Raw genomic sequence first — 144,179 nt, 5'->3', positions numbered from 1 at the left:
ACACACCGACGTAAGAACAACAAAATAGTTTTTATAATACCCTTCGTTATTGCCAAATAATTTGACCTAAAGTACAACGATACGCTATGAAATGCGTGTGCATGAGCAGTGATTGACACTCTGTCAGATAGACCCCTGGGCTTGATTGGTGCATCTGAATATGGAGCGTTGGATGTCTTGCAACAGGCTCTAGGTGGGGCCAGAGGAGCCGAATTTTTTTTTAAATGACCTGCTTCATGCAATTATACTTGAACATAGGGTCAGTTTCAGCAAATATGACAGAAAGTTAGTTTTATAAGGCTTTCCTACTGCACCTTTAAGACTAATTACTGTTGTATAAGCATTGGAAGCATCATAGCAAAAAGGCTAACAAACGTATACCACCAATTAACATTAGCCCTTCATTCATGATACTGTAATCATACTGTTGGAAAGGCCACGGACAGAATCAGGACTTCCTCGCGCATGCGCAGCTGAACATGCGTGAGGCACGAGTGCCGTGAGTGATGAAGCCCACGAGTGATGCAACGTTCGAATGTTAGTCTCGTTTTTTGTTGTTAAATTCCATTCCTGCTCGTTTGAAGATCCTTTGTGCGTTCGTGACAAATATGTAAGTCAGTTTGTTTCCTCTTTGTTGTCCTTATCCTGTGTAAATGTGTTCGTTTTGGTAGTAGGCATTTAATTGCCATTTAGAACCTGTGGAGCTAGATGTTAATTTCTGTGGCTAAGATAATTCAAGTCCGTTTGAAATGTATTGCTGTTTATGTCCTTCTGAAGATGTAAATGTGTGCTAGGTGCTAATGACTGCCATTATGTTAAAGTTATAACTATTGTCGCGGTGTATTCCGAAGTTATAGTCGACATGCTTAATTGCTGAACATGTGCCATTATTCCTGTGAATGACCGCGATTAGCCTCTAGGTGGCGGTATTGCACTACAGATGTACCAAGATTGCACTATGTTGATAATCCTTATGTGTAACATACAGATTTGGTGTATTTATGCATATTCAGACTTTATGTTTATTATAGAAACCAATGTGCTTTATTTTCTCTCCTTTTTATTTAGACCACAAAGTACCACACACACATATAAGTTATTACCACAAGTTGCTACGAATACAAACAGAGATTTGAAGATAGCCCAATTCTGGTGCCTTAGCCCTGTACAAATTGTCCCTTGTGTGTAACTGTGCTGCCTTAAGAAGAAGTAAATAGTTAACTGCATTCTGGAGTCCGAGTGTTCTTGTAGACACACCAAGGTGACACTACGGCATCCGAACATCACCATACAGTCCACCCAGCTATCACTAAACTCGTATTAACACATACAGAGAGAACATAGCATACCTTTATCTTTTGCTTGTTTCTCCTCTTCTTCTTTTCTTTTTTTCCTAAATTGGGCACCTGATGGCTTTGACCTTTTTCTGTCCATCTCTGCGTTTATTAGATTTCCATCCTCCAACACTGTCACTCACAACCAGAAGACCAAGACTAAACCAATTCACCTTGGTGACCACATAATCGTTTTGTATTACCTATTTTTATTTGGCCATTTCACACAATTCATAAAAACAAAAACGTGCAGGAATTATAGGCTTGTATTTATAACATTATGAATGAAATGTGCGTTATATGGAAGAAAGTCAAGGTGTGTCTGACTTTAGCCCTTTTATACAGTGGATTCCCCCCCTCGTCCGTTCAATTTGGGAGAGACCCAGAGGTGAACTGTCCCCCGCGCCCCCCTCCTCTTTCCCTTTCTCACACACAGCTTCTGTGCATGGCACCTTCTCAGCAAGCAGGGGTGCCTGCAGCGGCATGGAGCGACAATATCCTCACACAGATATGACAGATAATAGAAAACCATGTAGTGGTGCAGATTTATTATTTTTTTTTTTTTCTAAGTGCTCGTGCCACCCCTCTTGTGCCATGAAAAAATGACACAAGATGTAATTTCGGTTCGCCGGTGCCTAAAACCGCTACGGTTTCTAATAGTGCAATGTCTCTAAAATAATTAAGCCATTCTTTTGTCGATGGGAAGGCCAGGAAAAACCATGAATGTATTATAGCCTTCTTAGCGGCAGTCAATCCTGCAAATATAATTTTCCTCCGTACCAACGTAGTATTGGCACTAAAAACAGAGTCATCATTAAATAGAAGTAAAGGGAGATGCATTGGAATTGAACATCCAAGAATATTTTCAAGGCACCTATGCACCTTGGACCAGAGGCCAGAGACAGAGGGACATTCCCAAAAAACATGAAGATATGTGCCAGCAATATTCTGATCACATTTTGTACAGTTGGGATTATCTATCAGTTTCATTTTAAAAAACTTGTGGTGTGGCATAAAATTTGTGGACAGACTTATAATGAATAAGTTGATGTGCTGGATTCTTTGATGAAATGGGTATGTTGGTCCAAATATTCAAATAACTCCCAAAGGTTTAGCACTTCTAGAGAGCAGGTCATTGTAGATAATGGACACTAATCCAGTAGAGGGTGTTCAAGAGGAGATCCAAGAATCCAACGGATGAGAGGGTAACGGTGAATCCCATGGAACTCCACGGGCACGGATTGCAGACCTCAACTGGAAATATAAGAACCAAGGAAACCCAGGGAGAGAGTAACGTTCCTTGAGTTCTTGGATTGAAATCAAACCATTTCTGTCATACAGATCTTGAAGAATGTGAATACCTCCAGAAGCCCAACTGTCATTAAAATAGCGACCAGAATGCTGTAATAAATTGTAGTTATACTGAACGGGGAGCAGTCACAGAGCTCTACATTACATATGTTTCTGAACAGCAAATTACATTTTCATGGAGTTGCCTATGATTGGCCCAAACTTTCTATCCACAGATCTAGGTTTCAATCCACAAAATAGTATGTTTGTCAACCTGTGCGGTTTTACCATCTCTACTTCTGTCTGACGCCATGATGTGACATCATTCTAGTTGCACCAAATTGTCAATTGCTTTATTTGAAATGACCAGTAATATAATTTAAAATCAGGTACTGCTAAGCCTCCAGAGTGTCTTGGTCGCTGTAACGTGCTTAAGCGAATAAGAGCTCTTTTATCATTCCATATGAATTTAGTGGTCAGTGACTGTAGTTCATCAAAGTACTTAGGTGGTGGAGGCATTGTTATCATAGAAAACAGGAAATTCAGTCGGCCAAGTACAAGAGTGTTTTTGATGAGTACTGAGGAAGCAACAAAACAGCAGCTTAAAATATTACTAAAGTGAAGTGAGACGGTGTGCATTTTTTGCGGATGTGAGTGTGCCGGTTAATCTGCATGAGATCAATATCTACTGTCAAGTTAAATCCTGTGAGAAGACTTGCTAAAACTTCAGTGACTTTAAAACACTTTTCAGTAAGTTCATATTGTTTTAAATCTGATGGCAAAAGCAAAAAACATGCCAACTATTGTTGTTGCTCTCGTCCATGTTCAGTGATCTGCAAAGTGTGACATTCTGTTGTAGTGATGAGATTTTGAAGTCTGATTTAAAAAGAAGCTTTTTAAAAACGTTCTGACCTCTTGAGTGGATTGACTTTTAGTTTTTCTCTGTGAGAGAACTGAGACCTTAATAAAAACACATGAATTATAATCTGTCTGACTGATAAATCACCAGTCCCATCAGTGCCCCAGCAGTACGGGAAGGGGCCCATGTTTTTATTTTATTTTGAAAAACAGTGCATATATGGCTGTGAAGACGCGCGCACACACACCTTAAAATAGCCTGTTCAGCTCAATAACAAAAGTACAAAAAAAAAATAAAAAAAAATGAAAGAACAAACATTTTATGCATAGGCCCTATAATGGGGAAGTGGCTGATTTTAGTGTTGAACATTGAAAATGATGGAGATTTATGCAAAAAAAAGCAGAAAAAATATTAATCTGTTTTTATAGCAGTTTTTTGGATGTGTACATTTTTGTCCTTAATGACTCAAGAGGGTAGTAAATTAAACTGATGATGAAAAAAAGGGTAGAGGATTTGAGCTTTTCAGTGTTATTCTAAGAGTGTTTTTGATGAGTACTGAGGAAACAGCATTAAAACAGCAGCTTAAAATATTATTAGAGTGAAGTGAGACAGTGTGCATTTTTTGCGGATGTGGGTGTAAGTGTTCATCTGCATGAGATCAATATCTACTGTCAAGATAAATCCTGTGAGAAGACTTGCTAAAACTTCAGTGACTTTGAAACACTTTTCAGTAAGTTCATATTATTTTAAATCTGATGGGGAAAAGCAAAAAGCATGCTAACTATCGTAGTTGCTCTCGTCCATGATCAGTGATCTGTAAAGAGAAGTGTGACATTCTGTTGTAGTGATAATGATGTTTTGAACTCTGGTTTAAAAAGAAGCTTTTTAAAAACTTTCTCATCTCTCAAGTGGATTGACTTTTAGTTTTTTTTCTGTGTGAGAACTGAGACATTAATAAAAACACATGAATCTGTCCGACTCATGAATCACCAGTCCCATCAGTGCCCCTACAGATTTCAGAAATCTTGTGAAAAGTAGAATCTGTATCGTGTATCTCAAGAAAGTTTTTTTTATTTTTTATAAAACTGAGCTGAAAGACGAAAACAAATTTAGCTTCTATTCTTGTGACATTACACAACTCCAACATTAATAAAAGCCTTTTTCAGCTGAAGATCATTTCCTTTCATTAGCCATCTCTATATCATGTGACTTCCTCACAAGTTGAAATAACACCTATAGCTGTCTTACAATTTATATTCAATGCACTGCCGCCTGTAAAGCAGAGATCTTCTAGGAAGTAGTCTGCATCGCTACGCAATGGAGGAAATGCATTTGAATGAACATGTCAACCCAAAACATTCATCAAATCACGCAGGTAAGAAGAGACAGAGAGATGAATAGATGTATTTTAATCATCTGTCATTTTTACTGTTGGAGACTTTGTTGGTTTCACTGGTGTTTTCTCTGTTCAGGTCCAAGAATCTCTGAGAGGTGTTCAGGTTTAGGCGTTACTGTCTTTCTGGGGCTGCTGAGTGTTTTCCTGTTGGTTGGGATCAAGGTCCTTGGTGTCCTCTGTGAGTCTGGTTTTCATAAATTAACCTCTAACACTCAGTGCCTCCAGCCTCCACTGACTGTGACTCACTAACGTGGACCAGTCACAGTCAATAATTTTTTTATGTAGACAAATGCCACAGATGTTGTTCACAAACAAACATGTTGTTTTTCGATTTTATCCTTTTCTTCTTGTCTTTTGGTCTGGAACAGTTTGGACAACACTGTCCCTGATTAGATCAACACAGAATGAATATAAGTGTTTGTGATCAACAGTATCATTAAATATTAAGTATTATATTATGAGAAAATATCTGAATAAAAGTTTGTGATAACAGTTTCAATAAAAGTCATGGCCATTATTAAGTGGTGAATTAACCAACAATCAATAAATAATTTTAATGAAAGCAGCTGTAATGAACATATTTTATTACTTTCTGGAAAGAAAGTTTATTTATTTATTTGTGTCTTTATTTATTCTAGACGGTAACTCAGCTGCAGAGCTCTCTGCCGTCAAACACAACCTGACTGAGCTTCTCCAGACCAGCAACTACAAACTCACTAAAATGACTGAAGAGTTGGAAGAACTTCGCCGTTTGTCTGAACAGAGTGAGTCTTTACACGTATTAAAGTTTACTTGTTGTTTATTGATGAACATGTTTTAATAAATTATTTAATGGTTCAGCCACCCAGCATGTGAGACGATCCTTCTGGCTTCATACTTTGCTGAATGAAGTTAGATTTCAAATATTATTGAAATCCGAATTCCAAATTAATTTGTAAGAAATTAACAATTGACATTGACTGTCAATAGTAATAATAATAATAATAATAATCTACAGTCAGTGCTTGTGCCCCTAATGAGCGTAAAAATTAAATAAAAAAACACCAATCAAATCAACATTGTTACATGAGCTTCAAATGGTCAAATAGTCAGTGGTCATCTATACAACTGACTTCACCAAAAAACACAAATCCATGGAAAGGTTGATTTGTAATGTCTCATGATGTTTCTTCCAGATAAAACATGTCCTGCAGGATGGAAAATGTTCAGTGGTTCCTGTTATTTCTTCTCGAGAATGTATGGTTCCTGGGATCAAGGCAGACAGGACTGTAGAGACAAAGGAGCAGATCTGGTGGTGATAGACAGCTCTGAAGAACAGGTACAGTGTGTTTGTTATTGTGTTTACATGTATAGTCATTCATACATGGTAAATGATTAATGTATGTTGTGTACATTACTTTTTATGTTGTAGTACAACACTAAAATATTTTTCATGCTGAACAGATGTTTCTGTCTGACTTCACCAACACATACACTTGGATTGGTTTGAATGACAGAGAAGTAGAAGGAACCTGGAAATGGGTTGATGGGACTCCACTGACTCTGCAGTAAGTCTTTATTTTGGTCTAATATCAACAAATGACATTATCTTTTATTACATTTACAGATGACATTCCTCTCGTGGCGAGGTGGTTAGCACTGATGCCTCACAGCGAGAAGGTCCCAGGTTTGAATCCATGGCTGACTGGGCCTTTCTGTGTGGAGTTTGCATGTTCTCCCTGTGTCTGCGTGGGTTTTCTCCAGGTACTCCGGCTTCCTCCCACCGTCCAAAGACATGCTCATTAATTGGTGATTCTAAATTGGCCGTAGGTGTGAGTGTGAATGGTTGTCTGTCTCTCTGTGTTAGCCCTGCGATGGACTGGCGACCTGTCCAGTGTGTACCCAACCTCTCGCCCGATGACAGCTGGGATAGGCTCCAGCAGACCCCCGCGACCCTTAACAGGAATAAGCGGTTACAGAAAATGAATGAATGAATTTCTCTCATTCACAAATACTAGCATGTGGAAATAATTTCATTGGTGGAAATCAATGGGTGGAAATTTTTTTATTTTTTTTGTGGCCACATGGGGACAGAAGAACTTGTCAACAACTCATGGCATATATGACATGTTATCACATTCAAATATTTTATGGAAAATATGATATAATGACAAAGTATTTCCTATTAAAGCACTGAGGAGAATTCAACCAACATTTGGCTTCATCTGGACTTGTGATTTTGCTTTCTTATACCACCTTGTTTCATTCACCACCATCATCTGAGAACAATATCTCACTCTTTATCAAGTTAAATTAAGTTAAAATACTATGAAGAGCTGCATGGTCAGATCATGAACTCATGAAAACATTTTGATGTTCTTATTGTAATTCTTACTTTCTTCTACCTTGTATAAATGTTTCTAGTCTGATTCTTTTGTCAAAGATAAACAGTTTAGTGATTGTGTTGTTCACTGACCTTCCAGGTACTGGTGGACAAATCAACCTGATAATGGAGGTGGAGAGTATGCTGACGAGGACTGTGTGCATTTCGTACATGGATACGCTTCTTGGAATGATCTTTCATGTCAATACCCTCTGCAGTGGATTTGTGGAAAAAAAAAGGCATAACATTGTAAACTTTGCTTGAAGATCTGACATTTGCCAATGTTTTAACTTTAGCTACTGAAGCACTATTCATTTATTCTGCAACTGTAAAATTCACCTCTAGAGAAAAATAACTCACTTATTTTAAATGAATTATCCAAAGCAGATTGTTTTGAATTAAACCCCATTTCCTGGGATCAACTGTGTGGTTTTACATGATGTACAAGTATCAGCATCTAGTCCAGAGAGGCTGACTTCAACAGCAGAGAGGACACAGTGTTACTGTCTGAGGGAGGAAGTCCAGTAACAGAGTTCAGGAATATGTGGAACCAAAGGTGATGTTGTGATATTTTGAACTGTATTTCATTTTGAGTTTGCTCACTGAGGACGAGGGAGTGTATGGAGTAGATGTTTCAGTTTATGTTGTTGCTTTTCCTGTTTTTTAAATTTTATTTCTGTAGAATATGAAATGATGTTACACAAGGACTGCTTTGGCTGCTTCCCAGAAACTGATGGTGAGACTGTGAGAGATGGTGAGAGGTGTTCAGTTCAATAAATGAGCTTGATGAAAATTGTGATTCAGCTTCATATCTTTTCACCATCAATATGAAACTTCCCTCCACTCTTGAAGAGAGAGAGACCTGCTGAATGCTAGACTCACTGAAATTATTTTTAACAGCTGTGTTTAGACTTCTTATATCCACTGTAGGTTCAGTGGAAGAAAACTATTTAACCCTAAAAGTCAAGTGTGTCATATTTGGTACATGAGTTTCTGAGACCTCTGGTGGATTTATTCATGCTCTGCAGCCAGTTGCAGACTTTTGCTTTCATGGACTGACTTTCCAGTTTTTGTTTTTGCAGAGAAATCTTTGCAGATTATGAAAAGGTTACATCTGAAATTTCCTTCAGGCGTTCACCAGGATGGGACGTCCACATGTAGGTGTGGACAGGCAACCTGGAAACACAAAGCCTACAGCTGTGGTGTGGTTTAAGGTACGTACTGAATAGACATTGTGCAGACAGTGACGCAACTTGGTTTTGCAACACATCACACACCTATACTGCTGGCGGTAAGAAACTACTTCCCCAGATACCAACAAGGAAGTTGGTCTTGAGGCGTATGAGCCTCACATGAAAATGGCTCTCATGAAGACGGCCCCAGGACAGAGGACAAGAGTTCCCTCTGATGGACAAGTTCATCAGAGCAATCAATGATCAAACACTTCAAGTAGCAGACACAACTCAACTGTTTGAATCAGGCCTTCAGTGTCTGACTGCAGCAGATAAACAACCACTGCAGGAGAGCAATAAGAAATGGAGATCCTTGAAACACAAGGAAGAGACATTAGACTGCAGTCCCTGACAAAAGTCTTGTCACTTATCCATTTTGTAGAAACAACAGTTTATAACCTGACTTTCAATTAATCCATTGGTTTTAGAAATGGCTCATATGAAAGCTAAAACCCTCCCAAATTATGTTTGATATACTAAAATAAATTTGCTTCACTGAAGAAAGATTGATCATTTAATGAACACAGAAAGGTCAGATTTTGGCAAGACAAAAGTCTTGTCGCTTGGGTACAAGTTGACCCTAAGTGCCCCTCAAATATATGTATTATCAATTTGTTTTACAAGCAATGGCTAATTACAATCCCAACTGCTTTTGAAATAATGTTTTGGTGCCAAACAAAACTGCTGAAAAGCATTCTAATGTTCACAGCTTGGTAAAGCCCACTGAGTCAGTTTTTGCAAAGACAAAAGTCTTGTCGCCTTGTCATATGATGCACCCAATCCTAGATTACAGCCTCAAAGAATAAGAAAAAGATTTGAAGAGACTGGAGATGTTTTTGACAAGCCCAGGTCCGGCAGACCCCGCAAGACAACTGCTCGGGAGGACCGTTTGTTGGCTCGAAAATCCAAGGCCAGCCCCTTTTCCACTGCAGCAGAGCTCCACCAGGCCTTGTCACCTCAAGTCCCCGTGTCAACCAGAACAGTTTGTAGAATTCTGTCTCGAAATGGCCTCCATGGTAGAATCAGTGCCCAGAAACCAGCACTAAACAAAAGGCAATTAAAAAAACGTGTGGCATTTGCCAAGGCCCACAGCCTGCTAAAAGGATGGACGCTGGAAAAGTGGCAGAAGGTGGATTTCTCAGATGAATCTTCGGTTGAATTACATCACAGCCGCCGCAAATATTGCAGGAGACCTACTGGAGCTCGCATGGATCCGAGATTCACCCAGAAAACAGTTAAATTTGGTGGCGGAAGAATCATGGTCTGGGGTTACATCCAGTATGGGGGTGTGCGAGAGATTTGCAGGGTGGAAGGCAATATCAATAGCGTAATATATCAAGAAGTATTAGCTACCTCTTACATTCCCAACCATAAAAGGGGTCAAATTTTGCAGCAGGATGGTGCTCCATCGCATACTTCCATCTCTACATCAAAGTTCCTCAAGGCGAAGAAGATCAAGGTGCTCCAGGACTGGCCAGCCCAGTCACCAGACATGAACATCATTGAGCATGTCTGGGGAAGAATGAAAGAGGAAGCATGGAAGACGAAACCAAAGCATCTTGATGAACTCTGGGAGGCATGTAAGACTGCTTTCTTTGCTATTCCTGATGACTTCATCAATAAATTGTATGAATCATTGTCGAACCGCATGGATGCAGTCCTTCAAGCTCATGGAAGTCATACAAGATATTAAATATGGATCTCACAGCACCAGTACTTCATTCACTGATGTTATGCATCATATTTTTGTATTTGAAGTAAATGATTTGTTCAATTTTCACATTACTTTCTGTAGGCGACAAAACTTTTGTCTTGCCAAAATCTGAACTTTCTGTGTTCATTAAATGATCAATCTTTCTTCAGTGAAGCAAATTTATTTTAGTATATCAAACATAATTTGGGAGGGTTTTAGCTTTCATATGAGCCATTTCTAAAACCAATGGATTAATTAAAAGTCAGGTTATAAACTGTTGTTTCTACAAAATGGATAAGTGACGAGACTTTTGTCAGGGACTGTAGTACAAATCTGTATTTTGATTTAATGGGAGGTGAAGGCCCACTATAGGCTCTGATGAGAAACCTTATAACGGGGCAGAAACAACCCGCTGAATGTCTGCCTCACTGAAATGTTATGACGGTCTAATGGCGAGGTATGACACACCACAACATCACATACAGAGCTCATACAGTCACGGTAACCCACATTAACTTGTGCAACACTTAAACCCTAGTTTCTCATGTGAAGTGACTGTGAAGTTCTTTGCTGCAGTTGTTCCTTAAAAACTACCCGGTCTCGGAAGACAAAAAAAACATAAAAACCTGCTGTTTAGACTTTTTTTTTTATCTTTAACAGGGGAGCTGTGGAGTCGTGGTTAGAGAAGCAGCTTGAGACCAAAGTCTTTCTTCACTATGACATTTATAGGTCAGAGGTCAGTTTGCCTCTCAGTTTATTTAGACATAACATTTGTTCATGACACATTCTCCTCTCCTTAATAGTTTCATTTAAATGTTACCTTAAAAACTGGGCCTGTAGTTTTTGACAAGTTGTTCAGTCATGGTGATCAGAGTGTGGGTACTACTGTCTATATGTCAAACCACACTAAGTGGTGCAACAGCTTCACCACAGTTTAGAGTTGCCATGTGAATGGAGTGTGAAGTTTTTGCTTCAGTTGTTCCTTAAAAATGCATAATGCCACATCTCAAAAGAAAAATGCAAGACCACCAAGTTTTGGGTCAGTGGCATGTTAATATTTGAAGTTCTATGGTGACATGGATCCTGCCCCGTTACTTTTTTATTTTTCGTGTTTTCTCCAAAATGTGTCCCTTTGTTTTGTTGTGGGATAATTCGTAGTAGTACTACAAACCTCTAAAACATAAAAATAAAATAACCTTCAAGAAGATAACATTAAAACAGGACTGTTATATTAGAATTAATTTGTTTTCATTAGTGTACCTAATGAACTGGCGAGTGAGTGTATATTCATTACCTCTGAAACACGTGACTTCCTCACAATTTAAAGAAAAGGACAAGAAAAAAATGAAGCAATGAGCAGTTTCACAGTTTATCTGAACGGCAGTCCACTCAGCAGAGCAGAGATCTTCTAGGAAATAATCTGCATTCTTGAGATCAATGGAGGAAATTTATGTCAACACTGAAGAAGTCGAACATGTCAGCCCAAAACATTCAACAAATCACACAGGTAAGAAGAGAGAGAGGTGATTAGATGTATATTGTTGTTTTTTTTTTCATTTTTACTGACTTTTTTTTTTCTCTGTTCAGGTCCAAGGAGCTCTAAGAGGATTTTCTATTTTGGTGTTACTGTCTTTCAGGCACTGCTGAGTGTTTTCCTGTTGGTTGGGCTCATCCTCCACTGTGAGTGTGGTTTTTCACAAGTTAAACATCTTATTATCCCATAATATTTCAATAAACGTTTAATGGTAAAAGATTTTTATTTTGTATTTATGCTTTCAGTATTAATCGATAGATTAACAGAAAAAAATAAGAAATAATTTAACAGTAATACATTTTATGTATAGGCGCCTTTCAAAACACCCAAGGTCACCATACAAGTAAAACAGGGTTTAAAATACATAACAGACATCAAAAGCATTCAGAAACTATAAGACACTAAAAGATAAGATAAAAAGATAAAAGATTTGTTGCCAATCTGGAGAGAGTGACAGTCAGGGAGGGTAGGCTTACAGGAAAACGTGGGTTTTGAGATGGGATTTAAAAACAGTCAATGTGTCACTGTTACGGATGTTAGGTGGAAGGGAATTCCAGAGGTGGGGGGCGGAACGGCTGAAGGCTCTGGACCCCATGGTGGTCATGGGGGCAGGAGGGATGGTGAGGTAAGGTTGATGGATGATGATGATCGAAGAGTCCGGCTGGGTGTGTTGATGTGGAGAAGTTCAATCAGATAAGGAAAGGCAAGGTTGTGGAGGGCTTTCAATGTTAAGAGGAGGATTTTATAGGTGATGCAGTGTGTGATAGGGAGCCATCTGTAATGAACATCTTTTATTACTTTCATGAAAGAATTGACTTTTTGTGACTTATGAATAAAAAAAAAAACAATATGAACTCATGAGGTCTATTTTGTTTCTGATGAATCTTTATTTATTTCAGACCGTAAGTTACATGATTCAGCTGCAGAGCTCTTTGCCATCAAAGACAACCTGACTGAGCTTCTCCAGACCAGCAACAACAAACTCTCCTCCATGACTGAAGAGAGACCTGCTGAAAGCCAACCTGACTGAAATGACTAAAAATCTTCAGTCTTTGTCTGAACTGAGTGAGTCTTTGGACATGTTAAGTTTAAAGTTTATTGGCTTAACCATAATATTTAAGGGTTCAGCCACCTGTTATATGAGACAATCCTTCTTGTACACTTTGCTGAACAAATTCATATTTTACATATATGGGTGTGGGTGTGTGTGTGTGTTTGTGTATATGTATACATTTATATATGTATAGATATGTAAATGTGTGTGTGTATGTATATGTATTTGTATAGAGGCAAAAACAAATCAATATTGTTACAGGTGCTTCAAATGGTCAAATAGTCAGTGGTCATCTATACAACTAACTTTAACAAAAATACACAATCCATGGAGAGGTTGATTTGTAATGTGTCTTATTTAACGTTTCTTCCAGAGAAAACATGTCCTGCAGGATGGAATGTGTTCTGTTGCTCCTGTTATTTCCTCTCTGAAGAGTCTGGTTCCTGGGATCAAGGCAGACAGGACTGTAGAAACAAAGGAGCAGATCTGGTGGTGACAGACAGCTCTGAAGAACAGGTACTGTGTGTTTGTTATTGTGTTTACAAGTGTAGTCATTCATACATGGTAAATGATTATGTACATTATTTTTATATTGTGGTACAACACTAAAATATGGTTTTTTTTTTTCATGTTGAACAGATTTTTGTTTCTAACATCACCAACAAACCAACTTGGATTGGTTTGAATGACAGAAAAGTGGAAGGAACTTGGAAATGGGTTGATGGGACTCCACTGACTCTGAAGTAAGTCTTTATTTTGATTCAGTATACACAGTAGCATTTGACAGTGTTGTTCTATAAGACTCTGTCTTTTATAAAGCTTTCCAAATGAGATCTCTCTGTCACATGATGCAGAAATAACCTAATTGGTGAAAATTAAGTGAGTGGCCACATGGGGACAAAACATGTCAACAACTCATGTCATATATGACATGTTATCACATTCAAATATTTTATGGAAAATATGATATAATGGCAAAGTATTTCCTATTAACACATTGAGCAAAATTCAACCAACATTTGCATCTTCTGAGAAAAATAAACCTAACTCTTTATCAGTAAGCAGCACTGAAAGAAGTTATCACTAAGATCACAAACAAACCACAGTCTGGTTGATATGAAGAGCTGCATGGTCAGATCATGAAAACATTTTTTATTTTACTACTGCTACTACTTTGAGTCTCTTAACAAAAATAAACAGTTTAGTGATTGTGTTGTTCACTGACTTTCCAGACACTGGGGGACAAATCAACCTGATAATGGAGGTGGAGACCCAAAGTGGGGTGAAGAAGACTGTGCGCATAAAAGAATGAATGACACCACTTTGTGGAATGATCGTTCATGTGCAGCAGCTCTGCAGTAGCCTGGTCGTTACCATCCTACGTTTCCGCCCGAAATTTGATTTCGGTCTGGCACGTTAGTCTGGCCCAATGTAATAGGAATCTGTCTCCGTAATGGGCGGATGCTTATTTTGAGGTTTAAAATCATTGGAGTTCTCTTAGCCAATCAGCAACGTTTGGTAATGACGTATATTGTGCGCTGGAGTTCAGGCTCTTACGCTTACCACTTCCGCTTCCAGTTAAATAAATCAAACTTTTCCCAAAGCCAGTTGGAAGGAGAGCTACGACGTCCTTGCCATTTATAAAATTGACAAGACAAGCCTCTTGTTCTGGTTTTAATTCCGTGATGCTCTCGAGAGTTGAGACAACTTCGCGGATGGCTTCTGGCGTCTCTTCCTCCGTCGCCATTGTTGCTATGCTGTTGAACTACAAGCTTCGCTGGACTACAAGCAACTCGGCAGTCGAGTTCCGCGTCATCACTCAACTGTTCGATGATTGGCGCGGTTACACGCGAACCGCGGAAGTGCAATTTGGCCAGACTCCGTGCGAGACCGAAATCAAATTTTGGGCAGAAACGTAGGATGGTAACGACCAGGCTAGCTCTGCAGTGGGTTTGTGAAAAAATGCCATGACGTTGTTGTACACTTTGAAGATCTGATATTTGCCAATGTTTTAACTTTAGCTACTGAAGCACTATTCATTTATGCTGCAACTGTAAAATGCACCTATAGATAAAATAACTCACTTATTTTATATATATATATATATATATTAACATTAACATTTAAATGAATTATCCAAAGCACGTTGTTTTAAATTAAACCCCATTTCCTGGGATCAACTTTGTGGTGGCCAGCAGGCCGGGGAACCAGTTGGAGAAAGTTGATAGTATTGTTAATAGTCTCAATCAGACTCATGCCAAAACTTCAGATTTAAGTAACATCCAAATTTTAGACATTGTTTATCAGCTTAGCTTATGTTGTGTTAGCCCAGTGGTGTACTGACATCAGTCCTGGCTATTGTTGTATGATACACCAAAACTGAATTATATGCAAGAAAATAAACAAACATACATTTTTGTGACAAAGTTTGGTTGTTTAGTTCAGTAGCTAATGTATGTGATGCAACACAGCTAGTGATGGTCCTCTGACACCTGAAGTTCCAACATGTGCATGGTAGCTCATGAAGCAGTTGTATCAAACCACTGTGCTGAAGTGTGATTTAGTCACGTGACCAGTGATGTATGAACCACTTTACTGCTTAATTTGTCATTGAAACCCTGTCACTGGGTTGATTGTCTCGGCTCTTTGGTCAGAGCCGTCTCAATTTCCTCAGGAGGCTAGAGGTTATTAACTGCCGAAAGCTGCTGGACATGCTCTACCAGACTATCGCCCTCTTCTACACTGTGGTGTGCTGGGAAGGCAGCACTAAGAACACCTCACGGCTGGACAAACTGATACAGAAGGCGGCCTCTTTGGTAGGGGCGGAGCTGGAGTCCCTGACATCGGTGGGAGAGGTAAGGACCTTGAACAAAATCCATACCATTATTAATAATGTCCACCACCCTCCACACAACACCATAGTCAGGCAGAGAAGCTTGCACAGTTCAGTTCATCTATCTGTCTATTGGGAGCAAACAAAAGCGGTTGATATAAACACTGTAACATGCCCATTAGTGACAGTTAATGAAGACTCATGGAGTGTGGTAGTTGACGTTACACCACAAATGTTATAATTTGATCAAGAAAATGACTGTCTAGTAAAATGTTTGTATGGATTTGAATCCTGACAAAGTAATAATTTGCTCATTATACTCACTAAGACACATTTACATTTACTTTTCTAGTGTACTGAACTCCCACTAGTCAACATCTTTTAAGCTATTTGCTTTATTGTGTCAGCTTGAAACCATACAACTATGAAATGTAGTCGGAATGTGCATGGCAAATCAAATCCCATACAAGCATGAACCAATAAATGACTGGTCTCGATTGCATTACATTTTATTATCCACTAGATGTCCTAATCGAGCAATGTGTCAATAAGGCCTTGAGCAATGAACCGTTTTCTTTGTTTTTTTTTAATCAAACGTGGAAGCTTCAACAAATCCTCGATTGCCCATCGCTAAACATAGCAACATGCCGTTAGCTGTCATTCAGGTTACCTAACACTAATGTCTTGGGTTTGGGGCCCGTCTACATGGAGACGCTTTTTGGTTTAAACGCAGATGTTTTGCATCGTTTTGGCCGATCGTCCACACGAATCCTGTAAACGCATTGCCTTAAAACGCACTTTTCTGAAACCTGGTCCCAGGGTGAAACAATTCGCAAATGCAGCTCTTGAGTTTTCATGTGGACGGGGACAAACGCATATGTGTGTTTCGATGATGTCATCGCCACACCCCTCGAGCAGCCTTCCACCTCTTATATCCCGCCAGACATCTCATAACAACATCAACAACAATGGCGGACTACATGCTCGTGTTCCTGCTGGAGAAGATATTGAGCCTATTGGGGTTACCACGGCAAAATATAATTTCTTCTTGAGTTTGGGTTCTTCTAAAGCCGATTTGTAAACAGCGCTCAAGCTTTATGCGCATGCTCCGCCTCTTCCTCTCCGTTTTTGGTGAATTTCTGAAACTGAAGCAGCGCCACCTATAGGCCTGGAATATGAAGTAGCGTTTTGAGTCGTGTTGAGACGGATCCGTGTGTACGCAAATATTCTTGAAACGATGCCAGGGAAAACAGAGGGCGAAAAGATCGTTTTGGTACTAGTGGACGGGGCCTTAAGCCACATTTACACATAGCCGGGTATTTAGAGAAACGAATATTTCCTCCCCTCCGTTTTCAATAATAACATTGTGCACACAACATCGTTTTCAAAAAACTTGTCATTTACATCAACCCGCATAAATACGCCGTCGAGTGCCATAATAACTATGCCAAACCTATGGGCGGCAGTATAGGGAAAAGAATAAAGCCATGCAAGCCAATCAAAATCCTCAGACTCGACACCAACGAATAACACGAGCGACTTCCTGTTACTTTCAAAACAGCAAACATGGCGCGAGGTCACATGACGTTAAGCATCTTCTGGCACATAATGTGATGTTTGAGAACCTAAAACCCCGTTTCTCCCAGTTGACACGGCAACACATAACCGGCGTTATCAGAAATCTCCACTTTGGCCGGAGTTTTTAGAAATAATCGTTTTCTGTGATAAAAACAGGGTTTTCGTGTAAATGAGAGGTCAAACCGCAGGGAAATATCTGCGTGTTCCCTTTGTGTAAACGGGACCTTATTTTGACAGACTCCTCAAAGATCTTCAGTGTTAAAACAAATATTTACCAGCCGTCTGTCTATCTCTGCATCTCTCCTAATGTTTGTTTTTGGAGAATACTCCATCCATGGTCACTCTGCTGGCTGTCCTCCGTGTTGCCTGTCAAAAGCATTGACTGTATTTAGGTCAAACGCCCAGAAGAGATGAATGAGAGCACATCTGTGACTTTCAAAATAAAAGTCAAGTCCTACTCCTACTTCCTGTCTTTTACCCAAGAAGGCTAGAACACTTGCCAAAGACTCAGACTTGTGCCATTGTTTGTCATGATTTGAAGAAGAGCCCCTGACAAAATCGTAGACAAGATACTGTTGACGAAAGAGCTTAAATTAACACTAGGTAGGGGTGGTGCAGTTCTACCTCTCCCTATGTGGGGTGTTGTCTCTGTTGCCCACTCCCAGCTGAAACATTCTCCTCTCAGAAATCTTTTTTGTATCCTTTAATGGGTAAATTATTTTAATTCTAAATAAAATTCTTGTATTAAGGCCTAATCATTTTGACAGAATGTTCACTCATGGTACAGGGTACTACACTAAGGTCTATGTGAAACCACATTAACTGGTGCCACAGCTTAACCTCTGTTTAGAGTTTCCATGTGAAGAGAGTGTGAAGTTCTTTGCATATTAGCACACTGGCCAGTTCTCAGAAGGAAAATGCAAGACTACCAAGTTTTCTGTCAGTGGCATGTTAAGAATTGTTATGATGACAGGATTTTAAAAATGTGTCACTTTGTTTTTCAGTGGCATTGCATAGGTTGTAATTTGTTGAAATGTGCAAAAGTTTTGATATAATTTATCCTTCTTCAAATGGACCGATAGAAGCATGTGTTGGTACAATGCAATTAAATAGTACAACAAAACCACAACCTCTAAAATGAACACACAGCTGACAACTCTCTGTTATTTTAAACAAATGCTGAATACCATAACCTTCATGAAGATCAGATTTAGTGCAGGACTGTTTTCACTAGTGTAGCTAATGATCTGACAATTAACTGTATAATCATTATCTCTGAAAAAACGTGACTTCCCTGCATGTTGATTTTTTAAACAAAAAAGAGACTAACGAACTGAAACCCACAATGGTTTCATAGTTTTTATAAACGTCCATGATTCAGAGAGCAGAGATCATTTAGGAAATAATCTGCATCCTTAAGATTTTCCTGTTGGTTGGCCTCATCGTCCTTGGTGTCCACTGTGAGTCTGGTTTTCACAAGTTAAACCTGTAACACTCAGAGCCTCCAGCCTCCACTGACTGTGACTCACTAACATGGACCAGTCACAGTCAAACTGTCATATCACAGATATTAAACACATTTATATTTTTATGTATAGAAATGTCACAGATGTTGTACATGGACAAACTGAATTCCAGCTGATGTGTCTCTTTGAATTTCTCCAACAGTGAAGCTCTTATGGTACATCAATCAGGCATAACATTATGACCACCTTCCTTCTTGTCTTTTGGTTACTTTTTGGAGCTGTTAGGACAACATTGTTACAAAGGGGTCTTCTGTGTTTCTGAAACATGCATCTTTTAGATCATCACTCAGTACGTGATTCAGCTACAGAGCTCTCTGCCATCAAAGACAACATGACTGCAGAGAGAGACCTGCTGAGCAACCTGACGAAAGAGTTGGAAAGTCTGTCTGAACAGAGTGAGTCTTTGGATTTGCTAAGATAGTAATAAAATGATATCATGTGACTAAGTCATCTGGCATTATGATCAGACTTCATATTTTACTGGCTCTGTACTTTAAGAGAATTTTAAATCAGAATTCAGAAAAAATCAATGCAAAATTTAAAAACCCATGGAATTGTTAGTTTATAATGTCTCTTTTGTGATGTTTCTTTCACATAAAACATGTCTTATAAGTTGGAAAGTGTTCAGTTTGGAATCCATGAAGTCTTTTGTGTTTCTGAAACATGTATGTTTATTTATTTCAGACCGTAAGTTACATGATTCAGCTGCAGAGCTCTCTGCCGTCAAAGACAACCTGACTGAGCTTCTCCAGACCAGCAACGACAAACTCTCCTCCATGACTGAAGAGAGAGACCTGCTGAAAGCCAACCTCACCAAAATGACTAAAAATCTTCAGCGTTTGTCTGAACTGAGTGAGTCTTTGGACAGGTTAAAATGTGCATTTTTTATTAAAATACCCAGTGGTAACGCCACCCAGCATGTGAAAAGATTCTTGTTAACATTTGGTGGCAGGACGTAGCCTTGGGTAGCCTTATTGTGTGCACTGGTTTGAAACCTGCAAATTAATAAAAAAAAATCATTTGGAACAAAGTAATTCACCACACTGATGAGGTGAACTGTATAATGCATCTATTTTATTGTTTTTATCAAACATATAACTGTAACAACAATTGGTTTATTATCTGAGGAGCTTCAAATGGTCATTTATTAAAAAAGCAGTAGGCCTACTTACACCTCTGACTTCATGCAGTGGTTGATTTTTAATGTGTCTTGTTTGGTGTTTCTTCCAGATAAAACATGTCCTGCAGGATGGAAAATGTTCAGTGGTTCCTGTTATTTCCTCTCTAAAGAGTCTGATTCCTGGGATGAAGGACTGTAGAGACAGAGGAGTAGATCTGGTGGTGATAGACAGCTCTGAAGAACAGGTATTGTGTGTTTGTTATTGTGTTTACAAGTGTAGTCATTCATACATGGTAAATGATTAATGTACATTATTTTTATATTGTGGTACAACACTAAAATATGTTTTTGTCCTGTTGATCAGATGCTTCTGTCTGACATCACCAACAAACCAACTTGGATTGGTTTGAATGACAGAGAAGTGGAAGGAACCTGGAAATGGGTTGATGGGACTCCACTGACTCTGCAGTAAGTCTTTATCTTGGTCCAATATCAACAAGTGACTTTATTTCTTATTATATTTTTTTAGCTGCATGGGGACTAAATCAACAATTTGCTAATCTGATGGCAAATGTGACATATGATAACATTAAAATATGTTATGGCAAATATGATATAATTACAAAGTACCGCACTGAGGAAAATTCAATCAATATCTGGACTTGTGTGTGTGTGTGACTGTTTATATCACGGTTTCATTAACCACCATCTGAGAAAATTAAACCTCACTCTTTATCAGCAGTAGCACTGAAAGAAGTTAAAAATGCTATGAAGAGCTGCATGGTCAGATCATGTATTTTCTACGTTATATAAGTGATTCTTGTCAGAGTTTTTTGTCAATGATAAACAGTTTAGTGATTGTGTTGTTCACTGACCTTCCAGGTACTGGGATAGATATCAACCTGATAATGGAGGTGGAGACCCAGAGTGTGGTGAAGAGGACTGTGTCCATCTCAGACTTGGATCCACCACTTCTTGGAATGATCTTTCAAGTGCAACATCTCTGCAGTGGATTTGTGAAAAAAAGGTGTGTGTGTACGGTGTGGTACACTTTGCTTGAAGATCAGAAATTTGCCAATGTTTTAACTTTAGCTACTAAAGTACTATTCATTTATTCTGCAACTGTAAAATTCACCTACAGAGAAAAATAACTTACTTATTATATATATATAACAATTAAATGACTTATCCAAAGCAGATTGTTTTGAATTAAACCCCATTTCCTGGGATCAACTGTGTGGTTTTACATGATGTACAAGTATCAGCATCTCGTCCAGAGAGGCTGACTTCAACAGCAGAGAGGACACAGTGTTACTGTCTGAGGGAGGAAGTCCAGTAACAGAGTTCAGGAATATGTGGAACCATATATATATTTTGAACTGTATTTCATTTTGAGTTTTCTCACTGAGGACGAGGGAGTGTATGGAGTAGATGTTTCAGTTTATGTTCCAGTTGTTGCTTTTCCTTTTTTTATTTAATTTCTGTGGAATATGAAACGATGTTACACAAGGACTGCTTTGGCTGCTTCCCAGAAACTGATGGTGAGACTGTGAGAGATGGTGAGAGGTGTTCAGTTCAATAAATGATGTCCACTGTCTAAGAGCTTGTTGAGAATTGTGATTCAGCTTCATAACTTTTCACCATCAATATGAAACTTCCTCCACAGCTGAAGAGAGAGAGACCTGCTGAATGCTAGACTCACTGAAATAACTTCAACAGCTGTGTTTAGACTTCTTAGATCCACTGTAGGTTCAGTGAAAGAAAACTATTTAACCCTACAAAGTCAAGTGTGTCAAATTTGGTACATGAGTTTCTGAAACATCTGGTGGATTTATTCATGCTCTGCAGTTGCAGAGCAGAGTTTTACTTTCATAGACTGACTTTCTAGTTTTTGTTGTTGCAGAGTAATCTTTGCAGACTGTAAAAAGGTTACATCTGAAATTTCCTTCAGGCGTTCACCAGGATGGGACGTATACATGTAGGTGTGGACGGGCAACCTGGAAACACAAAGCCTACAGCTGTGGTGTGGTTTAAGGTACGTACTGAATAGATATTATGCAGACAGTGACACAACTTGGTTTAGCAACATGTCCCCACCTTGTTTGGGGGAAAAAAATCACATTTATCAATAACGTTAAAAGCTATTTTTATATCAAACGAAAGAATGATACAGACCTGAGAGGCATGCAAGTGATCACACACCTATACTGTTGGAGATAACAAACTACTTCCCCAGACACCAACAAGGAAGTTGGTCTTGAGGCATATGAGCCTCACATGAAAATTGTTCTCATGAAGACGGCCCCAGGACAGAGGACAAGAGTTCCCTCTGCTGGACAAGTTCATGAGAGCAATCAATGATGAAACACTTCAAGTCGTAGACACAACTCAACTGTTTGAATCAGGCCTTCAATATCTGACTGCAGCAGATAAACAACCACTGCAGGAGAGCAATGAGAAACAGAGATCCTTGAAACACAAGGAAGAGACATTAGAGTAGTACAAATCTGGACTTTGATTAGATGACTGCAAATATGATTTTTGTTCAAGCTGTCCTGTGTTTGTGAGATGCACAGAAGCTGAGCAGAAATGTCATGCAACTAAACATTTCCGGTAACTGCTGAACAGTGAACTACAGCAGCTTGGAGGAATTTTAGCCCATTCCTCAGTACAGAAACACTTTAGTTCTGAGATGTTGATGGGTTTCCTCACACAAACTGCTTGCTTCAGGTCCTTCCACAACATTCATGTTGGATAATGTCAGGACTTTGACTTGTCCATTCTAAAACTGTCATGATTCTGCGTTTTGATTTCCTGTGTTCATGTTTTGAGCTTCTTTCATGTTTCATGTTTTTGAGTTTCCTATTTTATTTTGTTAAGTTTTTCCTTGTTTCCTGTCTTGCCTTCTTCCTGTCCTGTGATTTCCCACCTGTGTGATTGTCTGCCCTGTGTAGTGGAAATTTTCTAAGTACTGACTATCATAACAAAATATTGATGAAATGAACGTGTTTTTTAGCAGATAGTGTGTTATTTAGAAGCTGTGTTTCGATGCCCCATTCACTCCCGTAGTGGAAAAATCCTTAAGCACTGACTGTCTTATTTTTGCTCACACAAGCCAAAACATATCTGCACCTGCTCAGCCGTTTCTGTGAGAACCTTCTCAAGGTCCCACGGTTGTTGAGAAAACTGAGAGAGACAAAACCTCGTACGAGAGGAACAAGAACCAATGAGCAGAAAGTAATTGTACAACGCCTAGTTTCAAAGATAAAAACCGTCTGCAAAACTTAAACTGTGGAGAGAATCTGCAGAGTTTTTCACAGATGATTCTTCCCCCTTCATGAACGGTATACCTTTGTTTTTTGCAATAAAACTCACAAAGACAAAACCGTTGTTTTGAGATATTTTTATTCGAAGTTGTGAAAAAATCCACTACACCTGCCCTGATTGTTTTCACCTGTGTCTCCTCTGCCCTTGTGTATATATCGTCCTGCCTTTCCCTTTGTCCTCTGTCGTGTCCTACTGTTTCTCTGCGTTCCTTGTGTTTTCAAGCTCTAGTCTTGTCCTGTTATGTTCTTGTCTTTTTTGAAGGTTTTGATTTTTGTTTTTGGATCTCCTGCCTTATGCAGCGCCTTATGTTACTTTTGGTTTATTTAAATTATTTTTTGTGCCTACTCCTGCCTCATCGCCTGGTGTCCAGCGTTTGGGTCCTACCTCACCCTGAAAACCCTGACAGAATGACATGACCAAGAATGGACCCAGCGGACTATTTTCCTTTTGACGAGGAGGATAAAAGTTGAGCCACGCTTAGCCATGAGGGCCCTGACAGAGAGGTTAGGCCCTCACGGACGTCATGGAGGCAGGCCGGCAGCCTCTGGCGACCCGGTCTGCCGGCCACATGGTGGTGGTTCCCCGGCCTGCTGGACACTGGCCAGCCAACCTCCAGGGACCTGCTCCTTGTGCTTCTATCCCTGCTCCCAGGAAGGCCTCAGTTCCTGCTCCTTGTACTCCGTTCCCAGCTCCCAGGAAGGCCTCCACTCCTGCTCCGGTTCCCACTCCCAGGTTAGCCTTTGCTCATGCTCCTTGTGCCCCTATCCCAGCTCCCAGGAGGGCCTCCGCTTCTACTCCTTGTGCTCCTGTCCCGGTACTGTCATGGTTCTGCGTTTTGATTACCTGTGTTCATGTTTTGAGCTTTGTTCATGTTTCCTGTCGTGTCATACTGTTTCTCTGCGGAGGCCCTCCTATGTTCCCTATGTTAAGCTCTAGTCTTGTCCTGCAATGTTGTCTTTTTTGAAGGTTTTGATTTTTGTTTTTTGGATCTCCTGCCTCTTGCGCCTTGTGTTGCTTTTGGTTTAATTAAATTCATGTTTTTGCCTACTCCTGCCTCATCGTTTAGGTCCTACCTCACCCTGAAAACCCTGACAAAAACATGACTTTTGTTCTTATTTTAACGATTGTTTTGTAGATCAACTTGTGTTCTTGGGGTCGTTGTCTTGCTGCATAACCTCTTCAGATTCAGCTCACGTACAGATGTCCTAACATTCTCTTCTAGAATTCGCTGGTATAATTCAGAATTCATTGGTCCATCAATGGTGGCAAGCTGTCCTGGCCAAGATGCAGCAAAACGGACCCAAACACCTTACTTTGTTACACATATACACATTACTGGTGACTATTGCATTCCTTAATAGAGTGCATGGTAAATTAACAGCTTAAGAAGGAAATTATCATTACGACATCCTTTTCTTTGCCATCTTCCAGGAGCATGAGTGGATTCCTTGGTGATGTGTTAATTTCGATATGGATGGAGCAGAGCTGCAGGGACAATGAAAGTCTTTAAAGTGAGTCCTTAACAGTGCAGGTAATCATCAAGTCTCCTTGAAAAGGTTTTTGGCCTTGTTGATCGTAGCAGTGGTGATTCACCTATATAGATTTTATATTTTTTTTTAAGTTTCACTGGGTTGATTGTCTCGGCTCTTTGGTCAGAGCCGTCTCAATTTCCTCAGGAGGCTAAGGTTATTAACTGCCAGACGTGCTCTACCAGACTATTGCCCTCTTCCTCACTGGTGTGTGCTGGGGAGGCAGCACTAAGGACGCCTCACGGCTGGAAAAACTGATACAGAAGGCGGCCTCTTTGGTAGGGGAGAAGCTGGTGTCCCTGACGTCGGCGGGAGAGGCAAGGACCTTGAACAAAATCCATACCATTATTAATGTCCACCACCCTCCACACAACACCATAGTCAGGCAGAGAAGCTTGCAAGGTTCAACCCAATGAACTGACAAGTAGCTGTATGAGCATTACCCGTGAAAAACGTGACTTCTTTGCATTTTTTTTTTTCTTAAAAGAGCCAAATGTACTGAAACCCAGAATGGTTTCATAGTTTATATGAACGCAAATTATTAAGAGAGCAGAGAGCATTTACAAAATAATCTGCATCCTTAAGATAAACGGAGGAAATTACTGGGACTGCTGAGTGTTTTCCTGTTGGCTGTAAGTCTGGTTTTCACAAGTTAAACCTGTAACACTCAGTGCCTCCAGCCTCCACTGACTGTGACTCACTAACATGGACCAGTCACAGTCAAACTGTCATATCACAGATATTAAACACATTTATATTTTTATGTATAGAAATGTCACAGATGTTGTACATGGACAAACTGAATTCCAGCTGATGTGTCTCTTTGATTTTCTCCAACAGTGAAGCTCTTATGGTACATAAATCAGGCATAACATTATGACCACCTTCCTTCTTGTCTTTTGGTTACTTTTTGGAGCTGTTAGGTTAGGACAACATTGTCACAAAGGGGTCTTCTGTGTTTCTGAAACATGCATCTTTTAGATCATCACTCAGTACGTGATTCAGCTGCAGAGCTCTCTGCCATCAAAGACAACATGACTGCAGAGAGAGACCTGCTGAGCAACCTGACTAAAGAGTTGGAAAGTCTGAACAGAGTGAGTCTTTGGATTTGTTAAGATAGTAATAAAATGATATCAGGTGACTAAGTCATCTGGCATTATGATCAGACTAAATATTTTACTGCCTCTGTACTTTAAGAGAATTTTAAATCAAATTTGATAAATGAAGACTGTAGCACCTCTGCACTGCTTCATTACAGCTGTAAATCCTCAATCATTAAAAAGATCAATGCAAAATTTTAAAACCCATGGACTTGTTATTTATAATTTCTCTTTTTTGATGTTTTTTTCACATAAAACATGTCTTATAGGTTGTAAAATGTTCAGTTTTGTCTTTTGTGTTTCTGAAACATGTATGTTTATTTATTTCAGACCGTAAGTTAAATGATTCAGCTGCAGAGCTCTCTGCCGTCAAAGACAACCTGACTGAACTTCTCCAGACCAGCAACGACAAACTCTCCTCCATGACTGAAGAGAGAGACCTGCTGAAAGCCAACCTGACTGAAATGACTAAAAATCTTCAGTGTTTGTCTAAACTGAGTGAGTCTTTGGACATGTTAAAATTGGCATGTTTTATTAAAATACGCAGTGGTAACACCACCCAGCATGTGAAAAGATCCTTGTTAACATTTGGTGACAGGAGGTAGCCTTGGGTAGCCATATTGTGTGCACTGGTTTTAAAATTGCAAATGACTAAAAAATAACTTGGAACAAAGTAATTCACCACAGTGATGAGGTAAACTCCATAAAGCAACTGTTTTATTCTTATCAAACATATAATTGTAACAACAATCGGTTAATTATGTGAGAAGCTTCAAATGGTCATTCATTAAAGAAGTAGCACTTGTCTTGTGTCTTGTTTGATGTTTCTTCCAGATAAAACATGTCCTGCAGGATGGAACATGTTCAGTGGTTCCTGTTATTTCCTCTCTAAAGAGTCTGGTTCCTGGGATGAAGGCAGACAGGACTGTAGAGACAGAGGAGCAGATCTGGTGGTGATAGACAGCTCTGAAAAACAGGTATTGTGTGTTTGTTATTGTGTTTACAAGTGTAGTCATTCATACATGGTAAATGATTGATGTACATTATTTTTATGTTGTTGTACAACACATATGTTTTTTTCATGTTGAACAGATTTTTGTTTCTACATCACCAACAAACCAACTTGGATTGGTTTGAATGACAGAGAAGTGGAAGGAACCTGGAAATGGGTTGATGGGACTCCACTGACTCTGCAGTAAGTCTTTATTTTGGTCTAATATCAACAAATGATTTTATCTTTTATTACATTTTCAGATGACATTCCTCTCATTCACAAATACTATTATACAGAAATAATTTCACTGGCGGAAATCAATGGGTGGAGAAAATTTTTATTTTTTGTGGCCACATGGGGATAGAATAACTTGTCAACAACTCATGGCATATATGACATGTTATCACATTCAAATATTTTATGGAAAATAAGATATAATGACAAAGTATTTCCTATTAACTCACTGAGGAGAATTCAGCCAACATTTGGCTTCATCTGGACTTGTGATTTTGCTTTCTTATACCACCTTGTTTCATTCACCACCATCATCCGAGAACAATATCTCACTCTTTATCAAGTTAAATTAAGTTAAAATGCTATGAACAGCTGCATGGTCAGATCATGGACTCATGAAAACATTTTGGTGTTCCTATTGTAATCTTACTTTCTTCTACCTTGTATAAATGTTTCTAGTCTGATTCTTTTATCAAAGATAAACAGTTTAGTGAATGTGTTGTTCACTTTCTTTCCAGTCAAATCAACATTGTTACAGGTGCTTCAAATAGTCAGTGGTCATCTATACAACTAACTTCAACAAAAAAACACAAATCAGCAGTAGCACTGAAAGAAGTTAAAAATGGAGAGGTTGATTTTTCATGTGTCTTGTTCGGTATTTCTTCCAGAGAAAACATGTCCTGCAGGATGGAAACATTGTTAAAATGGGCTGATAGAAGCAAGCACAACACTATTAAATAGTTCAACAAACCACAGCCTCTAAAATGAACACACAGCTGACAGCTCTCTGTTTGTTGTTTCAAAATGTGTTGGAGCTTCTAAAGAAACGACGATAACGACTGCTTCTCATTCAAGGCCATCATATTTACTGATTTAAACATATAAACACCGTTACAAGCAAGAAAACAACAACGGCGACATAAACAGACAAAGAGGAAAAAGCCTAGCTCCGTTACCTAGCAACCATAAGTTTCTTTTGTAGCAACTTCACATCTAAACGCTACACTGTTGGAAGACAACACAACACATTTCTATTTCAAAATAAAAGCATCTGTTATTGTAACCTACTACTATTATTAATCTATTGTCAGAGAAAAATATTTACAACATCCTCCCGCCCGATGAACAGTTGTTCATCACATCACAATGCTATCACTTTAATTAATTAATCTCTAACAGATAAATTAGCTGGACAGGTCTTCTTAATAAACTGCCTGTGGATGTATGAACTATACAGGAGCGAACAAGTCCATCTCTCCCTGGAACAGTCGAGTTATCCTGCCTATTTTCCAGGTGTGTCTGGGTGTGTTGTCCTCACCGACCAGGATGACATCTCCCACCTTCAGCTCAGTGGGTGTAGGTGTCTCACATTTGTGGGCTGATTTCAAGTCCATCAAGTAATCCTTTCGCCAGCTGTTCCAAAAGCTGGCTAGGAGTCTCTGCCGGTATCTGCATGTCTTGCCCATGTCCTCTCTGCTCACTGTTGTTATCTCATCTGCAACAAAGTCCTCATCTGTACTTGCTGCTTCATCAGTTGGAAACAGTGAGGGAGGGCCTCTCCACCACAGCTCACTCTGGATGAGGTTGTCGACATTCTGGCCTCTGGTGGGTAAATCAGCGGGGCTGGTTTTCCTGCTGCGGTGGGACCATTGCTCTGGGTTTGTCAGACTCTGTACCTCAGTCACTCTGCTTGACACAAATGGTTTCCATTTTTGTGCTGTACTGCGTTTCCAATGGAAGACAATCATTGAATCTGTCCACATGTGCAGGTGATTCTTCTCCATGTTTAGTGGCTTGAGTAGGCTATTTGCTAACCTTGCTCTAATCAGTGCACCCATAAGCTCCAGACGTGGGAAAGTCATTTTCTTTAATGGTGCTACTTTTGACTTGGATGCCACAAAACTTGGTACAATGTCTCCATCTTTGTTTGGTCCTTGCAGGTAGGCAACAGCACTGTATGCCTTCTCACTAGCATTGTAGAAGATGTGCAGTTTCAGTGTCTGTGACTTTGGCTGGATTTCAATGTGGTACCCTCTCGGAATGGCCACAAGATGTAGCCTTGGTAGCTCTGCACACCACTGATCCCATTTTTCAGCCAAATCTGTGGGTAACTGTTCGTCCCAACGAATTCCTCTCTCCCACAGTTCTTGAAACAGGCATTTTACCTGTATGGTAAACAGAGTGAGGAATCCTATAGGGTCAAAGATACGAGCTGATGTCTGTAACACACTTCTCTTTGTGTTTTCTTTGCCCTTTACAATGTCCAGTAGTCCCTTCAAGTCAAACACAAACTCATCTTTCTCTGATCTCCACACTAATCCCAGCACTTTCAGCACATTTCCACCGGCATCTGTCTCTGTTGTGTGCTCCACTGCATGTTGAGTCCACTTGGCTCTCAAATATGGTGAATTTGTCACCCATTTGCACAGGTTCATGCCAGCGTGGGACAGGATCTCTTTTGCTGTGGTGGAAACTGAAAGGGCTTCATCAACATCACTTGAGCTGGAGATGAAATCATCAAAGTAGAAAGACTCTCTCAGTGCCTTAATAATAATAGCTATTATTATTAATCTATTGTCAGAGAAAAACATTTGCAACACTGTTTTTTTTAAACAAATGCTGAATACCATAACCTTCATGAAGATCAGATTTAGACTGTCACTAGTGTACCTAATGATCTGACAAGTGACTGTATAATCATTACCTCTTAAACACGTGACTTCCAGAGGTGTATAAAGTACTTGAAAAAAATAACTAAGTAAAAGTACAAATCCCATAACTGAAAATGACTTTGGTAAAGGTTAAAGTCACCCATAAGAAAATCACTTGAGTAAAAGTTTTAAAGTAGCTCACATTAAATGTACTTAAGTATCTTGTGAAAAAATATACTCAAGTATCATAAGTAGGCCTACAAGCAGAAGTACAAGTACAAAGTATTTTTATAGTACGCATAAAAAGAAGCAAAACAACCAAAAATGGTTCTCTCCTTGTCACTTTCAGGTAAATGAAATAGATGTGGTATGATAAAACAAAAAAACACTTGTAGAGTGAGTGAATCAAGTGTCTCGTGTCTGCCTGAGAACAAAATAAAGCTTCTGTCTGCCTAAGAACACAAAAAAGTTCCTCCTATCACCTCGTCACGGGTGACTGTCTCTTTTACCGGAGGAGATGCTGTCAGTGTGGTAACGTCTTCCGTATCTTCCTCATCAGCGTTAACTGCGGAGGTAGCCATGTTGATGTCCGCCGCCCCGCGCATCCCGCCCTTACCTCTAAACCTCGTGAGAGTACCGTACGTTGTCCCTCTCGTCCTCTCGGACACGCCCATTCCAGATAATCCTTCGATGATTAATTATATTTCTATTTTAATTTGTAACGAGTAACGAGGTGGCAAACGCCACAGTAACAGAGTAAAAGTATTTTTTAACTTTTAAATGTAGTAGAGTAAAAGTAAAAGTCCTGATTAACAGATCCTCAAAAAAAAAAAACTACTTAAGTAGTGTAACGAAGTACATCTATTTCGTTACTATACACCTCTGGTGACTTCCTTGCATGTTGATTTTTTAAACAAAAAAGAGACAAACCAACTGAAACCCATAATGGTTTCATAGTTTATTTGAACGTCCATTCAGAGAGCTGAGATCATTTAGGAAATATTCTGCATCCTTAAGATCAATGGAGGGGATTTCTGGGACTGCTGAGTGTTTTCCTGTTGGTTGGGCTCATCACCCTTGGTGTCCTCTGTGAGTCTGGTTTTCACAAGTTAAACCTGTAACACTCAGTGCCTCCAGCCTCCACTGACTGTGACTCACTAACATGGACCAGTCACAGTCAAACTGTCATATCACAGATATTAAACACATTTATATTTTTATGTATAGAAATGCCACCCAGTATGTGAAAAGATCCTTGTTAACATTTGGTGGCAGGAGGTAGCCTCGGGTAGCCATATTGTGTACACGGGCTTGAAAAATGCAAATGGTTAAAAAAAAAAATGCTTCAGATGGCGATTTAATTAAAAAGTAGTACTTACACCTCTAACTTCACAAATCCAAGGAGTGGTTGATTTTTAATGTGTCTTGTTCGATATTTCTTCCAGAGAAAACAAGTCCTGCAGGATGGAAAATGTTCAGTGGTTCCTGTTTCCTCTCTGAAGAGTCTGGTTCCTGTGATAAGGGCAAATAGGACTGTAGAGACAGAGGAGCAGATCTGGTGGTGATAGACAGCTCTGAAGAACAGGTACTGTGTGTTTGTTATTGTTACCTAATGAATTAACAATTGACTATATTATCATTACCTCCTAAACATGTGACTTCCTTGCATGTTATTTTTTTTGTCAAAAAACAAAAGACGAATGAACTGAAACCAAGACTGGTTTCATAGTTTACATAAACGTCCATGCTTCAGAGAGCAGAGATCATTCAGGAAATAATCTGCATCTATAAGATTAATGGAGGAAACTTATGTTAATCCTTTCAGCATGAAACATTCTGCAAATCACTCAGGTAAGAACAATCTGACAGAAAGGTGAACAGAGGTATTTTATCATCTGTCATTTTTACTGTTGTAGACTTTGTTGGTCTCACTGTTTTCTCTGTTCAGGTCCAAGAAGCTCTGACGAAAGTTCATATTTACGTCTTACTGTCTTTCTGGGTCTGCTGAGTGTTTTCCTGTTGGCTGGGCTCATCGTCCTTGGTGTCCACTGTGAGTCTGGTTTTCACAAGTTAAACCTGTAACACTCAGTGCCTCCAGCCTCCACTGACTGTGACTCACTAACATGGACCAGTCACAGTCAAACTGTCATATCACAGATATTAAACACATTTATATTTTCACATATAGAAATGTCACAGATGTTGTACATGGAGAAAACTGAATTTCAGCCGATGTGTCTCTTTGAATTTCCCCAACATCAGTCAGTGAAGCTCTTAGTGTACACCGATCAGGCATAACATTATGACCACCCTCCTTCTTGTCTTTTGGTTACTTTTTGGAGCTGTTAGGACAACATTGTTACAAAGGGGTCTTCTGTGTTTCTGAAACATGCATCTTTCAGATCATCACTCAGTACGTGATTCAGCTGCAGAGCTCTCTGTCGTCAAAGACAACATGACTGCAGAGAGAGACCTGCTGAGCAACCTGACTAAAGAGTTGGAAAGTCTGTCTGAACAGAGTGAGTCTTTGGATTTGCTAAGATAGTAATAAAATGATATCAGGTGACTAAGTCATCTGGCATTATGATCAGACTTCATATTTTACTGGCTCTGTACTTTAACAGAATTTTAAATCAAACTTGATAAAAGAAGACTGTAGCACCTCTGCACTGCTTCATTACAGCTGTAAATCATCAATCACTGATAAAAATCAATGCAAAATTTAAAAACCCATGGACTTGTGTGAAGTCTTTTGTGTTTCGGAAACATGTATGTTTATTTATTTCAGACCATAAGTTACATGATTCGGCTGCAGAGCTCTCTGCCATCAAAGACAACATGACTGCAGAGAGAGACCTGCTGAGCAACTTGACTAAAGAGTTGGAAAATCTGTCTGAACAGAGTGAGTCTTTGGATTTGTTAAGATTTTTTAAACATTTTAAAACCCATGGACTTGTTAGTTTATAATGTGTCTTTTTTGATGCTTCTTTCACATAAAACATGTCTTATAGGTTGGAAAGTGTTCAGTTTTGAATACATGAAGTCTTTTGTGTTTCTGAAACATATATGTTTATTTATTTCAGACCATAAGTTAAATGATTCAGCTGCAGAGCTCTCTGCTGTCAAAGACAACCTGACTGAAAAACTTCTGTCTTTGTCTGAACTGAGTGAGTCTTTTGACATGTTAAAATGTATTCATTGTTTACTGATGAATATGTTTCATTAAAATACTCATTGGTAACGCCACCCAGCATGTGAAAAGATCCTTCTTAACATTTGGTGGCAGGAGGTAGCCTTGGGTAACCATATTGAGTGCACTGGTTTTAAAACTAGAAATGAATAAAAACAATCACAAGGAACAAAGTAATTCACCACAGTGATGAGGCAAATCACTGAAAAGGTCACATCAATGCAAAATTTAAAAACCCATGGACCTATTAGTTTATAATTTCTTTCTTTTTTCTTTCACATAAAACATGTCTTATAGGTTGGAAAGTGTTCCGTTTTGAATCCATGAAGTCTTTTGTGTTTCTGAAGCATGTATGTTTATTTATTTCAGACCGTAAGTTACATGATTCAGCTGCAGAGCTCTCTGCTGTCAAAGACAACCTGACTGAGCTTCTCCAGAACATGAATGACAAACTATCCTCCACGACTGAGGAGAGAGACCTGCTGAAAGCCAACCTGACTGAAATGACTAAAAAACTAAAGTGTTTGACTGAACTGAGTGAGTCTTTGGACATGTTAAAATTGGCATGTTTTATTAAAATACTCAGTGGTAATGCCACCCAGCATGTGAAAAGATTCTTGTTAACATTTGGTGGCAGGAGGTAGCCTTGCGTAGCCATATTGTGTGCACTGGCTTTAAAATTGCAAATGACTAAAAACGCACTCGGACCAAAGTAATTCACCACAGTGATGAGGCAAACTCTATAATGCAACTGTTTTATTGTTCTTATCAAAAATATAATTGTAACAACAATCGGTTAATTATGTGAGAAGCTTCAAATGGTCATTCATTAAAAAAGTAGCACTTGTCTTGTTTGATGTCTCTTCCAGAGAAAACATGTCCTGCGGGATGGAACATGTTCAGTGGTTCCTGTTATTTCCTCTCTAAAGAGTCTGGTTCCTGGGATGAAGGCAGACAGGACTGTAGAAACAAAGGAGCAGATCTGGTGGTGATAGACAGCTCTGAAGAACAGGTACTGTGTGTTTGTTATTGTGTTTACAAGTGTAGTCATTCATACATGGTAAATGATTAATGTACATTATTTTCATTTTTTTCATGTTGAACAGATGTTTCTGTCTGACTTCACCAACAAAGACACTTGGATTGGTTTGAATGACAGAGAAGTGGAAAGAACCTGGAGATGGGTTGATGGGACTCCACTGACTCTGCAGTAAGTCTTTATTTTGGTCTAATATCAACAAATTACTTTATCTTTTATTACATTTCCAGATGACATTCCTCTCATTCACAAATACTATCATGTAGAAATAACTTCACTGGTGGAAATCAATGGGTGGAGAATTTTTTTTTATTTTTTTTGTGGCCACATGGGTACAGAATAACTTGTCAACAACTCATGGCATATATGACATGTTATCACATTCAGATATTTTATGGAAAATATGATATAATGACAAAGTATTTCCTATTAACGCACTGAGGAGAATTCAACCAACATTTGGCTTCATCTGGACTTGTGATTTTGCTTTCTTATACCACCTTGTTTTATTCACCACCATCATCTGAGAACAATATCTCACTCTTTATCAAGTTAAATTAAGTTAAAATACTATGAAGAGCTGCATGGTCAGATCATGGACTCATGAAAACATTTTGATGTTCCTATTGTAATTCTTACTTTCTTCTACCTTGTATAAATGTTTCTAGTGTGATTCTTTTGTCAAATAAACAGTTTAGTGATTGTGTTGTTCACTGACCTTCCAGATACTGGGATAGAAATCAGCCTGATAATAGGGGTGGAGCGGATGGTGAAGAGGAATGTGTGCATATCAGACATGAATCCACCACTTTGTGGAATGATCTTCCATGCAAATTATCTCGGCAGTGGATTTGTGAAAAAATGCCATAACGCTGTTGTACACTTTGCTCGAAGATCTGATATTTACCAATGTTTTAACTTTAGCTACTGAAGCACTATTCATTTATGCTGCAACTGTGAAATTCACCTATAGACAAAAATAATTCACTTATTATATATATAACATTTAAATGAATTATCCAAAGCAGATTGTTTTGAATTAAACCCCATTTCCTTGGATCAATTGTGTAGTTTTACATGATGTACAAGTATCAGCATCTAGTCCTGAGAGGCTGACTTCAACAGCAGAGAGGACACAGTGTTACTGTCTGAGGGAGGAAGTCCAGCAACAGAGTTCAGGAATATGTGGAACCAAAGCTGATGTTGTGATATTTTGAACTGTATTTCATTTTGAGTTTGCTCACTGAGGACGAGGGAGTGTATGGAGTAGATGTTTCAGTTTATGTTCCAGTTGTTGCTTTTCCTGTTTTTTATCTTTTTATTTCTGTGGAATATGAAATGATGTTACACAAGGACTGCTTCGGCTGCTTCCCAGAAACTGATGGTGAGACTGTGAGAGATGGTGAGAGGTGTTCAGTTCAATAAAGGAGCTTGATGCTATTTGTGATTCAGCTTCATATCTTTTCATCATCAATATGAAACTTCCCTCCACAGCTGAAGAGAGAGACAGACCTGCTGAATGCTTGACTCACTGAAATGACATCAACAGCTGTGGTTAGACTTCTTATATCCACTGTAGGTTCAGTGGAAGAAAACTATTTAACCCTTTAAAGTCAAGTGTGTCAAATCTGGTACAGAGTTTCTGAGACCTCTGGTGGATTTATTCATGCTCTGCAGCCAGTTGCAGACTTTTACTTTCATGGACTGACTTTCTAGTTTTTGTTTTTGCAGAGAAATCTTTGCAAATTGTGTCACTGTCTGCATAATAGCGGTCATTCAGGTTCCCTAACACTAACGTCTTGGTTTAGTTTGACAGACTCCTCAAAGATCTTCAGTGTTAAAACAAATACTTACCAGCCGTCTATCTCTGCGTCTCTCCTAATGTTTGTTTTTAGAGACCACTCCATCCATGGTCACTCTACCGGCATCCACCATGTTGCCTGTCAAAAGCATTTGACTGTATTTAGGCCAAAAGCTCAGAAGAGATAAACCAGAGCACATCTGTGACTTTCAAAATGAAAGTTTTATAAAGACTTTAAAATGTCTTCAGGTTTGTGTTTTTTCATATTCTAAGTTTTTAAGGAACAAAGACAAAAGAACTGCATAGTCACTTTACATGGGAAACAATAATTCAGCTGCTGCACAAATTAATGTGGTTACCGTGACTGTATGTGCTCTGCATGTGATGTTATGGTGCATCCTGCCTCGTCATTAGAACTTCACAAGACTTCAGTGAGGCAGACATTCAGCAGATAATCAGTTTTCTTGAACTGATTCAAACAGTCTCGAACATACACACATACATTCAAACAGATGAAACCTCTTTCTTGATGCTTCGTGGTGAAAAGATCACATGCACTTCACAGCTTCTCTGCATCTCACAAACACATGACAGCTAGAACAAAACAAATAAAAAAAGAAAATGATATTCACACTCATCTGATTAAAGTCCAGATTTGTACTAGTCTAATGTCTCTTCCTTGTGTTTCAAGGATCTCTGTTTCTCATTGCTCTCCTGCTGTGGTTGTTTATCTGCTGCAGTCAGACACTGAAGGCCTGATTCAAACAGCTGAGTTGCGTCTACTACTTGAAGTGTTTGATCATTGATTGCTCTGATGAACTTGTCCATCAGAGGGAACTCTTGTCCTCTGTCCTGGGGCCGTCTTCATGAGAGCCATTTTCATGTGAGGCTCATACGCCTCAAGACCAACTTCCTTGTTGGTGTCTGGGGAAGTGGTTTGTTACCTCCAACAGTATAGGTGTGTGGTCACTTGCATACTTTCATTTGATATAAAAATAACTTTTTATGAATGTGATTCAACATCCCATACAAGCATGAAGCAATAAATGACAGGTTTTGATTGCATTACATTTTATTATCCACTAGATGTCCTAATCGAGCAATGTGTCAATGAAGCCTCCAGTAATGAACCATTTTTTTTTAATCAAGTGTGGAAGCTTCAACAAAGCCTCGATTGGCCATCACTAAACACAACGACATGTTTTTAGCGGTCATTCAGGTTACCTAACACTAACGTCTTGGTTTAGTTTGACAGACTCCTCAAAGATCTTCAGTGTTAAAACAAATACTTACCAGCCGTCTGTCTATCTCTGCATCTCTCCTAATGTTTGTTTTTGGAGACCGCTCCATCTATGGTCACTCTACCGGAGTCCACCATGTTGCCTGTCAAAAGCATTGACTATATTTAGGCCAAAAGACCAGAACAGGTGAATGAGAGCACATCTGTGACTTTGAAAATGAAAGTCAAGTCCTACTGTTACTTCCTGTCTTGTATCCAAGAAGGCTAGAACACTTGCCAAAGCCTCAAACTTGTGCCATTGTTTGTCATGATTTAAAGAAGGGCCCTGACAAAATCTTAGACAATATATTGTTGATGAAAGAGCTTGAATTAACACTAGGTAGGGGTGGTGCAGTTCTTCCTTTCCCTATGTGAGGTTTTGTCTCTGTTGCCCACTGCCAGCTGAAACATTCTCCACTCAGGAATCTTATTTGCATCCGTTAATGGGTAAATTACTTTGAATTCTAAGTGTTATCTTTTAAATTGGGCCTTATCCTTTTGACAAAATGTTCACTCATGGTACTTCACATGTTGCTACTTCAGTTAATGTGAGAAACATAACTGGTGCAACAGCTTAAACTCTGTTTATTGTTTCCATGTGAAGAGAGTGTGAAGTTTTTTGCATATTAGCATACTGGCCGGTTCTCAGAAGAGAAATGCAAGATCACTGTCAATGGCATGTTAAGAATTGTTATGACAGAATTTTCAATGTGTCATTTTGTTTTTCAGTGGCATTGCATACGTTGTAATTTGTTGAAATGTGCAAAAGTTCTGATATAATTTATCCTCCTTAAAATAGGCTGATAGAAGCACATGTCAACCACAAACTCACACTGCTGACAGCTCTCTGTTATTTTAGACAAATGCTGAACGCCATAACCTTCATGAAGATAAGATTTAGTGCAGGACTGTTTTCACTAGGGTAGCTAATGAACTGACAAGTGACTGTATAATCATTATCTCTTAAACACGTGACTTCCTTGCATGTTGATTTTTTTAAAAAAGACAAATGAACTGAAACCCAGAATGGTTTCAGAGTTTTTGTGAACGTCCACAATTCAGAGAGCAGAGATCATTTAGGAAATAATCTGCATCCTTAAGATCAATGGAGGAAATTTATGTTAACATTGAAGAAGTCAAACCTGTTAACCCAAATGACTCAACAAATCACTCAGGTAAGAACAATCTGACAGAGAGGTGAATAGAGATATTTTATCATCTGTCATTTTTACTGTTGTAGACTTTGTTGGTCTCACTGTTGTTTTCTCTGTTCAGGTCCAAGGAGCTCTGAGAAGAGTTCATATTTAGGTGTTGCTGTCTTTCTGGGACTGCTGAGTGTTTTCCTGTTGGCTGGGCTCATCGTCCTTGGTGTCCACTGTGAGTCTGGTTTTCACAAGTTAAACCTGTAACACTCAGTGCCTCCAGCCTCCACTGACTGACTGTGACTGGTCCATGTTAGTGAGTCACAAACTGTCATATCACAGATATTAAACACATTTATATTTTTATGTATAGAAATGTCACAGATGTTGTACATGGACAAACTGAATTTCAGCCGATGTGTCTCTTTGAATTTCCCCAACAGAGGATCAGTCAGTGAAGCTCTTAGTGTACACCAATCAGGCATTACATTATGACCACCTTCCTTCTTGTCTTTTGGTTACTTTTTGGAGCTGTTAGGACAACATTGTTACAAAGGGGTCTTCTGTGTTTCTGAAACATGCATCTTTCAGATAATCACTCAGTACGTGATTCAGTTGCAGAGCTCTCTGCCATCAAAGACAACATGACTGCAGAGAGAGACCTGCTGAGCAACCTGACTAAAGAGTTGGAAAGTCTGTCTGAACAGAGTGAGTCTTTGGATTTGCTAAGATAGTAATAAAATGATATCAGGTGACTAAGTCATCTGGCATTATGATCAGACTTCATATTTTACTGGCTCTGTACTTTAACAGATTTTAAATCAGACTTGATAAATGAAGACTGTAGCACCTCTGCACTGCTTCATTACAGCTGTAAATCCTCAATCATTTAAAAAGATCAATGCAGAATTTTAAAACCCATGGACTTGTTACTTTAAAATGTCTCTTTTTTATGTTTCTTTCACATAAGACATGTCTTAGAAGTTGGAAAATGTTCAGTTTTGAATCCATGAAGTCTTTTGTGTTTCTGATACATGTATGTTTATTTATTTCAGACCGTAAGTTACATGATTCAGCTGCAGAACTCTCTGCCGTCAAAGACAACCTGACTGAGCTTCTCCAGACCAGCAACGACAAACTCTCCTCCATGACTGAAGAGAGAGACCTGCTGAAAGCCAACCTGACTGAAATAACTAAAAATCTTTTGTCTTTGTCTGAACTGAGTGAGTCTTTGGACATGTTAAAATTTCCATGTTTTATTAAAATACTCAGTGGTAACACCACCCAGCATGTGAAAAGATCCTTGTTAACATTTGGTGGCAGGAGGTAGCCTTGGTAGCCATATTGTGTTCACGAGTTTAAAAATTGCAAATGACTAAAAAATAACTTGGAACAAAGTTAATTCACCACAGTGATGAGATAAACTCCATATTGTTCTTATAACATATAACTGTAACAACAATCGGCTAATTATGTGAGATGCTTCAAATGGTAATTTATTAAAAAAAGTAGTACTTACACCTCTAACTTCATGGAGAGGTTGATTTGCAATGCGTCTTGTTTGATATTTCTTCCAGAGAAAACATGTTCTGCAGGATGGAACATGTTCAGTGGTTCCTGTTATTTCCTCTCTAAAGAGTCTGGTTCCTGGGATGAAGGCAGACAGGACTGTAGAGACAAAGGAGCAGATCTGGTGGTGATAGACAGCTCTGAAGAACAGGTACTGTGTGTTTGTTATTGTGTTTACAAGTGTAGTCATTCATACATGGTAAATGACAGAGGTGTATAGTAACGAAGCATGTACTTCGTTACTATACACCTTTTTGAGGATCTGTCTTTACTTGAGTTTTTTTTTTTAATCAGGACTTTTACTACATTTAAAAGTAAAACAATACTTTTACTCTGTTACTGTGACGTTTGCCACCTCGTCACTCGTTACAAATTAAAATAGAAATATAATTAATCATCGAAGGATTATCTGGAATGGGCGTGTCCGAGAGGACGAGAGGAACAACTTAAGCCCAAGTTATGCTTCCGCGTTGACACAGCGCGAGGGGGCGTACGGACCTATTATGTCCTTGCGGACCCCCGTACGTCCTACGCAAGGGCCAGACGTGCACCTACCAAAAATCCTCGACACGCGTCGAGGCGACGCAACAGCAACGCAGCAGCAACGCAGCAGCAACGCAGCAGCAACGCAGCGGCATTGGCTGTGATTGGTCCGCTAACTACATCCGCTGGAGACCGCTTTTCCGGTTTCCACTCAAACACCGCCATTTTTAAAAAGTCTTCAGTTTGGTTGGTCTTTGAGAATGGACAACAGTCTCTCTGTCTCGGTGTCCATCGTTCACTGTGACTATGACAAAAGCCGGAAGGTAAATAACTATATGAGGCGAGATACGTCACAAGAGTCTCGGTCGGTCGGTCACAAAAAATCATAGCGCCCTCTACCAGTGTGGTATTGTTTTTGTTTTATCATACCTCATCTGAAAGTGAAATAAAGAGAACAAGGGGAGAAGCATTTTTGGTTGTTTTGCTTCTTTTTATGCGTATTATAAAAATACATTGTACTTTACTTGTACTTGTATACGGAGCCCCGATACTTGAGTATATTTTTTCACAAGATACTTTTGATACTTAAGTACATTTAATGTGAGCTACTTTTACCAAAGTCATTTTCAGTTATGGTATTTGTACTTTTACTTAGTTATTTTGTTCAAGTATACACCTCTGGTAAATGATTAATGTACATTATTTTCTATGTTGTAGTACAACACTAAAATATGTTTTTTTTCCTGTTGAACAGATGTTTCTGTCTGACTTCACCAACAAATACACTTGGATTGGTTTGAATGACAGAGAAGTGGAAGGAACCTGGAAATGGGTTGATGGGACTCCACTGACTCTGAAGTAAGTCTTTATTTTGGTCTAATATCAACAAATGACTTTATCTTTATTACATTTCCAGGAGACATTTCTCTCATTCACAGTACTATCATGCAGGAATAACTTCATTGGTGGAAATATTTTAGCCACATGGGGACTGAATCAACAACTCGCTAATCTCATGGCATAGTGCACTACTCACAATAAGTTAGGGATATTGTGAGTTGTGAGAGACTCAGTGGATGTCATACATTCGGTGTTTGTTTCACTTCAGAGATTTTTGGGATAGGGAGGCAATTGTATTGGGGTGATAGACACACCTCATTTTGTGTTTTCCACGTAATGGTCTCACTGTGTACAGTGTGCCTTACATATTGGGGCCAATACCAAAAAAAAACTAAAAGACAACCCTTTCCATTGTGGCATCAATTTCAACATTCTGTGGGTATAAAAAGCTGATATTGTCAGTAAGTCATTCCAAGTTCATGATTCAAACAGCCATGAACACAGGACGTCACTTAACGGACGAGCAGCGCCACCTGGCCATAGCGCGCCTTCGGGTCGGTGGCAGGCAGTCAGATGTTGCTCGTGAACTTGGTGTGTCTCAAAGTGTCATCAGCAGACTTGCATCAAGACACAGTACTACTGGCAGAGTTCGTGACAGACCCAGGAGTGGAGCCCCACGAGTGACAGACCGCAACGATGACCAGTACCTAAGGACCTATGCACTCAGACATCGTTATGCAACTGCCACACAGCTGCAGGCCTGTTTACGAGATGTGAGGGGTACTAGGGTTTCCAGACAAACCATTCGCAACCGACTCCACCGCTTTGGCTTGAATGCCAGACGACCGTTGCAGGTGATTCCACTGACACCAAGACACTGTCGTGAACGTTTGCAGTGGGCACGAGATCATGTGACCTGGACAATGCAGCAGTGGTCTACCGTCCTGTTCACTGTTGAGTGTCTGATGGTCGTCAGCGTTGCTGGAGAAGGCGAGGTGAGCGATACGCTGATGTCAACATGGTCCCCAGGGTTCGCTTTGGTGGAGGAGGTGCAACAGTCTGGGCAGGCATCACCAGTCAGCGCAGAACAGATTTGGTTTTTGTAGATGGCTCAGTCACTGCACATTCTTACCTCAGAGACATCATAGAACCCATCATCATCCCCCAATTCCGCCAGCACACCCCCAACTTTCTGTTCATGGATGATAATGCTCTACCACATCGTGCCAGAATTGTCACAGCTCGACTTCAGGAAGTCCGAGTGCCTCATATGTTATGGCCAGCAATTTCCCCTGACCTGAACCCCATAGAGCACGTCTGGGACCAGCTGAAGCGGAGACTGGATGATCGTACCCCACCCCCACGTGACCTGGCAGAACTGCGTGTAGCACTTGTGGAAGAGTGGAACGCATTGCCTCAGGACAACATCATGAGGCTAGTGAGGAGCATGAGATGTCGCTGTCATTGCGGCAAATGGTGGAAACACCCGCTGCTGACATTGTCAATTTTTGTTATTTGGGGCTATCCTTGTTATTGTCTAAATTTTTGGGTTAATAAATATTAAACTAATGAAAATGGTGTTTCTTCTCATTCATTGTTAGTAATATCAAAGGGAACTGTTACTTTTTTCATTAAAATTCAGACCAAATAGGAAAAGCACTCATGTAAATAACAATATCCCTAACTTGTTGTGAGTAGTGTATGTGACATGTGATAACATTAAAATAGTTTATAAGTATTTCCTATTAACTGAGGAGAATTCAACCAACATCTGGATTTGTATGTGTGACTGTTTATACCACTCTGTTTCATTCACCACCAGCTGGGAAAATTAAACCTCACTATTTATCAGCAATAGCACTGAAATAACTTAAAATACTATGAAGAGCTGCACGGTCAGATCATGGACTCATGAAAACATTTTGATGTTCCTATTGTAATTCTTACTTTCTTCTACCTTGTATAAATGTTTCTAGTCTGATTCTTTTGTCAAAGATAAACAGTTTAGTGATTGTGTTGTTCACTGACCTTCCAGGTACTGGGGGACAAAGCAACCTGATAATGGAGGTAGTGTGCATACTGACGAGGACTGCGTCCATATCAGACATGGATCCACCACTTCTTGGAATGATAATTCATGTGCAAGATCTCTGCATTGGATTTGCAAAAAAAAAGGCATAACGTTGTTGTACCCTTTGCTTGAAATCTGATATTTGCCAATGTTTTAACTTTAGCTACTGAAGCACTATTCATTCTGTAAATATTCAACTGTAAAATGCACCTATAGACAAAAATAACTCACTTATATATATATAAACATTTAAATGAATTATCCAAAGCACATTGTTTTGAATTAAACCCATTTCCTGGGATCAACCGTGTGGTTTTACATGATGTACAAGTATCAGCATCTAGTCCAGAGAGGCTGACTTCAGCAGCAGAGAGGACACAGTGTTACTGTCTGAGGGAGGAAGTCCAGTAACAGAGTTCAGGAATATGTGGAACCAAAGGTGATGTGTGATACTTTGAACTGTATTTTATTTTGAGTTTGCTCACTGAGGATGAGGTAGTGTATGGAGTAGAAGTTTCAGTTTACGTTGCAGTTTTTTTCTGTTTTAATTTTATTTCTGTGGAATATGAAATGATGTTACACAAGGACTGCTTTGGCTGCTTCCCAGAAACTGATGGTGAAACTGAGAGAGATGGTGAGAGGTGTTCAGTTCAATAAACCATATCCACTGTCTCTATTTTTGATTCAGCTTCATATCTTTTCACCATCAATATGCAGCTTTCCACCACAGATGAAGAGAGAGAGAGAGAGACCTGATGAATGCCAGACTCACTGAAATACAAAACAACAGTTTTAACAAAAGCAGCATATAATTACTTACTTCATATATAACTTGAAAGCCTATAGCTGTGGCGTGGTTTAAGGTACGTATTGAATGAATGTATTAAACAGTGTGTTTGTTGGCTAATGTTAGCATTCCTGGCTAACAAGTATACTATTAAGATTAGCTTTTAAGGCCACAGGTTAACATATAATTACTCAACTACATTGTAGAGATATTATACAGACAGTGGTTATACATAATAGTGACAGAACATGTACAGCATGTAAAATCACATTCATAAACACATAAGAGATGGTGAGAGGCGTTCAGTTCAATAAACGATGTCCAAGAGCTTGTTGAAAATTGTGATTCAGTCAAGTGCGTCATATTTGGTTCATGAGTTTCTGAGAGCTCTGGTGGATTTATTCATGCTCTGCAGTCAGTTGCAGACTTTTAGTTTCATGGACTGACTCTAGTTTTTGTTTTTGCAGAGAAATCTTAGCAAATTGTGAAAAGGTTATGTCTGAAATTTCCTTCAGGCGTTCACCAGGATGGGACGTACACATGTAGGTGTGGACGCGCAGCCTGGAAACACAAAGCCTACAGCTGTGGTGTGGTTTAAGGTACGTACTGAATAGATATTATGCAGACAGTGACACAACTTGGTTTAGCAACATGTCCCTTCCCTGTTTGGGGGCAAAATCGCATTTATAACCACATGTTAAAAGTTATTTTAATATCAAATTAAAGAATGATACACAGACCTGAGAGGCATGCAAGTGATCACACACCTATACTGTTGTGTGGTACGGAGGTAAGAAACTACTTCCCCAGACACCAACAAGGAAGTTGGTCTTGAGGCGTATGAGTCTCACATGAAAATGGCTCTCATGAAGACGGCCCCAGGAAAGAGGACAAGAGTTCCCTCTGCTGGACAAGTTCATCAGCGCAATCAATGATTAAACACTTCAAGTAGCAAGCACAACTCATCTATTTGAAATAGGCCTTCATTGTCTGACTGCAGCAGATAAACAACCACTGCAGGAGAGCAATGAGAAACGGAGATCCCTGAAAGACAAGGAAGAGACATTAGACTAGTACAAATCTGGACTTTTATCAGATGAGTGCAATTTTTATTTTTTTTTTGTTCCAAGAAAACGACTGTCTAGTAAAACTTTCTGTGATGCCACTGCTCCAGCAGACCACTCCGTACAGGATGGCTGATGCCACTACAGATTCATACAAGGTCTTCAGGAGTGCCCCTTTCACTCCAAAAGACCTCAGTCGCCTCAGAAGATAGAGCCTGCTCTGTCCCTTCCTGTAGAGTGCGTCAGTGTGGTGAGTCCAGTCCAGTTTGGTGTTGAGGTGAACACCCAGGGACTTATAAGAGTCAACCTGCTCATTGTCCATTCCCTGGATGTTCACTGGTGAGGGTAGGGCAGAACGGCGTCTGCTGAAAGCCACGACCATCTCCTTGGTTTTCCCCGCGTTGATCAGGAGGTGGTTTCGTTGACACCAGTCCACAAAGTTCTCCGTCAGTCCTCTGTACTCTGCGTCGTCATCGTCTCTGATGAGGCCAACAATCGCAGAGTTGTCGGAGAACTTCTGCAGTACACAGCTGTCAGTGTTGTGTGTGAAGTCTGCTGTGTGGAGGGTGAAAAGAAAGGGGGCCAGGACAGTCCCCTGGGGAGCACCCATGCTGCTGGTGAACAGACACACAGTTCCTGTTTCTCACAAACTGTGGTTGGTCTGTGAGGTAGTCCAGGATCCATGTAGACAGCTGGTGGTCCACACCCATCCTCCCCAGTTTGTCCCTGGGAATCACCAGCTGGATGGTGTTGAATGCACTGGAGAAATCAAAAAAGGTGATTCTCACAGTGCTGCCGGGCTTTTCTAGGTCAGAGAGAGCTCAGTGTAGCAGGAAGATAACAACGTCCTCCACTCCAACATTAGGACGGTGGGCAAACTGTTGTGGGTCCATGAAGGGGCCCACCTCAGAGCGAAGAGATGTGCCAGTATCAGTCTCTCCAGTGTCTTCATCAGGTGGGACATTAAAGCCACCGGTCTGTAGCTGCTGAGGTCTTTAGGGTGTGATGTTTTGGGCACCTGTACCACGCACGAGGTCTTCCAAATCTGTGGTACCACTCTCAGCTCAAGGCTCAGGTTGAAATAAGATCACATTTACATTCACATCACATAGCGGTCATTCAGGTTACCTAACACTAACGTCATGGTTTAGTTTGACAGACTCCTCAAAGATCTTCAGTGTTAAAACAAATACTTACCAGCCGTCTGTCTATCTCTGCGTCTCTCCTAATGTTTGTTTTTGGAGACCACTCCATCCATGGTCACTCTGCCAGCGTCCACCATGTTGCCTGTCAAAAGCATTGACTGTATTTAGGCCAAAAGCCCAGAAGAGATAAACCAGAGCACATCTGTGACTTTCAAAATAAAAGTCAAGTCCCACTGCTACTTCCTGTCTTTTACCCAAGAAGGCTAGAACACTTGCCAAAGCCTCAAACTTGTGCCATTTTTTATCATGATTTAAAGAAGGGCCCCTGACAAAATCTTACACAACATATTGTTGATGAAAGAGCTTGAATTAACACGAGGTAGGGGTGGTGCAGTTCTTTCTCTCCCTATGTGAGGTTTGCCTCTGTTGTCCACTGCCAACTGAAACATTCTCCACTCAGGAATCTTATTTGCGTCCTTTAATGGGTAAATTACTTTGATTCTAAATGTTATCTTTTAAACTGGGCCTAATCATTTTGACAAAATGTTCACTCATGGCACTTCACGTGTTGCTACTACGGTCTATGTGAGAAACATAACTGGTGCAACAGCTTAAACTCTGTGTAGAGTGTGAAGAGAGTGTGAAGTTCTTTGCAAATTAGCACACTGGCCGGTTCTCAGAAGAAAAATGCAAGATCACTGTCAGTGGCATGTTAAGAATTGTTATGATGACAGGATTTTCAATGTGTCACTTTGTTTTTCAGTGGCATTGCATAGGTTGTAATTAGTTGAAATGTGCAAAAGTTCTGATATAATTTATCCTTCTTCAAATAGGCTGATAGAAGCATATGTCGTTACAACACAATTAAATAATACAACAAAACCACAACCTCTAAAATTAACACACTGCTGACAGCTCTCTATTATTTTAAACAAATGCTGAACGCCATAACCTTCATGAAGATAAGATTTAGTGCAGGACTGTTTTCACTGGTTTAGCTAATGAACTGACAAGTGATTGTGTATGCATTACTTCTGAAACACGTGACTTCCTTGCATGTTGATTTTTTTAAAAAAGACAAATGAACTGAAACCCAGAATGGTTTCATAGTGTATGTGAACGTCAATGCTTCAGAGAGCAGAGGTCATTTAGGAAATAATTTGCATCTTCAAGATCAATGGAGGAAATTTATGTTAACATTGAAGAAGTCAAACCTGTCAACCCAAAAGATTCAACAAATCACTCAGGTAAGAACAATCTGACAGAGAGGTGAATAGAGATATTTTATCATCTGTCATTTTTACTGTTGTAGACTTTGTTGGTCTCACTGTTGTTTTCTCGGTTCAGGTCCAAGGAGCTCTGAGAAGAGTTCATATTTAGGTGTTACTGTCTTTTTGGGTCTGCTGAGTGTTTTGCTGTTGGCTGGGCTCATCGTCCTTGGTGTCCACTGTGAGTCTGGTTTTCACAAGTTAAACCTGTAACACTCAGTGCCTCCAGCCTCCACTGACTGTGACTCACTAACATGGACCAGTCACAGTCAAACTGTCATATCACAAATATTAAACACATTTAGGTTTTTATGTAAACTGAATTTCAGCCGATGTGTCTCTTTGAATTTCCCCAACAGAGGAAGTCAGTCAGTGAAGCTCTTATTGTACACCGATCAGGCATAACATTATGACCACCTTCCTTCTTGTCTTTTGGTTACTTTTTGGAGCTATTAGGACAACATTGGGGTCTTCTGTGTTTCTGAAAAATGCATCTTTTAGATCATCACTCAGTACGTGATTCAGCTGCAGAGCTCTCTGCCATCAAAGACAACATGACTGCAGAGAGTGACCTGCTGAGCAACCTGACTAAAGAGTTGGAAAGTCTGTCTGAACAGAGTGAGTCTATGGATTTGCTTTGATAGTAATACAATGATATCAGGTGACTAAGTCACCTGGCATTATGATCAGACTTCATATTTTACTGGCTCTGTACTTTAACAGAATTTTAAATCAGACTTGATAAATGAAGACTGTAGCGCCTCTGCACTGCTTCATTACAGCTGTAAATCCTCAATCACTGAAAAGGTTGCATCAATGCAAAATTTTAAAACCCCATAGATTTGTTACTCTATAATTTCTCTTTTCTATGTGTCTTTCACATAAAACATGTCTAATAGGCTGGAAAGTGTTCAGTTTTGAATCCATGAAGTCTTTTGTGTTTCTGAAACATGTATGTTTATTTATTTCAGACCGTAAGTTACATGATTCAGCTGCAGAGCTCTCTGCCGTCAAAGACAACCTGACTGAGCTTCTCCAGACCAGCAACGACAAACTCTCCTTTACGACTGAAGAGAGAGACCTGCTGAAAGCCAACCTGACTGAAATAACTAAAAATCTTCTGTCTTTGTCTGAACTGAGTGAGTCTTTGGACATGTTAAAATTGGCATGTTTTATTAAAATACTCAGTGGTAACGCCACCCAGTATGTGAAAACATCCTTCTTAACATTTGGTGGCAGGAGGTAGTCTTGGGTAGCCATATTGTGTGCACTGGTTTTAAAACTGCAAATGAATAAAAAATAACGAGGAACAAAGTAATTCATCACAGTGATGAGGTAAATTCCATAATGCAACTATTTTGTTGTTTGTTGTATGTGAGATGCTTCAAATGGTCATTTATTAAAAAAGTAGTACTTACACCTCTAACTTCATGGAGTGGTTGATTTGCAATGTGTTTTGTTTAATATTTCTTCCAGAGAAAACGTGTCCTGCAGGATGGAAAATGTTCAGTGGTTCCTGTTATTTCCTCTCTGAAGAGTCTGGTTCCTGGGATCAAAGCAGACAGGACTGTAGAAACAGAGGAGCAGATCTGGTGGTGATAGACAGCTCTGAAGAACAGGTACTGTGTGTTTGTTATTGTGTTTACAAGTGTAGTCATTGATACATGGTAAATGATTGATGTACATTATTTTACAACACTAAAATATTTTTCATGTTGAACAGATTTTTGTTTCTAACATCACCAACAAAGAAACTTGGATTGGTTTGAATGACAGAGAAGTGGAAGGAACCTGGAAATGGGTTGATGGGACTCCACTGACTCTGAAGTAAGTCTTTATTTTGGTCCAATATCAACAAATGACTTTATCTTTCATTACATTTCCAGATGACATTCCTCTCATTCACAAATACTATCATGCAGAAATAACCTCATTTGTGGAAATCAATGGTTGGAAAAAATTTATTATTTTTTCGTGGTCACATGGGGACAGAATAACTTGTCAAGAACTCATGGCATATATGACATGTTATCACATTCAAATATTTCATGGAAAATATGATATAATGACAAAGTATTTCCCATTAAGAGACTGAGGAGAATTCAACCAACATTTGGCTTCATCTGAACTTGTGATTTTGCTTTCTTAAACCACCTTGTTTCATTCACCACCATCATCTGAGAACAATATCTCACTCTTTAGCAAGTTAAATTAAGTTAAAATACTATGAAGAGCTGCATGGTCAGATCATGGACTCATGAAAACATTTTGATGTTCCGATTGTAATTCTTACTTTTTTCTACATTGTATAAATGTTTCTAGTCTCAGGCTTTTGTCAAAGATAAACAGTTTAGTGATTGTGTTGTTCACTGACCTTCCAGGTACTGGGGGACAAATCAACCTGATAATGGAGGTGGAGTGTATGCTGACGAAGACTGTGTGCATATTAGAATTTATGACACCACTTCTTGGAATGATCTTTCATGTGCAACATCTCTGCAGTGGATTTGTGAAAAAAAGCCATAACGTTGTTGTACACTTTGCTTGAAGATCTGATATTTGCCAATGTTTTAACTTTAGCTACTGAAGCACTATTCATTTATTCTGCAACTGTAAAATTCACCTATAGACAAAAATAACTCACTTATTATATATATATAAAACATTTAAATGAATTATCCAAAGCAGATTGTTTTAAATTAAACCCCATTTCCTGGGATAACTGTGTGGTTTTACATGATGCACAAGTATCAGCATCTAGTCCAGAGAGGCTGACTTCAACAGCAGAGAGGACACAGTGTTACTGTCTGAGGGAGGAAGTCCAGTAACAGAGTTCAGGAATATGTGGAACCAAAGGTGATGTTGTGATATTTGAGTTTGCTCACTGAGGACGAGGGAGTGTATGGAGTAGATGTTTCAGTTTATGTTCCAGTTGTTGCTTTTCCTGTTTTTAAATTTTATTTCTGTGGAATATGAAATGATGTTACACAAGGACTGCTTTGGCTGCTTCCCAGAAACTGATGGTGAGACTGTGAGAGATGGTGAGAGGTGTTCAGTTCAATAAACGATGTCCACTGTCTAAGAGCTTGTTGAAAATTGTGATTCAGCTTCATAACTTTTCACCATCAATATGAAACTCCCCTCCACAGCTGAAGAGAGAGAGACCTGCTGAATGCCAGACTCACTGAAATGACTTCAAAAGCTGTGGTTAGACTTCTTATATCCACTGTAGGTTCAGTGGAAGAAAACTATTTAACCGTATACAAAGTCAAGTGTGTGAGACCTTTTGTGGATTTATTCATGCTCTGCAGTCAGTGGAAGAATGATTCACAGACCTGAGTGGCATGCAAGTGATCACACACCTATACTGTTGGAGGTAACAAACCACGTCTCCAGACACCAACAAGGAAGTTGGTCTTGAGGCGTATGAGCCTCACATGAAAATGGCTCTCATGAAGACAGCCCCAGGACAGAGGACAAGAGTTCCCTCTGCTGGACAAGTTCATTAGAACAATCAATGATCAAACACTTCAAGTAGCAGACACAACTCAACTGTTTGAATCAGGCCTTCAGTGTCTGACTGCAGCAGATAAACCACCACTGCAGGAGAGCAATGAGAAACAGAGATCCCTGAAACGCAAGGAAGGGACATTAGACTAGTACAAATCTGGACTTTGATTGGATGAGTGCAAATATTGAAGTGTTGTGCATGTGAGGTTATCACCACAAAGTATCGAAGAAGAGATGTGATGTGTGTGAATGTATGTGTGTACGTTGAGAGTGTTTGAATCAGGCCTTCAATGTCCAACTGCATCAAAGAAACAACTACGGTACTGGATGTTTTGGGGGAACATAAACAAATATATCTCAACAGATCATTTGATTTAGCATCCGTGTGAACAATAGGATACAGGATAAGGGATAAGTAACTAATCAACTATTACTACTAATACCAATAACTACAGTTGGTGAAAAACCAACTAACGTTAATGGAAGAAGTAAACACAGCCATTAAAGTCTAATCTTTTGACACTTTGTTCGAAAGTCAAATTTTGTGTAAAATTGCAGCTTTTAGGTAATAAATAATAACATTAGATGTTTGTTATATGAACATACATGATATTGTGGAGTGCAATAAGTGACAAGACAAGAGACGGAGATGTGTCGAGTCAACTTTACTCTCCACTTTCTGTAAACTCAGAATACTGTCAGCGAGTCAGGTAAGAACTGTCATACAAAACGTAAACACGGAACTCGTACTCGAAAACCCTCACACCCTTAAAGGTACAGTCTATGGGTGAATGTCTTTCTCATTGTTCATTGAGGGTCACCACACAGGCCCCCCCAGAATTCACCCATAATAACAGGGCCAGACCGAACAGGTACCCCAAATAGAACCGGCACCCACCCACTAGTGCAAAACAGAACAGACCAACCCATAACAGTGCCCAGAAAGTCAACGTATAGGGGGACGGACCAGGCGGCTGTAACGGCTGCGCTTAACAGGAGAGGGGCAAAGGGAAAGGGGTAGGGTTGGGGCAGGGGTCGAAACCGGAGCAGGGGCAGAGGCAGGGGCAGAGGCAGGGGCAGGGGTCGAGGCTGCTGCAGGGGAGCGCCCTCGCTGCGTGGGCTGGGCCAGCTGAAGCAGTTCGCCAATATCCACATGAGCAGGCTTGAGACGATCTATAGCCGCCCGCTCAGGCCTGCAACCCATATCCACAATGAAGTTCTTAGACACGGGGACACGGAAGGGCCCATCGTAGGGGGGCCGCAGCGGGGAACAATGGCCATCGTGGCGGATGAAGACATACTTGGCCGACGGTAAATCCTTGGGAACGTAGGACTGGGGGAGGCCATGGTGAGATGTTGGAATGGGAATGAAAGCGTCGGCAATGTCGCGGGACACAGCACGATGAGAGGCAACCGACCATGGGGCCGTGGCATGTGGAAGAAACTCCCCCGGGACGCGCAGAGGCTGGCCGTACACTAGCTCAGCCGAAGAGGCCTGAAGATCTTCCTTGGGGGCGGAGCGAAGGCCAAGCATAACCCATGTGAGGCGGTCGGCCCAGTTGTTGCCCGTAAGGCTGGCCCTGAGCGCAGCCTTCATGTCCCAGTGAAACCGGTCGCACGGTCCGTTGCTCTGTGGGTTATAGGCTGTGGTACTGTGGACCTTCACCCCCAGGACATCGGCGACCGCAGTCCAAAGCTCCGACGTGAACTGCAGACCTCGGTCCGAGGAGAGGTCAAACGGTGTGCCGAAACGGGCCACCCGAGCCATAATGAACGCCCTGGCCACGTCAGCCGATGTAGTGGCTGACAGGGGAACAACATCTGGCCACCTGGTGGTCCTGTCCACCATGGTGAGGAGGTAGGTGTAACCATGGGAGGGGGGAAGTGGGCCCACAAGGTCCACATTCACATGATCAAAACGTCTCTCTGGCACCTTGAATGGTGCCAATGGGGCCTTGGTATGACGTGTCACCTTTGCGCGCTGGCACGCCACACAGGCAGCAGCCCAGGCCCTGACGTCCCTCCGCAGCCCTGGTCAGACGAACTTGGCACCCACCAGCTTGGAAGAGGCCTTCACCCCCGGGTAGGAAAGGCCGTGGATGGCATCAAAAACCTGACACCTCCAGCCAGCAGGCACCATGGGGCGTGGTTGGCCAGTGGAGACGTCGCAGAGGAGTGTAGCGTTGGCCGTGTCAAACACCACATCTTCCATGAGCAGCGCCATGGGCGCCGTCCTGTAGGCCTGCACCTCCGAATCCGCGGTCTGATCCGCTGCCATGGCTGCGTAGTCGAAGCCCAAGTGGACGGACCCAGTGACCACCCGGGAGAGGCAGTCGGCGACAAAATTGTCTTTGCCAGCCATGTGCTGAATCTCAGTGGTGTACTCGGAAAAGCGTCGGCAATGTCGCGGGATGCTGCCGCATCCAACAGGAAACGGAAATGATTGGTGGTGAGGAAGAGACCCAGGAGCTCTCTGTTGAAGGCGCTGTATTTCCTCTCGTTGTCACGGAGCTTCCTGCTTCCTGTAATCCGAGGCGTCCGTCGTAACAGCAACTGGGGCGGTTGGAGACGGGTGCGCTAGCAGAGCAGCACTGGCCAGTGCGGTTTTGGCAGCATCAAAAGCATCAGTCATCCCCGGGGACCAATCCAACACGTCCGCCGGTCTCCTACCCCGCAAGGCGTTGTACAAGGGTCGCATGAGTTGGGCCGCATGGGGGAGGAAACGGTTGTAGAAATTCACCATGCCCAGGAATTCCTGCAGGAACTTCGCAGTGTGCGGGCATTGGAAACTGGTGACGGCGTCAGGGTTCTCTGAGAATTTTCTGGAATCACCCCTAAGCTAAGACTCCTAGCTAGGAATTTTTAGGCTAAGTTAGGAGCTCTCTGAGAGGATTCTCAGAATATTTAGGAATATGGGCCCTGCTGTTTAGATTTTTATCTTTAACAGGGGAGCTGTGGAGTAGTGGTTAGAAATGCAGCTTGAGACCAAAGTTTTCCTTCACTATGACATTTATAGGTTAGAGGTCAGTTTGCCTCTCAGTTTATTTAGACATACATTTGTTCATGACACTGACTTATATACTTTCAGTCTAAATGTTATCTTTAAAATTGGGCCTATAGTTTTTGACAAGTTGTTCAGTCATGGTAATCTGAGTGTGGGTACTACGGTCTATATGTGAAACCACACTAAGTGGTGCAACAGCTTAACCACAGTTTGGAGTTAATGTCTTGTGGTTTTACATTGGCCTCAGAAATGTGGCAATTCAACTGTATGATCATTTTGAAGGATGCAGTTTGTGGTGCTGTTAAACTGGAACGCCATAACCTTCAAGAAGATAACATTAAAGGAGGACTGTTATATTCAAATTAATTTCTTTTCATTAGTGTACCTAATGAACTGGCGAGTTAGTGTATATTTATTACCTCTGAAACACGTGACGTCCTCACAATTTAAAGAAAAGGAGAAGAAAAAAATTAAGCAAACTGCAGTTTCACAATTTATCTGAATGGCAGTCCACACAGCAGAGCAGAGATCTTCTAGGAAATAATCTGCATCCTTGAGATCAATGGAGGAAATTTATGTCAATCGTTGAAGACGTCGAATATGTCAGCCCAAAACCTTCAACAAATCACACAGGTAAGAAAAGAGAGAGAGGTGATTAGATGTATATTATCATTTTTTCATTAGGGGTCCATGCAACGACATGGCAGGATCCCTATTGTTTTTCTTTTGATTTTTACTCTTTGTCTTCGCCTTAATTTTCTGCTTAGCTAAAAATGTCTGCCCAGGACAAACTGCGAGGGCGAAAGGCATCTACCCTGGTAACTTGGTAGAAGTCCTAGAATGTCACTTTGACAATGCGCTGTAATAAGTCTATTTACATTTTGGCTCATATCTCGAGAAGCGTGTGCCCTAGAAACAAAATTCTTTCTCCCTCTGATTCCTTAGATAGCCCTGGTTCTAATGGACTAGGCCATGCCCATTTCGTTTGCCTTTTTTTCCTGCCATTTTGGAGAAAATTGCACCTCAAAGCAAAATCAACTCCTCCTAGCCTGTTTATCCAATTCTCACCAAACTTGGCATGTATCATTTATGGACAAAGATAATGAAAAGTTTTCAAAAGAACTTCAGCAGGGTTATTGATTACAAAGTTAATGGCTACTTAGTTTTTAACAGCGTGGCGCAGTATAACTCCAAAGATAATGTTTTGTGAAGTATATACCCAAAGTTAATCAAACTTCATATCATTGACAATAATATGATATGGAAGCACCCTTGATCTCTAGGGGGCGCTACACAAGCAACATTTCAATATCTCAGTATTACTTTAAGGACTATAACTTTTAAAGTGTTTACCTAATCCTTTTGAAACTTAGCAGCTGTCATTATAATATGGTTGTGTATAATCATGCCAAGTTTCATGGGGTGCTACAACCACTACATGTTCATATCTCACAAACCACCACAGTAAACAGCTTGAAATTTCACATTAATAATCTGTGGATGGCTCCTTACAAGTCCACCAAGTTTAGTGCAATACGGTCTATAGGGGGGTGCTACTGGTGACGTGTAAATATTTGATTATGCCTCTGCGTCCCGCTCTGGGACGACTTCATCACAACATGGACCCCTTTATGATCGCTTGCAATCCTCTAGTTTTTACTGACTTTTTTGTTTTCTCTGTTCAGGTCCAAGGAGCTCTGAGAGAAGTTTATATTTAGGTGTTACTGTCTTTCTGGGACTCCCGAGTGTTTTCCTGTTGGCTGGGCTCATCGTCTTTGGGCTCCACTGTGAGTCTGGTTTTTCACAAGTTAAACATCTAATCTCACATTCATTCATTCATTCATCTTCTATACCCGTTTAGTCCTGTTAAGGGTCACGGGGGTCTGCTGGAGCCTATCCCAGGCTAAACCAGGCTAAACCCTGGACAGGTCGCCAGTCCATCGCAGGGCTAACACAGAGAGACAGACAACCATTCACACTCACACGCACACCTACGGCCAATTTAGAGTCACCAATTAACCTAAAGAGCATGTCAGACACAGGGAGAACATGCAAACTCCACACAGAAAGGCCAGCCGACCCATGGATTCGAACCGGTGACCTTCTTGCTGTGAGGCATCAGTGCTAACCACCTCGCCACTGTGCCGCCCGGCTCTAATCTCACAATGTTTCAATAAACGTTTAATGGTAAAAGTTCTGATTTTTATTTATTGTTTATTATTTTAGCAGTAACTGATAGATGAACGGGGGGAAAAAAAAAAGCTGTAATGAACATCTTTTATTACTTTCATGAAAAATGGACATTTTGTGACTTATGACTAAAAAGAAAAACAATATGAACTCATGAAATCTTTTTTTGTTTCTGATTCATGAATCTTTATTTATTTCAGACCATGACTCAGCTGCAGAGCTCTCTGCCGTCAAAGACAGACTGACTAAGCTTCTCTAGACCGGCAACGACAAACTCTCCTCCACGGCTGAAGAACGCCAACCTGACTGAGATGACTAAAAGATGTTTTGTGCATTTGTCTGTTCTGGGTGAGTCTTGAATATGAAACGATGTTACACAAGGACCACCAAACTGGGAAAGTGTCTCTAGCGGTATAGTCCTAACAACATCTGCAATAGTGTACAGGACCCTTAAATCTCCCAGGAGTCCAGTAGAGGATTTGAGCGTTTCAGTGTTATTTTAAGAGTGTTTTTGATGAGTACTGGGGAAACAGTATCAAAACAGCAGCTTAAAATATTATTAGAGTGAAGTGAGACAGTGTGCATTTTTTGCGGATGTGAGTGTGGCAGATAATCTGCATGAGATCAATATCTACTGTCAAGATAAATCCTGTGAGAAGGCTTGCTAAAACTTCAGTGACTTTAAAACACTTTTCAGTAAGTTCATATTGTTTTAAATCTGATGGCAAAAGCAAAAAGCATGCCAACTATTGTTGTTGCTCTCGTCCATGTTCAGTGATCTGCAAAGAGAAGTGTGACATTCTGTTGTAGTGATAATGAGGTTTTGAAGTCTGGTTTAAAAAGAAGCTTTTGCGTAGAGACAAGATCTGAAACATTCTCGTCTTTTGATTGGATTGGCTGTTCTGGAGGCACAAGGCAGACTTACACAATGTTAGGCAGATGGCCATAATGTTCGATCGGTGTATATAAATGTTTGGAGTTTAGCTTCTGTATGAATATTATTATATGCCCCAATGTGGTTATTTAGCTGTGAAATGCATCTATAGGTGATGACACATTTGTCACAAGCCTGACTTTAAAGTAGATAAGACATAACATGGTGGAGTTACTTCCTTTTTTTGAAAAGAAAAAAAAAAACACATCTAAACAACATCTCAAATATATTTCTTTTTCTTTTCTTCCTTTTTTTCGTTTCTGCAGACGTGTCTGTGCGTGTTAACATGTATGAGCTCAATATCTACTGTCAAGGTAAATCCAGTGAGAAGACACTGTTCAGTTCATGTCGTTTTTAACTTCAAGGCAAAAGCAAAAAGCATGCCAACGGTTGTCGTTGCTCTCGTCCATTTTTAGTGATCTACAAAGAGAAGTGTGACATTCTGTTGTAGTGATAATGAGGTTTTGAAGTCTGATTTAAAAAGAAGCTTTTTAAAAATGTTCTGATCTCTTGAGTGGATTGACTTTTAGTTTTTCTCTGTGAGAGAATTGAGACATTAATAAAAACACATATATACTCAGTGGCCCAGCAGTACGAGAAGGGGCCCATGTTTTTATTGTCTTTAAAAACAGTGCATATATGGCTGTGAAGGCGCACACACACACGCACACACACACACCTTAAAATAGCCTGCTAAGCTCAATAACACAAGCACAAAAAAATTAAAAAACATTTTATGTATAGGCCCTGTAATGGTAAGTGGCTGATTTTAGTGTTGAACACCAAAAATGACAAATTTGACCATTTATCTCATAAATGAAACCCTAATATTACATAATGAATGTTTATATTGTGTCATGGCTGAGAGATTAAAAAATGTGGTTATAACGGTAGTCAATGAGGCATTTTTGTCTGTTAAGGTCACAAGAGGCTGGTACATTTTAAATCTGATGCTTATTAAACAACTAATAATGAAATCAAGTCAATATTTAATCTTGGTCATATCCATGACTGATTCGGAAAAAATGCCGTAGCTTCCCAACATCAGTTTTATGGAAAATAAAAAAAATGTGTGTGTTTTATTTTCATAAAAAAAAACAACAGTGACTTTAAGTAATCAAACTGGCATTTAAAGGGTTAATACCCTCAATATGATGGAATTTTTTGGTAGTTTCGTAAAGTGCTGAAGTGATTTAAGAGATTTATGCAAAAAAAAGCAGAAAAAATATTATTAGAGTGAAGTGAGACAGTGTGCATTTTTTGCAGATGTGAGTGTGCCGGTTAATCTGCATGAGATCAATATCTACTGTCAAGATAAATCCTATGAGAAGACTTGCTAAAACTTCAGTGACTTAAAAACACTTTTCAATGAGTTCATATTATTTTAAATCTGATGTAAAAAGCAAAAAGCATGCCAGCTATTGTTGTTGCTCTCGTCCATGTTCAGTGATCTGCAAAGAGAAGTGTGACATTCTGTTGTAATGATAATGAGATTTTGACGTCTGATTTAAAAAGAAGCTTTTCAAAGATGTTCTTGTCTCTCGACTGGATTGACTTTTATTTTTCTCTGTGTGAGAACTGAGACATTAATAAAAACACATGAATCTGTCCGACTCATGAATCACCAGTCCCATCAGTGCCCCTACAGTTATCATTTTACGACATTTCGGAAACTTGTGAAAAGTAGGATCTGAATCGTGTATCTAGTTCTAGATAGTTTTTTTTATATATATATAAAATTGAGCTGAAAGACAAAATCAAATTCAGCCTCTATTCTTGTGACATTACACAACTCCAACATTAATAAAATCCTGTTTCAGCTGAAGATCATTTCCTGTCATTAACCATCTCTATATCATGTGACTTCCTCACAAGTTGAAATAAAACCTATAGCTGTCTCACAGTTTATATTCAATGCACTGCCGCCTGTAAAGCAGAGATCTTCCAGGAAGTAGTCTGCATCGTTACAAGCAATGGAGGAAATGCATTTGAATGAACATGTCAACCCAAAACATTCATCAAATCACACAGGTAAGAAGAGACAGAGAGATGAATAGATGTATTTTATCATCTGTCATTTTTACTGTTGTAGCCTTTGTTGGTTTCACTGGTGTTTTCTCTGTTCAGGTCCAAGAATCTCTGAGAGGTGTTACGGTGTAGGTGTTACTGTCTTTCTGGGGCTGCTGAGTGTTTTCCTGTTGGTTGGGATCATGGTCCTTGGTGTCCACTGTGAGTCTGGTTTTCATAAATTGACCTCTAACACTCAGTGCCTCCAGCCTCCACTGACTGTGACTCACTAACATGGACCAGTCACAGTCAATTATTTTTTTATGTAGACAAATGCCACAGATGTTGTTCACAAACTGAAGGTCAGCACATGTGTATGCACACAGATTTATGTTTTATTTTTCTCTCTTTGATTTTAACTGCCCATGCAGCTTTGTCTCTGACAGTGGATCAGTTAGTGAAGATCTAATTAGTGATGCAGTGCTACGCAATGCAAACTATTGACCCCCTCATAGCAAAGCTATGGGGGCCAATAGTTTGCAGTGCGAAGCACTGCAAACTATTGTTCTTCACTACGTTTTTTCTTCTTATTAGTGATGCAGTGCTACGCAATGCAAACTATTGACCCTCATAGCAAAGCTATGGGAGTCAATAGTTTGCAGTGCGAAGCACTGCAAACTATTGTTCTTCACTACGTTTTTCTTCTTATTAGTGATGCAGTGCTACGCAATGCAAACTATTGACCCTCATAGCAAAGCTATGGGAGTCAATAGTTTGCAGTGCGAAGCACTGCAAACTATTGTTCTTCACTACGTTTTTCTTCTTATTATTATTATTATTAAACTTTTTCCTACGCATTTTCGAAACCTTTCAACTCAAATACCGTTCGTCGCACACAGACACAAAATACATCAAAACGTGCGTCTCGATCGGACTCGGTGTGCTTCTATACAGTTCTTTCAAACAAGATTTTTTCGCGACGTAGTCGCGAAAAAACTGCGACAAATTTCCCAATTGAAATGAATGGAGAAGCCCGAAAAAAAAAAAAATTCAACAGACATTTTCAACAATGAACTGCTCTGGCATACTTTAACCGAGAGACTTCATTTAAACTTTAAAACGTAGGTACTCTTGCCTTCTCTTCAGAGATTCACTTCACTTATCGACAACTTTTACCGTTTTTAAACTATGAAGCCTCAGAGTTGTGTAGGTTTTTACTCAAATTTCAGGGTTTATAATGGGTGTGTATTGCGCGGAATGTTTGTGCTAGAGTGGATGACATCATCAGCTAGAGTGAGGAGGGGAGAAGAAAGTTAGTCAAAAAACTGCACAGAAACTGCTCCCGTGGCCACAAATTTCACACGACAGACATAATTTATACATAGAAACGTAGGAAAATGTGTCTTCTCACTCAAATTCGTCTGCTAAAGCTGTAAGTCTTATAGTTTTGGCGTCAGACACAAAGATGCGCCAGCAACACCCACCCACAGCTCCATAGACTGCCATGTTAAAAAGGCAGGGAAATTTCTGGAGGAAAGCAGACGTAACCTTTCTTTGAATCGCTTAGAATAGGTCACATTTCTTCATTTTACCCACAAATTACACATCTAGACGTTCAGGAAAGCCTCAAGATGCCCAAAGTTAAGTCGGTTCAATGATTGGAAATACGGTTTGGCCACAAGTCCTTCCTGTTCGAGGCGATTTTTCAGCATTTTCTCTCTCTTTCCCCGTCTTCCAACTGACATTCTAACAGGAGCAGTTGACCCTGGTAGCCATGACAACCAGACCCCAACCAGCTTACACACGTTCACACACGCAGCTGCTGGGGACGAGAGGCGGGAAAAGAGCTCTCAGTGGAAAACATGATCTGCCAAAACATTAAAACCCCCCAAACCATTACTGCAGTACTGTAGGGGGCCAGAACCTGACATTGTGACCTTTTCCTTTATTTTAAACACAAATTATATCTGGCTGCTTTGCTGAAACTCCTGACACAACATACCTGACCCGTTTCCTTCATCTTATTAGGTCAGTGAATAGCTAAACTGCTAACAGACGCTAACGACTAGCCGCCCAGTGATTTAGCCGACGACTAGCCTTCCAGCATAGCTCATGTATGTTAGCAAGCTAGCGGAGCTAACGGAGCTAGCTAGCCGCTACCTTAACGCCGCGGACTCAACCGCGGAGTTAGCCTCGAGCTAACCGCTAACTAACCGCTAGCTAACCGGGATTTAACCGCGGACCCGCGGGAGTTAAACACGAATTAGCCGCGGCAGTTAGCCGTGAGCTAACGCGGAGGCTAGTGGGGTTAGCCGCCGGCTAATTCGCCGCCTTGCTAGCGGGTGCTTATCACAGTAATAATGTTGAAGTTTTACAATTTAAAGGGAAGATATTTTTAAATGAAACTGTCAAACTGAAAAATATATTATTCCACCACATAAAGTAGGAAACATTTATGGCTTGCAACAACGTTAATGACAGTATATATATAATTGGAGTAATTTAATATAATATGATGTTTTTAATTAAATAAATAATGAGCTGTTGAACACTCATAAGAGTTATATTAAGTATGTTACATAACATTATTTGACATGTCTATTTGTCTGCCTATAGTTTTCCTCCAGCTGATCCAGACAGACTGCAGTGACGTCCAACATGAGACAAAGAGCTGGACTCGCAGGACAATTTGAAGGTCTTCACTTCATCGCTGATTCCTTGTTACAGCCTGGATGTGTTAAGTTTAATATTATTGTTTATCTAACTGTAAGACTGTGCCGTAAACTGTTAAACTATTGCTCAGGTAGGAGTAATGAGTTTTATTGTTAAAATTATTATGATTAACGATCAATTGTTACGATTTGCTCGTTCTTTGTCTGGGGATCCTAGTGAGATCCCTCCCACTCTCTTCCTTATTTGATGCTGGCTTTCAGGTGGAGCTGGGAGGGGTCTGCTGCCTGTACCTGCCCTTCAGTTTGTAGAAGGGCGTAAAGGACGACCCTTCTCAGTGTCTCTCTCTCTCAGCCAGGCCTACTGCATCCTCCTCATCCTGTTTGGTTTGTTGTACCCTGCATGACATCAAACTCACACCCATCCAGTCAGAAGGAACCAGGCCTTAAATGACTATTTGAGTTGTGCTTTTTGTTATAGCTGCTGCTCATGGTAGTAAAGACATGCTACTTAGTAAAGACATTCGCGACGTAAGTCGCGAATACTTTCATACCTGTCTTGACCTGACCATTACTTTTTGTAGTCAAACATGAAATTATTTGCAACATTAGTCGCAAATATTTTCACCAGGATTATATTATGACTATATGAACAGGTGATCATTAAAGCATCATAGCATCTTAGTATAATTGCATTGTAGCATCTTAGCATCGTAGCAACATAGTATCTTAGCTTTGTAGCATCTTAGTATCATAGCATCTTAGTATCTTAGCATCATAGCATTGTAGTAGCATCTCGGCATAGTAGCATCATCATAGCATCGTAGCATCGTACTGTCGCAGCAATATAGCATGGTATCGCAGACTGCTGCGGCCACTGCATCACTCTCGCGATTTCCCGCAGGGGAATTGTCTAGTTAGTGATGCAGTGCTACGCAATGCAAACTATTGACCCTCATAGCAAAGCTATGGGAGTCAATAGTTTGCAGTGCGAAGCACTGCAAACTATTGACTCTTCACTACGTTTTTCTTCTTCTTATTAGTGATGCAGTGCTACGCAATGCAAACTATTGACCCCCCTCATAGCAAAGCTATGGGGGTCAATAGTTTGCAGTGCGAAGCACTGCAAACTATTGTTCTTCACTACATTTTTCTTCTTATTAGTGATGCAGTGCTACGCAATGCAAACTATTGACCCTCATAGCAAAGCTATGGGAGTCAATAGTTTGCAGTGCGAAGCACTGCAAACTATTGTTCTTCACTACGTTTTTCTTCTTATTATTATTAAACTTTTTCCTACGGCCGATTTTCGAAACCTTTCAACTCAAATACCGTTCGTCGCACACAGACACAAAATACATCAAAACGTGCGTCTCGATCGGACTCGGTGTGCTTCTATACAGTTCTTCCAAACAAGATTTTTTCGCGACGTAGTCGCGAAAAAAACGCGATCAATTTCCCATTGAAATGAATGGAGAAGCCCGAAAAAAGCGGCAACATTCCAAAATTTACAGCTTGGCTTTGTCCAGCGATTACTCGGCCATGCTTTGTAGTAGAAACTTGCTTGGAAGTTTGTACGAGGCACGGGAAGTGTAGCTTTCTCTTCCTGAAAACGGCGTTTCGATACCTTTTACGGTTTGGTCAGGGTCGCAGTTTACGTTTGGTGAAATTTGGGGAAAAAAATTAAAAATCCCTCCCTCTGAGCCTCACTCTAACTTCAGAGTTTCGGTGATATTCTGAAAAAAAAAGGTTCAATCTCACGTGGTGGTCACAGTTTTTGAGGTACAGAGATAAAAAATACATAAAAACGTAGGGATTTTTGTTGGCTTTAAGATGGTGTTGGTTTGATATGTGTGGGACGTACGGTTTGGACTGGAGGCTCCTCTGAGAGAGGAGTGCGGCGACAGCTTTTCGAATTTTTCCCCATGTGTGTGTATGTGGAAATCGAGAGGGATTTCTCGACGATTTTTCGTGTCGCATACTTTCTTTCCAAAACGACTACGGCCACAATTTTGGCAGTACGCGCGTGGCGACAACACTAAATTGTAGAAAACCCTTGGCTGACGCTCACGATGTGTTTGTTTTCTCGATAGCACTTGTAGTTTTTGAGATACAAGCATTTGTTCGGAGGGCAAATCCTAGTTTGCACTTTCCCTCTGACTCAGGCAGAGGTGAGAGGGAGAAGGAGAAGGAGCAGCAGTTGACCCTGGTAGCCATGACAACCAGACCCGAGTGGCGGGAAAAGAGTTCTCAGTGGATAACAGGATCTGCCAAAACATTAAAACCCCCTCAAACCATTACTGCAGTACTGTAGGGGGCCAGAACCTGACATTATGACCCCCCCACTCCAACCCCCCCCACCCCCCCTCCCACTATAGCATTACAGACACAGACTGCCAAAACATTATGACCCCTCAACCCATTACAGGACTATAGTAGGGAGCCAGAATCTGACACTATGACCCCCCCCTCCACTCCATTTAAGCATTACAGACACAGACTGCCAAAACATTATGACCCCCTAAACCCATTACAGGACTATAGTAGGGAGCCAGAACCTGACACTATGACCCCCCCACTCCAACCCCCCCACCTCCCCTCCCACTATAGCATTACAGACACAGACTGACAAAACATTAGGGACTCTCACACTGTTACAATGGGGAGACAGAACACTCCATGACCCCCCCCCCCCTCTCCCTCTCGCTCTCTCTCTCCCTCTCCCTCCTTCCCTCTCTCTCTCCCTCCCTCCTCTGTTGGTGCTATCACTTTATTAGGTAAGTGAGTTTCTAGAATTATTTATATGTTAAGTGTTTGTGCCCAACATAGCTGAACTGTTAATAGAAGTTAACTACTAGCTGCCCAATGTTTTAGCCTTAGGCTAGCCTTCCAGCATAGCTCATGTATGTTAGCGAGCTAGCGGAGCTAGCAGCTAGCTAACCGCCGCGGACTAAACCGCGGAGTTAGCCTCGAGCTAACCGCGAGCTAGCCTCGAGCTAACCGCAAGCTAACCGGGATTTAACCGCGAGCTAACCGGGACTTAACCGCGAGCTAACCGGGATTTAACCGCGGACCCGCGGGAGTTAGCCGCGAGCTAACGCGGAGGCTAGTGGGGTTAGCCACTAAAACTGTGTCAAACTGAAAAATATATTATTCCACCACATAAAGTAGGAAACGTTTATGGCTTGTAACAACATTAATGACAGTATATATAAATAATTGGAGTAATTTAATATAATATGATATTTTTAATTAAATAAATAATGAGCTGTTGAACACTCATAAGAGTTATATTCAGTATGTTACATAACATTATTTGACATGTCTATTTGTCTGCGTATAGTTTTCCTCCAGCTGATCCAGACAGACTGCAGTGATGTCCAACATGAGACAAAGAGCTGGACTAACAGGACAGTTTGAAGGTCTTCACTTCATCGCTGATTCCTTGTTACAGCCTGGATGTGTTAAGTTTAATATTGACCAGGCATGCAAACTCCTCACCTTTCGGCGAAATTCGCCGTTTTCAATCCAAATTGGGTGACTTATGTGATTCGTGCAAATCCGAGGAGAAAATATTTGGGGGGGGGGGGGGGGGGGTAGCCTACTCGTTGACTTTTATTTTAATATATTTTAATAATATAATAATATAATGTTCTATATACCGTAAATCCTCTAATATTGGCCTGTATTCCATTAGCGGCCGGGTCTCCAACATTTGCCGGTCTCGCTGTCAGCGGAGGTAAATAAAGGCCGGTCATCTCGGCGGGTCAGGGTTTCGGCGGCACGGTGTGGGAGGATCCCCTCAGCGGGACCTCTCCCCGGCGTCGGCCGGCCCCCGCCGGGCGCATTTCCTCCGTGGCGGTGCGCCGCGACCGGCTCTGGGTCGACCTGGAAGTGCTCGGGGCGAAGGTGGCTCGTCGGCTCCGGCCGCGAGCTTTACAGCGACCCCCCGCATCTCACTTGGGGTCCCTGGGGTCGTGGAATCAGTGCTCACTGCGCCCTCTCTCCGTGCGGGGAGGGACGGGTCCCACTCGCTCCCGGCGCGACTGCCGACCGGCAGCGGACTCACTGTCCTCAGTGCGCTCCGACCGCGTCGCGCCGCTCATTTGTTGTTAATATTCTGTATGCATACCATGTTATGGTAACGGTACGTTTTCAATAAATGAACCTAGTATTTTATAGGTTCAAATAGACACAAAATCTTGTTTTTATTCATTCTACTCGTAGTTCGTTTTGCTCAAATAGAAATTAAGGCCTGCCTCTAATTCTGGCCTCCTTCCAATAAAGGCCTGGACCGCTATGTGCTTGAGTAAAATAAAGGCCCGGCAGTGAAATATGCCCTTCAGGCCCGAGGAAAAACAGCCATTGAGCTGTTCAGGCTCAATGGCTCAAAAGTTTTTTTTTTGGTAAAAATTAGTGAATTTGTAGTCTGTTGTCTTTGTAAATCTCTGTTTACCAAGGGGGGGGGGGGGGGGGGGTGTTCGTGGCCATTTCCCTCTTCACACTCTTCTCACCTTTTTGACCCCTGACCAGTTTGCATGCCTGATTGACGTTTTTCTAACTGTAAGACTGTGTCGTAAACTGTTAAACTATTGCTCAGGTAGGAGTAATGAGTTTTATTGTTAAAATTATTATGATTAACGATCAATTATTACGATTTGCTCGTTCTTTGTCTGGGGATCCTAGTGAGGACAGCCCTCTTAAAGGTGGGGGTGTGACGATCCCTCCCACTCTCTTCCTTATTTGATGCTGGCTTTCAGGTGGAGCTGGGAGGGGTCTGCTGCCTGTACCTGCCCTTCAGTTTGTAGAAGGCGAAGCATAAAGGACGACCCTTCTCAGTGTCTCGCTCTCTCAGCCAGGCCTACTGCATCCTCCTCATCCTGTTTGGTTTGTTGTACCCTGCATGACATCAAACTCACACCCATCCAGTCAGAAGGAACCAGGCCTTAAATGACTATTTGAGTTGTGCTTTTTGTTATAGCTGCTGCTCATGGTAGTAAAGACATGCTACTTAGTAAAGACATTCGCGACGTAAGTCGCGAATACTTTCATACCTGTCTTGACCTGACCATTACTTTTTGTAGTCAAACATGAAATTATTTGCAACGTAAGTCGCAAATATTTTCACCAGGATTATATTATGACTATATGAACAGGTGATCATTAAAGCATCATAGCATCTTAGTATAATTGCATTGTAGCATCTTAGCATCGTAGCAACATAATATCTTAGCTTTGTAGCATCTTAGTATCATAGCATCTCAGTATCTTAGCATCATAGCATTGTAGCATCTTGGCATAGTAGCATCATCGTAGCATCGTAGCATCGTACTATCACAGCAATATAGCATGGTATCGCAGACTGCTGCGGCCACTGCATCACTCTCGCGATTTCCCGCAGGGGAATTGTCTAGTTATTATTAAACTTTTTCCTACGGATTTTCGAAACTTTTCAACTCAAATACCGTTCGTCGCACACAGACACAAAATACATCAAAACGTGCGTCTCGATCGGACTCGGTGTGCTTCTATACAGTTCTTTCAAACAAGATTTTTTCGCGACGTAGTCGCGAAAAAAACGCGATAAATTTCCCATTGAAATGAATGGAGAAGCCCGAAAAAAGCGGCAACATTCCAAAATTTACAGCTTGGCTTTGTCGAGTGATTACTCGGCCATGCTTTGTAGTAGAAACTTGCTTGGAAGTTTGTACGAGGCACGGGAAGTGTATCTTTCTCTTCCTGAAAACGGCGTTTCGATACCTTTTACGGTTTGGTCAGGGTCGCAGTTTACGTTTTGGTGAAATTTGGGGAAAAAAATAAAAAATCAGCGTTTATAATGGGGCTCTATGGGCCCACTCTGACCGACACTCTAACTTCAGAGTTTCGGTGATATTCTGAAAAAAAAAGGTTCAATCTCACGTGGTGGCCACAGATTTTGAGGTACAGAGATAAAAAATACGTAAAAACGTAGGGATTTTTGTTGGCTTTCAGATGGTGTGGGTTTTATTTGTGTGAGACGTACGGTTTGGGCTGCAGGCTCCTCCGAGCGAGGAGTGCGCCGACCAGTTTTCGAATTTTTCCCCATGTGTGTGTATGTGGAAAGCGAGAGCGATTTTTCGACGATTTTTCACGTCGCATACTTTTTTTCTAAAACGACTACGGCCACAATTTTCGCAGTAGGCGCGTGGGAACAACACTAAATTGTAGAAAACCCTCGGCTGACGCTCACGATGTGTTCGTTTTCCCGATAGGACTTGTAGTTTTTGATTTATGAGCATTTGTTCGGAGGGCAAATCCTAGTTTGCACTTTCCCTCTGACTCAGGCAGAGGTGAGAGAGAAAAGGAGACTTCAGCGTCAGTTGACCCTGGTAGCCATGACAACCAGACCCCAACCAGCTTACACACGCAGCAGGAGGGGACGAGAGGCGGGAAAAGAGCTCTCAGTGGAAAACATGATCTGCCAAAACATTAAAACCCCCCAAACCACCCCTGTCTCCCTTGGTGCTTTCACACAGCTGCTGGGCCTTTTCCTTTATTTTAAACACAGATTATATCTGGCTGCTTTGCTGAAACTCCTGACACAACATCCCTGACCCGTTTCCTTCATCTTATTAGGTCAGTGAATAGCTCAACTGGTAACAGACGCTAACTACTAGCCGCCCAGTGATTTAGCCGACGACTAGCCTTCCAGCATAGCTCATGTATGTTAGCAAGCTAGCGGAGCTAACGGAGCTAGCTAGCCGCTAGCTAACCGCCGCGGACTCAATCGCGGAGTTAGCCTCGAGCTAACCGCTAGCTAACCGGGATTTAACCGCGGACCCGCGGGAGTTAAACACGAATTAGCCGCGGCAGTTAGCCGTGAGCTAACGCGGAGGCTAGTGGGGTTAGCCGCCGGCTAATTCGCTGCGTTGCAAGCCGGGGGCTTATCACAGTAATAATGTTGAAGTTTTACAATTTAAAGGGAAGATATTTTTAAATTAAACTGTGTCAAACTGAAAAATATATTATTCCACCACATAAAGTAGGAAACATTTATGGCTTGCAACAACATTAATGACAGTATATATATAATTGGAGTAATTTAATATAATATGATGTTTTTAATGAAATAAATAATGAGCTGTTGAACACTCATAAGAGTTATATTAAGTATGTTACATAACATTATTTGACATGTCTGTTTGTCTGCCTATAGTTTTCCTCCAGCTGATCCAGACAGACTGCAGTGACGTCCAACATGAGACAAAGAGCTGGACTCGCAGGACAATTTGAAGGTCTTCACTTCATCGCTGATTCCTTGTTACAGCCTGGATGTGTTAAGTTTAATATTATTGTTTATCTAACTGTAAGACTGTGCCGTAAACTGTTAAACTATTGCTCAGGTAGGAGTAATGAGTTTTATTGTTAAAATTATTATGATTAACGATCAATTGTTACGATTTGCTCGTTCTTTGTCTGGGGATCCTAGTGAGATCCCTCCCACTCTCTTCCTTATTTGATGCTGGCTTTCAGGTGGAGCTGGGAGGGGTCTGCTGCCTGTACCTGCCCTTCAGTTTGTAGAAGGGCGTAAAGGACGACCATTTCTCAGTGTCTCTCTCTCTCAGCCAGGCCTACTGCATCCTCCTCATCCTGTTTGGTTTGTTGTACCCTGCATGACATCAAACTCACACCCATCCAGTCAGAAGGAACCAGGCCTTAAATGACTATTTGAGTTGTGCTTTTTGTTATAGCTGCTGCTCATGGTAGTAAAGACATGCAACATAGTATCTTAGCTTTGTAGCATCTTAGTATCATAGCATCTTAGTATCTTAGCATCATAGCATTGTAGTAGCATCTCGGCATAGTAGCATCATCATAGCATCGTACTGTCGCAGCAATATAGCATGGTATCGCAGACTGCTGCGGCCACTGCATCACTCTCGCGATTTCCCGCAGGGGAATTGTCTAGTTATTAGTGATGCAGTGCTACGCAATGCAAACTATTGACCCCCCTCATAGCAAAGCTATGGGGGTCAATAGTTTGCAGTGCGAAGCACTGCAAACTATTGTTCTTCACTACGTTTTTCTTCTTATTATTATTATTATTATTATTATTAAACTTTTTCCTACGCATTTTCGAAACCTTTCAACTCAAATACCGTTCGTCGCACACAGACACAAAATACATCAAAACGTGCGTCTCGATCGGACTCGGTGTGCTTCTATACAGTTCTTTCAAACAAGATTTTTTCGCGACGTAGTCGCGAAAAAACTGCGACAAATTTCCCTATTGAAATGAATGGAGAAGCCCGAAAAAAAAAAAAATTCAACAGACATTTTCAACAATGAACTGCTCTGGCATACTTTAACCGAGAGACTTCATTTAAACTTTAAAACGTAGGTACTCTTGCCTTCTCTTCAGAGATTCACTTCACTTAGCGACAACTTTTACCGTTTTTAAACTATGAAGCCTCAGAGTTGTGTAGGTTTTTACTCAAATTTCAGGGTTTATAATGGGTGTGTATTGCGCGGAATGTTTGTGCTAGAGTGGATGACATCATCAGCTAGAGTGAGGAGGGGAGAAGAAAGTTAGTCAAAAAACTGCACAGAAACTGCTCCCGTGGCCACAAATTTCACACGACAGACATAATTTATACATAGAAACGTAGGAAAATGTGTCTTCTCACTCAAATTCGTCTGCTAAAGCTGTAAGTCTTATAGTTTTGGCGTCAGACACAAAGATGCGCCAGCAACACCCACCCACAGCTCCATAGACTGCCATGTTAAAAAGGCAGGGAAATTTCTGGAGGAAAGCAGACGTAACCTTTCTTTGAATCGCTTTGAATAGGTCACATTTCTTCATTTTACCTACAAATTACACATCTAGACGTTCAGGAAAGCCTCAAGATGCCCAAAGTTAAGTCGGTTCAATGATTGGAAATACGGTTTGGCCACAAGTCCTTCCTGTTCGAGGCGATTTTTCAGCATTTTCTCTCTCTCTCCCCGTCTTCCAACTGACATTCGAACAGGAGCAGTTGACCCTGGTAGCCATGACAACCAGACCCCAACCAGCTTACACACGTTCACACACGCAGCTGCAGGGGACGAGAGGCGGGAAAAGAGCTCTCAGTGGAAAACATGATCTGCCAAAACATTAAAACCCCCCAAACCATTACTGCAGTACTGTAGGGGGCCAGAACCTGACATTATGACCTTTTCCTTTATTTTAAACACAAATTATATCTGGCTGCTTTGCTGAAACTCCTGACACAACATCCCTGACCCGTTTCCTTCATCTTATTAGGTCAGTGAATAGCTAAACTGCTAACAGACGCTAACGACTAGCCGCCCAGTGATTTAGCCGACGACTAGCCTTCCAGCATAGCTCATGTATGTTAGCAAGCTAGCGGAGCTAACGGAGCTAGCTAGCCGCTACCTTAACGCCGCGGGCTCAACCGCGGAGTTAGCCTCGAGCTAACCGCTAACTAACCGCTAGCTAACCGGGATTTAACCGCGGACCCGCGGGAGTTAAACACGAATTAGCCGCGGCAGTTCGCCGTGAGCTAACGCGGAGGCTAGTGGGGTTAGCCGCCGGCTAATTCGCCGCCTTGCTAGCGGGTGCTTATCACAGTAATAATGTTGAAGTTTTACAATTTAAAGGGAAGATATTTTTAAATTAAACTGTGTCAAACTGAAAAATATATTATTCCACCACATAAAGTAGGAAACATTTATGGCTTGCAACAACAGTATATATATATATAATTGGAGTAATTTAATATAATATGATGTTTTTAATGAAATAAATAATGAGCTGTTGAACACTCATAAGAGTTATATTAAGTATGTTACATAACATTATTTGCCATGTCTATTTGTCTGCCTATAGTTTTCCTCCAGCTGATCCAGACAGACTGCAGTGACGTCCAACATGAGACAAAGAGCTGGACTCGCAGGACAATTTGAAGGTCTTCACTTCATCGCTGATTCCTTGTTACAGCCTGGATGTGTTAAGTTTAATATTATTGTTTATCTAACTGTAAGACTGTGCCGTAAACTGTTAAACTATTGCTCAGGTAGGAGTAATGAGTTTTATTGTTAAAATTATTATGATTAACGATCAATTGTTACGATTTGCTCGTTCTTTGTCTGGGGATCCTAGTGAGATCCCTCCCACTCTCTTCCTTATTTGATGCTGGCTTTCAGGTGGAGCTGGGAGGGCTCTGCTGCCTGTACCTGCCCTTCAGTTTGTAGAAGGCGAAGCATAAAGGACGACCCTTCTCAGTGTCTCTCTCTCTCAGCCAGGCCTACTGCATCCTCCTCATCCTGTTTGGTTTGTTGTACCCTGCATGACATCAAACTCACACCCATCCAGTCAGAAGGAACCAGGCCTTAAATGACTATTTGAGTTGTGCTTTTTGTTATAGCTGCTGCTCATGGTAGTAAAGACATGCTACTTAGTAAAGACATTCGCGACGTAAGTCGCGAATACTTTCATACCTGTCTTGACCTGACCATTACTTTTTGTAGTCAAACATGAAATTATTTGCAACGTTAGTCGCAAATATTTTCACCAGGATTATATTATGACTATATGAACAGGTGATCATTAAAGCATCATAGCATCTTAGTATAATTGCATTGTAGCATCTTAGCATCGTAGCAACATAGTATCTTAGCTTTGTAGCATCTTAGTATCATAGCATCTTAGTATCTTAGCATCATAGCATTGTAGTAGCATCTCGGCATAGTAGCATCATCATAGCATCGTAGCATCGTACTGTCGCAGCAATATAGCATGGTATCGCAGACTGCTGCGGCCACTGCATCACTCTCGCGATTTCCCGCAGGGGAATTGTCTAGTTAGTGATGCAGTGCTACGCAATGCAAACTATTGACCCTCATAGCAAAGCTATGGGAGTCAATAGTTTGCAGTGCGAAGCACTGCAAACTATTGTTCTTCACTACGTTTTTCTTCTTATTATTATTATTATTAAACTTTTTCCTACGCATTTTCGAAACCTTTCAACTCAAATACCGTTCGTCGCACACAGACACAAAATACATCAAAACGTGCGTCTCGATCGGACTCGGTGTGCTTCTATACAGTTCTTTCAAACAAGATTTTTTCGCGACGTAGTCGCGAAAAAACTGCGACAAATTTCCCAATTGAAATGAATGGAGAAGCCCGAAAAAAAAAAAAATTCAACAGACATTTTCAACAATGAACTGCTTTGGCATACTTTAACCGAGAGACTTCATTTAAACTTTAAAACGTAGGTACTCTTGCCTTCTCTTCAGAGATTCACTTCACTTATCGACAACTTTTACCGTTTTTAAACTATGAAGCCTCAGAGTTGTGTAGGTTTTTACTCAAATTTCAGGGTTTATAATGGGTGTGTATTGCGCGGAATGTTTGTGCTAGAGTGGATGACATCATCAGCTAGAGTGAGGAGGGGAGAAGAAAGTTAGTCAAAAAACTGCACAGAAACTGCTCCCGTGGCCACAAATTTCACACGACAGACATAATTTATACATAGAAACGTAGGAAAATGTGTCTTCTCACTCAAATTCGTCTGCTAAAGCTGTAAGTCTTATAGTTTTGGCGTCAGACACAAAGATGCGCCAGCAACACCCACCCACAGCTCCATAGACTGCCATGTTAAAAAGGCAGGGAAATTTCTGGAGGAAAGCAGACGTAACCTTTCTTTGAATCGCTTAGAATAGGTCACATTTCTTCATTTTACCCACAAATTACACATCTAGACGTTCAGGAAAGCCTCAAGATGCCCAAAGTTAAGTCGGTTCAATGATTGGAAATACGGTTTGGCCACAAGTCCTTCCTGTTCGAGGCGATTTTTCAGCATTTTCTCTCTCTTTCCCCGTCTTCCAACTGACATTCTAACAGGAGCAGTTGACCCTGGTAGCCATGACAACCAGACCCCAACCAGCTTACACACGTTCACACACGCAGCTGCTGGGGACGAGAGGCGGGAAAAGAGCTCTCAGTGGAAAACATGATCTGCCAAAACATTAAAACCCCCCAAACCATCCCTGTCTGCCATGGTGCTTTCACACAGCTGCTGGGCCTCTTAGCTATAGCTCTTCTCATTGACTGAATGACAACTTCATGTTTGACCTTTTCCTTTATTTTAAACACAAATTATATCTGGCTGCTTTGCTGAAACTCCTGACACAACATCCCGGACCCGTTTCCTTCATCTTATTAGGTCAGTGACTAGCTAAACTGCTAACAGACGCTAACGACTAGCCGCCCAGTGATTTAGCCGACGACTAGCCTTCCAGCATAGCTCATGTATGTTAGCAAGCTAGCGGAGCTAACGGAGCTAGCTAGCCGCTACCTTAACGCCGCGGACTCAACCGCGGAGTTAGCCTCGAGCTAACCGCTAGCTAACCGCTAGCTAACCGGGATTTAACCGCGGACCCGCGGGAGTTAAACACGAATTAGCCGCGGCATTTAGACGTGAGCTAACGCGGAGGCTAGTGGGGTTAGCCGCCGGCTAATTCGCCGCCTTGCTAGCGGGTGCTTATCACAGTAATAATGTTGAAGTTTTACAATTTAAAGGGAAGATATTTTTAAATGAAACTGTGTCAAACTGAAAAATATATTATTCCACCACATAAAGTAGGAAACATTTATGGCTTGCAACAATATTAATGACAGTATATATATAATTGGAGTAATTTAATATAATATGATGTTTTTAATTAAATAAATAATGAGCTGTTGAACACTCATAAGAGTTATATTCAGTATGTTACATAACATTATTTGACATGTCTATTTGTCTGTGTATGGTTTTCCTCCAGCTGATCCAGACAGACTGCAGTGACGTCCAACATGAGACAAAGAGTTGGACTCGCAGGACAATTTGAAGGTCTTCACTTCATCGCTGATTCCTTGTTACAGCCTGGATGTGTTAAGTTTAATATTGATGTTTTTCTAACTGTAAGACTGTGCCGTAAACTGTTAAACTAATTGCTCAGGTAGGAGTAATGAGTTTTATTGTTAAAATTATTATGATTAACGATCAATTGTTACGATTTGCTCGTTCTTTGTCTGGGGATCCTAGTGAGGACAGCCCTCTTAAAGGTGGGGGTGTGACGATCCCTCCCACTCTCTTCCTTATTTGATGCTGGCTTTCAGGTGGAGCTGGGAGGGGTCTGCTGCCTGTACCTGCCCTTCAGTTTGTAGAAGGCGAAGCATAAAGGACGACCCTTCTCAGTGTCTCTCTCTCTCAGCCAGGCCTACTGCATCCTCCTCATCCTGTTTGGTTTGTTGTACCCTGCATGACATCAAACTCACACCCATCCAGTCAGAAGGAACCAGGCCTTAAATGACTATTTGAGTTGTGCTTTTTGTTATAGCTGCTGCTCATGGTAGTAAAGACATGCTACTTAGTAAAGACATTCGCGACGTAAGTCGCGAATACTTTCATACCTGTCTTGACGTGACCATTACTTTTTGTAGTCAAACATGAAATTATTTGCGACGTAAATCGCAAATAATTTCACCAGGATTATATTATGACTATATGAACAGGTGATCATTAAAGCATCATAGCATGGTAGCATCATTAAAGCATCTTAGCATCATAGCATTGTAGCATCATTAAAGCATCTTAGCATTGTAGTATCTTAGCATCATAGCATCTTAGTATAAGGAAAACACACACTTTATGACAACTACAGATGTTTAACATGTGTCTGCTTTGTTATTAGCTTGTTGCTTACATTTACTTATAACATTTGAAAGACATTTCAATTTTTTTGCATTGTCTTTGATAGGATTAAAGGGTTCCTGTGCTTCGACAGCTGAGAGTGATCATCGTTGATTCATCGCCCTCAACCATCACAGAGCAGTATCGCCACCTCACCCACACACATACATTCACCACACCTTCATCTACACAGATTTAATTTAAGTATAACATATTACATTAATTTGTCTTAGATTAGATTATTTTACATTAGGTAGTTAGAGTTTAGGTAAAGGTTAGGGTTTAGGTTAGTTTGATAGGTTTGATAGCCTGTTAAGCTTTGAAAAGTATTTTGTCTTGTTTTTTTTTTCTGTCTATTTTTTGTCAGCAGGATGCCTAGGAAGTCCAGACGTTCCATGGCAGTGAAGCAGCGCTGGAGGAGGCTCGACCTGGAGGAGCTGAGGTCCACCCCTTCCCCCCTGGAGGTATTTACACAGTAGATAAGCTTCTGTGCCACAATGACATCTGTCTGCGTGAAAATGGCTCTAGAAATGTTACATCTATTGTTTTCTCCTTAACTGCTGAGTTCTGTATGTGTTTGGTCTTAATGTTTCATCAGACGTCCCCCCCGGCCGGAGAGGAGCCTTCCCACCGACCCTGCTCTCAAGCTCGTCCCCCCGTTTGTGCTCGTGAGTATCTCTCAATGATCAATAAATTCATTCATTCATTCAGCATTGTAGCATCTTGGCATAGTAGCATCATCGTAGCATCGTAGCATCGTACTATCACAGCAATATAGCATGGTATCGCAGACTGCTGCGGCCACTGCATCACTCTCGCGATTTCCCGCAGGGGAATTGTCTAGTTATTATTATTATTATTATTATTAAACTTTTTCCTACGCATTTTCGAAACCTTTCAACTCAAATACCGTTCGTCGCACACAGACACAAAATACATCAAAACGTGCGTCTCGATCGGACTCGGTGTGCTTCTATACAGTTCTTTCAAACAAGATTTTTTCGCGACGTAGTCGCGAAAAAACTGCGACAAATTTCCCAATTGAAATGAATGGAGAAGCCCGAAAAAAAAAAAAATTCAACAGACATTTTCAACAATGAACTGCTCTGGCATACTTTCACCGAGAGACTCCATTTAAATTTTAAAACGTAGGTACTCTTGCCTTCTCTTCAGCGATTCACTTCACTTAGCGACAACTTTTACCGTTTTTAAACTATGAAGCCTCAGAGTTGTGTAGGTTTTTACTCAAATTTCAGGGTTTATAATGGGTGTGTATTGCGCGGAATGTTTGTGCCAGAGTGGATGACATCATCAGCTAGAGTGAGGAGGAGAGAAGAAAATTAGGCAAAAAACTGCACAGAAACTGCTCCCGTGGCCACAAATTTCACACCTCAGATATAATTTATACATAGAAACGTAGGAAAATTTGTCTTCTCGCTCAAATTCGTCTGCTAAAGCTGTAAAGTCTTATAGTTTTGGCGTCAGACACAAAGATGCGCCAGCAACACCCATCCACAGCTCCATAGACTGCCATGTTAAAAAGGCAGGGAAATTTCTGGAGGAAAGCAGACGTAACCTTTCTTTGAATCGCTTTAAATAGGTCACATTTCTTCATTTTACCCACAAATTGCACATGTAGACGTTCAGGAAAGCCTCAAGATGCCCAAAGTTAAGTCGGTTCAATGATTGGAAATACGGTTTGGCCACAAGTCCTTCCTGTTCGAGGCGTTTTTTCAGCATTTTCTCTCTCTCTCCCCGTCTTCCAACTGACATTCTGACAGGAGCAGTTGACCCTGGTAGCCATGACAACCAGACCCGAGTGGCGGGAAAAGAGCTCTGAGTGGATAACAGGATCTGCCAAAACATTAAAACCCCCTCAAACCATTACTGCAGTACTGTAGGGGGCCAGAACCTGACATTATGACCCCCCCACTCCAACCCCCCCCACCCCCCCTCCCACTATAGCATTACAGACACAGACTGACAAAACATTATGACCCCTCAACCCATTACAGGACTATAGTAGGGAGCCAGAATCTGACACTATGACCCCCCCCCTCCACTCCATTTAAGCATTACAGACACAGACTGCCAAAACATTATGACCCCCTAAACCCATTACAGGACTATAGTAGGGAGCCAGAACCTGACACTATGACCCCCCCACTCCAACCCCCCCACCTCCCCTCCCACTATAGCATTACAGACACAGACTGACAAAACATTAGGGACTCTCAGACTGTTACAATGGGGAGACAGAACACTCCATGACCCCCCCCCCCCCTCTCCCTCTCCCTCTCCCTCCTTCCCTCTCTCTCTCTCTCCCTCCTCTGTTGGTGCTATCACTTTATTAGGTAAGTGAGTTTCTAGAATTATTTATATGTTAAGTGTTTGTGCCCAACATAGCTGAACTGTTAATAGAAGTTAACTACTAGCTGCCCAATGTTTTAGCCTTAGGCTAGCCTTCCAGCATAGCTCATGTATGTTAGCGAGCTAGCGGAGCTAGCAGCTAGCTAACCGCCGCGGACTAAACCGCGGAGTTAGCCTCGAGCTAACCGCGAGCTAGCCTCGAGCTAACCGCAAGCTAACCGGGATTTAACCGCGAGCTAACCGGGACTTAACCGCGAGCTCACCGGGATTTAACCGCGGACCCGCGGGACTTAACCGCGAGTTAGCCGCGGGAGTTAGCCGCGAGCTAACGCGGAGGCTAGTGGGGTTAGCCACTAAAACTGTGTCAAACTGAAAAATATATTATTCCACCACATAAAGTAGGAAACGTTTATGGCTTGTAACAACATTAATGACAGTATATATAAATAATTGGAGTAATTTAATATAATATGATATTTTTAATTAAATAAATAATGAGCTGTTGAACACTCATAAGAGTTATATTAAGTATGTTACATAACATTATTTGACATGTCTATTTGTCTGCCTATAGTTTTCCTCCAGCTGATCCAGACAGACTGCAGTGACGTCCAATATGAGACAAAGAGCTGGACTCGCAGGACAATTTGAAGGTCTTCACTTCATCGCTGATTCCTTGTTACAGCCTGGATGTGTTAAGTTTAATATTATTGTTTTTCTAACTGTAAGACTGTGCCGTAAACTGTTAAACTATTGCTCAGGTAGGAGTAATGAGTTTTATTGTTAAAATTATTATGATTAACAATCAATTATTACGATTTGCTCGTTCTTTGTCTGGGGATCCTAGTGAGGACACCCCTCTTAAAGGTGGGGGTGTGACGATCCCTCCCACTCTCTTCCTTATTTGATGCTGGCTTTCAGGTGGAGCTGGGAGGGGTCTGCTGCCTGTACCTGCCCTTCAGTTTGTAGAAGGGCATAAAGGACGACCCTTCTCAGTGTCTCTCTCTCTCAGCCAGGCCTACTGCATCCTCCTCATCCTGTTTGGTTTGTTGTCCCCTGCATGACATCAAACTCACACCCATCCAGTCAGAAGGAACCAGGCCTTAAATGACTATTTGAGTTGTGCTTTTTGTTATAGCTGCTGCTCATGGGAGTAAAGACATGCTACTTAGTAAAGACATTCGCGACGTAAGTCGCGAATACTTTCATACCTGTCTTGACCTGACCATTACTTTTTGTAGTCAAACATGAAATTATTTGCAACGTAAGTCGCAAATATTTTCACCAGGATTATATTATGACTATATGAACAGGTGATCATTAAAGCATCATAGCATCTTAGTATAATTGCATTGTAGCATCTTAGCATCGTAGCAACATAGTATCTTAGCTTTGTAGCATCTTAGTATCATAGCATCTTAGTATCTTAGCATCATAGCATTGTAGCATCTTGGCATAGTAGCATCATCATAGCATCGTAGCATCGTACTATCACAGCAATATAGCATGGTATCGCAGACTGCTGCGGCCACTGCATCACTCTCGCGATTTCCCGCAGGGGAATTGTCTAGTTATTATTATTAGTGATGCAGTGCTACGCAATGCAAACTATTGACCCCCCTCATAGCAAAGCTATGGGGGTCAATAGTTTGCAGTGCGAAGCACTGCAAACTATTGTTCTTCACTACGTTTTTCTTCTTATTATTATTATTATTATTATTATTAAACTTTTTCCTACGCATTTTCGAAACCTTTCAACTCAAATACCGTTCGTCGCACACAGACACAAAATACATCAAAACGTGCGTCTCGATCGGACTCGGTGTGCTTCTATACAGTTCTTTCAAACAAGATTTTTTCGCGACGTAGTCGCGAAAAAACTGCGACAAATTTCCCTATTGAAATGAATGGAGAAGCCCGAAAAAAAAAAAAATTCAACAGACATTTTCAACAATGAACTGCTCTGGCATACTTTAACCGAGAGACTTCATTTAAACTTTAAAACGTAGGTACTCTTGCCTTCTCTTCAGAGATTCACTTCACTTAGCGACAACTTTTACCGTTTTTAAACTATGAAGCCTCAGAGTTGTGTAGGTTTTTACTCAAATTTCAGGGTTTATAATGGGTGTGTATTGCGCGGAATGTTTGTGCTAGAGTGGATGACATCATCAGCTAGAGTGAGGAGGGGAGAAGAAAGTTAGTCAAAAAACTGCACAGAAACTGCTCCCGTGGCCACAAATTTCACACGACAGACATAATTTATACATAGAAACGTAGGAAAATGTGTCTTCTCACTCAAATTCGTCTGCTAAAGCTGTAAGTCTTATAGTTTTGGCGTCAGACACAAAGATGCGCCAGCAACACCCACCCACAGCTCCATAGACTGCCATGTTAAAAAGGCAGGGAAATTTCTGGAGGAAAGCAGACGTAACCTTTCTTTGAATCGCTTTGAATAGGTCACATTTCTTCATTTTACCTACAAATTACACATCTAGACGTTCAGGAAAGCCTCAAGATGCCCAAAGTTAAGTCGGTTCAATGATTGGAAATACGGTTTGGCCACAAGTCCTTCCTGTTCGAGGCGATTTTTCAGCATTTTCTCTCTCTTTCCCCGTCTTCCAACTGACATTCTAACAGGAGCAGTTGACCCTGGTAGCCATGACAACCAGACCCCAACCAGCTTACACACGTTCACACACGCAGCTGCTGGGGACGAGAGGCGGGAAAAGAGCTCTCAGTGGAAAACATGATCTGCCAAAACATTAAAACCCCCCAAACCATTACTGCAGTACTGTAGGGGGCCAGAACCTGACATTATGACCTTTTCCTTTATTTTAAACACAAATTATATCTGGCTGCTTTGCTGAAACTCCTGACACAACATCCCTGACCCGTTTCCTTCATCTTATTAGGTCAGTGAATAGCTTAACTGCTAACAGACGCTAACGACTAGCCGCCCAGTGATTTAGCCGACGACTAGCCTTCCAGCATAGCTCATGTATGTTAGCAAGCTAGCGGAGCTAACGGAGCTAGCTAGCCGCTAGCTTAACGCCGCGGACTCAACCGCGGAGTTAGCCTCGAGCTAACCGCTAACTAACCGCTAGCTAACCGGGATTTAACCGCGGACCCGCGGGAGTTAAACACGAATTAGCCGCGGCAGTTCGCCGTGAGCTAACGCGGAGGCTAGTGGGGTTAGCCGCCGGCTAATTCGCCGCCTTGCTAGCGGGTGCTTATCACAGTAATAATGTTGAAGTTTTACAATTTAAAGGGAAGATATTTTTAAATTAAACTGTGTCAAACTGAAAAATATATTATTCCACCACATAAAGTAGGAAACATTTATGGCTTGCAACAACATTAATGACAGTATATATATATAATTGGAGTAATTTAATATAATATGATGTTTTTAATTAAATAAATAATGAGCTGTTGAACACTCATAAGAGTTATATTAAGTATGTTACATAACATTATTTGACATGTCTATTTGTCTGCCTATAGTTTTCCTCCAGCTGATCCAGACAGACTGCAGTGACGTCCAACATGAGACAAAGAGCTGGACTCGCAGGACAATTTGAAGGTCTTCACTTCATCGCTGATTCCTTGTTACAGCCTGGATGTGTTAAGTTTAATATTATTGTTTATCTAACTGTAAGACTGTGCCGTAAACTGTTAAACTATTGCTCAGGTAGGAGTAATGAGTTTTATTGTTAAAATTATTATGATTAACGATCAATTGTTACGATTTGCTCGTTCTTTGTCTGGGGATCCTAGTGAGGACAGCCCTCTTAAAGGTGGGGGTGTGACGATCCCTCCCACTCTCTTCCTTATTTGATGCTGGCTTTCAGGTGGAGCTGGGAGGGGTCTGCTGCCTGTACCTGCCCTTCAGTTTGTAGAAGGCGAAGCATAAAGGACGACCCTTCTCAGTGTCTCTCTCTCTCAGCCAGGCCTACTGCATCCTCCTCATCCTGTTTGGTTTGTTGTACCCTGCATGACATCAAACTCACACCCATCCAGTCAGAAGGAACCAGGCCTTAAATGACTATTTGAGTTGTGCTTTTTGTTATAGCTGCTGCTCATGGTAGTAAAGACATGCTACTTAGTGTCTTGACCTGACCATTACTTTTTGTAGTCAAACATGAAATTATTTGCAACGTAAGTCGCAAATATTTTCACCAGGATTATATTATGACTATATGAACAGGTGATCATTAAAGCATCATAGCATCTTAGTATAATTGCATTGTAGCATCTTAGCATCGTAGCAACATAGTATCTTAGCTCTGTAGCATCTTAGTATCATAGCATCTTAGTATCTTAGCATCATAGCGTTGTAGCATCTTGGCATAGTAGCATCATCATAGCATCGTAGCATCGTACTATCACAGCAATATAGCATGGTATCGCAGACTGCTGCGGCCACTGCATCACTCTCGCGATTTCCCGCAGGGGAATTGTCTAGTTATTATTAAACTTTTTCCTACGGCCGATTTTCGAAACCTTTCAACTCAAATACCGTTCGTCGCACACAGACACAAAATACATCAAAACGTGCGTCTCGATCGGACTCGGTGTGCTTCTATACAGTTCTTCCAAACAAGATTTTTTCGCGACGTAGTCGCGAAAAAAACGCGATCAATTTCCCATTGAAATGAATGGAGAAGCCCGAAAAAAGCGGCAACATTCCAAAATTTACAGCTTGGCTTTGTCCAGCGATTACTCGGCCATGCTTTGTAGTAGAAACTTGCTTGGAAGTTTGTACGAGGCACGGGAAGTGTAGCTTTCTCTTCCTGAAAACGGCGTTTCGATACCTTTTACGGTTTGGTCAGGGTCGCAGTTTACGTTTGGTGAAATTTGGGGAAAAAAATTAAAAATCCCTCCCTCTGAGCCTCACTCTAACTTCAGAGTTTCGGTGATATTCTGAAAAAAAAAGGTTCAATCTCACGTGGTGGTCACAGTTTTTGAGGTACAGAGATAAAAAATACATAAAAACGTAGGGATTTTTGTTGGCTTTAAGATGGTGTTGGTTTGATATGTGTGGGACGTACGGTTTGGACTGGAGGCTCCTCTGAGAGAGGAGTGCGGCGACAGCTTTTCGAATTTTTCCCCATGTGTGTGTATGTGGAAATCGAGAGGGATTTCTCGACGATTTTTCGTGTCGCATACTTTCTTTCCAAAACGACTACGGCCACAATTTTGGCAGTACGCGCGTGGCGACAACACTAAATTGTAGAAAACCCTTGGCTGACGCTCACGATGTGTTTGTTTTCTCGATAGCACTTGTAGTTTTTGAGATACAAGCATTTGTTCGGAGGGCAAATCCTAGTTTGCACTTTCCCTCTGACTCAGGCAGAGGTGAGAGGGAGAAGGAGAAGGAGCAGCAGTTGACCCTGGTAGCCATGACAACCAGACCCGAGTGGCGGGAAAAGAGTTCTCAGTGGATAACAGGATCTGCCAAAACATTAAAACCCCCTCAAACCATTACTGCAGTACTGTAGGGGGCCAGAACCTGACATTATGACCCCCCCACTCCAACCCCCCCCACCCCCCCTCCCACTATAGCATTACAGACACAGACTGCCAAAACATTATGACCCCTCAACCCATTACAGGACTATAGTAGGGAGCCAGAATCTGACACTATGACCCCCCCCTCCACTCCATTTAAGCATTACAGACACAGACTGCCAAAACATTATGACCCCCTAAACCCATTACAGGACTATAGTAGGGAGCCAGAACCTGACACTATGACCCCCCCACTCCAACCCCCCCACCTCCCCTCCCACTATAGCATTACAGACACAGACTGACAAAACATTAGGGACTCTCACACTGTTACAATGGGGAGACAGAACACTCCATGACCCCCCCCCCCCTCTCCCTCTCGCTCTCTCTCTCCCTCTCCCTCCTTCCCTCTCTCTCTCCCTCCCTCCTCTGTTGGTGCTATCACTTTATTAGGTAAGTGAGTTTCTAGAATTATTTATATGTTAAGTGTTTGTGCCCAACATAGCTGAACTGTTAATAGAAGTTAACTACTAGCTGCCCAATGTTTTAGCCTTAGGCTAGCCTTCCAGCATAGCTCATGTATGTTAGCGAGCTAGCGGAGCTAGCAGCTAGCTAACCGCCGCGGACTAAACCGCGGAGTTAGCCTCGAGCTAACCGCGAGCTAGCCTCGAGCTAACCGCAAGCTAACCGGGATTTAACCGCGAGCTAACCGGGACTTAACCGCGAGCTAACCGGGATTTAACCGCGGACCCGCGGGAGTTAGCCGCGAGCTAACGCGGAGGCTAGTGGGGTTAGCCACTAAAACTGTGTCAAACTGAAAAATATATTATTCCACCACATAAAGTAGGAAACGTTTATGGCTTGTAACAACATTAATGACAGTATATATAAATAATTGGAGTAATTTAATATAATATGATATTTTTAATTAAATAAATAATGAGCTGTTGAACACTCATAAGAGTTATATTCAGTATGTTACATAACATTATTTGACATGTCTATTTGTCTGCGTATAGTTTTCCTCCAGCTGATCCAGACAGACTGCAGTGATGTCCAACATGAGACAAAGAGCTGGACTAACAGGACAGTTTGAAGGTCTTCACTTCATCGCTGATTCCTTGTTACAGCCTGGATGTGTTAAGTTTAATATTGACGTTTTTCTAACTGTAAGACTGTGTCGTAAACTGTTAAACTATTGCTCAGGTAGGAGTAATGAGTTTTATTGTTAAAATTATTATGATTAACGATCAATTATTACGATTTGCTCGTTCTTTGTCTGGGGATCCTAGTGAGGACAGCCCTCTTAAAGGTGGGGGTGTGACGATCCCTCCCACTCTCTTCCTTATTTGATGCTGGCTTTCAGGTGGAGCTGGGAGGGGTCTGCTGCCTGTACCTGCCCTTCAGTTTGTAGAAGGCGAAGCATAAAGGACGACCCTTCTCAGTGTCTCGCTCTCTCAGCCAGGCCTACTGCATCCTCCTCATCCTGTTTGGTTTGTTGTACCCTGCATGACATCAAACTCACACCCATCCAGTCAGAAGGAACCAGGCCTTAAATGACTATTTGAGTTGTGCTTTTTGTTATAGCTGCTGCTCATGGTAGTAAAGACATGCTACTTAGTAAAGACATTCGCGACGTAAGTCGCGAATACTTTCATACCTGTCTTGACCTGACCATTACTTTTTGTAGTCAAACATGAAATTATTTGCAACGTAAGTCGCAAATATTTTCACCAGGATTATATTATGACTATATGAACAGGTGATCATTAAAGCATCATAGCATCTTAGTATAATTGCATTGTAGCATCTTAGCATCGTAGCAACATAATATCTTAGCTTTGTAGCATCTTAGTATCATAGCATCTCAGTATCTTAGCATCATAGCATTGTAGCATCTTGGCATAGTAGCATCATCGTAGCATCGTAGCATCGTACTATCACAGCAATATAGCATGGTATCGCAGACTGCTGCGGCCACTGCATCACTCTCGCGATTTCCCGCAGGGGAATTGTCTAGTTATTATTAAACTTTTTCCTACGGCCGATTTTCGAAACCTTTCAACTCAAATACCGTTCGTCGCACACAGGTCAAAATACATCAAAACGTGCGTCTCGATCGGACTCGGTGTGCTTCTATACAGTTCTTTCAAACAAGATTTTTTCGCGACGTAGTCGCGAAAAAACTGCGACAAATTTCCCAATTGAAATGAATGGAGAAGCCCGAAAAAAATAAAAATTCAACAGACATTTTCAACAATGAACTGCTCTGGCATACTTTAACCAAGAGACTTCATTTAAACTTTAAAACGTGGGTACTCTTGCCTTCTCTTCAGAGATTCACTTCACTTGTCGACAACTTTTACCGTTTTTAAACTATGAAGCCTCAGAGTTGTGTAGGTTTTTACTCAAATTTCAGGGTTTATAATGGGTGTGTATTGCGCGGAATGTTTGTGCTAGAGTGGATGACATCATCAGCTAGAGTGAGGAGGGGAGAAGAAAGTTAGTCAAAAAACTGCACAGAAACTGCTCCCGTGGCCACAAATTTCACACGACAGACATAATTTATACATAGAAACGTAGGAAAATTTGTCTTCTCACTCAAATTCGTCTGCTAAAGCTGTAAGTCTTATAGTTTTGGCGTCAGACACAAAGATGCGCCAGCAACACCCACCCACAGCTCCATAGACTGCCATGTTAAAAAGGCAGGGAAATTTCTGGAGGAAAGCAGACGTAACCTTTCTTTGAATCGCTTTAATAGGTCACATTTCTTCATTTTACCCACAAACTGCATATGTAGACGTTCAGGAAAGCCTCAAGATGCCCAAAGTTAAGTCGGTTCAATGATTGGAAATACGGTTTGGCCACAAGTCCTTCCTGTTCGAGGCGATTTTTCAGCATTTTCTCTCTCTCTCCCCGTCTTCCAACTGACATTCGAACAGGAGCAGTTGACCCTGGTAGCCATGACAACCAGACCCCAACCAGCTTACACACGTTCACACACGCAGCTGCAGGGGACGAGAGGCGGGAAAAGAGCTCTCAGTGGAAAACATGATCTGCCAAAACATTAAAACCCCCCAAACCATCGCTGTCTCCCTTGGTGCTTTCACACAGCTGCTGGGCCTCTTAGCTATAGCTCTTCTCATTGACTGAATGACAATTTCTCAGTCATGTTTGACCTTTTCCTTTATTTTAAACACAAATTATATCTGGCTGCTTTGCTGAAACTCCTGACACAACATCCCTGACCCGTTTCCTTCATCTTATTAGGTCAGTGAATAGCTTAACTGCCAACAGACGCTAACGACTAGCCGCCCAGTGATTTAGCCGACGACTAGCCTTCCAGCATAGCGCATGTATGTTAGCAAGCTAGCGGAGCTAACGGAGCTAGCTAGCCGCTACCTTAACGCCGCGGACTCAACCGCGGAGTTAGCCTCGAGCTAACCGCTAGCTAACCGGGATTTAACCGCGGACCCGCGGGAGTTAAACACGAATTAGCCGCGGCAGTTAGCCGTGAGCTAACGCGGAGGCTAGTGGGGTTAGCCGCCGGCTAATTCGCCGCCTTGCTAGCGGGTGCTTATCACAGTAATAATGTTGAAGTTTTACAATTTAAAGGGAAGATATTTTTAAATTAAACTGTGTCAAACTGAAAAATATATTATTCCACCACATAAAGTAGGAAACATTTATGGCTTGCAACAACATTAATGACAGTATATATATAATTGGAGTAATTTAATATAATATGTTTTTAATTAAATAAATAATGAGCTGTTGAACACTCATAAGAATTATATTAAGTATGTTACATAACATTATTTGACATGTCTATTTGTCTGCCTATAGTTTTCCTCCAGCTGATCCAGACAGACTGCAGTGATGTCCAACATGAGACAAAGAGCTGGACTTGCAGGACAATTTGAAGGTCTTCACTTCATCGCTGATTCCTTGTTACAGCCTGGATGTGTTAAGTTTAATATTATTGTTTTTCTAACTGTAAGACTGTGCCGTAAACTGTTAAACTATTGCTCAGGTAGGAGTAATGAGTTTTATTGTTAAAATTATTATGATTAACGATCAATTGTTACGATTTGCTCGTTCTTTGTCTGGGGATCCTAGTGAGATCCCTCCCACTCTCTTCCTTATTTGATGCTGGCTTTCAGGTGGAGCTGGGAGGGGTCTGCTGCCTGTACCTGCCCTTCAGTTTGTAGAAGGGCGTAAAGGACGACCCTTCTCAGTGTCTCTCTCTCTCAGCCAGGCCTACTGCATCCTCCTCATCCTGTTTGGTTTGTTGTACCCTGCATGACATCAAACTCACACCCATCCAGTCAGAAGGAACCAGGCCTTAAATGACTATTTGAGTTGTGCTTTTTGTTATAGCTGCTGCTCATGGTAGTAAAGACATGCTACTTAGTAAAGACATTCGCGACGTAAGTCGCGAATACTTTCATACCTGTCTTGACGTGACCATTACTTTTTGTAGTCAAACATGAAATTATTTGCAACGTAAGTCGCAAATATTTTCACCAGGATTATATTATGACTATATGAACAGGTGATCATTAAAGCATCATAGCATCTTAGTATAATTGCATTGTAGCATCTTAGCATCGTAGCAACATAGTATCTTAGCTTTGTAGCATCTTAGTATCATAGCATCTTAGTATCTTAGCATCATAGCATTGTAGTAGCATCTTGGCATAGTAGCATCATCATAGCATCGTAGCATCGTACTGTCGCAGCAATATAGCATGGTATCGCAGACTGCTGCGGCCACTGCATCACTCTCGCGATTTCCCGCAGGGGAATTGTCTAGTTATTATTAAACTTTTTCCTACGGATTTTCGAAACTTTTCAACTCAAATACCGTTCGTCGCACACAGACACAAAATACATCAAAACGTGCGTCTCGATCGGACTCGGTGTGCTTCTATACAGTTCTTTCAAACAAGATTTTTTCGCGACGTAGTCGCGAAAAAACTGCGATAAATTTCCCATTGAAATGAATGGAGAAGCCCGAAAAAAGCGGCAACATTCCAAAATTTACAGCTTGGCTTTGTCGAGTGATTACTCGGCCATGCTTTGTAGTAGAAACTTGCTTGGAAGTTTGTACGAGGCACGGGAAGTGTAGCTTTCTCTTCCTGAAAACGGCGTTTCGATACCTTTTACGGTTTGGTCAGGGTCGCTGTTTACGTTTTGGTGAAATTTGGGGGAAAAAATTAAAAATCAGCGTTTATAATGGGGCTCTATGGGCCCACTCTGACCGACACTCTAACTTCAGAGTTTCGGTGATATTCTGAAAAAAAAAGGTTCAATCTCACGTGGTGGCCACAGATTTTGAGGTACAGAGATAAAAAATACGTAAAAACGTAGGGATTTTTGTTGGCTTTCAGATGGTGTGGGTTTTATTTGTGTGGGACGTACGGTTTGGGCTGCAGGCTCCTCCGAGCGAGGAGTGCGCCGACCAGTTTTCGAATTTTTCCCCATGTGTGTGTATGTGGAAAGCGAGAGCGATTTTTCGACGATTTTTCACGTCGCATACTTTTTTTCTAAAACGACTACGGCCACAATTTTCGCAGTAGGCGCGTGGGAACAACACTAAATTGTAGAAAACCCTTGGCTGACGCTCACGATGTGTTTGTTTTCCCGATAGGACTTGTAGTTTTTGATTTATGAGCATTTGTTCGAAGGGCAAATCCTAGTTTGCACTTTCCCCCTGACTCAGGCAGAGGTGAGAGAGAGAAGGAGACTTCAGCGTCAGTTGACCCTGGTAGCCATGACAACCAGACCCCAACCAGCTTACACACGCAGCAGGAGGGGACGAGAGGCGGGAAAAGAGCTCTCGGTGGAAAACATGATCTGCCAAAACATTAAAACCCCCCAAACCATTACTGCAGTACTGTAGGGGGCCACTGCTAACAGACGCTAACAGACGCTAACGACTAGCCGCCCAGTGATTTAGCCGACGACTAGCCTTCCAGCATAGCTCATGTATGTTAGCAAGCTAGCGGAGCTAACGGAGCTAGCTAGCCGCTACCTTAACGCCGCGGACTCAACCGCGGAGTTAGCCTCGAGCTAACCGCTAGCTAACCGCTAGCTAACCGGGATTTAACCGCGGACCCGCGGGAGTTAAACACGAATTAGCCGCGGCAGTTAGCCGTGAGCTAACGCGGAGGCTAGTGGGGTTAGCCGCCGGCTAATTCGCCGCCTTGCTAGCGGGTGCTTATCACAGTAATAATGTTGAAGTTTTACAATTTAAAGGGAAGATATTTTTAAATTAAACTGTGTCAAACTGAAAAATATATTATTCCACCACATAAAGTAGGAAACATTTATGGCTTGCAACAACATTAATGACAGTATATATATAATTGGAGTAATTTAATATAATATGTTTTTAATTAAATAAATAATGAGCTGTTGAACACTCATAAGAGTTATATTAAGTATGTTACATAACATTATTTGACATGTCTGTTTGTCTGCCTATAGTTTTCCTCCAGCTGATCCAGACAGACTGCAGTGACGTCCAACATGAGACAAAGAGCTGGACTCGCAGGACAATTTGAAGGTCTTCACTTCATCGCTGATTCCTTGTTACAGCCTGGATGTGTTAAGTTTAATATTATTGTTTTTCTAACTGTAAGACTGTGCCGTAAACTGTTAAACTATTGCTCAGGTAGGAGTGATGAGTTTTATTGTTAAAATTATTATGATTAACGATCAATTGTTACGATTTGCTCGTTCTTTGTCTGGGGATCCTAGTGAGATCCCTCCCACTCTCTTCCTTATTTGATGCTGGCTTTCAGGTGGAGCTGGGAGGGGTCTGCTGCCTGTACCTGCCCTTCAGTTTGTAGAAGGGCGTAAAGGACGACCCTTCTCAGTGTCTCTCTCTCTCAGCCAGGCCTACTGCATCCTCCTCATCCTGTTTGGTTTGTTGTACCCTGCATGACATCAAACTCACACCCATCCAGTCAGTAGGAACCAGGCCTTAAATGACTATTTGAATGCTATGATGCTAAGATGCTTTAATGATGCTACCATGCTATGATGCTTTAATGATGCTGCAATGCTATGATGCATTGTAGTATCTTAGCATCATAGCATCTTAGTATAATTGCATTGTAGCATCTTAGCATCGTAGCAACATAGTATCTTAGCTTTGTAGCATCTTAGTATCATAGCATCTTAGTATCTTAGCATCATAGCATTGTAGCATCTTGGCATAGTAGCATCATCATAGCATCGTAGCATCGTACTATCACAGCAATATAGCATGGTATCGCAGACTGCTGCGGCCACTGCATCACTCTCGCGATTTCCCGCAGGGGAATTGTCTAGTTATTATTAAACTTTTTCCTACGGCCGATTTTCGAAACCTTTCAACTCAAATACCGTTCGTCGCACACAGACACAAAATACATCAAAACGTGCGTCTCGATCGGACTCGGTGTGCTTCTATACAGTTCTTTCAAACAAGATTTTTTCGCGACTATGTCGCGAAAAAACTGCGACAAATTTCCCAATTGAAATGAATGGAGAAGCCCGAAAAAAAAATAATTTCAACAGACATTTTCAACAATGAACTGCTCTGGCATACTTTAACCGAGAGACTTCATTTCAACTTTAAAACGTAGGTACTCTTGCCTTCTCTTCAGAGATTCACTTCACTTATCGACAACTTTTACCGTTTTTAAACTATGAAGCCTCAGAGTTGTGTAGGTTTTTACTCAAATTTCAGGGTTTATAATGGGTGTGTATTGCGCGGAATGTTTGTGCTAGAGTGGATGACATCATCAGCTAGAGTGAGGAGGGGAGACGAAAATTAGTCAAAAAACTGTACAGAAACTGCTCCCGTGGCCACAAATTTCACACGACAGACATAATTTATGCATAGAAACGTAGGAAAATTTGTCTTCTCACTCAAATTCGTCTGCTAAAGCTGTAAGTCTTATAGTTTTGGCGTCAGACACAAAGATGCACCAGCAACACCCATCCACAGCTCCATAGACTGCCATGTTAAAAAGGCAGGGAAATTTCTGGAGGAAAGCAGACGTAACCTTTCTTTGAATCGCTTTTAACAGGTCACATTTCTTCATTTTACCCACAAATTACATATGTAGACGTTCAGGAAAGCCTCAAGATGCCCAAAGTTAAGTCGGTTCAATGATTGGAAATACGGTTTGGCCACAAGTCCTTCCTGTTCGAGGCGATTTTTCAGCATTTTCTCTCTCTCTCCCCGTCTTCCAACTGACATTCGAACAGGAGCAGTTGACCCTGGTAGCCATGACAACCAGACCCCAACCAGCTTACACACGTTCACACACGCAGCTGCTGGGGACGAGAGGCGGGAAAAGAGCTCTCAGTGGAAAACATGATCTGCCAAAACATTAAAACCCCCCAAACCATTACTGCAGTACTGTAGGGGGCCAGAACCTGACATTATGACCTTTTCCTTTATTTTAAACACAAATTATATCTGGCTGCTTTGCTGAAACTCCTGACACAACATCCCTGACCCGTTTCCTTCATCTTATTAGGTCAGTGAATAGCTCAACTGCTAACAGACGCTAACGACTAGCCGCCCAGTGATTTAGCCGACGACTAGCCTTCCAGCATAGCTCATGTATGTTAGCAAGCTAGCGGAGCTAACGGAGCTAGCTAGCCGCTACCTTAACGCCGCGGACTCAACCGCGGAGTTAGCCTCGAGCTAACCGCTAACTAACCGCTAGCTAACCGGGATTTAACCGCGGACCCGCGGGAGTTAAACACGAATTAGCCGCGGCAGTTCGCCGTGAGCTAACGCGGAGGCTAGTGGGGTTAGCCGCCGGCTAATTCGCCGCCTTGCTAGCGGGTGCTTATCACAGTAATAATGTTGAAGTTTTACAATTTAAAGGGAAGATATTTTTAAATTAAACTGTGTCAAACTGAAAAATATATTATTCCACCACATAAAGTAGGAAACATTTATGGCTTGCAACAACATTAATGACAGTATATATATATAATTGGAGTAATTTAATATAATATGATGTTTTTAATTAAATAAATAATGAGCTGTTGAACACTCATAAGAGTTATATTAAGTATGTTACATAACATTATTTGACATGTCTGTTTGTCTGCCTATAGTTTTCCTCCAGCTGATCCAGACAGACTGCAGTGACGTCCAACATGAGACAAAGAGCTGGACTCGCAGGACAATTTGAAGGTCTTCACTTCATCGCTGATTCCTTGTTACAGCCTGGATGTGTTAAGTTTAATATTATTGTTTATCTAACTGTAAGACTGTGCCGTAAACTGTTAAACTATTGCTCAGGTAGGAGTAATGAGTTTTATTGTTAAAATTATTATGATTAACGATCAATTGTTACGATTTGCTCGTTCTTTGTCTGGGGATCCTAGTGAGATCCCTCCCACTCTCTTCCTTATGTGATGCTGGCTTTCAGGTGGAGCTGGGAGGGCTCTGCTGCCTGTACCTGCCCTTCAGTTTGTAGAAGGGCGTAAAGGACGACCCTTCTCAGTGTCTCTCTCTCTCAGCCAGGCCTACTGCATCCTCCTCATCCTGTTTGGTTTGTTGTACCCTGCATGACATCAAACTCACACCCATCCAGTCAGAAGGAACCAGGCCTTAAATGACTATTTGAGTTGTGCTTTTTGTTATAGCTGCTGCTCATGGTAGTAAAGACATGCTACTTAGTAAAGACATTCGCGACGTAAGTCGCGAATACTTTCATACCTGTCTTGACCTGACCATTACTTTTTGTAGTCAAACATGAAATTATTTGCAACGTAAGTCGCAAATATTTTCACCAGGATTATATTATGACTATATGAACAGGTGATCATTAAAGCATCATAGCATCTTAGTATAATTGCATTGTAGCATCTTAGCATCGTAGCAACATAGTATCTTAGCTTTGTAGCATCTTAGTATCATAGCATCTTAGTATCTTGGCATAGTAGCATCATCATAGCATCGTACTATCACAGCAATATAGCATGGTATCGCAGACTGCTGCGGCCACTGCATCACTCTCGCGATTTCCCGCAGGGGAATTGTCTAGTTATTATTATTAGTGATGCAGTGCCTGCAATGCAAACTATTGACCCCTCTCATAGCAAAGCTATGGGGGTCAATAGTTTGCAGTGCGAAGCACTGCAAACTATTGTTCTTCACTACGTTTTTCTTCTTATTATTATTATTAAACTTTTTCCTACGGCCGATTTTCGAAACCTTTCAACTCAAATACCGTTCGTCGCACACAGACACAAAATACGTCAAAACGTGCGTCTCGATCGGACTCGGTGTGCTTCTATACAGTTCTTTCAAACAAGATTTTTTCGCGACGTAGTCGCGAAAAAACTGCGACAAATTTCCCAATTGAAATGAATGGAGAAGCCCGAAAAAAAAAATATTTCAACAGACATTTTCAACAATGAACTGCTCTGGCATACTTTAACCGAGAGACTTCATTTAAACTTTAAAACGTAGGTACTCTTGCCTTCTCTTCAGAGATTCACTTCACTTGTCGACAACTTTTACCGTTTTTAAACTATGAAGCCTCAGAGTTGTGTAGGTTTTTACTCAAATTTCAGGGTTTATAATGGGTGTGTATTGCGCGGAATGTTTGTGCTAGAGTGGATGACATCATCAGCTAGAGTGAGGAGGGGAGAAGAAAGTTAGTCAAAAAACTGCACAGAAACTGCTCCCGTGGCCACAAATTTCACACGACAGACATAATTTATACATAGAAACGTAGGAAAATGTGTCTTCTCACTCATATTCGTCTGCTAAAGCTGTAAGTCTTATAGTTTTGGCGTCAGACACAAAGATGCGCCAGCAACACCCACCCACAGCTCCATAGACTGCCATGTTAAAAAGGCAGGGAAATTTCTGGAGGAAAGCAGACGTAACCTTTCTTTGAATCGCTTTAAATAGGTCACATTTCTTCATTTTACCCACAAATTACACATCTAGACGTTCAGGAAAGCCTCAAGATGCCCAAAGTTAAGTCGGTTCAATGATTGGAAATACGGTTTGGCCACAAGTCCTTCCTGTTCGAGGCGATATTTCAGCATTTTCTCTCTCTCTCTCCCCGTCTTCCAACTGACATTCTAACAGGAGCAGTTGACCCTGGTAGCCATGACAACCAGACCCCAACCAGCTTACACACGTTCACACACGCAGCTGCAGGGGACGAGAGGCGGGAAAAGAGCTCTCAGTGGAAAACATGATCTGCCAAAACATTAAAACGACTAGCCGCCCAGTGATTTAGCCGACGACTAGCCTTCCAGCATAGCGCATGTATGTTAGCAAGCTAGCGGAGCTAACGGAGCTAGCTAGCCGCTACCTTAACGCCGCGGACTCAACCGCGGAGTTAGCCTCGAGCTAACCGCTAGCTAACCGGGATTTAACCGCGGACCCGCGGGAGTTAAACACGAATTAGCCGCGGCAGTTAGCCGTGAGCTAACGCGGAGGCTAGTGGGGTTAGCCGCCGGCTAATTCGCCGCCTTGCTAGCGGGTGCTTATCACAGTAATAATGTTGAAGTTTTACAATTTAAAGGGAAGATATTTTTAAATTAAACTGTGTCAAACTGAAAAATATATTATTCCACAACATAAAGTAGTAAACATTTATGGCTTGCAACAACATTAATGACAGTATATATATATAATTGGAGTAATTTAATATAATATGATGTTTTTAATTAAATAAATAATGAGCTGTTGAACACTCATAAGAGTTATATTAAGTATGTTACATAACATTATTTGACATGTCTATTTGTCTGCCTATAGTTTTCCTCCAGCTGATCCAGACAGACTGCAGTGACGTCCAACATGAGACAAAGAGCTGGACTCGCAGGACAATTTGAAGGTCTTCACTTCATCGCTGATTCCTTGTTACAGCCTGGATGTGTTAAGTTTAATATTATTGTTTTTCTAACTGTAAGACTGTGCCGTAAACTGTTAAACTATTGCTCAGGTAGGAGTAATGAGTTTTATTGTTAAAATTATTATGATTAACGATCAATTGTTACGATTTGCTCGTTCTTTGTCTGGGGATCCTAGTGAGATCCCTCCCACTCTCTTCCTTATTTGATGCTGGCTTTCAGGTGGAGCTGGGAGGGGTCTGCTGCCTGTACCTGCCCTTCAGTTTGTAGAAGGGCGTAAAGGACGACCCTTCTCAGTGTCTCTCTCTCTCAGCCAGGCCTACTGCATCCTCCTCATCCTGTTTGGTTTGTTGTACCCTGCATGACATCAAACTCACACCCATCCAGTCAGAAGGAACCAGGCCTTAAATGACTATTTGAGTTGTGCTTTTTGTTATAGCTGCTGCTCATGGTAGTAAAGACATGCTACTTAGTAAAGACATTCGCGACGTAAGTCGCGAATACTTTCATACCTGTCTTGACGTGACCATTACTTTTTGTAGTCAAACATGGATTATATTATGACTATATGAACAGGTGATCATGAAAGCATCATAGCATGGTAGCATCATTAAAGCATCTTAGCATCATAGCATTGTAGCATCATTAAATCATCTTAGCATTGTAGTATCTTAGCATCATAGCATCTTAGTATAAGGAAAACACACACTTTATGACAACTACAGATGTTTAACATGTGTCTGCTTTGTTATTAGCTTGTTGCTTACATTTACTTATAACATTTGAAAGACATTTCAATTTTTTTGCATTGTCTTTGATAGGATTAAAGGGTTCCTGTGCTTCGACAGCTGAGAGTGATCATCGTTGATTCATCGCCCTCAACCATCGCAGAGCAGTATCGCCACCTCACCCACACACATACATTCACCACACCTTCATCTACACAGATTTAATTTAAGTATAACATATTACATTAATTTGTCTTAGATTAGATTATTTTACATTAGGTAGTTAGAGTTTAGGTAAAGGTTAGGGTTTAGGTTAGTTTGATAGGTTTGATAGCCTGTTAAGCTTTGAAAAGTATTTTGTCTTGTTTTTTTTTCTGTCTATTTTTTGTCAGCAGGATGCCTAGGAAGTCCAGACGTTCCATGGCGGTGAAGCAGCGCTGGAGGAGGCTCGACCTGGAGGAGCTGAGGTCCACCCCTTCCCCCCTGGAGGTATTTACACAGTAGATAAGCTTCTGTGCCACAATGACATCTGTCTGCGTGAAAATGGCTCTAGAAATGTTACATCTATTGTTTTCTCCTTAACTGCTGAGTTCTGTATGTGTTTGGTCTTAATGTTTCATCAGACGTCCCCCCCGGCCGGAGAGGAGCCTTCCCACCGACCCTGCTCTCAAGCTCGTCCCCCCGTTCGTGCTCGTGAGTATCTCTCAATGATCAGTAAATTAATTCATTCATTCAGCATTGTAGCATCTTGGCATAGTAGCATCATCGTAGCATCGTAGCATCGTACTATCACAGCAATATAGCATGGTATCGCAGACTGCTGCGGCCACTGCATCACTCTCGCGATTTCCCGCAGGGGAATTGTCTAGTTAGTGATGCAGTGCTACGCAATGCAAACTATTGACCCTCATAGCAAAGCTATGGGAGTCAATAGTTTGCAGTGCGAAGCACTGCAAACTATTGTTCTTCACTACGTTTTTCTTCTTATTATTATTATTATTAAACTTTTTCCTACGCATTTTCGAAACCTTTCAACTCAAATACCGTTCGTCGCACACAGACACAAAATACATCAAAACGTGCGTCTCGATCGGACTCGGTGTGCTTCTATACAGTTCTTTCAAACAAGATTTTTTCGCGACGTAGTCGCGAAAAAACTGCGACAAATTTCCCAATTGAAATGAATGGAGAAGCCCGAAAAAAAAAAAAATTCAACAGACATTTTCAACAATGAACTGCTCTGGCATACTTTAACCGAGAGACTTCATTTAAACTTTAAAACGTAGGTACTCTTGCCTTCTCTTCAGAGATTCACTTCACTTATCGACAACTTTTACCGTTTTTAAACTATGAAGCCTCAGAGTTGTGTAGGTTTTTACTCAAATTTCAGGGTTTATAATGGGTGTGTATTGCGCGGAATGTTTGTGCTAGAGTGGATGACATCATCAGCTAGAGTGAGGAGGGGAGAAGAAAGTTAGTCAAAAAACTGCACAGAAACTGCTCCCGTGGCCACAAATTTCACACGACAGACATAATTTATACATAGAAACGTAGGAAAATGTGTCTTCTCACTCAAATTCGTCTGCTAAAGCTGTAAGTCTTATAGTTTTGGCGTCAGACACAAAGATGCGCCAGCAACACCCACCCACAGCTCCATAGACTGCCATGTTAAAAAGGCAGGGAAATTTCTGGAGGAAAGCAGACGTAACCTTTCTTTGAATCGCTTAGAATAGGTCACATTTCTTCATTTTACCCACAAATTACACATCTAGACGTTCAGGAAAGCCTCAAGATGCCCAAAGTTAAGTCGGTTCAATGATTGGAAATACGGTTTGGCCACAAGTCCTTCCTGTTCGAGGCGATTTTTCAGCATTTTCTCTCTCTTTCCCCGTCTTCCAACTGACATTCTAACAGGAGCAGTTGACCCTGGTAGCCATGACAACCAGACCCCAACCAGCTTACACACGTTCACACACGCAGCTGCTGGGGACGAGAGGCGGGAAAAGAGCTCTCAGTGGAAAACATGATCTGCCAAAACATTAAAACCCCCCAAACCATTACTGCAGTACTGTAGGGGGCCAGAACCTGACATTGTGACCTTTTCCTTTATTTTAAACACAAATTATATCTGGCTGCTTTGCTGAAACTCCTGACACAACATACCTGACCCGTTTCCTTCATCTTATTAGGTCAGTGAATAGCTAAACTGCTAACAGACGCTAACGACTAGCCGCCCAGTGATTTAGCCGACGACTAGCCTTCCAGCATAGCTCATGTATGTTAGCAAGCTAGCGGAGCTAACGGAGCTAGCTAGCCGCTACCTTAACGCCGCGGACTCAACCGCGGAGTTAGCCTCGAGCTAACCGCTAACTAACCGCTAGCTAACCGGGATTTAACCGCGGACCCGCGGGAGTTAAACACGAATTAGCCGCGGCAGTTAGCCGTGAGCTAACGCGGAGGCTAGTGGGGTTAGCCGCCGGCTAATTCGCCGCCTTGCTAGCGGGTGCTTATCACAGTAATAATGTTGAAGTTTTACAATTTAAAGGGAAGATATTTTTAAATGAAACTGTCAAACTGAAAAATATATTATTCCACCACATAAAGTAGGAAACATTTATGGCTTGCAACAACGTTAATGACAGTATATATATAATTGGAGTAATTTAATATAATATGATGTTTTTAATTAAATAAATAATGAGCTGTTGAACACTCATAAGAGTTATATTAAGTGTGTTACATAACATTATTTGACATGTCTATTTGTCTGCCTATAGTTTTCCTCCAGCTGATCCAGACAGACTGCAGTGACGTCCAACATGAGACAAAGAGCTGGACTCGCAGGACAATTTGAAGGTCTTCACTTCATCGCTGATTCCTTGTTACAGCCTGGATGTGTTAAGTTTAATATTATTGTTTATCTAACTGTAAGACTGTGCCGTAAACTGTTAAACTATTGCTCAGGTAGGAGTAATGAGTTTTATTGTTAAAATTATTATGATTAACGATCAATTGTTACGATTTGCTCGTTCTTTGTCTGGGGATCCTAGTGAGATCCCTCCCACTCTCTTCCTTATTTGATGCTGGCTTTCAGGTGGAGCTGGGAGGGGTCTGCTGCCTGTACCTGCCCTTCAGTTTGTAGAAGGGCGTAAAGGACGACCCTTCTCAGTGTCTCTCTCTCTCAGCCAGGCCTACTGCATCCTCCTCATCCTGTTTGGTTTGTTGTACCCTGCATGACATCAAACTCACACCCATCCAGTCAGAAGGAACCAGGCCTTAAATGACTATTTGAGTTGTGCTTTTTGTTATAGCTGCTGCTCATGGTAGTAAAGACATGCTACTTAGTAAAGACATTCGCGACGTAAGTCGCGAATACTTTCATACCTGTCTTGACCTGACCATTACTTTTTGTAGTCAAACATGAAATTATTTGCAACATTAGTCGCAAATATTTTCACCAGGATTATATTATGACTATATGAACAGGTGATCATTAAAGCATCATAGCATCTTAGTATAATTGCATTGTAGCATCTTAGCATCGTAGCAACATAGTATCTTAGCTTTGTAGCATCTTAGTATCATAGCATCTTAGTATCTTAGCATCATAGCATTGTAGTAGCATCTCGGCATAGTAGCATCATCATAGCATCGTAGCATCGTACTGTCGCAGCAATATAGCATGGTATCGCAGACTGCTGCGGCCACTGCATCACTCTCGCGATTTCCCGCAGGGGAATTGTCTAGTTAGTGATGCAGTGCTACGCAATGCAAACTATTGACCCTCATAGCAAAGCTATGGGAGTCAATAGTTTGCAGTGCGAAGCACTGCAAACTATTGTTCTTCACTACGTTTTTCTTCTTATTATTATTATTATTATTATTAAACTTTTTCCTACGGCCGATTTTCGAAACCTTTCAACTCAAATACCGTTCGTCGCACACAGACACAAAATACATCAAAACGTGCGTCTCGATCGGACTCGGTGTGCTTCTATACAGTTCTTTCAAACAAGATTTTTTCGCGACTATGTCGCGAAAAAACTGCGACAAATTTCCCAATTGAAATGAATGGAGAAGCCCGAAAAAAAAATAATTTCAACAGACATTTTCAACAATGAACTGCTCTGGCATACTTTAACCGAGAGACTTCATTTCAACTTTAAAACGTAGGTACTCTTGCCTTCTCTTCAGAGATTCACTTCACTTATCGACAACTTTTACCGTTTTTAAACTATGAAGCCTCAGAGTTGTGTAGGTTTTTACTCAAATTTCAGGGTTTATAATGGGTGTGTATTGCGCGGAATGTTTGTGCTAGAGTGGATGACATCATCAGCTAGAGTGAGGAGGGGAGACGAAAATTAGTCAAAAAACTGTACAGAAACTGCTCCCGTGGCCACAAATTTCACACGACAGACATAATTTATGCATAGAAACGTAGGAAAATTTGTCTTCTCACTCAAATTCGTCTGCTAAAGCTGTAAGTCTTATAGTTTTGGCGTCAGACACAAAGATGCACCAGCAACACCCATCCACAGCTCCATAGACTGCCATGTTAAAAAGGCAGGGAAATTTCTGGAGGAAAGCAGACGTAACCTTTCTTTGAATCGCTTTTAACAGGTCACATTTCTTCATTTTACCCACAAATTACATATGTAGACGTTCAGGAAAGCCTCAAGATGCCCAAAGTTAAGTCGGTTCAATGATTGGAAATACGGTTTGGCCACAAGTCCTTCCTGTTCGAGGCGATTTTTCAGCATTTTCTCTCTCTCTCCCCGTCTTCCAACTGACATTCGAACAGGAGCAGTTGACCCTGGTAGCCATGACAACCAGACCCCAACCAGCTTACACACGTTCACACACGCAGCTGCTGGGGACGAGAGGCGGGAAAAGAGCTCTCAGTGGAAAACATGATCTGCCAAAACATTAAAACCCCCCAAACCATTACTGCAGTACTGTAGGGGGCCAGAACCTGACATTATGACCTTTTCCTTTATTTTAAACACAAATTATATCTGGCTGCTTTGCTGAAACTCCTGACACAACATCCCTGACCCGTTTCCTTCATCTTATTAGGTCAGTGAATAGCTCAACTGCTAACAGACGCTAACGACTAGCCGCCCAGTGATTTAGCCGACGACTAGCCTTCCAGCATAGCTCATGTATGTTAGCAAGCTAGCGGAGCTAACGGAGCTAGCTAGCCGCTACCTTAACGCCGCGGACTCAACCGCGGAGTTAGCCTCGAGCTAACCGCTAACTAACCGCTAGCTAACCGGGATTTAACCGCGGACCCGCGGGAGTTAAACACGAATTAGCCGCGGCAGTTCGCCGTGAGCTAACGCGGAGGCTAGTGGGGTTAGCCGCCGGCTAATTCGCCGCCTTGCTAGCGGGTGCTTATCACAGTAATAATGTTGAAGTTTTACAATTTAAAGGGAAGATATTTTTAAATTAAACTGTGTCAAACTGAAAAATATATTATTCCACCACATAAAGTAGGAAACATTTATGGCTTGCAACAACATTAATGACAGTATATATATATAATTGGAGTAATTTAATATAATATGATGTTTTTAATTAAATAAATAATGAGCTGTTGAACACTCATAAGAGTTATATTAAGTATGTTACATAACATTATTTGACATGTCTGTTTGTCTGCCTATAGTTTTCCTCCAGCTGATCCAGACAGACTGCAGTGACGTCCAACATGAGACAAAGAGCTGGACTCGCAGGACAATTTGAAGGTCTTCACTTCATCGCTGATTCCTTGTTACAGCCTGGATGTGTTAAGTTTAATATTATTGTTTATCTAACTGTAAGACTGTGCCGTAAACTGTTAAACTATTGCTCAGGTAGGAGTAATGAGTTTTATTGTTAAAATTATTATGATTAACGATCAATTGTTACGATTTGCTCGTTCTTTGTCTGGGGATCCTAGTGAGATCCCTCCCACTCTCTTCCTTATGTGATGCTGGCTTTCAGGTGGAGCTGGGAGGGCTCTGCTGCCTGTACCTGCCCTTCAGTTTGTAGAAGGGCGTAAAGGACGACCCTTCTCAGTGTCTCTCTCTCTCAGCCAGGCCTACTGCATCCTCCTCATCCTGTTTGGTTTGTTGTACCCTGCATGACATCAAACTCACACCCATCCAGTCAGAAGGAACCAGGCCTTAAATGACTATTTGAGTTGTGCTTTTTGTTATAGCTGCTGCTCATGGTAGTAAAGACATGCTACTTAGTAAAGACATTCGCGACGTAAGTCGCGAATACTTTCATACCTGTCTTGACCTGACCATTACTTTTTGTAGTCAAACATGAAATTATTTGCAACGTAAGTCGCAAATATTTTCACCAGGATTATATTATGACTATATGAACAGGTGATCATTAAAGCATCATAGCATCTTAGTATAATTGCATTGTAGCATCTTAGCATCGTAGCAACATAGTATCTTAGCTTTGTAGCATCTTAGTATCATAGCATCTTAGTATCTTGGCATAGTAGCATCATCATAGCATCGTACTATCACAGCAATATAGCATGGTATCGCAGACTGCTGCGGCCACTGCATCACTCTCGCGATTTCCCGCAGGGGAATTGTCTAGTTAGTGATGCAGTGCTACGCAATGCAAACTATTGACCCCCCTCATAGCAAAGCTATGGGGGTCAATAGTTTGCAGTGCGAAGCACTGCAAACTATTGTTCTTCACTACGTTTTTCTTCTTATTATTATTAGTGATGCAGTGCTACGCAATGCAAACTATTGACCCTCATAGCAAAGCTATGGGAGTCAATAGTTTGCAGTGCGAAGCACTGCAAACTATTGTTCTTCACTACGTTTTTTCTTCTTATTATTATTATTATTATTAAACTTTTTCCTACGCATTTTCGAAACCTTTCAACTCAAATACCGTTCGTCGCACACAGGTCAAAATACATCAAAACGTGCGTCTCGATCGGACTCGGTGTGCTTCTATACAGTTCTTTCAAACAAGATTTTTTCGCGACGTAGTCGCGAAAAAACTGCGACAAATTTCCCAATTGAAATGAATGGAGAAGCCCGAAAAAAATAAAAATTCAACAGACATTTTCAACAATGAACTGCTCTGGCATACTTTAACCGAGAGACTTCATTTAAACTTTAAAACGTAGGTACTCTTGCCTTCTCTTCAGAGATTCACTTCACTTGTCGACAACTTTTACCGTTTTTAAACTATGAAGCCTCAGAGTTGTGTAGGTTTTTACTCAAATTTCAGGGTTTATAATGGGTGTGTATTGCGCGGAATGTTTGTGCTAGAGTGGATGACATCATCAGCTAGAGTGAGGAGGGGAGAAGAAAGTTAGTCAAAAAACTGCACAGAAACTGCTCCCGTGGCCACAAATTTCACACGACAGACATAATTTATACATAGAAACGTAGGAAAATTTGTCTTCTCACTCAAATTCGTCTGCTAAAGCTGTAAGTCTTATAGTTTTGGCGTCAGACACAAAGATGCGCCAGCAACACCCACCCACAGCTCCATAGACTGCCATGTTAAAAAGGCAGGGAAATTTCTGGAGGAAAGCAGACGTAACCTTTCTTTGAATCGCTTTAATAGGTCACATTTCTTCATTTTACCCACAAACTGCATATGTAGACGTTCAGGAAAGCCTCAAGATGCCCAAAGTTAAGTCGGTTCAATGATTGGAAATACGGTTTGGCCACAAGTCCTTCCTGTTCGAGGCGATTTTTCAGCATTTTCTCTCTCTCTCCCCGTCTTCCAACTGACATTCGAACAGGAGCAGTTGACCCTGGTAGCCATGACAACCAGACCCCAACCAGCTTACACACGTTCACACACGCAGCTGCTGGGGACGAGAGGCGGGAAAAGAGCTCTCAGTGTAAAACATGATCTGCCAAAACATTAAAACCCCCCAAACCATTACTGCAGTACTGTAGGGGGCCAGAACCTGACATTATGACCTTTTCCTTTATTTTAAACACAAATTATATCTGGCTGCTTTGCTGAAACTCCTGACACAACATCCCTGACCCGTTTCCTTCATCTTATTAGGTCAGTGAATAGCTAAACTGCTAACAGACGCTAACGACTAGCCGCCCAGTGATTTAGCCGACGACTAGCCTTCCAGCATAGCTCATGTATGTTAGCAAGCTAGCGGAGCTAACGGAGCTAGCTAGCCGCTACCTTAACGCCGCGGACTCAACCGCGGAGTTAGCCTCGAGCTAACCGCTAACTAACCGCTAGCTAACCGGGATTTAACCGCGGACCCGCGGGAGTTAAACACGAATTAGCCGCGGCAGTTCGCCGTGAGCTAACGCGGAGGCTAGTGGGGTTAGCCGCCGGCTAATTCGCCGCCTTGCTAGCGGGTGCTTATCACAGTAATAATGTTGAAGTTTTACAATTTAAAGGGAAGATATTTTTAAATTAAACTGTGTCAAACTGAAAAATATATTATTCCACCACATAAAGTAGGAAACATTTATGGCTTGCAACAACATTAATGACAGTATATATATAATTGGAGTAATTTAATATAATATGATGTTTTTAATTAAATAAATAATGAGCTGTTGAACACTCATAAGAGTTATATTAAGTATGTTACATAACATTATTTGACATGTCTGTTTGTCTGCCTATAGTTTTCCTCCAGCTGATCCAGACAGACTGCAGTGACGTCCAACATGAGACAAAGAGCTGGACTCGCAGGACAATTTGAAGGTCTTCACTTCATCGCTGATTCCTTGTTACAGCCTGGATGTGTTAAGTTTAATATTATTGTTTATCTAACTGTAAGACTGTGCCGTAAACTGTTAAACTATTGCTCAGGTAGGAGTAATGAGTTTTATTGTTAAAATTATTATGATTAACGATCAATTGTTACGATTTGCTCGTTCTTTGTCTGGGGATCCTAGTGAGATCCCTCCCACTCTCTTCCTTATTTGATGCTGGCTTTCAGGTGGAGCTGGGAGGGGTCTGCTGCCTGTACCTGCCCTTCAGTTTGTAGAAGGGCGTAAAGGACGACCATTTCTCAGTGTCTCTCTCTCTCAGCCAGGCCTACTGCATCCTCCTCATCCTGTTTGGTTTGTTGTACCCTGCATGACATCAAACTCACACCCATCCAGTCAGAAGGAACCAGGCCTTAAATGACTATTTGAGTTGTGCTTTTTGTTATAGCTGCTGCTCATGGTAGTAAAGACATGCTACTTAGTAAAGACATTCGCGACGTAAGTCGCGAATACTTTCATACCTGTCTTGACCTGACCATTACTTTTTGTAGTCAAACATGAAATTATTTGCAACGTAAGTCGCAAATATTTTCACCGGGATTATATTATGACTATATGAACAGGTGATCATTAAAGCATCATAGCATCTTAGTATAATTGCATTGTAGCATCTTAGCATCGTAGCAACATAGTATCTTAGCTTTGTAGCATCTTAGTATCATAGCATCTTAGTATCTTAGCATCATAGCATTGTAGTAGCATCTTGGCATAGTAGCATCATCATAGCATCGTAGCATCGTACTATCACAGCAATATAGCATGGTATCGCAGACTGCTGCGGCCACTGCATCACTCTCGCGATTTCCCGCAGGGGAATTGTCTAGTTATTATTATTATTATTAAACTTTTTCCTACGCATTTTCGAAACCTTTCAACTCAAATACCGTTCGTCGCACACAGACACAAAATACATCAAAACGTGCGTCTCGATCGGACTCGGTGTGCTTCTATACAGTTCTTTCAAACAAGATTTTTTCGCGACGTAGTCGCGAAAAAACTGCGACAAATTTCCCTATTGAAATGAATGGAGAAGCCCGAAAAAAAAAAAAATTCAACAGACATTTTCAACAATGAACTGCTCTGGCATACTTTAACCGAGAGACTTCATTTAAACTTTAAAACGTAGGTACTCTTGCCTTCTCTTCAGAGATTCACTTCACTTAGCGACAACTTTTACCGTTTTTAAACTATGAAGCCTCAGAGTTGTGTAGGTTTTTACTCAAATTTCAGGGTTTATAATGGGTGTGTATTGCGCGGAATGTTTGTGCTAGAGTGGATGACATCATCAGCTAGAGTGAGGAGGGGAGAAGAAAGTTAGTCAAAAAACTGCACAGAAACTGCTCCCGTGGCCACAAATTTCACACGACAGACATAATTTATACATAGAAACGTAGGAAAATGTGTCTTCTCACTCAAATTCGTCTGCTAAAGCTGTAAGTCTTATAGTTTTGGCGTCAGACACAAAGATGCGCCAGCAACACCCACCCACAGCTCCATAGACTGCCATGTTAAAAAGGCAGGGAAATTTCTGGAGGAAAGCAGACGTAACCTTTCTTTGAATCGCTTTGAATAGGTCACATTTCTTCATTTTACCTACAAATTACACATCTAGACGTTCAGGAAAGCCTCAAGATGCCCAAAGTTAAGTCGGTTCAATGATTGGAAATACGGTTTGGCCACAAGTCCTTCCTGTTCGAGGCGATTTTTCAGCATTTTCTCTCTCTCTCCCCGTCTTCCAACTGACATTCGAACAGGAGCAGTTGACCCTGGTAGCCATGACAACCAGACCCCAACCAGCTTACACACGTTCACACACGCAGCTGCAGGGGACGAGAGGCGGGAAAAGAGCTCTCAGTGGAAAACATGATCTGCCAAAACATTAAAACCCCCCAAACCATTACTGCAGTACTGTAGGGGGCCAGAACCTGACATTATGACCTTTTCCTTTATTTTAAACACAAATTATATCTGGCTGCTTTGCTGAAACTCCTGACACAACATCCCTGACCCGTTTCCTTCATCTTATTAGGTCAGTGAATAGCTAAACTGCTAACAGACGCTAACGACTAGCCGCCCAGTGATTTAGCCGACGACTAGCCTTCCAGCATAGCTCATGTATGTTAGCAAGCTAGCGGAGCTAACGGAGCTAGCTAGCCGCTACCTTAACGCCGCGGGCTCAACCGCGGAGTTAGCCTCGAGCTAACCGCTAACTAACCGCTAGCTAACCGGGATTTAACCGCGGACCCGCGGGAGTTAAACACGAATTAGCCGCGGCAGTTCGCCGTGAGCTAACGCGGAGGCTAGTGGGGTTAGCCGCCGGCTAATTCGCCGCCTTGCTAGCGGGTGCTTATCACAGTAATAATGTTGAAGTTTTACAATTTAAAGGGAAGATATTTTTAAATTAAACTGTGTCAAACTGAAAAATATATTATTCCACCACATAAAGTAGGAAACATTTATGGCTTGCAACAACAGTATATATATATATAATTGGAGTAATTTAATATAATATGATGTTTTTAATGAAATAAATAATGAGCTGTTGAACACTCATAAGAGTTATATTAAGTATGTTACATAACATTATTTGCCATGTCTATTTGTCTGCCTATAGTTTTCCTCCAGCTGATCCAGACAGACTGCAGTGACGTCCAACATGAGACAAAGAGCTGGACTCGCAGGACAATTTGAAGGTCTTCACTTCATCGCTGATTCCTTGTTACAGCCTGGATGTGTTAAGTTTAATATTATTGTTTATCTAACTGTAAGACTGTGCCGTAAACTGTTAAACTATTGCTCAGGTAGGAGTAATGAGTTTTATTGTTAAAATTATTATGATTAACGATCAATTGTTACGATTTGCTCGTTCTTTGTCTGGGGATCCTAGTGAGATCCCTCCCACTCTCTTCCTTATTTGATGCTGGCTTTCAGGTGGAGCTGGGAGGGCTCTGCTGCCTGTACCTGCCCTTCAGTTTGTAGAAGGCGAAGCATAAAGGACGACCCTTCTCAGTGTCTCTCTCTCTCAGCCAGGCCTACTGCATCCTCCTCATCCTGTTTGGTTTGTTGTACCCTGCATGACATCAAACTCACACCCATCCAGTCAGAAGGAACCAGGCCTTAAATGACTATTTGAGTTGTGCTTTTTGTTATAGCTGCTGCTCATGGTAGTAAAGACATGCTACTTAGTAAAGACATTCGCGACGTAAGTCGCGAATACTTTCATACCTGTCTTGACCTGACCATTACTTTTTGTAGTCAAACATGAAATTATTTGCAACGTTAGTCGCAAATATTTTCACCAGGATTATATTATGACTATATGAACAGGTGATCATTAAAGCATCATAGCATCTTAGTATAATTGCATTGTAGCATCTTAGCATCGTAGCAACATAGTATCTTAGCTTTGTAGCATCTTAGTATCATAGCATCTTAGTATCTTAGCATCATAGCATTGTAGTAGCATCTCGGCATAGTAGCATCATCATAGCATCGTAGCATCGTACTGTCGCAGCAATATAGCATGGTATCGCAGACTGCTGCGGCCACTGCATCACTCTCGCGATTTCCCGCAGGGGAATTGTCTAGTTAGTGATGCAGTGCTACGCAATGCAAACTATTGACCCTCATAGCAAAGCTATGGGAGTCAATAGTTTGCAGTGCGAAGCACTGCAAACTATTGTTCTTCACTACGTTTTTCTTCTTATTATTATTATTATTAAACTTTTTCCTACGCATTTTCGAAACCTTTCAACTCAAATACCGTTCGTCGCACACAGACACAAAATACATCAAAACGTGCGTCTCGATCGGACTCGGTGTGCTTCTATACAGTTCTTTCAAACAAGATTTTTTCGCGACGTAGTCGCGAAAAAACTGCGACAAATTTCCCAATTGAAATGAATGGAGAAGCCCGAAAAAAAAAAAAATTCAACAGACATTTTCAACAATGAACTGCTTTGGCATACTTTAACCGAGAGACTTCATTTAAACTTTAAAACGTAGGTACTCTTGCCTTCTCTTCAGAGATTCACTTCACTTATCGACAACTTTTACCGTTTTTAAACTATGAAGCCTCAGAGTTGTGTAGGTTTTTACTCAAATTTCAGGGTTTATAATGGGTGTGTATTGCGCGGAATGTTTGTGCTAGAGTGGATGACATCATCAGCTAGAGTGAGGAGGGGAGAAGAAAGTTAGTCAAAAAACTGCACAGAAACTGCTCCCGTGGCCACAAATTTCACACGACAGACATAATTTATACATAGAAACGTAGGAAAATGTGTCTTCTCACTCAAATTCGTCTGCTAAAGCTGTAAGTCTTATAGTTTTGGCGTCAGACACAAAGATGCGCCAGCAACACCCACCCACAGCTCCATAGACTGCCATGTTAAAAAGGCAGGGAAATTTCTGGAGGAAAGCAGACGTAACCTTTCTTTGAATCGCTTAGAATAGGTCACATTTCTTCATTTTACCCACAAATTACACATCTAGACGTTCAGGAAAGCCTCAAGATGCCCAAAGTTAAGTCGGTTCAATGATTGGAAATACGGTTTGGCCACAAGTCCTTCCTGTTCGAGGCGATTTTTCAGCATTTTCTCTCTCTTTCCCCGTCTTCCAACTGACATTCTAACAGGAGCAGTTGACCCTGGTAGCCATGACAACCAGACCCCAACCAGCTTACACACGTTCACACACGCAGCTGCTGGGGACGAGAGGCGGGAAAAGAGCTCTCAGTGGAAAACATGATCTGCCAAAACATTAAAACCCCCCAAACCATCCCTGTCTGCCATGGTGCTTTCACACAGCTGCTGGGCCTCTTAGCTATAGCTCTTCTCATTGACTGAATGACAACTTCATGTTTGACCTTTTCCTTTATTTTAAACACAAATTATATCTGGCTGCTTTGCTGAAACTCCTGACACAACATCCCGGACCCGTTTCCTTCATCTTATTAGGTCAGTGACTAGCTAAACTGCTAACAGACGCTAACGACTAGCCGCCCAGTGATTTAGCCGACGACTAGCCTTCCAGCATAGCTCATGTATGTTAGCAAGCTAGCGGAGCTAACGGAGCTAGCTAGCCGCTACCTTAACGCCGCGGACTCAACCGCGGAGTTAGCCTCGAGCTAACCGCTAGCTAACCGCTAGCTAACCGGGATTTAACCGCGGACCCGCGGGAGTTAAACACGAATTAGCCGCGGCATTTAGACGTGAGCTAACGCGGAGGCTAGTGGGGTTAGCCGCCGGCTAATTCGCCGCCTTGCTAGCGGGTGCTTATCACAGTAATAATGTTGAAGTTTTACAATTTAAAGGGAAGATATTTTTAAATGAAACTGTGTCAAACTGAAAAATATATTATTCCACCACATAAAGTAGGAAACATTTATGGCTTGCAACAATATTAATGACAGTATATATATAATTGGAGTAATTTAATATAATATGATGTTTTTAATTAAATAAATAATGAGCTGTTGAACACTCATAAGAGTTATATTCAGTATGTTACATAACATTATTTGACATGTCTATTTGTCTGTGTATGGTTTTCCTCCAGCTGATCCAGACAGACTGCAGTGACGTCCAACATGAGACAAAGAGTTGGACTCGCAGGACAATTTGAAGGTCTTCACTTCATCGCTGATTCCTTGTTACAGCCTGGATGTGTTAAGTTTAATATTGATGTTTTTCTAACTGTAAGACTGTGCCGTAAACTGTTAAACTAATTGCTCAGGTAGGAGTAATGAGTTTTATTGTTAAAATTATTATGATTAACGATCAATTGTTACGATTTGCTCGTTCTTTGTCTGGGGATCCTAGTGAGGACAGCCCTCTTAAAGGTGGGGGTGTGACGATCCCTCCCACTCTCTTCCTTATTTGATGCTGGCTTTCAGGTGGAGCTGGGAGGGGTCTGCTGCCTGTACCTGCCCTTCAGTTTGTAGAAGGCGAAGCATAAAGGACGACCCTTCTCAGTGTCTCTCTCTCTCAGCCAGGCCTACTGCATCCTCCTCATCCTGTTTGGTTTGTTGTACCCTGCATGACATCAAACTCACACCCATCCAGTCAGAAGGAACCAGGCCTTAAATGACTATTTGAGTTGTGCTTTTTGTTATAGCTGCTGCTCATGGTAGTAAAGACATGCTACTTAGTAAAGACATTCGCGACGTAAGTCGCGAATACTTTCATACCTGTCTTGACGTGACCATTACTTTTTGTAGTCAAACATGAAATTATTTGCGACGTAAATCGCAAATAATTTCACCAGGATTATATTATGACTATATGAACAGGTGATCATTAAAGCATCATAGCATGGTAGCATCATTAAAGCATCTTAGCATCATAGCATTGTAGCATCATTAAAGCATCTTAGCATTGTAGTATCTTAGCATCATAGCATCTTAGTATAAGGAAAACACACACTTTATGACAACTACAGATGTTTAACATGTGTCTGCTTTGTTATTAGCTTGTTGCTTACATTTACTTATAACATTTGAAAGACATTTCAATTTTTTTGCATTGTCTTTGATAGGATTAAAGGGTTCCTGTGCTTCGACAGCTGAGAGTGATCATCGTTGATTCATCGCCCTCAACCATCACAGAGCAGTATCGCCACCTCACCCACACACATACATTCACCACACCTTCATCTACACAGATTTAATTTAAGTATAACATATTACATTAATTTGTCTTAGATTAGATTATTTTACATTAGGTAGTTAGAGTTTAGGTAAAGGTTAGGGTTTAGGTTAGTTTGATAGGTTTGATAGCCTGTTAAGCTTTGAAAAGTATTTTGTCTTGTTTTTTTTTTCTGTCTATTTTTTGTCAGCAGGATGCCTAGGAAGTCCAGACGTTCCATGGCAGTGAAGCAGCGCTGGAGGAGGCTCGACCTGGAGGAGCTGAGGTCCACCCCTTCCCCCCTGGAGGTATTTACACAGTAGATAAGCTTCTGTGCCACAATGACATCTGTCTGCGTGAAAATGGCTCTAGAAATGTTACATCTATTGTTTTCTCCTTAACTGCTGAGTTCTGTATGTGTTTGGTCTTAATGTTTCATCAGACGTCCCCCCCGGCCGGAGAGGAGCCTTCCCACCGACCCTGCTCTCAAGCTCGTCCCCCCGTTTGTGCTCGTGAGTATCTCTCAATGATCAATAAATTCATTCATTCATTCAGCATTGTAGCATCTTGGCATAGTAGCATCATCGTAGCATCGTAGCATCGTACTATCACAGCAATATAGCATGGTATCGCAGACTGCTGCGGCCACTGCATCACTCTCGCGATTTCCCGCAGGGGAATTGTCTAGTTATTATTATTATTATTATTATTAAACTTTTTCCTACGCATTTTCGAAACCTTTCAACTCAAATACCGTTCGTCGCACACAGACACAAAATACATCAAAACGTGCGTCTCGATCGGACTCGGTGTGCTTCTATACAGTTCTTTCAAACAAGATTTTTTCGCGACGTAGTCGCGAAAAAACTGCGACAAATTTCCCAATTGAAATGAATGGAGAAGCCCGAAAAAAAAAAAAATTCAACAGACATTTTCAACAATGAACTGCTCTGGCATACTTTCACCGAGAGACTCCATTTAAATTTTAAAACGTAGGTACTCTTGCCTTCTCTTCAGCGATTCACTTCACTTAGCGACAACTTTTACCGTTTTTAAACTATGAAGCCTCAGAGTTGTGTAGGTTTTTACTCAAATTTCAGGGTTTATAATGGGTGTGTATTGCGCGGAATGTTTGTGCCAGAGTGGATGACATCATCAGCTAGAGTGAGGAGGAGAGAAGAAAATTAGGCAAAAAACTGCACAGAAACTGCTCCCGTGGCCACAAATTTCACACCTCAGATATAATTTATACATAGAAACGTAGGAAAATTTGTCTTCTCGCTCAAATTCGTCTGCTAAAGCTGTAAAGTCTTATAGTTTTGGCGTCAGACACAAAGATGCGCCAGCAACACCCATCCACAGCTCCATAGACTGCCATGTTAAAAAGGCAGGGAAATTTCTGGAGGAAAGCAGACGTAACCTTTCTTTGAATCGCTTTAAATAGGTCACATTTCTTCATTTTACCCACAAATTGCACATGTAGACGTTCAGGAAAGCCTCAAGATGCCCAAAGTTAAGTCGGTTCAATGATTGGAAATACGGTTTGGCCACAAGTCCTTCCTGTTCGAGGCGTTTTTTCAGCATTTTCTCTCTCTCTCCCCGTCTTCCAACTGACATTCTGACAGGAGCAGTTGACCCTGGTAGCCATGACAACCAGACCCGAGTGGCGGGAAAAGAGCTCTGAGTGGATAACAGGATCTGCCAAAACATTAAAACCCCCTCAAACCATTACTGCAGTACTGTAGGGGGCCAGAACCTGACATTATGACCCCCCCACTCCAACCCCCCCCACCCCCCCTCCCACTATAGCATTACAGACACAGACTGACAAAACATTATGACCCCTCAACCCATTACAGGACTATAGTAGGGAGCCAGAATCTGACACTATGACCCCCCCCCTCCACTCCATTTAAGCATTACAGACACAGACTGCCAAAACATTATGACCCCCTAAACCCATTACAGGACTATAGTAGGGAGCCAGAACCTGACACTATGACCCCCCCACTCCAACCCCCCCACCTCCCCTCCCACTATAGCATTACAGACACAGACTGACAAAACATTAGGGACTCTCAGACTGTTACAATGGGGAGACAGAACACTCCATGACCCCCCCCCCCCCTCTCCCTCTCCCTCTCCCTCCTTCCCTCTCTCTCTCTCTCCCTCCTCTGTTGGTGCTATCACTTTATTAGGTAAGTGAGTTTCTAGAATTATTTATATGTTAAGTGTTTGTGCCCAACATAGCTGAACTGTTAATAGAAGTTAACTACTAGCTGCCCAATGTTTTAGCCTTAGGCTAGCCTTCCAGCATAGCTCATGTATGTTAGCGAGCTAGCGGAGCTAGCAGCTAGCTAACCGCCGCGGACTAAACCGCGGAGTTAGCCTCGAGCTAACCGCGAGCTAGCCTCGAGCTAACCGCAAGCTAACCGGGATTTAACCGCGAGCTAACCGGGACTTAACCGCGAGCTCACCGGGATTTAACCGCGGACCCGCGGGACTTAACCGCGAGTTAGCCGCGGGAGTTAGCCGCGAGCTAACGCGGAGGCTAGTGGGGTTAGCCACTAAAACTGTGTCAAACTGAAAAATATATTATTCCACCACATAAAGTAGGAAACGTTTATGGCTTGTAACAACATTAATGACAGTATATATAAATAATTGGAGTAATTTAATATAATATGATATTTTTAATTAAATAAATAATGAGCTGTTGAACACTCATAAGAGTTATATTAAGTATGTTACATAACATTATTTGACATGTCTATTTGTCTGCCTATAGTTTTCCTCCAGCTGATCCAGACAGACTGCAGTGACGTCCAATATGAGACAAAGAGCTGGACTCGCAGGACAATTTGAAGGTCTTCACTTCATCGCTGATTCCTTGTTACAGCCTGGATGTGTTAAGTTTAATATTATTGTTTTTCTAACTGTAAGACTGTGCCGTAAACTGTTAAACTATTGCTCAGGTAGGAGTAATGAGTTTTATTGTTAAAATTATTATGATTAACAATCAATTATTACGATTTGCTCGTTCTTTGTCTGGGGATCCTAGTGAGGACACCCCTCTTAAAGGTGGGGGTGTGACGATCCCTCCCACTCTCTTCCTTATTTGATGCTGGCTTTCAGGTGGAGCTGGGAGGGGTCTGCTGCCTGTACCTGCCCTTCAGTTTGTAGAAGGGCATAAAGGACGACCCTTCTCAGTGTCTCTCTCTCTCAGCCAGGCCTACTGCATCCTCCTCATCCTGTTTGGTTTGTTGTCCCCTGCATGACATCAAACTCACACCCATCCAGTCAGAAGGAACCAGGCCTTAAATGACTATTTGAGTTGTGCTTTTTGTTATAGCTGCTGCTCATGGGAGTAAAGACATGCTACTTAGTAAAGACATTCGCGACGTAAGTCGCGAATACTTTCATACCTGTCTTGACCTGACCATTACTTTTTGTAGTCAAACATGAAATTATTTGCAACGTAAGTCGCAAATATTTTCACCAGGATTATATTATGACTATATGAACAGGTGATCATTAAAGCATCATAGCATCTTAGTATAATTGCATTGTAGCATCTTAGCATCGTAGCAACATAGTATCTTAGCTTTGTAGCATCTTAGTATCATAGCATCTTAGTATCTTAGCATCATAGCATTGTAGCATCTTGGCATAGTAGCATCATCATAGCATCGTAGCATCGTACTATCACAGCAATATAGCATGGTATCGCAGACTGCTGCGGCCACTGCATCACTCTCGCGATTTCCCGCAGGGGAATTGTCTAGTTATTATTAAACTTTTTCCTACGCATTTTCGAAACCTTTCAACTCAAATACCGTTCGTCGCACACAGGTCAAAATACATCAAAACGTGCGTCTCGATCGGACTCGGTGTGCTTCTATACAGTTCTTTCAAACAAGATTTTTTCGCGACGTAGTCGCGAAAAAACTGCGACAAATTTCCCAATTGAAATGAATGGAGAAGCCCGAAAAAAAAAAAATTTCAACAGACATTTTCAACAATGAACTGCTCTGGCATACTTTAACCGAGAGACTTCATTTAAACTTTAAAACGTAGGTACTCTTGCCTTCTCTTCAGAGATTCACTTCACTTGTCGACAACTTTTACCGTTTTTAAACTATGAAGCCTCAGAGTTGTGTAGGTTTTTACTCAAATTTCAGGGTTTATAATGGGTGTGTATTGCGCGGAATGTTTGTGCTAGAGTGGATGACATCATCAGCTAGAGTGAGGAGGGGAGAAGAAAGTTAGTCAAAAAACTGCACAGAAACTGCTCCCGTGGCCACAAATTTCACACGACAGACATAATTTATACATAGAAACGTAGGAAAATGTGTCTTCTCACTCAAATTCGTCTGCTAAAGCTGTAAGTCTTATAGTTTTGGCGTCAGACACAAAGATGCGCCAGCAACACCCACCCACAGCTCCATAGACTGCCATGTTAAAAAGGCAGGGAAATTTCTGGAGGAAAGCAGACGTAACCTTTCTTTGAATCGCTTTGAATAGGTCACATTTCTTCATTTTACCTACAAATTACACATCTAGACGTTCAGGAAAGCCTCAAGATGCCCAAAGTTAAGTCGGTTCAATGATTGGAAATACGGTTTGGCCACAAGTCCTTCCTGTTCGAGGCGATTTTTCAGCATTTTCTCTCTCTTTCCCCGTCTTCCAACTGACATTCTAACAGGAGCAGTTGACCCTGGTAGCCATGACAACCAGACCCCAACCAGCTTACACACGTTCACACACGCAGCTGCTGGGGACGAGAGGCGGGAAAAGAGCTCTCAGTGGAAAACATGATCTGCCAAAACATTAAAACCCCCCAAACCATTACTGCAGTACTGTAGGGGGCCAGAACCTGACATTATGACCGTTTCCTTTATTTTAAACACAAATTACATCTGGCTGCTTTGCTGAAACTCCTGACACAACATCCCGGACACGTTTCCTTCATCTTATTAGGTCAGTGAATAGCTAAACTGCTAACAGACGCTAACGACTAGCCGCCCAGTGATTTAGCCGACGACTAGCCTTCCAGCATAGCTCATGTATGTTAGCAAGCTAGCGGAGCTAACGGAGCTAGCTAGCCGCTACCTTAACGCCGCGGACTCAACCGCGGAGTTAGCCTCGAGCTAACCGCTAACTAACCGCTAGCTAACCGGGATTTAACCGCGGACCCGCGGGAGTTAAACACGAATTAGCCGCGGCAGTTCGCCGTGAGCTAACGCGGAGGCTAGTGGGGTTAGCCGCCGGCTAATTCGCCGCCTTGCTAGCGGGAGCTTATCACAGTAATAATGTTAAAGTTTTACAATTTAAAGGGAAGATATTTTTAAATTAAACTGTGTCAAACTGAAAAATATATTATTCCACCACATAAAGTAGGAAACATTTATGGCTTGCAACAACATTAATGACAGTATATATATAATTGGAGTAATTTAATATAATATGATGTTTTTAATTAAATAAATAATGAGCTGTTGAACACTCATAAGAGTTATATTAAGTATGTTACATAACATTATTTGACATGTCTATTTGTCTGCCTATAGTTTTCCTCCAGCTGATCCAGACAGACTGCAGTGACGTCCAACATGAGACAAAGAGCTGGACTCGCAGGACAATTTGAAGGTCTTCACTTCATCGCTGATTCCTTGTTACAGCCTGGATGTGTTAAGTTTAATATTATTGTTTTTCTAACTGTAAGACTGTGCCGTAAACTGTTAAACTATTGCTCAGGTAGGAGTAATGAGTTTTATTGTTAAAATTATTATGATTAACGATCAATTGTTACGATTTGCTCGTTCTTTGTCTGGGGATCCTAGTGAGATCCCTCCCACTCTCTTCCTTATTTGATGCTGGCTTTCAGGTGGAGCTGGGAGGGGTCTGCTGCCTGTACCTGCCCTTCAGTTTGTAGAAGGGCGTAAAGGACGACCATTTCTCAGTGTCTCTCTCTCTCAGCCAGGCCTACTGCATCCTCCTCATCCTGTTTGGTTTGTTGTACCCTGCATGACATCAAACTCACACCCATCCAGTCAGAAGGAACCAGGCCTTAAATGACTATTTGAGTTGTGCTTTTTGTTATAGCTGCTGCTCATGGTAGTAAAGACATGCTACTTAGTAAAGACATTCGCGACGTAAGTCGCGAATACTTTCATACCTGTCTTGACCTGACCATTACTTTTTGTAGTCAAACATGAAATTATTTGCAACGTTAGTCGCAAATATTTTCACCAGGATTATATTATGACTATATGAACAGGTGATCATTAAAGCATCATAGCATCTTAGTATAATTGCATTGTAGCATCTTAGCATCGTAGCAACATAGTATCTTAGCTTTGTAGCATCTTAGTATCATAGCATCTTAGTATCTTAGCATCATAGCATTGTAGTAGCATCTCGGCATAGTAGCATCATCATAGCATCGTAGCATCGTACTGTCGCAGCAATATAGCATGGTATCGCAGACTGCTGCGGCCACTGCATCACTCTCGCGATTTCCCGCAGGGGAATTGTCTAGTTGTATATAATATCCTAATAGACTGTTCTTTTGAATGACATGAGCCCATTTAAATTAAAGGTGCAGTAGCATACCTGCCAACTTTTCAAAAAACCTTGGAGTGAGATTTTGTCGTGGGTGACCAAAATTATGCCGTGCACGCAGTCACACAAATTGGTGGCTCAGATATAAGATAATTGGAATTAATTTGATGTTGTACCCATGTTGTACCCTGCATTCTGGTGGTTTGTGGGGAGGTCCAAAGCTGTTGATAGGGGCAGCCCACTGAAGATGGACAATACTGGTTACATTCTGTGAAGCAGACATAGCTGAAGGTCCACCCCCAGGAGATTTTGGATTAAGTAGATGTGGTTTCCAGCATTCTAGTGGATTTTTGGGCGGTCTGCTAAAGATGTGCAATACCTGAACTTATTCTGATTCATGTGATCGGCGTCATGACTTGTAGGTCTTAGTCTGTAGACTTGAGCTGAACATTCAACCAGAAAACTATCGGTGTGCCTAAATGACAATAAAGCCTTATTCATAGATCAGTGTTTAAGATTTGACCTAGGTAGGTTGATTGATATTTTGATTAAAATGGTATTAAACTAATTCTTAACTAAAACCTAACCTATGTTGTGAAAAATTGTATTCTTAAGAGCACTTAATGATTTATGTTCAGCCAAAAACGACACAAGATTAGTTAGGGAGGGACATTATTCTTCATTCAAAGTCTCCCACCACATGGTCCATCAGAGACAAATAAAGTGCAACAAATAAAGTGCAACAAATAAAGTGCTTAAACAGTACAACTTTTTCAAGCAATAAAACAGATGAATGCATTACAAAAATAGCTAAAATGAGGCATAATCAGTATCAGATGCAGATCAGAAGCTGGGTAAAGTCCTTGTCTATGATCTGTGTGCATGGTTATACTGGCCTAGTCTCAGCTGAGATTCTCTTCTTTATCAGACTTCTCATAGTAGTTTCTGGTTTCTCCTGCTGTGGCTCAGTAGGTAGAGCGGGTTGTCCATGAACCAGAGGGTTAGCGGTTCGATCCCCGGAATGTGCCACATGCCGAAGTGTCCTTGAGCAAGACACTGAACCCCCAGTTGCTCACAGTGCGTGGCACTGGTGTGTGAATGTGTGTGTGCTTGTGTGAACGAATGGGTAGATGTGTCTATGACTGTAAAGCGCTTTGAGTACCAATAGGTAGAAAAGCGCTATATAAAAGCAAGGCCATTTACCATTTACCATTTAGCGGTCTCTGTTCTTCTGTCTACTTTGGGGTGCAGGCATAGATAGTAAAGGGGTGCACTGCAGGTGTAGCGCAGCGCAAAGGTTCAGGGGCGCTCATCAGCGCCATCTACCGTCGTGGAGTTTGAAAAGGAACGGAAGAGTCTCGGACCAAGATCGGATTTTTTTTTTGCGTGAGAAATTGGATGTGTGGCGTGAGTGCGTGTGAAAACAGGCAAAACCGTGTGTCACACGGCGAAAGCGTGAGAGTTTGCAGCTCTGGTATGACATTTAAATGAATTATCCAAAGCAGATTGTTTTGGGGGCGGCACAGTGGAGATGTGGTTAGCACTGATGCCTCACAGCGAGAATGTCCCAGGTTTGAATCCATGGTCCTTTCTGTGTGGAGTTTTCATGTTCTCCCTGTGTCTGCGTGGGTTCTCTCCAGGTACTCCGGCTTCCTCCCACCGTCCAAAGACATGCTCATTAGGTTAATTGGTGATTCTAAATTAGCCGTAGGTGTGAATGTGAGTGTGAATGGTTGTCTGTCTCTCTGCGTTAGCCCTGCGATAGACTGGCGACCTCTCCACGGTGTACCCCACCTCTCGCCTGATGACAGCTGGGATAGGCTCCAGCAGACCCCGCGACCCCTTAACATGAATAAGCGGTTACAGAAGATGAATGAATGAATGAAGATTGTTTTGAATTAAACCCCATTTCCTGGGATCAACTGTGTGGTTTTTATGATGTACAAGTATCAGCATCTCGTCCAGAGAGGCTGACTTCAACAGCAGAGAGGACACAGTGTTACTGTCTGAGGGAGGAAGTCCAGTAACAGAGTTCAGGAATATGTGGAACCAAAGGTGATGTTATGATATTTTGAACTGTATTTCATTTTGAGTTTGCTCACTGAGGATGAGGGAGTGTATGGAGTAGATGTTTCAGTTTATGTTCCAGTTGTTGCTTTTCCTGTTTTTAAATTTTATTTCTGTGGAATATGAAATGATGTTACACAAGGACTGCTTTGGCTGCTTCCCAGAAACTGATGGTGAGACTGTGAGAGATAGTGAGAGGTGTTCGGTTCAATAAATGATGTCCACAGTCTTGTTGAGAATTGTGATTCAGCTTCATATCTTTTCAGCATCAATATGAAACTTCCCTCCACATCTGAAGAGAGAGAGACCTGATGAATGCTAGACTCACTGAAATAACTTCAACAGCTGCGTTTAGACTTTTTATATCCACTGTAGGTTCAGGTGTTTGACCCGACAAAATCAAGTGTGTCATATTTAGTACATGAGTTTCTGAGACTTCTGGTGGATTTATTCATGCTCTGCAGTTGCAGACTTTTTCTTTCATGGACTGACTTTATAGTTTTTGTTTTTGCAGGGAAATCTTGAAATTGTGAAAAGGTTACATCTGAAATTTCCTTCAGGCGTTCACCAGGATGGGACGTACACATGTAGGTGTGGACGGGCAACCTGAAAACACAAAGCCTACAGCTGTGGTGTGGTACGTACTGAATAGATATTATGCAGACAGTGCATAATAGTCGAGCGCCTGAAAGAGTGGCAGCAGGTCACAGTAGCTCCGTGATTCTTACAATTTTTGTGTGTTCCTTCGATCTTTTTTTTTTTTTTCTAACTTATTCTTGAATCCTATGCCAAAAAACTATCACCATGTTTTTTGGCCGCTTTTGTCTTTTTAAGCTGCTTTTTTTCGTTTTTTCTGGACTTTCAGTGCTGAGCTGTAGCGCTCAGCAGAGTGGCCGTCCTTTCGTATACACACGAGAGCAACTGCTAGCGCTGTCCATACCCCCTGCGCTGTTCGGAGCGAGGCCTGAGATTCCCGAGGAACTTAGGAAGAAGCGCCGGAGATGCCGTGCTGGCGCGAAAGTGAAAGAGCGGAGACGGAAATTCAAACCAGCGGTACCATCTGTCCTTATGGGGAACGTGAGGTCTCTGGTTAATAAGATGGACGAACTGTGTGCGCTTGTTAGGACCCAGAGGGAGTACGCCGTGAGCAGTATTTTGTGTTTTACGGAGACCTGGCTGCACGCGAACTTCCCGGACCACAGTGCATCTTTACCCGGCTTCAAGACTCTACGGGCGGATAGAGACACGTACGGTCCTGAGCGGTAAGAAGAACGGCGGCGGGATTGCTGTTTTTGTGAATGAGAGATGGTGCAACCCTGCTCATTTGACTGTGAAGGAGCGTGTCTGTACGCCGGACATTGAACTTTTAGCTGTGGGAATGCGTCCATATTATTTACCGAGGGAATTCACGTCTGTCATCTTTGTGGGAGTTTACATCCCTCCCTCAGCGGACAAGGCAGCAGCGAGTGACACCATCCACGCCACTGTTGCCAGGCAACAGTCCAAACACCCGGAGGCCCTCGTTGTCATTTCTGGGGATTTTAACCACATCACCTTGGACACTGTTTTACCCACTTTCCACCAGTTTGTTCATTGTGCGACCCGGGAAAATAGAACTCTGGACCTACTGTATGCTAATTCAAAGGATGCATACAGTGCCACTGCCCTGCCCCCACTGGGACGGTCTGATCACAACTTGGTGTTGTTAACACCTGAGTATGTCCCTGCAGCGAAGAGACAGCCTGTCTCCACGAGGACAGTTAGGAGGTGGAGTGAGGAGGCTAGCGACGCTCTGCAGGACTGCTTTGATACCACCAACTGGGACGTGCTCTGCCAGCCCCATGGGAATGACATTGACAGCATGACAGACTGCATCACGGACTATATAAACTTCTGTGAGGATACAGTAATCCCTACAAGGACTGTCCGCTGTTATCCTAACAACAAGCCCTGGATCACCAGCCAGCTGAAGGATCTGCTGAACAAGAAGAAGCAGGCCTTCAGATCTGGAGATAAGGACGAGTTGAAGAGGATACAGTGGCAACTCAAGGTCCAGCTGAAGGAGTGTAAGGACGCCTACAGGAGGAAGTTGGAGGTCAAGCTCCAGCAGAACAACACCCGGGACGTGTGGAGGGGCATGAAGCTGATCACTGGCTTCAACATCAAAGCCAAACAACAGGACGGTGGCCCAGACAGAGCCAACGAGCTTAATGTCTTCTTCAATAGATTCACCACTGGACCCCCTGCTGGCCCTCCACCCCCCACCACTCCAGTCTTTACACCCCCCCAGACGGCCAATCAACAACTCACCACTGATCCCTTCCTGCCTATCACCTCTGCTCTCCCCCCTACTCCCACCCCCACTGAGAAGACCAGCCCTATGACTGTGACGCCTGGCCAGGTGAGAAGACAGCTGGAGAGAGTCAAACAAGGCAAGACAGCAGGCCCCGATCGTGTCAACCCCCGGGTCCTGAGGACTTGCGCTTCACAGCTGTCTGGCATCCTGCACTTCATCTTCAACCTGAGTCTGAAGCTGGAAAGGATACCGGTGCTGTGGAAAACATCCTGCATAGTGCCGGTGCCCAAGAAGCCCATCCCATCTGGCCTCAACGACTTCAGACCGGTTGCACTGACGTCACATGTCATGAAGGTCCTGGAGAGACTCGTCCTGGCTCAGCTGAGACCCCTGGTGACCCCTGTCTTGGACCCTCTTCAGTTTGCGTATCAGCCTCATGTTGGTGTGGATGATGCTGTCATCTACCTGCTGCACCGTGCTCACTCTCACCTGGATGGTGGAAAGGGCTCTGTGAGGATCATGTTCTTTGATTTCTCCAGTGCTTTTAACACCATTCAGCCCTTTCTGATGAGTGAGAAGCTGCTCAGGATGGGTGTCAGCTCTTCCATTGTTTCCTGGATTACTGATCACTTGTCTGACAGGCCCCAGTTTGTGCGGCTGGGGGGCTCCCTGTCTGATACTGTTGTCAGTAATGTGGGGGCACCACAGGGGACTGTCCTGTCTCCATTTCTGTTCACTCTCTACACCTCTGATTTCCAGTACAGCTCTGGGTCCTGCCACCTGCAGAAGTTCTCTGATGACTCTGCAGTGGTTGGGTGTATTAGAGATGGACGGGAGGTGGAGTACAGGACACTGATCGCAGACTTTGTGGAGTGGTCCCAGACAAACCACCTACTCCTGAATGTGGACAAGACCAAGGAGCTGGTCATTGACTTCAGGAAGAAGAGGACACCAGTGGAGCCCATCTCCATCCAGGGTCTGGAGGTGGAAGTAGTGGACCATTATAAGTACCTGGGAGTCCACATGAACAGCAGACTGGACTGGAGGGACAACAGTGATGCTGTGTACAAGAAAGGACTGAGTAGACTCTACTTCCTGAGGAAGCTTAGGTCTTTTAACGTGTGCAGCAAGTTGCTGGAGATGTTCTACCAGTCTGTTGTTGAGAGTGCCCTGTACTTTGCTGTGGTTTGTTGGGGGAGCAGCACCAGCAAAAAGGACATAAGTAGGATCGACAAATTGATCCGAAAGGCTGGTCATGTGATTGGCAGTAAGTTGGAGACGTTTGTCTCAGTGAGGGACAGGAGGACACTGGACAAACTGCTCTCCATCATGGACAATCCGTCACATCCACTACACCAGACAATAGAGGGGCAGCGGAGCTCATTCTCCAACAGGCTGATCCAGCTCCGCTCCCACACTGAACGCTACAGGACTACTTTCATACCATTCTCTGTCCAGTTGTACAACAACTCACCTTTCTGTGACAGATAACTCATTGTTATTAATGTTAATGGATACTACTGCACCTTACACCTTACCCTGTATATATAATTTATATTTATATTCTTCCATTTCTTGTACATTTGTTCATATTCTAATATGATAATTTGTACATTTTGGCTTATACTATTTCTATTTTATGTTACTAGATCTTATTCTACTTATTTTTTATTTCTATTTTATTTAACTTAATCTTTTCTTTTTATCTGAGGTTCTTAAGAGTGTGTTTTTTATGACAACTAAGCTACTGTAACCAAGCAATTTCCCTTGTGGATCAATAAAGTTTATCTAAGTCTAAGTCTAAGTCTAAGTGACACAACTTGATTTTGCAACATGTTCCCGCACTGCTTGGGGGCAAAATCACATTTATAAACACATAATGTAAAAAGTTATTTTTATATCAAATGGAAGAATGATTCACAGACCTGAGAGGCATGCAAGTGATCACACACCTATGCTATTGAAGGTAACAAACCACTTCCCCAGACACCAATAAGGAAGTTGGTCTTGAGGCGTATGAGCCTCACATGAAAATGGCTCTCATGAAGACGGCCCCAGGACAGAGGACAAGAGTTCCCTCTGCTGGACAAGTTCATCAGAGCAATCAATGGTCAAACACTTCAAGTAGTAGACACAACTCAACTGTTTGAATCAGGCCTTCAATGTCTGACTGCAGCAGATAAACAACCACTGCAGGAGAGCAATGAGAAACGGCGATCCCTGAAACACAAGGAAGAGACTGTAGACTAGTACAAATCTGGACTTTGATCAGATGAGATCAAATATGAAGGTTTTTTTTTTTGGTTTTGTTCCTGCTGTCCCGTGTTTGTGAAATGCACCACAAAGCATCAAGGAAGAAGTTTCATCTGTTTGAATTTATGTGTGTATGTTTGAGACAGTTTGAATCACTTCAGGAAAATCGATTATCTGCTGAATGTCTGCCTCACTAAAGTCTTGTGAAGTTCTAATGACGTGGCAGGATGCACCACAACATCACATACAGAGCACATACAGTCACTGTAACCAGATGAACTTGTGCAATAGCTGAATTACTGTTTCGCATGTGAAGTGACTGAAGTTCTTTGCTGCCGTCATTCCCTAAAAACTTAGAATATGAAAAAACACAAACCTGAAGACATTTTATAGTCTTTGTAGAACAAAAACTAAATTAACTCCTCTAGTCAAAGTGTCATTTACATGACTATCTTAAAAGTTTTTGGAGCCTTTTTCTACTGTTTTCTTTCAGGAAAATTAGCTAATATTACATATCTGTGAGTTGCAAAAATAGGGGAATCCTAGTTTTTGTTATCTGGTGTGACCCCCTTGTGCAGCAATGACAGAAACTAAACATTTCCGGTAACTGCTGAACAGTGAACTTTTTGAGTTTCCTGTTCTTCTCCTTGTTTCCTGTCTTGCCTTCTTCCTGTCCTGTGATTTCCCTCCTGTGTGATTGTCTGCCCTGCCCTGATTGTTTTCACCTGTGTCTCCTCTGCCCTCGTGTATATATAGTCCTCCCTTTCCCTTTGTCCTCTGTCGTGTCATACTGTTTCTCTGCATTCCTTGTGTTTTCAAGCTCTAGTCTTGTCCTGTTATGTTCTTGCCTTTTTTGAAGGTTTTGATTTTTGTTTTTGGATCTCCTGCCTTATGCAGCGCCTTGTGTTACTTTTGGTTTATTTTAAATGATTTTTTTTTATTTAAAATAAAAATGCTGAGTCACATCTGTGACTTTCAAAATAAAAGTCAAGTCCTACTGCTACTTCCTGTCTTTTATCCAAGAAGGCTAGAACACTTGCCAAAGCCTCAGACTTGTGCCATTGTTTGTCATGATTTAAAGAAGGGCCCCTGACAAAATCTTAGACAAGATATTGTTGATGAAAGAGCTTGAAGTGACACGAGGTAGGGGTGGTGTAGTTCTTCCTCTCCCGAGGTGGGGTGTTGTCTCTGTTGCCCACTGCCAGCTGAAACATTCTCCACTCAGGAATCTTCTTTGCATCCCTTAAAGGTGCAGTAGGCAAGTCTTATAAAACTAACTTTCTGTCATATTTGCTGAAACTGACCGTATGTTCAAGTATAATTGCATGAAGCAGGTCATTTTAAAAAAAAATCGGCTCCTCTGACCCCACCTAGAGCCTGTCGCGCGATTTGCAAGACATCCAACGCTCCACATTCAGATGCACCAATCACGTCCAGGGGTGTATCTATCAGAGTGTCAATCACTGCTCCCCTCCCTCCACCCAGTGTTGCCAGATTGGGCGGTTTTCCGCCCAATTGGGCTACTTTTGTTTACGTCAGGCGGGGAAAAATTACATTGGGCGGGTGAATAAAATTTGGGCTGCTTTTGTCCACATTTGGCGAGTTTTTAATATTGTGAAAACAGCACTCTCACTCTCTCTCACTCTCTCTTTTAAATAAATAAATAACTTTAATAAATAAATAAATAGCTTTAATAAATAAATAAATAATTGACGTGAGTTGTAGGTTATTCAATCGGCATCTTTTTTTTTCTTTTTTTTTTCCAATAGGCATCATTTCATTTGTTAACTTAACCGTGACGTCAGTTCAGCAAACGCACTGTAGCCGCGCTTAATTTGAAGCGGGTGGCCTAGCTAGATTAGCATCATGCCGAAGTGGGGGAAATATAAGAAGTCCTACAGGAAGGAATGGGAGACCGACCCTCAACTTAAGACCTGGATCGCGGCTGTCCCAGGAGACGACTCTAAAGCCCGTTGCAAATATTGTAACACAGAAATAAGAGCGCATCTTAATGATCTAAAAGAACATGGTGCCACAAAAAAACACAAGTCCCGCTGTGCGCCGAGTGTGAAGTCGTTTGCTGTACCGATGGGATCTGGTGTAGGACAAGGCACAGTCAAAGATGACCAAAAATGTCGCGAACTTAGGATTGCAACCTACGTTGCCTGCCACACTTCCATCAATGCTGTTCAGGACTTGTCAGATATACTCAGGGGTGGAAGTAACGAATTACAAATACTCACGTTACTGTAATTAAGTAGATTTTTTGGGTACTTATACTTTTCTGAGTATTTTTTTAAAGTGTGTAATTTTACTCATACTTGAGTACAATTTGCAGCATGTAATCTACTCCGCTACTTTTAGAATTAAAAGTCGCTACTGAGTACGCCCCCAATCCGCGACCGCGCCAATTGATTAACGTGATGACGTAAGGAAAGGACAACTCCGCAGCTGCGGCAGTACACAGCCAGAGAGCGCTTAATTGAATGAAGATTTGGAGGGAAAAAAGCCAAAATGGAGACAGAAGTTCAAGTGAACAGTGAAAATGATGAAGAAAAGACGGAGGACGAGTGCCCGTGGCCATACCTGGAGGAACTTTTCATTTACAGAGGGAGAAAGGGAGACAGCGTCCAGATGAAGTGCAAACTTTGTTTGACCTCGACAATGATATCAGCTTACAAGACTTCAATGTCTAATCTCAAAAAACATATTGCGGTAAGAGGTTTTACAATGCAAGCATTGTTTCTTATTTTTTTACGTGTGTTAAGGTAATAGTTTAATAATTAGTTTGCCTAATAGCCTATCGGCTAAGTCTGCCAGGATGTCGTCATTGCCGTTAACGTTAGAAACCAATGTTTCTAAATGTTTCTTAATATGGTTCTCTTCAAGATAATAAAACATCTGGTTGAAAAGTAATTAATACTCTGAGTAGTTTTTGAGAAGAGTACTTTTTACTTTTACTTAAGTATTTTTTTAAGACCAGTACTTTTACTTGGAATTGAGTATAATTTAAGCAATGTAATGGTACTTGTACTTGAGTACAAATTTTTAGTACTCTTTCCACCTCTGGATATACTCCAAGAGGAGATGGGAGCGTTCAAAATGCACAGGACAAAGTGTACAGCTGTTATCACATCTGTTCTGGCGCCACATTTCAGAGAGGAGTTAAAGGAAGATGTTGGTGAGTCTCCATATTCTCTCTATCTGGACGAAACTACCGATATATCACTTAACAAGCTCCTCTGCATATGTGTGAAGTACCGATCACAGAAACACAACAGGTTTGTCAGTACTTACCTGGGGCTTGTTGATCTTCTCAGCGCTGATGCTCAAGGCATATCAGATGCGATTGTTTCTTTCCTGAGTGAATGTGGCCTGGACATTAAACATATGGTGGGGATCGCTACGGATGGGGCAAGTGTTATGGTCGGAAAAAATCATTCCGTTTTCACACTCCTCAAACAAAAGCAACCTAGTTTACATCTTATTCGCTGCGTTTGCCACTCATTGGATATAGTGGCTCATAAAGCAATGCAACTTCTTCCAAGTAATCTGGACTATATGATAAGAGAAACCTACAACTGGTTCGCACACTCAGCAAAGCGCCAGAGTGACTATAACAGTGTCTACAAGGCCATCAGAAATTCATATCCCTCAGCTCAACCCGTTGGTTGGTGATCTCAGACTGTATCGAAAGAATTTTAGAGCAGGAAGATGCCCTCAAGCTACACTTCAGTTTGGTTTCAAGTGCCGAACACTGCTATGCAGCCAGGCTTTTGAATGAAATGTACAGTGACAAATCAAACAGTCTGTACATGCACTTCCTCCAGCCCGTGTTGATGGAAATCAAAACTGTGAACAAATATTTCCAGCTGGAAACGGGAGATACGCTTGGTGTTTTTAGGGATCTTGACAGGCTGTACATGTCGACATTGAGGAGAGTTGTGAAGCCCAGCGTATTACGCATGAACAACGACAGTCGTCTCAGGGAACTGGACCTTAAATCATCCAGCCTCTACCTCTCACACCAGGACGCGGACCTGGGCTCCTCATTCCAACAGCAGCTGGAAGCCAGCACATTAGCGCCGGAGCTGAAGGATAGAATTTCCGCGCGCTGTTTTGATTTTCTAAAAGAAGTGCTGGTGCAGTATCAAATGTGTCTTCCTGCATCAATGGAAATGCTCCGCAAACTGGAGCTTTTTTGTCCGAAGCTGGTGATGTCAACAATAAACAGGCCAGGAGTAAAAGACTTGCCCGGTGAGTTTTTTTCTTGTTCGGTGGACACCTTGGAGAGCCAGTGGAGAAACATTGCGTCAGCCGGCTTCTCAGGTGATCAGGCCATTGACGCCTTTTGGCTGGAAGTTGAGGCATTTCAAGATGCTGGAGGAAACCAGTGTTTCAAAGATTTAGCACTGGGTGTCATCAGATTGCTCACTCTCCCAATATCAAATGCCCACGTTGAGAGAGCATTTTCCCAGGTGACACTGCTGAAGGATGACACCAGAAATCGCATGGGATTACGGCTCCTTTCCAGCCTCATGGATGTGCGCTCTGGCCTGAGCAGAAACGGATTGACGTCCGCCACTTTCAAACCTCCCCGACAGTTGTTGGGGAGGTTTGATTCATCCATGTATTAGCCAGCCGACCTGGCTTTCAGTGACTGTAAAAAGTTCTTCGTTCTTATTGTTCAAGTTAATGGAAAGACGCTGATTCTGCGTAAAGGTAAGATGATTTTTTCATGTCACCTTATCCTATTTGCACTGCGACTGATTTGTAGCCCACTTATTCTATGGCATTTGCTTGTTTATTTTAAAACTAGTTTTTCGTGGTCGTGTGTTCGGAATCTCAATTAGCTGCTGTACGGCCAGGTCGTTGTGCGTCTTTCAGCACCACAGGTGTGGAAAGCAGCGAGGAGAGGCCTGTGCCTCAGCTTCTCTTTCAAACCTCTAACCACATCAACAGGTAGCGGTCATATATCTACCACATAGCAAATTGATAAATCTAAACTGTGGAATAAAACGCCACAATGAATGCTTCTAACTGTTACTGATAGCAAACATCACCGATGTAGGCTACTTTCAGAAACATCCTAACCTTGGTTTTGTCCTAAAGTTGACTATTGCTAAATATTTTGACCTAAAGTAGCCTATAACGACTGTATCGTTGTACTTTAGGTCAAATTATTTAGCAATAACGAAGGGTATTATAAAAACTACGTCGGTGTGTTCCATGCTAGTTTGTTTATTCGCTCTCTCTCGGTTCTCTGCTCGTGCACAGTATGCACGCGCTCTATCGTGCACAGCTCTCCCTTGTGGGGGGAGGGGCTTGGGAGACCGTTTTGGGCTTTAGCGGAAAGTGGGGAGGGACTGAGAAGTTGTCGATGTTCAAATTTTTTGGCTAAGTCCTGGATCTTCGCAATCCTGCCTACTGCACCTTTAATGTGTAAATTATTTTAATTCTAAATGTTATCTTTGAAACTGGGCCTAATCCTTCCGACAAAATGTTCACTCATGTTTGTTCGGGTGTGGCCACTAAGGTCTGTGTGTGAAACCACAATAACTGGTGCGACAGCTTAACCTCCGTTTATTGTTTCCATGTGAAGAGAGTGTGAAGTCCTTTGCACACTGGTCAGTTCTCAGACGAAAAATGCAAAACCACTAAGTTTTCTGTCCGTGGGATGTTAAGAATTGTTATGATGACAGGATTTTCAATGTGTCACTTTGTTTTGAGCGAAAGTTTTTCAAATAGGCTGACAGAACCATGTGTACTACAAAGCACAACAACACCCTCTAAAATGAACACACAGCTGACAGCTCTCTGTTATTTTAAACAAATGCTGAATACCATAACCTTCATGAAGATGAGATTTAATGTATGACTGTTTTCACTAGTGCACACAATGAACTGAGAAGTGGCTGTATATGCATTACTTCTGAAGCACGTGACTTCCTTGCATGTTTATTTAAAAAATGTGAACTGAAACCCACAATGGTTTCATAGTTTATGTGAACATCCATGCTTCAGAGAGCAGAGATCATTTAGGAAATAATCTGCATCCTTAAGATCAATGGAGGAAATTTATGTTAACATTGAACAAGTCAAACCCGTCAACCCAAATGATTCAACAAATCACTCAGGTAAGAACAATCTGACAGAGAGGTGAATAGAGATATTTTATCATCTGTCATTTTTACTGTTGTAGACTTTGTTGGTCTCACTGTTGTTTTCTCTGTTCAGGTCCAAGGAGCTCTGAGAAGAGTTCATATTTAGGTGTTACTGTCTTTCTGGGACTGCTGAGTGTTTTCCTGTTGGCTGGGCTCATCGTCCTTGGTGTCCACTGTGAGTCTGGTTTTCACAAGTTAAACCTGTAACACTCAGTGCCTCCAGCCTCCACTGACTGTGACTCACTAACACGGACCAGTCACAGTCAAACTGTCATATCACAGATATTAAACACATTATGTATAGAAATGTCACAGATGTTGTACATGGACAAACTGAATTTCAGCCGATGTGTCTCTTTGAATTTCCCCAACAGAGGATCAGTCAGTGAAGCTCTTAGTGTACACCGATTAGGCATAACATTATGACCACCTTCCTTCTTGTCTTTTGGTTACTTTTTGGAGCTGTTGGGACAACATTGTTACAAAGGGGTCTTCTGTGTTTCTGAAAAATGCATCTTTCAGATCATCACTCAGTACATGATTCAGCTGCAGAGCTCTCTGCCATCAAAGACAACATGACTGCAGAGAGAGACCTGCTGAGCAACCTGACTAAAGAGTTGGAAAGTCTATCTGAACAGAGTGAGTCTTTGGATTTGCGAAGATAGTAATAAAATGATATCAGGTGACCAAGTCATCTGGCATTATGATCAGACTTCATATTTTACTGGCTCTGTGCTTTAACAGAATTTTAAATCAAACTTGATAAATGAAGACTGTAGCACCTCTGCACTGCTTCATTACAGCTGTCAATCGAAAAGGTCACATCAATGCAAAATTTCAAAACTCATGGACTTTTTTGATGTTTCTTTCACATAAAACATGTCTTATAGGTTGTAAAATGTTCAGTTTTGAAACCATGAAGTCTTTTGTGTTTCTGAAACATGTATGTTTGTTTATTTCAGACCGTAAGTTACATGATTCAGCTGCAGAGCTCTCTGCCGTCAAAGACAACCTGACTGCAGAGAGAGACCTGCTGAGCAACCGGACTAAAGAGTTGGAAAGTCTGTCTAAACAGAGTGAGTTTACTGAGATAACCTTTAGTTTGTTTACTTTTACTAAAATACTCAATGGTTAAGCCACCCAACATGTGAAAAGATCCTTGTTAACATTTAGTGGCAGGCGGTAGCCATATTGTGTGCACTGCTTTTAAAATTGCAAATGAATAAAACAAAACTAAGAACAGAGTAATTCACCACAATGATGGGGCAAACTCCATACTGCAACTCTTTTATTATTCTTATCAAACATATAACTGTAACAACAATTGGTTTATTATGTGAGTTTCAAATGGTCGTTTCTTAAAAAAAGTAGTACTGACACCTCTAACTTAAGTGGTTGGAGTGGTTGATTTTTAATATGTCTTGTTTGATATTTCTTCCAGAGAAAACATGTCCTGCAGGATGGAAAATGTTCAGTGGTTCCTGTTATTTCCTCTCTGAAGAGTCTGGTTCCTGGGATCAAGGCAGACAGGACTGTAGAAACAAAGGAGCAGATCTGGTGGTGATAGACAGCCCTGAAGAACAGGTACTGTGTGTTTGTTATTATTGTGTTTACAAGTGTAGTCATTCATACATAGTAAGTGATTCATGTAAATGATTTTACAACGCTAAAATGCATTTTTTGTTTGTTTGATTGTTTTTGTTTTTCCTGTTGATCAGAAGTTTATGTCTGACTTCACCAACAAACCGACTTGGATTGGTTTGAATGACAGAGAAGTGGAAGGAACCTGGAAATGGGTTGATGGGACTCCACTGACTCCGCAGTAAGTCTTTATTTTGGTCCAGTGTCAACAAGTGACTTTATCTTTTATTACATTTCCAGATGACATTCCTCTCATTCACAAATACTATCATGCAGAAATAACACAATTGGTGGAAATCAATGGGTGAAGAAATTTTTTATTTGTTTGTGGCCACATGGGGCAAAATAACTTGTCAACAACTCATGGCACACATGACATGTTATCACATTCAAATATTTTATGGAAAATATCATATAATGACAAAGTCTTTCCTATTAAAGCGCTGAGGAGAATTCAAAAAAACATTTGGCTTCATCTGGACTTGTGATTTTGCTTTCTTATACCACCTTGTTTCATTCACCACCATCATCTGAGAAAAAGATCTCGCTCTTTATCAAGTAAAATTATGTTAAAATACTATGAAGAGCTACATGGTTAGATTATGAAAATATTTTTACATTCCTATTGTAATTCTTACTTTATTCTACCTTGTATAAATGTTTCTAGTCTGATTCTTTTGTCAAAGATAAACAGTTTAGTGATTGTGTTTTTCTCTGACCTTCCAGGTACTGGGATAGAAATCAACCTGATAATGGAGGTGGAGACCGAAAGTGGGGTGAAGAGGACTGTGTGCTTATCAGACATGACTACACCATTTTATGGAATGATGCTTCATGTGCAACATCTCTACAGTGGATTTGTGAAAAAATGCCATAACGTTGTTGTACACTTTGCTTGATCTGATATTTGCCAATATTTTAACTTTAGCTACTGAAGCACTATTGATTTATTCTGCAGCTAAAGACAAAAATAACTCACTAAATATATATAGTTGAAACCAGAAGTTTATATACACTGTGTAAAAAGACACGTAAACCTTTTTTCCTCACTGTCTGAAGTTAAATTAGACTAAACCTCTCCTGTTTTAGGTCAGTTAGGATTACCAAATTATTTCTATTTGCTAAATGCCACAATAATGAGAGAATTTTTTAGATAATTTTTTATTACTTTCTTCAAAGTCATAAGTTTACATACATTTCCTGAGTATTTGGTAGCATTGCCTTTAAAGTGTATGACTTGGGTCAAACGTTTTGGGTATCGTTCCATAAGCTTCTCGCAATAGTCTGCTGGAATTCTGGTCCATTCCTTCTGACAGAACTGAGTCAGGGTTGTAGGCCACCTCGCTCGCACACACCTTTTCAGATCTGCCCACAAATTTTCTATGGGATTGAGATCGGGGCTTTGTGATAGACACTCCAAAACATTGATTTTGTTGTCCTTAAGCCACTTTGTAACTACTTTGGCAGTATGCTTAGGGTCATTGTCCATTTGGAAGACCCATTTGCGTCCAAGCTTTAACTTCCTGGCTGATGTCTTGAGATGTTGCTTCAATATTTCCACATAATGTTTTTTCCTCATGATGTCGTCTATTTTATGAAGTGCACCAGTTCCTCCTGCAACAAAACAGCCCCACAACATGATGCTACCACCATCCCAACTGTGAAGTATGGGGGTGTTCTCAGGCTTACAAGCTTCAGCCTTTTTCCTCCAAATGTAATGACGGTCATTATGGCCAAACAGTTCCTCTTTAGTTTCATGAGACCACAGGACATGTCTCCAAATGTCTTCATCCCTGTGTGCATTTGCAAACTGTAATCTGGCTACTTTTGGAGTAATGGCTTCTTCCTCGCTGAGTGACCTTTCGGTCCATGTAGGTACAAGACTTGTTTCACTGTGGAGAATGACACTCTCTTACCAGCTTCAGCCATCATCTTGACAAGGTTTTTGGCTTTCGTTTTGGGGTTGATTCGTACGTTTCCGACCAAAACACATTCATCTCTGGGACATAGAACCCGTCTCCTTCCTGAGCGGTATGATGGCTGGACATTCCAATGGTGTCTATACTTGCGTATAACTGTTTGAACAGATGAACGTGGCACCTTCAAGCATCTGGAAATTGTACCCAAGGATGAACCAGACTTGTGGAGCTCCACAATTCTCTTCCTGAAATCTTGGCTGATTTCTTTTGATTTTCCCATGATGTCAAGCAAGGAAGCAGTGTGTTTGTGGTGTAGCCTTAAAATACATCCACAGGTGTGCCTCCAGTTAACTCAGGTTTGGTCTGATTTAACTTGAGACAGTAAGGAAAATTGAAACATTTAAATGAATTATCCAAAGTTTTGAATTAAACCCCATTTCCTGGGATCAACTGTGTGGTTTTACATGATGTACAAGTATCAGCATCTAGTCCAGAGAGGCTGACTTCAACACCGGAGAGGACACAGTGTTACTGTTTGAGGGAGGAAGTCCAGTAACAGAGTTCAGGAAAATGTGGAACCAAAGGTGATGTTGTGATATTTTGAAATTAATTTAATTTTGAGTTTGCTCACTGAGGACGAGGGAGTGTATGGGTAGAAATTTCAGTTTACGTTCCAGCTGTTGCTTCTCCTGCTTTCATTTTATTTCTGTGGAATATGAAACGATGTTACACAAGGACTGCTTTGGCTGCTTCCCTGAAACTGATGGTGAGACTGTGAGAGATGGTGAGAGGTGTTCAGTTCAATACACAATGTTCACTGTCTAAGAGATTGTTGACAATTGTGATTCAGCTTCATATATTTTCATCGTCAATATGAAACTTCCCTCCACAGCTGAAGAGAGAGAGAACTGCTGAATGCTAGACTCACTGAAATAACTTCAACAGCTGTGTTTAGACTTTTTATATCCACTGTAGGTTCAGGTGTTTAACCCTACCAAGTCACATGTGTCATATTTGGTACACGAGTTTCTGAGACCTCTGGTGGATTTATTCATGCTCTGCAGCCAGTTGCAGACTTTTAGTTTCATGAACTGACTTTCTATTTTTTGTTTTTCCATAGAAATCTTTGCAGATTGTGAAAAGGTTACATGTGAAATCTCCTTCAGGCGTTCACCAGGATGGGACGTACACATGTAGGTGTGGACGGGAAACCTGGAAACACAAAGCCTACAGCTGTGGTGTGGTTTAAGGTATGTACTGAATAGATATTATGCAGACAGTGATGCAACTTGGTTTTGCAACATGTCCCCGCCCTGTTGGGGACAAAAAAGTTATTTTTATATCAAATTAAAGAATGATACAGGCAGTGATCGCACACCTATGCTGTTGGAGGTAAGAAACCACTTCCCCAGACACCAACAAGGAAGTTGGTCTTGAGCCTCACATGAAAATGGCTCTCATGGTGAAGGCCCCAGGAAAGAGGACAAGAGTTCCCTCTGCTGGACAAGTTCATCAGAGCAATCAATGATCAAACACATCAAGTCTGTTAGTGTGATGCCCTTGTGCAGCAACACAGAAACTAAACATTTCCGGTAACTGCTGAACAGTGAACTACAGCAGCTTGGAGGAATTTTAGCCCATTCCTCAGTACAGAAACACTGTAGTCCTGAGATGTTGGTGGGTTTCCTCACACAAACTGCTTGCTTCAGGTCCTTCCACAACATTTGTGTTGGATAATGTCAGGACTTTAAGTTGTCCATTCTAAAACTGTCATGATTCTGTGTTTCGATTTCCTGAGTTTATGTTTTGAGCTTCTTTCATGTTTCAGGTTTTTGAGCTTCCTATTTTATTTTGTTAAGTTTTTCCTTGTTTCCTGTCTTGCCTTCTTCCTGTCCTGTGATTTCCCACCTGTGTGATTGTCTGCCGTGCCCTGATTGTTTTCACCTGTGTCTCCTCTGCCCTTGTGTATATATAGTCCTGCCTTTCCCTTTGTCCTCTGTCGTGTCATACTGTTTCTCTGCGTTCCTTGTGTTTTCAAGCTCTAGTCTTGTCCTGTTATGTTCTTGTCTTTTTTGAAGGTTTTGATTTTTGTTTTTGTCTCCTGCCAAATGCAGTGCCTTGTGTTACTTTTGGTTTATTTAAATTAATTTTTTTGCCTACTCCTGCCTCATCGCCTGGTGTCCAGCGTTTGGGTCCTACTTCACCCTGAAAACCCTGACAGAATGACACGACCAAGAATGGACCCAGCGGACTGTTTTCCTTTTGACGAGGAGGAGGATAAAAGGTGAGCCACGCTTGGCCATGAGGGCCCCGACAGGGAGGTTAGGCCCTCACGGACGTCATGGAGGCAGGCCTGCAGGCCGGCAGCCTCTGACGACCTGGTCTGCCGGCCACACGGTGGTGGTTCCCCGGCCTCCTGGCCACTGGCCAGCCAACCTCCAGGGACCTGCTCCTTGTGCTTCTATCCCTGCTCCCAGGAAGGGCTCAGCTCCTGCTCCGGTTCCTGCTCCCAGGTTAGCCTTTGCTCCTGCTCCTTGTGCTCCTATCCCAGTTTTCAGGAGGGCCTCCACTTCTGCTCCTTGTGCTACTGCCCCGGCTCCCAGGTTGGCCTTCACTCCTACTCCTTGTGCTCCTGGTGCTGTCACGGTTCTGCGTTTTGTTTTCCTGTGTTCATGTTTTGAGCTTCGTTCATGTTTCCTGTCATGTCATACTGTTTCTCTGTGGAGGCCCTCCTGTGTTCCCTATGTTGTCAAGCTCCAGTTTTGTCCTGCAATGTTGTCTTTTTTGAAGGTTTTGATTTTTGTTTTTGGATCTCCCGCCTCTTGCGCCTTGTGTTACTTTTGGTTTAATTAAATTCATGTTGGCGGCACAGTGGCGAGTTGGTTAGCACTGATGCCTCACAGCGAGAAGGTCACCGGTTCAATGCCTCACAGCGAGAAGGTCACCGGTTCGAATCCAGCTACCACACTCCACTCATGGAGTGTGATGGCTGACGTTACACTACAAGTGCTATAATTGGAACCTGTGGTCCATCAAGAAAATGGCTGTCTAGTAAAATGTTTGTATGGATTTGAATCCTGACAGAGTAACAATTTGCTCATTATACTCATTTGAAATAAGATCACATTTACATTCACATTTCTACTGTACTGAACTCCCACAAGTCAACATCTTTTAAGCGATTGGCTTTATTGTGTCAGCTTGAAACCATAAAACTATGAAGTGTAGTCGGAATGTGCATGGCAAATCAAATCCCATACAAGCATGAACCAATAAATGACACGTCTCGATTGCATTACATTCTATTATCCACTAGATGTCCTAATAGAGCAATGTATCAATGAAGCCTCCAGTAATGAACCATTTTTATTTTTTTAATCAAACGTGGAAGCTTCGATTGGCCATCACTAAACACAGCGACATGCCGTTAGCGGTCATTCAGGTTACCTAACACTAACGTCTTGGTTTAGTTTGACAGACTCCTCAAAGATCTTCAGTGTTAAAACAAATACTTACCAGCTGTCTGTCTATCTCTGCTTCTCTCCTAATGTTTGTTTTTGGAGACCACTCCATCCATGGTCACTCTCCCGGCATCCGCCATGTTGCCTGTCAAAAGCATTTACTGTATTTAGGCCAAAAGCCCAGAAGAGACAAATGAGAGCACGTCTGTGACTTTCAAAATGAAAGTCAAGTCCTACTGCTACTTCCTGTCTTTTACCCAAGAAGGCTAGAACACTTGCCAAAGCCTCAGACTTGTGCCATTGATTGTCATGATTTAAAGAAGGGCCCCTGACAAAATCTTACACAAGATATTGTTGATGAAAGAGCTTGAATGAACACTTGGTAGGGGTGATGCTGTTCTGCTTCTCCCTGGGTGGGGTGTTGTCTCTGTTGTCCACTGCCAGCTGAAACACTCTCCACTCAAGAATCTTATTTGCATCCTTTAATGGGTAAATTATTTTCTAAATGTTATCTTTTAAAGTGGGCCTAATCCTTTTGACAGAATGTTTTCACTGATGGTACTTTGGGTGTTGCGAGTGTGAAGTTCTTTGCATATTAGCACACTGGCCGGTTCTCAGAAGACAATGTGCCACTTTGTTTTTCAGTGGAATTGCATAGGTTGTAATTTGTTGAAATGTGCAAAAGTTCTGATATAATTTATCCTTCTTCAAATAGGCTGATAGAAGCATGTGTCGGTACAACACAGGACTGGAGCAGGTGCAGGACCGTTTTTCACTAGTGTACCCAATGATCTGACAAGTGACTGTATAATCATAACCTCTTAAACACGTGACTTCCTTGCATGTTGATTTTTTTTTTTTTTTTAAACAAATAAGAGACAAACAAACTGAAACCCACGGTGGTTTCATATGAACGTCCATGATTCAGAGAGCAGAGATCATTTAGGAAATAATCTTTATCCTGTTAATGTACAGGTAGGTGATAATTCCTGCTCGGCATTGCTGCCTGTCGCACCTCCTCCAGTGCCCATGGGTGTAATGAATGGAAGGTGGCGGGGCAGTGAGAGGGACGTCTCCCTGTCACCCCCTGCAGCTGGTAGCTGCTACTTCCTGCAGCTGTTGTTGGGGTTAGGTGCTTTTTCCCCAGCTCCTGTCCTTCCTCCCCAGCCAGAGCCAGAAGCTGCCTTTTTCGGCCTCCTCCGAAAGTTCTTTTACGGCCTTTCTCAGTTTCCCTCCCGTCACTCCTGCGTCCCTCAGAAGGCGTGTGGTTGAGAGTCCCACGAAGCCTCGGCAGCCAACCTCCAAGACGGTGGTCTTCCATCCAGTCTTCCTGCATTCAGAGGCCAGTTTTGAGTACTTGGCCTTCTTCCGCTCGAAGGCGGCCTCCATCCCCTCCTCTGCTGGAACCGTGACCTCGATGAGGTGTGCCACTCTTGCCCCTGTGGACCACACCACAATGTCAGGGGGAAGACATGGAGGGACTTTCTGGGACTGCTGAGTGTTTTCCTAGCTGTCTCTTTCAACTTCCCCAACAGAGGATCCGTCAGTGAAGATCTTATAGTACAATGATCAGGCATAACATTGTGACCACCTTCCTTCTTGTTATTTGGTTACTTTTTGGAGCTGTTAGGACAACATTGTTACAAAGGGGTCTTCTGTGTTTCTGAAACATGCATCTTTTAGATCATCACTCAGTACGTGATTCAGCTGCAGAGCTCTCTGCCATCAAAGACAACCTGACTGCAGAGAGAGACCTGCTGAGGAACCTGACTAAAGAGTTGGAAAGTCTGTCTGAACAGAGTGAGTCTTTGGATTTGCTAAGATGGTAATAAACTGATATCAGGTGAAGATATGAAGTTACGTATCTGGAATTATAACCAGACTTCATATTTTACTGGCTTTGTACAGTACACTAACGTCAGGTGATTTTTTTTTTATTTTATTTTATTTTTATTATTTATTTATTTTTATCTGAGCGACTGTTTGTCTGATTTGCGTGTGTCCTTGGTACACATGTAATGACATGAAAATTTCATATCATGGTTATTGTGACCAAAATTATCACGGTTATCAATATTATCACTGTATTGTTAGATGTGTTCAAATCTTCAAAAAGTACTGAACACACACTGAAATCTTTCAACCAAGTTTTATTTTTAAAAAAGAATACTTTTCTTTACATTCACTGAACAAGACTCTAGTCTTACAGATTCAAGAACTGGTACAGAAAAGAAAACTCACTGTTTTATGTACCTTAAGTTGAAATCAAATGTGCATATGAAAGCAACACTACCATTTTAAACAAAGTAATGTGGCAGAAACATTAAAATAACAAATAAATAAAAATAAATGTGACAATTGTGCAAGATGGCATCTTGTGGCCATAAGAGGTAACTGCACTTGCATGTAGATAAATATACATTTCTTCAGGGGTGTTACTAGACCTTATTCACTGGGGCACGTGCCTTAGTAAAAGTGACCCAGTAAAATTCTAGCGCTGCTCTCGCTGGAAACGGCATTCATGAGCGCATATCCGTGCCTGCTTTGGTCATGACTCGAGCCTGTCACTTACCAGCCAGTAAAAAAAAAAAAAAAACAAGGAAAAAAGAAAAGGGCCATAATAGCCAATCAGGAAATAACACCTCTGTAGCTGGGTAAGATTGAACGCAACAACCAATGAAAATCGTCACATCACTTTGAGCACAGAGTAAGTCGTCCCCTGTTTTAATTTTACAACAAATTCACAACTTGTTTGACAGAAAAAATGACAAGTTGATCGCTGTTAGAGAATGTTGCCCACATAATTAGCATCTGTTTTTCAATGCTTAGCGTCATTGTAGCCTAAATTTAGCAACAGTTTACCAGCTTGTGCTCTCTCCCTCACACACACACTCACACCATGCGTAGGCTGCATGCACACATGCGGACAATTAATAATGATTTATACGTAGGCTATACTGTAGAGAGAGCCCTGTAAAAGTAGCCTATACTGTTTGTGAAGCTGTCCTACTGTAAAACTAAACATAGCCTTCTGATAAACTATTCAGAGATGGACATCAGAAAATTCTTCCTGAACAGAGGCAGAGGGAGAGGTCCCGTAGGCTAGCCATTTATTTCATATTGCGCACACATTTAATTTAAAAAAATTTTTTTTTTTTTTTTTTTTTTTTTAAATGTATTGGGAGTTGGGGGCCTGTGCCCCAGCAAAGCTCTAGGTCTAGAATTGCCCCTGATTTTCTTCACATTCAGTGCTCATGTATGAGATCTAGTCTTACACATGTCAGAAGAACTTGTTAGTTGCGTTGTCTGTCATTACACAAACCAGGTCTTCCTTGTTGATCCCCCCATTCTTCCAGCATATTCTCAAAAATCTCAATTCTGTTGTCAGATGAGTGATCTTCTGGGAAGAACTGTGTTTCCAGGCAGTGTGAAAGCAGTTACCAGTCTGTGTTGAGGTAGTGGATAGTGAAGCTGATGTAGGGTTGACCAGCCCCGCTTTCACTAGTCCAGATATCTGTAGTTGCTGCAAAGTATGAACCCTGAGCCAAACTTTGTACAACATCAGCTTTAACGTTGTTGAACATTTGGGGTATTTCAGTCTTTGAAAAGAAATTCCGTTGGGCTACAATGGGTTAGGTTTTTTTTTTTTTTTTGTATATTCTTTTTATTGCCAAGTGCGCATTGAATAGAATACATGTTACTTATGAAGCAATCATAGTTTTACATGTTTTTTGAAATACACAAAAATAAAGTAAAATCAAACACAGCAGCATCATCAATCTTAACTGGATTGGAAATGACAAATTGACGGACTTCCACACAACCTGGGTACTGAATACCTTCAGTATCATCACAGAGTCGTCCTGAGAAATCGTTGATATTGTAACATTGGCCTCTCTCAAGTCCTTCAGGTATTTTAAGACTGGCTCCCATACTTTATCAAAAACTGTCCCTGCATTTTTATATCCAAGTTTCTCCATACGTAGGGTCTCACTAAGCTCCCTCATCCACATTTCAAATAAAGATACATTATCAGACTTCCAATGTCTTAAAATAAGTCTTTTAGCCAAAATGGCACCAAAACATGAAGACTGTTGTACAGATTTTGTGCTGGTCGAGTCCTGAGTCGAGGCACCCGCCTATCCCAGAATGGCCACTAAGTGGCAGGGTTCACACAGCCTGAGTAAAAATCAAAAATTGAAGACTGGTACACATCCAAAGTTGATGAGTGAGTGTTCCGACCTGATTCCTGCATTTGTTACACAAGGCTGATACGTTAGGATACATCTTGTTTACTTGTATCTTTGAGTAGTGTAATCTGTGTATTATTTTGAATTGAATTAGTTTATGCCTTACATTAATTGAGCATTGATGAATATTCGAAAGACATGTTTCCCAGTATTCTTTGGAAAGGGTCACTCCCAGGCAGACCTTTGCTTTTCTGTGTTAGCGTCAATCTGACTGAAGAGCGTCTGATATAGACTTGATACTGCTCCTTTTCTACCTGCCGTAATTCTAATTATTCTTTCAAGTGCAGGGTGTTGTGGTATTTCTGACAGTGTTGATTCATGGGTTTTTATAAAATTTCTGATCTGTAGATAACAGAAAAAATGCGAGACTGATAAATTATACTTAGTTTTCATTTGTTCAAAAGACATGTATTTTTGTGTTTTATGTACCTTAAGTTGAAATCAAATGTGCATATGAAAGCAACACTACCATTTTAAACAAAGCAAACAAAACAAAGCATCATGTCTTTTGCAATAAAATATGAGAGGGCTGCAGTGAGGTCTTTAGCCATTTTTGATGAAGGTGCATAAGCAGCCTGCCTCTGAAATGAATGAGGTATTGTTTGTGTAACTGTAGATGATGTTGCTGTGGCAGCTGTAGCTGTAGTATTGGGGTTGCTTGCTGTACTCCCACTCTGTAAATAAGGGAAAAGCAAATGTGGTATTATTTTTTTTATTATTATTATCATCTGACTGACACACACACACACACATAGGTCCTCACTCTGTGTCGGATAATAAAGTAGCAGCGGTCGTACACAGCATAAAAAAACCCCACAGAAACAAACATATTTTGCTCTGCTATGGTACGTGTCGTGTGCAGAAACCACACGGCAAACAGAAAGCTTACCATAAATGACAGCACCACTGCAGCACAACACCAGTCTGTTAACATACATGCTAACATACAGACACACTGAAAGTGTCCATCAGCCAAATAACAGCAGCATATTTAACATGGCATAAAGATGCTGATTCAGCCCTGTGGTTAGCTCTGCTGATTGAGTTTGACACCTGTAGAGGATCCTGTTGTCCTCTCTACCCCTGTAGATGTGTTAAAAATGTTCAAAAAGTACTGAACACACACTGAAATCCTTTTAACCAAGTTTTATTTAAAAAAAAAAAAAAAGAATACTTTTCTTTACATCCATTGCTCAAGACTAGATCTAGTCTTACAGATTCAATAACTGGTACTGAAAAGAAAACTCACTGTTTTATGTACCTTAAGTTGAAATCAAATGTGCATATGAAAGCAACACTACCATTTTAAACAAAGCAATCAAACAAAACAAAGAATCATGTCTTTTGCAATAAAATGAGAGGGCTGCAGTGAGGCCTTTAGCCATTTTTGATGAAGGTGCATAAGCGGCCTGCCTCTGAAATGAATGAGGTATTGTTTGTGTAACTGTAGATGATGTTGCTGTGGCAGCTGTAGCTGTAGCATTGGGGTTGCTTGCTGTACGCCCACTCTGTAAAATAAGGGAAAAGCAAATGTGGTATTATTTTTTTTTTTATTATTATATGATGATTATTATTATTAATTATCATCTGACTGACTGGCACACGCACACACACACACACACACAGGTCCTCACTCTGTGTCGGATAATAATTAAGTAGCAGCGGTCGTACACAGCATAAAAAAAACCACAGAAACAAACACATTTTGCTCTGCTACGGTACGTGTCGTGCAGAAACCACACGGCAAACAGAAAGCTTACCATAAATGACAGCACCACTGCAGCACAACACCAGTCTGTTAAGATTTATAAGTCCGTGGAATTTACCACCCTTTTTCTTCTTTTGATCTAATTAGTCTTGAGTTGAAAGAACATCAACACGATCTCAGGAACTAAAAAGGACAGATGAGGAGTTATCTCTCCTGCTTCATATGGACCGAATCTAGAAGTATTAATGTTGTATTCCATAATGTTTTAAGTCTGTGGTTCATTAATTCTTCCCTTTCAGTGATACACACATGCAAACATGCCGGACACTTTTTTCCTCCCCCTCGCATACTTTAACAGATAACGTTCGTGAAAACCTCACCTCCCGGAGCAAAACTCTGATATGTTCTCCTCTGTAAAAACCTAAGTTTGATACTATGTCAATCAAAATTGTAATAACCTGGTAAGTCATATATTGTATATTATTTTTCAGAAAGGGCAGTACAGTGACGAGGTGGTTAGCACTATGCGTCACAGCAAGAAGGTCCCGGCTTCGAATCCAAGGGCCTTTCTGTGTGGA

General features: G+C 41.5%; 1 protein-coding gene across 1 annotated transcript; it reads left to right on the top strand.

Annotated features, from left to right (window-relative positions):
* Positions 1-54,413: 54,413 nt before the first annotated feature.
* LOC311488786 (uncharacterized protein) lies at positions 54,414-132,448 on the top strand (the record flags this gene model as incomplete). The annotated part of the gene is made up of 6 exons (XM_084545636.1): positions 54,414-54,471; positions 130,696-130,797; positions 131,157-131,261; positions 131,585-131,698; positions 132,010-132,206; positions 132,341-132,448. The coding sequence occupies 6 exons, from the start codon at positions 54,414-54,416 to the stop codon at positions 132,446-132,448; spliced, it is 684 nt and encodes a 227-aa protein (XP_084401762.1).
* Between the last annotated feature and the right edge of the window lie 11,731 nt (positions 132,449-144,179).

Source organism: Chelon labrosus (assembly GCF_963514085.1).
Source record: "Chelon labrosus genome assembly, chromosome: 5".
NCBI classification, from domain to species: domain Eukaryota; kingdom Metazoa; phylum Chordata; class Actinopteri; order Mugiliformes; family Mugilidae; genus Chelon; species Chelon labrosus.
This window is presented reverse-complemented; position numbering and strand designations above follow the sequence as displayed.